Source organism: Rhinichthys klamathensis, unplaced genomic scaffold (genome assembly GCF_029890125.1).
Source record: "Rhinichthys klamathensis goyatoka isolate OS25496 unplaced genomic scaffold, OSU_Roscu_1.1 h1tg000637l_1, whole genome shotgun sequence".
Classification (NCBI taxonomy): domain Eukaryota; kingdom Metazoa; phylum Chordata; class Actinopteri; order Cypriniformes; family Leuciscidae; genus Rhinichthys; species Rhinichthys klamathensis.
The window spans coordinates 1-117,500 of record NW_026607083.1 but is presented as its reverse complement, the minus strand read 5'-3'; the positions used below and the strand labels follow the sequence as shown (position 1 = coordinate 117,500).

At 38.6% G+C, this 117,500-nt stretch overlaps 1 protein-coding gene across 1 annotated transcript; it reads left to right on the top strand.

Annotated features, from left to right (window-relative positions):
- Positions 1-61,619: 61,619 nt before the first annotated feature.
- Positions 61,620-116,996, top strand: trps1 (trichorhinophalangeal syndrome I; the record flags this gene model as incomplete). Its single annotated transcript, XM_056241359.1, has 7 exons — positions 61,620-61,731; positions 66,341-66,645; positions 95,008-95,828; positions 98,610-99,703; positions 109,540-110,122; positions 115,401-115,569; positions 116,811-116,996. Coding segments are annotated over exons 2-7 (2,866 nt in total), but the record flags the coding sequence as incomplete, so codon positions are not given.
- Positions 116,997-117,500: the final 504 nt, after the last annotated feature.

Below are 117,500 nucleotides of genomic sequence, written 5' to 3'. Positions count from 1 at the left end.
AATCTAATATTCATGCTCAGCAGCCTTGATAAGCACGAGAGACCCAAAAACATTTAAAAAAACAAACATTTGGTAATAAGGCGAGCGGGAAAGGGCCCTCAGCGCGCACATTACCGAAGTCAAACAGTTTGCACTGAGCCCTTTTTTTAAAGATAATTTGCACTTGGCTCGCCGTCGTTATGAGCACAGAAAATGCCAGATGGATTTTCCACAGCGCTCCCCTTGATGGGGCGTGTGCTGGACAAGTCTTGCCAGACAAATCCAGTATGAGTTTCTGCACCACAAAGGGCACTACTGTTTCATAAAGCAGTGGGCGAGTGCCCAACAAACAGGGCCGGGGAGACTCGCGGGCAGCAGAAGCGTTTTAACTTCACCGTGGGCTTTTACACAAATCTACCGTGACCAAAACTCAGCCGTAAGGGGTCTGGAGATAAAACGAGTCGAAGGCAAATCACCAGTGCGATATTCTCAGAAAACATCTGAGCTTTCAATCTGACTCCAAACTGCACTATTTTTCCTGAAATGTCTTACATGTGTAAAATAATTTCAGATAATCCACTGGAATGAAAAACCAACAGATCCCACAATAAACATGGCAACGAGAAGCTCTTCAAAAAAGAGCCACATCCACTTTTAAAAAATCCATGTGACGAGCTTTAAAGTTAGTCGGCGTTGGAGGGATTCCAGGATCAGATTCATCTCTCTTTTCACTCACGCAGTTTGTTAAACGTCAGGAAGTTAATAGTGTCTTTTTCAGCAGCTCTGCCACATTGTGAAGCTTATTACCTGTGCGAATGCAGTTTCCCAGAATACACAACTCATTAGAAGACGTGTCCCTCGAGCACCTATTACCAATATAGAAATCTCGGAAAGCTTTATCGTTAATGACAAGACATGAAGTTGATATACAGTACACACGCTAATTATAAAATAAAGCTGTTTTTACAGCAAGACAGCGAAACACGCTGTTTCTTCTGGAAAAGTATGAGCTTGATGTCAGAGCTGAATCACTTTTATTTGATTATTAAACTTTTATTTTTAGAGGAGAGTTGCATGTGATTTAGTGCACATGGATCATTTATTACTGTTTTATTTGTTTTCTTTAATATGCAATTATTGTTTCAAACATATTTCAGGACTGCAAATTAAATTAGGCATTAATAGTGAATCACTGACGGTTGTTTTGGGTTGTGATTTGAGAGCGTATTAAGATACGGGGCAAGTTGTCACACTTTTTTTTTTTTTTTTTTTTTCTCCAGTGAACATTTTTCAGGTTTGTTGAAAAATTGTGAAAGACAAATTTTCTATAGACCACATACTTTAAAGTCTTGTGTGAAATGAAACAACATTTCCAGTATTATTTCTCAGGGGAAAATAAATAAATAAATCCACTTTTTCTGCTTTGTATTTTTAGAATTTTAGATTTTTTTTTAGAAACGCACACACATACGCGATACATACATTAAAAACATGCATAATAAAAATTGGAAATATATATTCTGCATAACGCGTGGCTCATGAATGTTTTCTCGTGTGAAGCTGTAAATCTGTCCGTCGTTCTGTAATCGGTGTTGTATGAGTGCGGTGACATGTTTTCTGCGACAGGTTCCACATGTTTCTCAGGCTTAGCCATGCAAACAATCCCAAATCTGAATCTCAATACTCCTAATGTAAACACGGCCTCAGAGAAAATCACTTCTAATCTGCCTCTCTGAGTTCAGTAATTGTGCCCGGTCTTAATCTACGTGCCGGCTCGGCTCCGCTTGCCTCTGCTTTTAGTTTGGACACGGAGCTTTTATGTGGCATATTGTCTGACGCTCTTTGGAAACTGAAATGCATTACACCATATGCTGCGCTGCAACTCATTACGAGCAGTGTCTGCTTCAAAGGCCTGCGACAGATTGATCCTCGTACTAAACCCACACTCAAATGCATTGGAGGCTGGGCTTTAAAAGGAATAAATCAGGTTTGAAATTGTATGTGATAATTCCTTGCTGGTACTGCTTAGAAAGCAGAACGCCTTTAGTTCCTGGAAAAGAGGCTTTTTGTTTCTATATTGTTTTTAATTGACATAACCGATCTCTCTGTCTCTTGCTCTATATGGTGACAGCAGTTTTTATAGCGTATGAAAATCTAGTATTAAGGTTATTGCCAGTGAAATTCCCCGAGCTTTTTGAACAGGGGCAGGGGGCAACTGTGAATAATTTATGTCCATCTAAGCGTAACAGTCTGTGGGAGATTTCACGCATCAGTGTACATTTTTAGCCCGAGTTTGAGATATTTAGCGTAGAGGAAAGGAAAATCATAATATTACATCAATCCCTCCCCAGCATGACAGTGACAGAATACAGCTCCCTTTATATATGGCTATTTTACTGTAAGTACATGTGTATAAATGGATCTGATACACCTGCAGGCTGACATATACATACAGATATCTCATATGAATATATACATTTTGTCATAAGCCGATACAGGAGGGTCCCGTCCAGAACATCTGGTGCTCTGTAACGTCTTTGTGTTTGTAAAAGCAGAACGTTACAGAGACAGAAAGACCCATGTGACTCAACCGTAAAAGTGTCACAGTCGATTGCACTAGAAAAAGAATAATCAGTCATCAACTTCTTCAAATATTGGAAAACACTTCACTAAGCTGCCATCTGTTTTTGATGTAATTATTAAAAAAAGTATGTAAATACATAAAAAAAAAATGTAAAAAAAACCTCTGGTGCTCCACATGTGTCTGTCAAAAATTTATATTTTTTCTTTTATTTCAATAAAATGAATGTACTATATTTTAGTTTGATAATGTTTTGGATTTTCAGGGGATTCTATGGTGCTACATTATATTTATGCGGTATTATAATCCATTTATTAACTGAAAATGACAACTAAAATTTATCATAAATCTTGAATGCTTTGGAGCACAGACTTCAGTTTGGTCTCTGTTTAAAGAAGATTTTGTTTGGCCGCAGTACCAAACGCTTTGTAGATGAAATCAGTTTCATTCCCATTCGTGGTTCATTTTTGACCATGAGTGGGACCATTTTTTTCACGACCATTTAACCTTTTTGAATCATGCCCATGCGATTTTACCAAGTTTTGAACCATTCCAATGAAGTAAAACAAAAAAACAACACAATTTTTTTTTAGTCATAAATGAACAAAGAGCACCAGAGGATATGAAGACGTTAAAAATGATTTAAATTTGAATTACAATGAATAAAATAAAATATATTAAACTAAACATAGATCAAAATAAACATAAATAAAATAAAAATGCAATGTTCATGCATGTACCATCTTTAATTCTGTAAAGAAAACCTGAAAGTAATCATTTTTGTGTTAATTTACATTTGATTAATTTCAAATGTTTATTTTATTCCGTTTCGGAATGCTCTTAATCAATTCTTTGTTTATCATAAACAGATGCCACAGTTTCTTTTATTGTTAAACTTTGTTTACAGTGTGAATATTACTTCAAAATGATGGACATGACAGTCTTGAAAACAAAAGCAATATGGATGGAAACTAAAACACACTCTCTCTCTCGCCCATCATCTGGTAACAAGTCTTTCAGTTTTTCTGATTAAATACTGTTTATACTGTTTGTCTGTTGTATGATATTGTATAACTCTCTAAACATTTTTTGACACTCAATAAATCCAGTGAAACTGTACCTAAATGTAGGTCAACTTCTAGACGGGATAACCAGAAATCCTCTCACAAATTACACTGATTTAGAACTGTTGAGCGCTCACGGAGTCTCCCTCTAAAAATACTTTTCTTTTTGTGAGATTTAGGATGAAAAAACATGGAAATCTGTCTTCATTCAGTCCCACTCAATTTATTCCAGAAATGAAACACTTTTATGTCTTTACACGCAAACGTGGGCCTCCACCGAGAGATCTCAGTGAGCATCGGCGAGCATGTGTGTCCTATTTGGGTCTTACAGTAACGTGCCATCTGTATTTGTGCTTGTAATAGAGTGATTAATACCGGGGAGGAACATCATCACACACTCAGGCTCCGGGTTTTAGGCTGGACTATCAGCATGCAGCTCAGACTTTCATGTGCAGATCGGCAAATTGAACCCAAATGCTCTAATGATGTGCTTTTGAAATCATTCCTTATCTTTCATATGCAGTTACTGTCTGAAAACAACGAGGATATTCTTGCAGGCTGCTGAATATGGTTGTGAATATTCAGCAGAAGCGGATCTGGGCTGCGTCCGTCAGAATAATTAGAGGTAATCGATATGACCAGGATCTAGGATAAGTGTTGGTGAAAAGGTCAACCTGGGGGGCCGCGATCATTTATTTGCTTGTTCATAGGTCACATTGAGTCGGAAATCTCTTCATTGACTCTTTCAGCTGATAATGGACTTTGCCAAGGAGGGGTCACTGACTTATGCAAGTATCATTGACTTACAGTGCTGTATGCAGGCCAATGTTTATTGAAGTCTGTTTTCAATGTCAAGGAAAATTTTGGAGTTTGGACTGTTTTTTTTTTTTTTTTTTTGCCACCCATGAACATTTCATTTTACTAGTAAGCTTTAAATAAATTTCTGGGAAGTGAATGTTATAGTTAAGATTTGTTCAGACGGACAGCAGACTGTCTGACTCGAATCTGAAAAGTTGTTTGTAGTCTGAACAGCAAAATCCCTCGTGAAATCCAGTTTTCAAGGATCAGAACTGATTTCAAGTAGTTTTTTTTTCTCTTCTAGGTGCAGCATGTGTCACAAGTCATAGAAAAAAGTGTGCAGGATTGTCTACAGTCATTTGCACATTTTCACACCGGTGAAGTATGTAGTTTCTGTGACACTAGTGACACTTAACCTTGCAAATGCTCCTTTCACGCGCCACACTCAAACATCACAAACACAGCTCTTGTGAAGGCATGTCTCAACAGGTTCTTTTAATAAAAGGTCCAACATATTAGGAATACTTTTAGCTGTGTTGCTATGTGTCATGAGTAAGCAATTGAGTTGACCATCACTCTGTCTGGAACGAACTGGAGTGTCTCGCTTATAATAAACCCAAATAACGTATCTGCACTGGGCGCATTTTATAAACATGACGTGCCACAACTGTTTGAGGCTGTCTACAATGGACACATCAAAGCAATCAATATAAACTGGAACATTTGCCCCAAACTCTCCATCTGCTACAGTAGCCACGCCCCAAACTCTCCATCTGCTACAGTAGCCACGCCCCAAACTCTCCATCTGCTACAGTAGCCACGCCCCAAACTCTCCATCTGCTGCAGTAGCCACGCCCCAAACTCTCCGTCTGCTACAGTAGCCACGCCCCAAACTCTCCATCTGCTACAGTAGCCACGCCCCAAACTCTCCATCTGCTGCAGTAGCCACGCCCCAAACTCTCCGTCTGCTACAGTAGCCACGCCCCAAACTCTCCGTCTGCTACAGTAGCCACGCCCCAAACTCTCCGTCTGCTACAGTAGCCACGCCCCAAACTCTCCATCTGCTACAGTAGCCACGCCCCAAACTCTCCATCTGCTGCAGTAGCCACGCCCCAAACTCTCCGTCTGCTACAGTAGCCACGCCCCAAACTCTCCGTCTGCTACAGTAGCCACGCCCCAAACTCTCCATCTGCTGCAGTAGCCACGCCCCAAACTCTCCATCTGCTACAGTAGCCACGCCCCAAACTCTCCGTCTGCTTCAGTAGCCACGCCCCAAACTCTCCATCTGCTGCAGTAGCCACGCCCCAAACTCTCCGTCTGCTACAGTAGCCACGCCCCAAACTCTCCATCTGCTGCAGTAGCCACGCCCCAAACTCTCCGTCTGCTACAGTAGCCACACCCCAAACTCACCATCCACTACAGTAGCCACGCCCCAAACTCTCCATCTGCTACAGTAGCCACACCCCAAACTCTCCGTCTGCTACAGTAGCCACGCCCCAAACTCTCCGTCTGCTACAGTAGCCACACCCCAAACTCACCATCCGCTACAGTAGCCACGCCCCAAACTCTCCGTCTGCTACAGTAGCCACGCCCCAAACTCACCATCCGCTACAGTAGCCACGCCCCAAACTCTCCATCTGCTACAGTAGCCACGCCCCAAACTCTCCGTCTGCTACAGTAGCCACGCCCCTAACTCTCCATCTGCTACAGTAGCCACGCCCCAAACTCTCCGTCTGCTACAGTAGCCACGCCCCAAACTCTCCATCTGCTACAGTAGCCACGCCCCAAACTCTCCGTCTGCTACAGTAGCCATGCCCCAAACTCTCCGTCTGCTACAGTAGCCACGCCCCAAACTCTCCATCTGCTACAGTAGCCACACCCCAAACTCTCCATCTGCTACAGTAGCCACGCCCCAAACTCTCCGTCTGCTACAGTAGCCACACCCCAAACTCTCCGTCTGCTACAGTAGCCACGCCCCAAACTCTCCGTCTGCTACAGTAGCCACGCCCCAAACTCTCCATCTGCTACAGTAGCCACGCCCCAAACTCTCCATCTGCTACAGTAGCCACGCCCCAAACTCTCCATCTGCTAAAGTAGCCACGCCCCAAACTCTCCGTCTGCTACAGTAGCCACGCCCCAAACTCTCCATCTGCTACAGTAGCCACGCCCCAAACTCTCCGTCTGCTACAGTAGCCACACCCCAAACTCACCATCTGCTACAGTAGCCACGCCCCAAACTCTCCATCTGCTACAGTAGCCACACCCCAAACTCTCCGTCTGCTACAGTAGCCACGCCCCTAACTCTCCATCTGCTACAGTAGCCACGCCCCAAACTCTCCGTCTGCTACAGTAGCCACACCCCAAACTCACCATCTGCTACAGTAGCCACGCCCCAAACTCTCCATCTGCTGCAGTAGCCACGCCCCAAACTCTCCGTCTGCTACAGTAGCCACGCCCCAAACTCTCCGTCTGCTACAGTAGCCACGCCCCAAACTCTCCATCTGCTGCAGTAGCCACGCCCCAAACTCTCCATCTGCTACAGTAGCCACGCCCCAAACTCTCCGTCTGCTTCAGTAGCCACGCCCCAAACTCTCCATCTGCTGCAGTAGCCACGCCCCAAACTCTCCGTCTGCTACAGTAGCCACGCCCCAAACTCTCCATCTGCTGCAGTAGCCACGCCCCAAACTCTCCGTCTGCTACAGTAGCCACACCCCAAACTCACCATCCACTACAGTAGCCACGCCCCAAACTCTCCATCTGCTACAGTAGCCACACCCCAAACTCTCCGTCTGCTACAGTAGCCACGCCCCAAACTCTCCGTCTGCTACAGTAGCCACACCCCAAACTCACCATCCGCTACAGTAGCCACGCCCCAAACTCTCCGTCTGCTACAGTAGCCACGCCCCAAACTCACCATCCGCTACAGTAGCCACGCCCCAAACTCTCCATCTGCTACAGTAGCCACGCCCCAAACTCTCCGTCTGCTACAGTAGCCACGCCCCTAACTCTCCATCTGCTACAGTAGCCACGCCCCAAACTCTCCGTCTGCTACAGTAGCCACGCCCCAAACTCTCCATCTGCTACAGTAGCCACGCCCCAAACTCTCCGTCTGCTACAGTAGCCATGCCCCAAACTCTCCGTCTGCTACAGTAGCCACGCCCCAAACTCTCCATCTGCTACAGTAGCCACACCCCAAACTCTCCATCTGCTACAGTAGCCACGCCCCAAACTCTCCGTCTGCTACAGTAGCCACACCCCAAACTCTCCGTCTGCTACAGTAGCCACGCCCCAAACTCTCCGTCTGCTACAGTAGCCACGCCCCAAACTCTCCATCTGCTACAGTAGCCACGCCCCAAACTCTCCATCTGCTACAGTAGCCACGCCCCAAACTCTCCATCTGCTACAGTAGCCACGCCCCAAACTCTCCGTCTGCTACAGTAGCCACGCCCCAAACTCTCCATCTGCTACAGTAGCCACGCCCCAAACTCTCCGTCTGCTACAGTAGCCACACCCCAAACTCACCATCTGCTACAGTAGCCACGCCCCAAACTCTCCATCTGCTACAGTAGCCACACCCCAAACTCTCCGTCTGCTACAGTAGCCACGCCCCAAACTCTCCGTCTGCTACAGTAGCCACGCCCCTAACTCTCCATCTGCTACAGTAGCCACGCCCCAAACTCTCCATCTGCTACAGTAGCCACACCCCAAACTCTCCATCTGCTACAGTAGCCACGCCCCAAACTCTCCGTCTGCTACAGTAGCCACGCCCCAAACTCTCCATCTGCTACAGTAGCCACACCCCAAACTCTCCATCTGCTACAGTAGCCACGCCCCAAACTCTCCATCTGCTACAGTAGCCACACCCCAAACTCTCCATCTGCTACAGTAGCCACGCCCCAAACTCTCCGTCTGCTACAGTAGCCACGCCCCAAACTCACCATCTGCTACAGTAGCCACGCCCCAAACTCTCCGTCTGCTAGTAGCCACACCCCAAACTCTCCGTCTGCTACAGTAGCCACGCCCCAAACTCTCCCTCTGCTACAGTAGCCACGCCCCAAACTCTCCATCTGCTACAGTAGCCACACCCCAAACTCTCCGTCTGCTACAGTAGCCACGCCCCAAACTCTCCGTCTGCTACAGTAGCAACGCCCCAAACTCTCCGTCTGCTACAGTAGCCACGCCCCAAACTCTCCATCTGCTACAGTAGCCACGCCCCAAACTCTCCGTCTGCTACAGTAGCCACGCCCCAAACTCTCCATCTGCTACAGTAGCCACGCCCCAAACTCTCCATCTGCTACAGTAGCCACGCCCCAAACTCTCCATCTGCTACAGTAGCCACGCCCCAAACTCACGCTATAGGTTGATCTGGAAAGTGATTGACAGATCTGAGCGGACTGCTGCTCTTATTTTGTTGGTTCCTTTGAGGCTCATTGTTTACACTTTTGGGGGAGATAAACCCATGAATGACATAGTAATAGTAGTCAGTACTCTGGGTTTAGATCATGTATTTTAACATTAAAAAAAGGTTCATAGTGTAACATCGTCCGTACACTTCACTAGCAGTCTTGTGGGCCCTTCGGGAAGGGAAACAGTTGCTTACTTTAATTGACTATGAGTCCTGCACTGCCCTTCAAGGGCACAGAAGTGCCATTTGGATTCGGTCCATTCTGTCCATCCATAACCAACAGATAAAATCTTTGTCTAATTACTGCAGCCAGTCCAATGACAAAGGAATGAAAAAGAACCTGCAAAGTCATTTAGCTCTGTGTGCATTGATAGAAAGTAATTAAACGCTTTGAAGAGAGAGCTATATCTTTTCAGATGTGAGATCTGTTGAGCTGGAAAGCTTGAGAATAAGATGTTTTGCATCAGCTTTCTGTAGCACTGGAGAATATGAGAGAAGAAAAATATGTGTAATGGAGACACAATGGCATGACAGAAGTGATATAGCAGGCTTTTCTTTATCAAAAGAATTGGCTGAAATGATGTTTCTCAATGTGACATGAGGAACGAGAATGGCTCTGAATAAAGATGAGGATTCTTGCCCAGTAAGACTGTATTAGTAGAAATCAAGCAACCGATGCGTGTGAATGCTAATAATATTCAGAAATAGACAATTGTGTTTCCTTGGAAGACCTCTTCCTTATCCTGAGCTGTCTGGAGGTTTTGCAGGTATATTCAGAGTTTCAGCTCATCTTTAATACACTGTTGTCATTTTACTGTTTATGTCCTTCCATTTCAGTAATGTTTTTAATGGTCATTTTCCTCTCAGGATGTCAACTGTCTTCCGGTGGGCACTGAGGGATTTGACGGACCTGTTGAACCATGGTAAAAACTTTCAGATAATGTTTCGATATTGTGAAAATCTATAATGCAATGGGTTAAACAAGCAAAAAATTCAGCATTTTCTTTATAACTTCATTCATGTGATATCGTCCTCCACTCTGCAATCATTCTTCTAAATTTATGGACTATATTTATGGACAGATTGCATTTTGGATATGAATTTGATCAATTCATGCATTCAAATCAAACCCATGACATTGGCGTTGAAAGCATTATATGCATAACATTGGCTATACTTGTATAAATAAGTTACATTATACACTGCATTTAATATATTAATCATGTAGAACATAATTTATTTAATTATTAAATGCATTTTTTTACATATACACTACCGTTCAGTATGGGGTCAATATGATTTTTTAAATGTTTTTCAAACAAGTCTCTGATGCTCATGGCTGCATGTGTTTTATCAAAAGTATATTAAAAACTATTAAAATTATTACATTTAAAAATAACTTTTTTATTATTTTAAAATGTAATTTATTCCAGTGATCAAAGCTGAATTTTCAGCATCATTACTCCAGTCTTCAGTGTCACATGATCCTTCAGAAATCACTCTAATATGATGATTTACTGCTCAAGAAACATTATTTTCAATGTTGAAAAGTTGTGAATACGCTTTATTTTTCAGGGTTCATTGATGAATGGAAAGTTAATTTATTTGAAATAGAAATCATTTGTAACAATATAAATGTCACTTTTGATCAATTTGATAATTCACCCATGCTAAATAAAAGTATTATTTTCTTTAAAAAGACAAAATCTTACTGACCCCAAACTGTTCAACAGTATAAACAGAAATAATATTGTTTGTGTGTGTGTTGCTGCAGCAGCTCTAGACTTCTCAAATCTTTAGGTTAGTGTGTTTCGTTCCTGGATGGAGAAAACAATAATAGACAGACTCCTCAAAGAAAATAAATAAATTGCGCTGAATATTCACATTTGGTGTGAAAGGACCATTTGACTGCAACTATCTACAAAACTCTGAATGCGTTGTGTGTGTGCAGCGGTTCAAGCTGAATTAATCCGAACGTTTGAGGAATATCAGCGCATTGCTTCTCGCAAACACACCGACAAGCGGAAAGTGACAGCAGTAATATGTTTTCAGTGGGACATAAGACAACTTTAGAAGTTGTGCTTTCCAGTAGAATTGCAGTAAAATGAAGATTGAATTGTGAATGCAGGAGACGTTCTCATGTGCTTTGCTCGCCCAGTTTGAGGGGGGTCGCTTCTAGGGAGCATGTTTGCCAGAAACCTCAAAGAACATCTAAAACATGTTTCTCCCTCTCTCTCTCTCTCTCTCTCTGACTGCAGCGAGGGCAACCCTGTGTCTTCTGCAGAGGATTATATCCCAGGAGCATTCATGACCTTCAGTCTCACTGGAGAAGGGCTTGTTCTGAGAGAATTGGATTCTCTTTGTTGTGTCTATTTCTTCATTCTCTTTTTAGACTTCTTAGTTAAGCAAGCAAACTGAGGAACCGTGAGCCAGAACACGTTTATTAACATTGGCCTGTTTAACTTCTGTCATCCTCATGGCCCTTCTAAATGATCATGACAACATCAAACATATTTGAACTGAACAAATAGCACATATATAAACAGGTATAAACACACATTTATGGAGCTTTACTTAACTAATACACTCTAAAAAATGCTGGGTTGTTTCAACCCAGATTTGGCTCAAATATGGACAACCCCAAATGTTGGGTTAAAAATGCAATTAAAAATGTACAGTTGAAAGTGAAAGTTGAAGTTGGGTTAAAATTTGAAATTACATTTTTAACCCAACATTTGGGGTTGTCCATATTTGACCCAAATTTGGGTTTAAACAACCCAGCATTGTTTAGAGTGTCCTATCCTTTATCAAGGACTTCCATAGACGTTGTTGATGCAACTTCTTCAGCTTCTGCAAATAAAACATTTTCAACCAGGTGTTACATACTGCCGTGTGGAAATTTTCATGCGCACTCTAAAAATGCTGGGTTGTTTTAACCCAACTTTGGGTCAAATATGGACAAAACCAAACGTTGGGTTAAAAATGTAATTAAAAAATATAACCCAATGGCTGAAATTCAAATTCAAATTTTAACCCAACTTCAACTTTCACTTTCAACTGTACATTTTTTTATTGCATTTTTAACCCAACATTTGGGTTTGTCCATATTTGACCCAAATTTGGGTTGAAACAACCCAGCATTGTTTAGAGTGTACTATCCTTTATCAAGGACTTCCAGACGTTGTTGATGCAACTTCTTGTTGATACTTTCAGCTTCTGCAAATAAAACATTTTCAACCAGGTGTTACATACTGCCGTGTTGAAATTTTCATGCGCACTCTAAAAATGCTGGGTTGTTTTAACCCAACTTTGGGTCAAATATGGACAAAACCAAACGTTGGGTTAAAAATGTAATTAAAAAATGTAACCCAATGGCTGGGTTTGTCCATATTTAACCAAAAGTTGGGTGAAAACAACCCAGCATTTTTTAGAGTGTGCAAAGAAAGCATAAGATGAGATATAATTTTGGTGTTTTCCACAATATAATATGCATATTTTATATATTTTGAGACACAAGATGGATGAAATATAACTTAAACGTTATGTAGCAATTCAATTTACAGTCCTGAATGTGGACTTGGCAAAACGAGTGACATTTTTGCAAGTCTGTCAAGATATAGTAAAAATGTTTGAAAATGATGTGAATTCTTCAACTACAGTCATGCTCTGCAAAAAATGTATGACCTTAAAAACAGCCTAAGCTTCTTTATAAGCGGTCACTGATTACAGTTTTCTGCACCTCGAGTCTTCAGGCCGTTTGATAACGCAGATGTGTTTGCTTCTGTATGATTAATCCATCCACTTTTTAGTACTTCTACTCCCTCCTCAGACCGCCAGAGTAACTCCTCTTTCCGCTATACGACACTCTGAATTATTAACCTGCAAAACAGCCTTTTAACTTGGTGATGATAAACAGAATATGGCCTTATGCTGACTGATTTAAAACGTCTTGCCCTCTCAGGCCTGTGGAGGAGAGGATGGAGTGAAATCCTGCAGTGTGTGAGGAAGGCATGTCTTGACTTTTAAGACGGATCGCAAATCAATAATCAGTTCAGGAGATTCATGTGCTTGAATTCATAGTCCTCCCTGTTTCAAGACTCCAGAATGCAAAAAAATTGAAATAAAAATGCATGCACACTAATAATTTAAAAGCTATTTTAAAGCTAAACGTTGTGTGCATCCATTTGCAGTCTTGTTAGAGTACGTGTCAGAAAATGACTCTTATGAACTGGTTCTTTTTAACGAGTCAGTCAAAAAGATTTACAAAACAGCCTTATGCTCTATGTAAGTGCACGGTTTGAATCAGACTCGCTCAAATGACTTCACAAATGATTCGTTTTAAACTCAAATTATATTTTTTGCCTATTTGTCCCAGTGACTTTTGCTATATATTTTAATGTACACTCTAAAAAATGCTGGGTTGTTTCAACCCAAATTTGGGTCAAATATGGACAAACCCAAATGTTGGGTTAAAAATGCAATTAAAAAATGTACAGTTGAAAGTGAAAATTGAAGTTGGGTTAAAATTTGAAATGACATTTTTAACCCAACATTTGGGGTTGTCCATATTTGACCCAAATTTGGGTTCAAACAACCCAGCATTGTTTAGAGTGTATATATTTAGATTCATGAGATTTATTATTGAAACGTGGAAGTCTAATTATAAGGTAAATCGACTGTAAAGGGATGTATTATTTGGCTGTCATGTTGGAAGAATAACTTAATTTCATTGTATTTGATTGACGTTTCCCCCTGGAGCCCTGTGTTGTGTGTAGCTTAATCATTCAAATGTGAAGCGTTGATGTTTAGCAACTTACACGGTAACTTTAGAGAAGCCACACAGTGCTTCTTTCATCAGTGTTTGGGTGGAAATATTCCGTCTCCAGCGCTTCACGAAAGCCCTTTCACAGTCTGTTACATTGTAGAAGATGGAAGTCTGATAAATAACCTCATTACAGGAGTTCAAAGAAAGTGGTCATGGATTGTCTGGAACTTTCCATCGGCCGCGAGCTCGGTTCTCCAGCTGCAGGCCTGCGTCTACAGTATCTCATCAATTCTGAGCTGATTGGGGTCACGTACCGTGAGGAAAAGATATGCTTTAGGGCTCCAAACACTGTAATAATGAGACCTCCTTTTTCCTACATTACCGAGGACAGACGTTGGTGAAATGTGATCACATATGTTAATGAAACCCATAATCACTTGCCATGTGTCCCAAATTGTAGGCATGTTGTCAATGTGCTTTTATTCATCGTAATTTCATTACCGTTTTTGAAACGTTTGTGTTGTCCTGATGACCACTGGTGTCCACATGTGAGGGTGAGGGTGGCCATCATTTACTCACCCTAATATTCTTCCAAACCCACGGGACTTTCTTCTGACATTTTTTAAAACTGTGCATGATGTTCCCATTTTTAATAGAATGTCATGCAGATGTGAAACAGCATGAGGATGAGTAAATGAAACTTTTTATTTTTGATTGAACTATCCAATTAAAATTGGTGCTTTTATGCATGAACACCTTTAGGTTGAACCTTAATTTTCCTAAATTTCCTCATCACAGAATATTAATTAGATGACATAAAAATGAAGCAGGTCACAACAAGGATTTTTTTCAGGCCATATTTTTACTTGCTCCAGCCATTTTCACTGGCCCAACCACAAAAAACTTATTATTATTATGATTATTGTTGTTATTATTATTAATTATTATTATTATTATATTTCAAGTGATATTTATTATTTTCTAAATGTATTTTTATATTTTCTATAAATAGTTTATAATATTTAATTTAATGGTTATTTTTTATTTTTTTATTAATATTTATATAAATTATTATTATTATTTATAAAATGTTACATTTTGCAACTAAATGCTGACATCATTGCTGGCATGAAGTAATTTATTATTATTATTACTATTATTATTTAATATTTATATTAAAAAACATTAAATTATTATTATTATTATTATTATTGTTGTTATTATTATTAATTATTATTATTGTTATTATTATTAATTATTATTATTATTATTATTATATTTCAAGTGATATTTATTATTTTCTAAATGTATTTTTATATTTTCTATAAATAGTTTATAATATTTAATTGAATGGTTATTTTTATTTTTTATTAATATTTATATAAATTATTATTATTTTTTATAAAATGTTAAATTTTGCAACTAAATGCTGACATCATTGCTGGCATGAAGTAATTTATTATTATTATTACTATTATTATTTAATATTTATATAAAAAACATTAAATTATTATTATTATTATGTTTCAAGCAAAAAAAAGAAAATGCATTTTTTTATGTCTATAAATATTTATTATACTTAACTGAATGGTTACTTATTTTATATATATATATATATATAGGCCTATATTTATATTTATAAAAAAAGTTAATAATAACAATAAATAACTGTATTTTGTTACTAAATGCATCATTCAGAATTCACATGTACATAAAATAAAATGTCATCAGCGATTTGTTGGGTCATGAAACCTCATTAGCTCTTAATCACTAACTAGAATTGTGGAACGTTCTAGTACATCACATGGATGAATGATTCTGTCAAAGTGACCAGAAAACAACCTATAATCAATAATCCTGCAATTTATCTGATAAAAGAGATAAGAATGGGAGGGAAAGGAGGGGACCGTGTGTAAAACTCCATGGCTGAGCGATCAGAGATGATTGGAGGATGAAGTATTGACAGGAACATTTTCTCATCCGTTTCTTTGGATGGAACAGACGCCAGTGACAGGAGAAAGACTCGAGCCTTTTATGGAATACCAATTCTCCTGCTTTCCCTGAGCTTCCATGGGACATGACAGGGAATTGGTTTTAAGATGCAACGGGTCACCTGCAGTGTTCATAAGTGAGAAGTGAATGGCAGGTAAAACTCCTAATGCACACGTCCCGAAGTGAAACCTGGGAGGATGATTTTCATCTCATTTCTAAGCACCTATCAAATGCTGAAATACTCCACGACTGAGTAGTCTACTTTTCTTAGTGACTCTAAAATTGGCTGAATTTAATGCATGACTTGTTTAAAATGCATGAAATAGGCCTCTTCTCTTCAGATGGGCAGATGTTCTCAACACAAATTTGTCGCTATATAAACCGAATGCAAGTGTTATACTTTTCCTCAGACAGGAAAGAGTTTCAAATGATCAAGACCATTTTCCATCTAGGCTCATTTTAGCCTTCGCAGCTTGAAAGAAAAATTGAGAGTGCTTGCGAGATCACATAGAGGAACAAACCTTGGCGTGTCTGAATATATGGTTTGATAGGTACAGCGTTCAGAGGAAGCCTGAGAGCCGAAAGCACTTCAGAGGCTTTCAAGGTTTGCATGAGATCAGACTCTTTATACGTGCAACAACTTGAGTGTGATGAACAAATGATATTGCATCAAGTGTTCCCACTTATCACCTACTTTTCCATTCCAGGCTTGTCTAGCTGTTTCCATCCAAACTTTAAAAAATGAGCATAAAAAACTGATGCGCATGATTTATTTTTCATGAGAAGACATGCAGACTAAGATGGAAACACATTTACCGAATAAATCCCTCGATGTGCATCAAAAAACTCTGCAAAGGCTGTGATTGGATAACTGGTCTAACCAGCGGACCAATGGCATGGCAGCGTCTCAAATGTTGGTTTGGTGGCTCTGAAACGCCGGAGTCAAAGTCTGTCATCAGGATGATTTGGTTTAATTCCCTCTGCAACATCAGACGTGTCTCACACGAGTGCGTTCACAAACACCAGCATCCGAACGCCAGAGGACATGACAGCGTTTATTGTGTTTCGTTTGAGATGCACTCATTTATGATGGAGGGAAAAAGAGCCTGATTGCACCAACTTCCATTTTTATTATAGATATTTTCCAGGAAGTGATGGAAAAAAGGAGAATGTTTAAAAAAAAAAAAAGAACTATGTTTATCACTTAACGCATATGTCATATTGCATAATGCATATAATGCAAAATATCATTAATTTTTATTAGAAATTGTTTTGAATTCAATACAAATGGGAGTCTAACTTTGAAAAATACTGATAACGGTACATCTTCTCTCATAGTCTCGGCTATTTTCTTAGGCCTTGTCCACACGGACACGGGTATATTTTATAACCGTGACTTTTTTTTACGCGGTTCGGCCGTTCGTCCACACGGAAACGCAGTATCAGGACACTGAAACCGAACATTTTTGAAAACCCCTGACAGGGTGATGATTTTCAGAAACGCCGGTTACAGACAGACTGTATAACCGGGGTTTTTCTCTTGCGATGTCAGAGTGTGCGCGCCGTTATCCGCTGTGTTTGACGTCAGATTGTGCGCCGTTATCCGCTGTGTTTGACGTCAGATTGTGCGCCGTTATCCGCTGTGTTTGACGTCAGATTGTGCGCCGTTATCCGCTGTGTTTGACGTCAGATTGTGCGCCGTTATCCGCCTACCGGAACCTGTAATAACTTGTTGTTAGGCTTCTGACTTTACGGTTAGGGTTATATCGCCTCCTGCTGGTGTGGCATGCTCTTGATAGCGTGTTTTTGCGTTTTCATGTAGATTTTATTTAAGCCAAGCATGTGTGGATGTTTTTCTTTTTCTTTTTTAAACGCAGGAGGAAAAACTCCGGTTATAAAAATAGGCCTTAGTCTCATCTCATCTGCAGTCATCTTGTCTTGTTGACACTTATATCCTATATTATCATCTCATCTCCTCTTCTCTGCTGTCACGCTTTCTCTCCATCATCTCACCCCATCATCTCTTTCTCGTCTCCCCTTCTGTTCTTTTATATCTCATCTCACCTCATCTCTGGACATCAGTTGTCAGTGGATGTGGCGTCACAGTCCAGATATCAGAGAAACACTGAGTGCATAAACGTCCCGTGGTGCCGATAGGCCCTGCTCTCCTCCACCACTGATTAATTAAAGATCTCTCACTCCGCACTTGTTCATTTCTCTGATTTATGTCTTGCTGTGCTCCATGTTCAGGTTAGGCTTGTTCTCTTCACAGAATCCCTGCTTACGATAATGGGTATGGTAATCCTTAGGCCAACATTCATGAATACAAGACCGAATTATACTGACATGACACCAACAATCCATTTAAACAGCCATTGAAAGCAGCGAGCTTTGGCTTGACACCTTTGCTTATGTTTCTGACTACTGATAGTTGTTTCTGTGCGTCCTGAGAGTCAGACTCAAACAGATGTCTTTTCCTCGTCCTCATTCGCACAAAACAGCGAAGATGCCACAGAGTTTCATTGCTCAGTCCCAGAGGATCGCTTTAATGCGAGAGAGTGGCCGAAAATGTTCTTTTTGTATGACGGCCAAGATCATCAATCATTTTCCTTGTGATTTCGAATGCATGTGAATCCAATTTAGTGGAAATTCTCTCTACAAAGGCTCTGCTAATGCGGTGCATAATCTGCTGGTTACACAATATACTGTGAACCAATAAGCAAATGATGTTTTGCCAATTTGATTGATATATGGGAATGTGAGGAAAGTTTGTGCATGAAAATTTCAGCTGACATTGACAAAGATACTTTTTTTTTTCTTTTCCATCCGTTCGTCCCTAATCACAAAATCCACTGCACTCATAACATCAAGTGGGCAACAAATGAAAAATAGCTACACCACAAAAGCTGGCAATATATTCCTCCATCCTGGTATTTGGCAGCCTGTAGATGTTGCTTTACAGTTAATGTTCTGTGATGATTTTTTTAAAAACTTAATACAAGATCAATGTCGAAATGCGAAGCTTGAGTGCTGTTTTTTTTTACTGTAACTAAAAGCGTATTTTTTTCATATAAGTTATGAAATTATCCAACAAGTTTTAGCAAATAAACAATGCAAAGCGCTTGGAGTAAAATCCATATCCACATACACATTAGACATTTTTTTTCCCCATATAAATCTCAGGTTCTCTTCAAATAACATTGGACCATATTGGCTTTCATTATATGGAATAAAAAAATAAAAATAAAATAAAAAATATATATATATATATAATATATATAGATAGCTTAATGGTATAGTTAACCTTTTGTTAGCTTGTAGCACAGCTATCTATGTTTTGTTTAGCTTGACTGTAGCTAACTTACTTTTAATTATGAGTAGTTTGTACCATGAGAAGCCGTTTCAAAGCTTCTCCACCACAGTTTCTCAGATTTGTGAGGTGGGACAGTTTCAGGCAAACATCATGAAAGTGAGATATGAACAGTCCTTCACAGATCCCACAGGAGCACTTTGAGCAACAGGCTCTATATCCTGCATCTTATTTCATCTTAAGTAAACACTTATCATGTTCCAAGAACAAGATTACACGTGTCCTATATTAAGATGCGACCCGTGTAACATGCTTTTGGAATTGTTTAACTGTATGCTACTGATTAGTTTAGTACAACTCTATGTTTTATTTCATTCAGAGAACGTGAGGCAGTGAAGCTCTGAAGTTCCCACAAAAGCTTTCTTTGTTTTCACACATGTAAAACCTGTTGACCTTTGGCGTCACGTTTACAGTGTGTGTGGTTGAACTCAAGCGAGGCCTGAGGTCATCAGTGAACATGAATACATGCACTTCAAAGATCCTGAAAATAAGCTCAAAATGTACAGCATTCGGATCCAGTCAGATTGGATCTATCTATCTATCTATCTATCTATCTATCTATCTATCTATCTATCTATCTATCTATCTATCTATCTATCTATCTATCTATCTATCTATCTATCTATCTATCTATCTATCTATCTATCTATCTATCTGTCTATATCTGTCTATCTATCTATCTAGCTATCTAGCTATCTATCTATCTATCTATCTATCTATCTATCTATCTATCTATCTATCTATCTATCTATCTATCTATCTATCTATCTATCTATCTATCTATCTATCTATCTATCTATCTATCTATCTATCTATCTGTCTATATCTGTCTATCTGTCTATCTATATCTCTCTATCTGTCTATCTATCTGTCTATCTATCTATCTATCTATCTATCTATCTATCTATCTATCTATCTATCTATCTATCTATCTATCTATCTATCTATCTATCTATCTATCTATCTATCTATCTATCTATCTATCTATCTATCTATCTATCTATCATAAAATTATAAACGCAACACTTTTGTTTTCGCCCCCATTTTTCATGAGCTGAACTCAAAGATCTAAGACTTTTTCTATTTACACAAAAGGCCTATTTCACTCAAATATCGTTCACAAGTCTGTCTAAATCTGTGATAGTGAGCACTTCTCCTTTGCAGAGATAATCCATCCACCTCACAGGAGTGACATAGCAAGATGCTGATTAGACAGCGTGATTATTGCCCAGGTGTGCCTTAGGGCTGGCCACAATAAAAGGCCACTCTAAAATGTGCAGTTTTATCACACAGCACAATGCCACAGATGTCACAAGTTTTGAAGGAGCGTGCGATTGGCATGCGGACTGCAGGAATGTCCACCAGAGCTGTTGCCTGTGAATTGAATGTTCATTTCTCTACCATAAGCCGAGACGGCTTTTTAGAGAATTTGGCAGTACATCAAACCGGCCTCACAACCGCAGACCACGTGTAACCACACCAGCCCAGCCCAATTTTTTTTTTCCATAACAATGAACAAAAACTGAATAAAAATAATTTCTAATCAAATGAATTGTGGTTATGTATCGTATTTACAACACTATTTAACAGTACAAAAACAAATCTTAATACAAAGCTTTTTAAACAATTTGCTTCAGTATAATGACACAAAAAAAATAATGTTGTTGTCATAATATCGTTTAATATTTTCCTCTGAAAGTATAAATGTGTTTTAGCTGCCGTTATATTCTAGGAAGGGGTCAAAAGGGATATTTGGGATCATAAAGTTTATTGACTTCTATTAATTAAAGCAAACAAGCGGAATGTTTTATTGGCGAAATATTTTTTCCTTTTAAAAAACATGACTCAATCAATCATTACTGAACCCTGGTTGAATGTTTTTTCAGTAGAGTCGGAGCTGCTTGGTTCTGGTCTATCCCAACATGCCCACTGTGATTTCTGTTTCTGAAATGTTAACGGCCAGGTCTGGCACGAGGTATCCGAGCGGTGCTCATGCGAGGACCCAATCAGACGGCAGTCATGGTCCTGATTGGACCCACAGCAGCAGAAGAACCGGGTCGCATCTTGATACGAGAGCGCGGGGCAATTTCTAATCTGGTGAAGGGGAGTTGAAAGGAAAGTGGAACTCTGGGTAATTCAGCACAGCAGCAACAGGCTTTTCCATTTGGACCCCAGGCTATAGCAGGCAAGTCCTCACATTTCGCAGGTCTCCGTGGGATTAGACATTACAATGGTGAAAAGCAGAGGTCGGCACCAGCTAAGGAGATCAAAGCCATTTCTTTGCAACCAGGACCATGCTAAATGCACAATTGCAGAGAGACAGACGCAGACCTATATACCCTGACACATAGAAAGTGAGAAACTGAGAAAGACACTTTTAAGGGGAACTCTAGGTTCTGTCTTCTTCACTCCTCCTCTTCACGTTCAGCACTTCCATATTTCATTAAATGTGTCGGGGATGAAAGAGCGAGGGATTTCTCTTCTCTGATGCACGCCTCTGCTCAGCTTTGCCTCAGACGGACTAATGTCTGATTTGCTGCAAAGACACGACTTGCTCAATATGTGCATGACATGAATTAGGATCGCACAGAGCACATTTACTTCGCAATCATGAAATGAAACAGTGCTAAACAAAACATGGAGTTGAACAAATGAATTGAAAGGTGGTGGCAAAGAAATATTCTGGTTTAACACTCTCATGTTTCATAGAGTGAAAGTCATTGGTAACCAAAACATTTTTTCTTCTTCAGTGGAACACAAAAGAATATATTAGAGAAAGTTTTTCTAGCTATTCTCGGCTCTAAATATTTCATTGGTAAGAAATGGCCTTTTTGAGTGCAATTTCTATGAATGTTTTTATTTTTTTATCCTCTAATGCATCTGACAGTTAGGCTTCCATTATCTATTACTGCACTTTTTCCCCCCACAAATTGAGGAACACATTTAAATGACTCGCTGTTGTAAACAGACGGTGTGCCACAAATCAATATCCGGAAACGTTTTATTTGAAAGGGATATTCGCCGAAAAATAACAATTCTGTCATCATTTACTCTTCCTCATGTCGTTCCAAACCTGTAAGACTCTCGTTCATCTTTACAACTCAAATTAGGGTATTTTTAATGAAATCTGAGAGGTTTCTGTCCCCCATTGAAAGTCTAACCAAACCTTAAAGATCCAAAAAGGTCATAAAGGGGTCATACAACGAGTCCACATACAAACACACACACACACACAGAGCGATTCACAAACAAACCTCATTAGTTCTCATGCATCACGAACGCATGTTTGAGCATCTGTGTTTATGGTGAATCACTCTGTGTTTGTGAATCAAAACCTAAATTAAATTTGTTCATTAAACCGCTCGATTCATATGGATTTGTTTTGACGTCTTAATGATTTATTTTTGTATCTTTTAAGTTTTGCTTACCTGAGCTTTTAATAAAGGGGCAGAAACCTCTCAGGTTTCATTGAAAATATATTAATTTGTGTTTCAAAGATAAACAAAGGTCTTATGGGTTTTGAATGACATGAGGGAGAGTAAATGATGCTCTGTAAAAAAATATGATATGATCAAAGGCATGGCAAGAGATGTTTTTACATTACTTTAACTCGAGTTATGAGATTAAGTTGAAGTTATATGAGCTCTTGACAAGAATGAGATCCAATAAAACATACAATTATACAAACAATGCATTAATGAAAGTGGAATATAGACAAAGTAAAAAATACCAAATAAAAGCAAAATATCAAAACTTCAACAGGTAAATACAAAAATATAATAATTTCAAAATAATCAGATAAAAGTGTAATTGACAATTTGATTATACCTACACATTTAAGGCAGCAAAGTTTAGGTGGACATTTTTTTACAGTTTGACAAAATGTTCATTTTTGGCTGAACTATCCCTTTAAGATAAAGTATTCAATTTGATCCATTATCACCACCAAAACAGAATTGCAAAAGTAATTATTGCTTTCAAAAGGCTTTCCCGTCTCGCCCCAAACACGTGCCATTGGTGAAACCTCCTGACAGTCCGATCTCTCTGAGACGGCTCGAGTCTGCGAAGTGGAAGTGTGGCTGTGGCCAAACCTTTCTAATTTAATTGACTGGGACCTCAGAAAACTGGCAAAGGTTGCGAAGCTCATTATCTGAAAAAGATGAAGCTTTTAGCGTTGGTGCAGGAAAAGCAAGAATATAATTGAATGAGTAAATGGAATACAGTTATGTCAGAGAAGCTTTGTTCCCTGTTTGCGAGGACTGCATCAAGGGATGAACATAATTTGTTGTATCTTGCTCGCATGAGGCGGGAACGAGGAAGAGAGAGACCGTGTTGAGTTCCAATTACTGTAGAAACACGGTAACTACTGCAGTTACTACGTTCAGTACCTAAATCTCTAGAAAGAAAGTTTACTTACTTATAGACTTAGACTTAGATCCTCCCGTGCTGGAGTGTGTTTCCCGTACAGCGACGTAACTTGATGCTTCACTATCATAGTACGATGCATCGTTGAAGAAATCAACTAGCTAGTCTCGACTGTTTTCTGAAATCATATTGGCGCAAAGTGGTCGTTCAACCACGTTGGTTAATGATGTCACGCAAGTGGTGGAGTGATAATTTCTTTTAATGAATCTGTGTGAGTTTAATAAATTACAGACATGGCATCCGAGGAATATTTCTAATTTTTCTCACTTATTTCGCTTTCCAGATTCAATCATAGACTCGTTCTTACGCTCTAGAGCACGTTTACACATGCGCACTCTCTTAAAAAACTACGCTTTAAGGCCCCGTTTACACGAGAACGAAAAATATTTTATCGGATGTGCCTTTCGTTTACACGGCAACGGCGTTTTGGGGGCTTAAAAACGCAAAAAAGTGAAACCACCCTCCAGAGTGGAAATCTTAAAAACGCTCCACCGTCGCGTTCCCGTCTAAACACACTGTAAAAAATAATCCTGTAAAAAAAAACGGTAAACTACTGGCAGCTGTGGTTGCCAGCATCATACCGTAACAAAACGGTGTGTTACTGTTTTTGTGTTACAGCATATAGCTGTTAAATTAAAGTTTTATACTGTAGCTGACAATAGGTATTTAGCTGTTAATTTCAAAAACAGTAACACACCGTATTTTTGCGGTATGATGCTGGCAACCACAGCTGCCAGTAGTTTACCGTTTTTTTACAGGATTATTTTTTACAGTGCAGTAAAAACGCAAATCTGCTCTCGACGCGTACGCGTTTACGTCACATGCATGCGCCAGTACAGGAAAATAACAACCAACATGTCAGATTATTTCCATACGTCGCACCTTCAAGTTGCCCTAGCAGCTCTGAAAAACATACAAGTCTTTTCAGCAGTTGTACAAAATATTCTCAGATATTGGTGTTGTTGTGTGGCAGTGCTTCACATTCCCACCTAGCCGCCTGGAGTGCATACTACATCGAATTTCACACACTTTTCCGTCACCATATGCACGCGGATATCCCACCCATAACGCTCGTCTAAACACAGAATAAAAAGTGATAACGCAACGCCACTTTTGCATTTTCTCTTCAGATCGTTTCCGTGTAAACATAGCCTAAATCTCTTGTCAAACTACAGTTTTTCTCAGTCGCTTTGGTACATTTCTCGAATCATCCTCGACATTTGTAAAACAGTAAGTGCATTTCTCAAAACAATTCGTACAAATAGCAAAACACCTGCAAAAGCCAGTCTCTTGCTCAAAATCCTTAGTTCATCTCTCAAAAGTAAATATCTGTGTCAATGAACATGTCAGAATCACAAGTCCTTGTGTCATGTTGTCAAGATAACAGTGTACTCTGGAGGGATGTTCTGATGTAAACTATGGCTAAAGTTTTGATGACAATTATTGTAAATTGTAGGTTACACACCTTAGTGTGTGTGGGAGTTGATTGCAAGAGACTGGACAAGACTCACAGTTACGCTTTTACTGTTTGTACTGTAATTTGTTGACAGACCATGTCATTGCGGTACAGAAAGGAAAAGACAGCACTGCAAAGCACAAAGAAAAAAACAAAAGTAGAAATGTGTACAGGACAGATTTAGAAAAAAAGTCTAATGGAAATGTATATAAATATGCTTGACATATGACAACTTGTTCTACCATTTTGCATGTAAAGACTTATGCTATGAACTAATGCCTAAATGTTGTGGGGACCCATTATAATACATTTTGATCAACATGACATAAGCAATTGATACAGCAGAGAATTGTACATGATCATTTGCATGGATGTACCAAAGCATTTGCAACTTGTTCAAAGAAATGAGAAACTGTTTATTTGATGTGCACAAGTGACACGATGATGTGAAGAAGAGTTTTGAGAATTTCAATTCTGAAAACTGAGAAATGTACCAAAGCGACTGAGAAGATCAGGATTTATCGAGTCCACATGTCATGCAAACAAGAAACTCTGCTTCTAACCGCAGGTCGAGATCTGTCGCTCAAACACACAACTCTGCGATGCTGTTTGCGAATGTTCGTTGAGCGATTGGTTTCGGGAAACACCGACTCGTTGAACTGCTGATTACAACTGAACTTGCGACCGTAGTTGACTAACGAAGCTCTCGGGAAACACACCCCTGATGGGCACATCGGGCGACGACGTCTCTCCAGCTTTGCCGGTCCCAGGATACGTCGGCAAGCTTGAGATCATTGATAAAGGTTGTGCGATGTCGTTGCATTTGTAGAATATGAGTCGTCTTTGCGTAATTGTGACCTGAAAGCTGTTTTAATTTCCGTGTCGCAAGACTTCTTCGTTGGTGATGTGAGCGATGTGCCGGATCTTGAGAATCCGCCGTAGACATCGCTGAAATGTGTTTATCCTCTAGACAGAGTTGGCCATTAGCTTCCACGTTTCGCTTGCGTCGATTGCAGTCGGGACGACAATTTGTGAATCCTAACCCATGCATAAAAACTTCAAAAGAACAGCATTTATTTGAAATAGAAACTTTTGTGGCATTATAAATGTCTTTACTGTCACTTTTGATCAATTCAATGCATCCTTGCTGAAGAAAAGTATTAATTTCTGTTTAAATAATCTCTGTTGACCATAAAGTTTTCTTTCTTATTTTCTATTTTTAAAGATGTCAACAAAGTGAAGTCAAACGTTGATTGTATTTTTCTTCCCTATCTGGATATGCATCATACTGTGAAATTGTGCAGTCGCTCAGTTTACCGTCTGCTGAGTCTGACCGCCGTTATACACTGTTATCCCACCAGAATAACAAATGAATTTGATAATTTGCAAGTTCATGGTAAAAATATCACAATTTTTAGTGAATATTTTGTGCTAATTTTGAATCTCTTTTATTGTATTATCGGTGTGACTCATACTCATTAAAATCCTCGCTGTCTGCATTATTTCATCAAAATGTTTCATTTGTAAGGAGACAACATAAAACTCGATACAGAACATGCTTAAGCATTGGTAGGATTGTCTTTTGAGATGGTTATGACTGTGATTTGCCAGGTGTGTGTGTGTGTGTATGTGTGTGATCCCTCCAATCACATGACAAATGTTGTAACAGTTCTGCATCTACATATTCATCCTTACAAAATGTTATTATTATAGTAATATAGAAATTTTAAAGATCATGCATTTAGCTCTTTTCCATGCAATATCAATTAATGGAGACTTAAGATTTCAAGCACCATAAAAGTGGTCCTTATTTATGCATGCATTAGTCATCTATAACCATTAGACGACTTTGTAGGAACATATTGAGATTTGGATTTTTTTTTTTTAAATGCATTGGAGAAAAAAGCAAGTATATGTTCTTTGAAATTTCTCATTTTGGGTTTTCCGACAGTCATCACATCACATTTGTGTGAGAGCAAAGCAAAAATACTGATTAACAATGTTGAAAACATTAGTGGTGTTATTAAATATAATGGCAGTAATATATAGTAATCAGCAAATATATCTTCACAACAAATTTAAAACAGCCAACAGTTCATAACAATTTAATATTAACGTAAACATGTTATATATTAGTAAGTAAAGTAAAGTATAGTAAAGTAAGTAATATATTATTTTGAAGTATATTTATAAATAACACTAATTAAATGTACTATTTTACTATTTAATACAAAATCCTTATTGTTGAACTCATGATGTGAAGTGAAATTTATTTGAACTTTTCTTTCATTTATATTTTTTATTTTTGGGTAACATTTTTTAACATGCTAAATAGGAATAAATAAATAGGAACAAAATATGTTTTAAATTTTTATATTTACCTAATGTGATGAACCTTATGTAGTAAATATAATGGAATTAATGCAAAAACATCCTCACTCAACATGAAAACCAGCGAGGGTCTGGTCCCACTGGGCGTTGAGTTGACACTCTAATTAATTGACATCCCGTGACACAAACTAGAGGTGATAATTGCCTTGACGGGCAAAAAATGAGGCAGGTTATTTGGAGCAATTACTGCGCTTTTTGTGTCTAGAACATTCAGATGCACCCGTTATGCACTAATGGAAAGACTAATTAGACACTGTTACATTAGTTACTGATATCTAATTATTTAATGTAATTAAGCACAGCCACAGGAAAGATGTAGCATGATGCACTGACACATTATTGGACGTTTTGACTTGACTTTTGTCCTGCTAAGGTGATGTAATTGATTTCTCCTATATAAAACTTGTTTACCTCATTTTCAGAGGAAATAAATGTAGATATTTTCAAGGGATAAAACATTTTTGACTGAGATAATTAATCTTGTCCTAATCTGGTCGAGATCATTAATCTCCTGTTGATGTTTGATTTATGTGCCACATAAATTGCTGTGCTACACTGGTTTACGTCACACAGCGTGTGTGATTTATTTCAAGCTCTCGCGACCGTACAAATATTTTCATTTGCAAAACACTGCAGATTAAAAGTAAATTGCACTTAAAATCCCACTTCATTACACATTCAAATGCACTATATTGTATCTGATAACATTATGAAACCCAGAATTCCCATGTGCCAACATAACGTGGTATCACTGATTAAATATGCATGCGTCTGTCTCAGGCCTTTAATCCTCCGACACATGATTTCCACTACAGTACAGGGTTATAAAGACATTTTTCACCATTCAGGGTGGGACGTTACGTTACATCAAAACCCCTATGGGTGACCTTTGACCTTTGCTTATAAATATAATCCTCTTTATATGTCATTGTCATTTTGTGATTTAATAATTCATGCATCAGAGGGTTAAACTTCAGTCATGCTGCTTAACCTGCAAAAAATAAGCGCAGGTTGACAGAAAAGCTGCTCTGTTGAGAGATGCCGAGCGGAGATAATGACTTCTCCTTCATATACAGTACATTAGCCCAAACCGTGACCCTCACACGAGGTGTCAGATAAAAGACGTCACATTTCTCTGTTCAAGAATGGAGACGTATGACTTAAATGAGGCTGTAGTGAAGCTGTGTGTTTGGATGAAAGCAGGAATATGCACTGCATTTTGCATGAACATTTTTGCATGAAAGAGCCTTCAGGTTTGTTAAAACATCAGCTAGGGGCTGCTATCTAGAAGACTTCTGACTGGAAATACAGGGTACAAACCATGAGCTTCATCTCTGCTGAGGAAGGCACTTAACCCTAGATTGCTCCATGGAGACTGTCTCTGTAATAAGTCTACTGTAAATCGCTTTGGATGAAAGCATCTGCTAAATGACTACTTAACATCCTCAATATACTGTATTGAATAGCTGCTGCCGAATGGAAAAATTGTGGAAAAGATCCAATAATTAGAGGCTCACATTCGTCTCGTGATGTGCTCAGCTTTGGCTGTGTCGAGCACTAAATACCTCAACGCAACTGACTGATTATCAGAGATCTATTTGGCATAGATTGTTGCAGTTTAGTATTTCTGCTTTGTTCTCATGCTCTAGTGAGGTCTTGGCTGCATTGGTTTAAAACTGAGAAATGGTTTAAAGAAAACATTAGGTTTCCAGAACAGTCAGGAACACAGAAGCCAGGAGCAAATGTCAAATTGCTCTTACTTTCCTCAAACTTAAAAATGTATATGAACATAAAAAAAAAAACTTTTATTTTTAGTACATTTTAAAGTGTATAGTATTTCACAATATTGTTTTTACAGTTTTTTTGTGATAAAATAAATGCAGCCTTGGCGAGCACACACACACACACACACACACATATATAAAATAAAAAATACATATATAAAATAATAAAATGTGTGTGTATATATATATATACACATCTCCTAGTTTTTTAACCCAAGGTTTTGATACTGTTTATAGTATATTGTTGTTGTTTTATACAGTAGCCTAGTTTTTAAATAGAGTTTCTGACAACTTTCGGATAATGTGTACGGTAATGTTGTGCCATTTTTTTACTCGCACCTGGCAACATTAATATGTGAAAAATACACCTAAAAACAGTATTTTTTATTATAAATCTAAGCATTAACAGGTTAAAGACTGTAAAGATGGTATTTTTTAGAGCACAGTGCACGTAAGTAGGTGCACGTGAGTAAGTGCACGTGAGTAAGTGCACGGAGGTAAGTGCACGTGAGTAAGTGCACGTGAGTAGGTGCACGTTAGTAAGTGCACGTGAGTAGGTTCACGTAAGTAGGTGCACGTGAGTAAGTGCACGTGAGTAGGTGCACGTGAGTAAGTGCACGTGAGTAAGTGCACGTGAGTAAGTGCACGTGAGTAACGTGAGTAAGTGCACGTGAGTAAGCGTGTTCTCATATACAGACGTGTGATGATAGTGTGTCCTTTTGATGAGAAGTCCAGCAATTCTCCTTAATTCCCATTCTCCTCACACTTACTGTGAGCGACACGAGCAGCGGGAATCAGTCAGATCTCTGGGCTTTGAGCAATGAGTGGTGTGTCAACCTGTACCTGCGAACACTCGAAGCCTCCATCAATACTGAACGACTGCGGTGCGATAACAGTTTAATGTAGACCCAGAGAAGCCTCGTATGCAGACCGTCGGGATGGGAGAGACAGTGACAGAAGAGAGGACACGCGACACGGACTGTGAATGAAATCTGTTCAGTCAGCAATCTCAGGTGTGTGACGCATATCTCTGACTGACTGACTGACAGGTTTATGGTGTCATGAGGCCAAAACATGACTGATACTTCCATCAGTGACTGTCCAGTTCGATCAGTCAAGTTCAACAGACGTCCTTCAAAAGTGTTGCAGTTTTTCAGTTTCTGATCTTGGTGTCAGAGTGAGTAAGTGCACGTGACAACAAGCCAAGTGTTTTGAATGCAACTCACAAAGAAAAAAATCACAAAGAAAAATGTTCATGTTTTTTCGTGACTTTTTCCATAGACAATGATTTTTATACTGTACAAACTGTATATTCTCTCCCCTTACACTAAACCTACCCATCACACAAAACTTTCTGCATTTTTACATTTTTTAAAAAACATCACTTAGTTTGATTTATAAGCTGTTTTCTTCATGAGGACCAAAAATGTCCCCACAAGGACAAGGACTTCAGATATTGCCATCAATGTAGGGTTTAACAGGACACACACACACACACACACACACACACACACACACACACACACACACACACACACACACACACTTATTTATTTTGCCTGTAGGGAACCAACTTACATGTGAGTCTCCTAAAAACTGGTAGCTAAAAATAACTATCAGAATTTACTCATTTCCCTAAAAAAAATATCTTCCTGTTTCTTTAAGCAACTACATCTGTAAAAACAACAACAACAAAAAAAAAAAAACATTTACAGGGCATCAAGTGAGCCTAATAAAATTGAATGTAGAAATCAATGTAAACATTTACTTATTTCCCTCAAGGTTTTTTTTTTTTTAACTCATTCTGTAGAAAGTGAATGCAAAATGCATTTAAAGCGAAACACTTACAGTAAAAGATTATGGCAGACCCGCTGGGATGGCCGGGAGGTTTAAAAGGAAAATTGTGAAGATTGTATTTTTATTAAAGCACACATTATTTCCATTTATTTCTTAGTAGGAAAAAAAAATGTTGCTTGAGCTGTAGAGACGTTTAAACCATACTTGTGAAATCTTGACCAAGTCTTGTGAGCTATTATTAACATTTAACCATATATGTACATGAGGTGTATATATATATAGTGAAGTATTCTGTGGAAGTATTGCAGTTGATCCAAAGTTCCTAAGAGAAAAGTGACATGTTTTTTATGACATTATACATGCATATTCTGAAAAACGCCCACAGTTGTCAGGATGTGTTTCCCTGTGTTAACAGCTTCAGCTCACTGAGTTTATTGAACGCAGTGCTGCCTCCTACCAAGAGGTCAATGAAGTGCAATTAGTTGTCATTGGGATTCATGTTTATTCTCTAATCAGGAACATTCAGAAAAATCCAACAGTGACTGTATTGTGCTCTTTTAATACATGCTCATACATAACTGAAGCGCTGGCAGGAAACCTATGCGATCCGGTGACCATATTTCTCATGCGTCCTCAGCAGTCAAAATGGCGGCTCTTATTGACATCGAACGGCTTCAGCGCCTTCGCATAATACGAGGCCTAAAAATTCTGACACAATTGCTCTCTCCTCTCCAAATGAGTCTGTGGGCCGGATCTGAGGGCGCTCGGCCCGTCTCGCCTCAGAAAGCAAGGCTATTTTGTTTGGCACGGGCGGCTCGAGTCTGAGAGAAACGAGACCTTGTGTGAGCTCGAAACCGCTGGGTTTTACTCCTCCAGTCATTAGCAGAGAAAACTGGGCATTTCCTAATGACTTCACACTTTCCAACGCGTGGGTTAATCCATCTCTACTCAGGCTAGCTGTGTTGGAAAGTGTATAGCCACGACAGAAGGGATAAATCTCTTTCTGTGCTATTCAGGAGTCAAAATGAGCTCACGAGCCTCAGCGAGAGCTCATTTGCGGTTGGTGAGATTACAAAATGGTGCACTGTTTTATCTGGTTACCCCATAATATCTCTGCAGATGATGCCATATACATTCATGATCATTTTGGTTATATCCACCGGGCTAGGTTAAATGGCTCTCTCACAGGTTCATCATGGAGTGTGTGTGTTCATTACACGAGAGGATGAACTCTTTGTTTTGCTTTGAATGAAGCGCTGCTTCTCCATTAGGTGTTGAATAGGTAAATGTGCTTGATTCATATTTGAAAGCTGTAATCAAATAACCAGCAGTAACTCTCTTCTTCCCCCGCTGCATCCAAGTGGATCGCCGTTGCTTTGCAATCACATCCAAGCGGGACCTATTAACACTTATGAGAGGAGAATGCTTGGAAATTGGATTATTTTCCAGCGGGGAAATGTCATAGTTTTAAGTTACTCTGGCTGAATGCTAACCGTTTTGGTTTTCGAGCTCTCAGAAGTCTCCGAAGTTGCCCTTGGATTCGAGATACATTATCCACAGCCAACTGTATTGATCAAGATATGAAAAAATGAATCAGTTATGATGCTGTGCTCAAAGCAAATGCCACCGAGTCTCCTTAAAAATGGTTGTTTTGTAAATTGTTGTTATTGATTTCTGGATTCCACGTCCTTGGCTTTTTACATCTAAACTGTATGTGGGAAACTGGAATGCCTGCAAAAGTTTTTTTGTTTTTCGTCGTCAAAGCTAGAATGTAAATAAAGACAGAAGCAAATGTCAAGAGCCCAACACTGGCATTCTGAGATGTGGTTTTCCTCTTGGATACATAATAAGTTAAAGATGAAGTTTGGCCTCAAGCTCCCTTTAGATCTGAGCACAATCAGTTTTGCTCTGGGCCTGTAATTCGAGGCCCGCTATGTTTTTTGTTTTTTCTCTTTCGCTTTTTCTCTGTTTTATGTCATTTTATGGGAAAGCCACATTGGCATTGTTGTCGTGACTGCTTCAATGGTGGGTCTCCGCGAACGGGCAGAGATGGATGAAGTTAATGACAGTTTGTGCATTTGGTCTGAAGAGGCCCCAGCCTCACTCCTTCAGTGACTTACAAATGAAACCATTCATCAGTGTCAGCTCTCAAACATACATATACATTTGAAGATGAAAAGGAGCCATTTAGCTCAAAGGATGAAATTATGTTTATCTGTAAATATAACAAACCCACTTTCCAACTCAAAGCAGAAGGACGCAGACGAACCTTTGATGGACGGATTAATCACTTTTTGATATTTTAAAGCGAGGTATAAAACTATCTGATGGAGCTGCCTGGAAAAGTATATATTGTATATTAATGTATATTACAAATCCATAATAGGCTACTCATCTTTCTGCAGTTCCTCCACAGAACAGTAAATATGACGTTTCATGTCCTCACTCTTTTTATATATATATATATATATATATATATATTTGATTAAATTCTTTATGTCATATTTTATTTATCTATGACCTGAAAAGCAGCTTGTACTTTTCTGGCCTACTTTAAAACTTCGCAGTGCAGCTCTTTTAATGCCATGTACTTCTTGTGTTGCAGTTTTCCTCAAAAATTTCTCTTTGAATTAGTGTCTATTAACCTTGCCGGTAAAAAGACTAGTCCAAGAAGGTTATTTCTTTTTTGGCTGATTAAAAAGCATAATTTGACCATGTTGACCAAGCTTGCGGCAGTTGTTAAGCTAGTTAAGAGTCTCCTATAATAGGTTTACATACATCCAAGGTAAAAAAAGCTTTAATTTTCTCATAATATCCATTACTGTATCAGCTCTTTTTTTTTCTCACAGTGTCTGAAACGGTTTGAAAAGGATTCGGTCTCTCTAAACCATAGACATAATAAATACATAGACGACCTATTGGCCGCTGGAGCGTACGTCAACGGCGCCGCCATATTGGGGATGGTAACTTTCCCATACCTCTCATACTGGGAATTGAGAAAAATGCCTGTTTTGTGCGCTCTGCTTGGGGCTGTACACATCGCCACACAATTGAAAACAGCTTTCGAGGAACTACCTTTCACAAGCAAGACTGAACGTTTGTTTTTGGTTGTATTTGGTCATTATTTAATTAGTAATAGTAACATTCAGAGGATAAATTTAAAAATACTACTGTTATTGTGTCACGAAATGTAGTTTTAATGGTTTTTCAGTCGACAATTTAGTTGTTTAAAGCTCAAATATGTGGTTTGTTTATAAAGATAGCGCCTATTTAAGAATTTGATCTGACGTTTTCGGAGTTGTAAGATGCTATCACCGGGGCTCAGCGCTCGTCTACCCCGCCTGGAACAGCTGTACCTCGGCCAGTGCTTCTGAAGTTTTGCCGCTGACTCGGATGTCTGTAGTCTAGTGGTTAAACATGAGATTTCGTCTTGTGTATATCTAACGTGCGATCTTTGGTCTCATTAATCTATAAATGGTTCCCTGATAAATCGTTTTGGCTGAGGGCAAAGTGAAGTTTCATAACTTTATGTTTAGGCTATTTTAACGTTGTATCTGTCACAGTCTTCGTCTGCACCTGTCTGTCTTAGTCATCTGCACTACACTACCCAGAATCCTCCTTGTCTCCACACCTGAACTCACTCCCTCACTTACCAGCCTGTTCCTCGTTATCATCATCTGTGTCACCTGTCTTCACATCATTATGGTTCATTTGTCTCTGTATTTAGTTTCTTCTGTTCAGTCTGTCTTGGTCGGTTCTCGTCTATGTTAACTGGTGTTTGCATCCGCTCTGTCTACCTGTACCTGTTTGTTGTTTTGATTTAGTAAAGTTTATTGTTTATTTGAATTCCTCGTCTCCTCGTGATTCCTGCCATACACCACCCGTGACAGAAGAACCGACCACCCTAAAATGGACGATAGGGTAAGAATGGTCGTCCTGGCCGAGGAGAGCCAAAAACTCCCAGCCTATACCCATGGACGTTCGTTTGAGGGAACCCGTCTGGCCAGATTCCGTGGGATCCGTGGAGGCCGCAGTAGTGGCGGTGGTCGAGAGGAGTCCCGACACCACTCTCCACTCTGGCTCCTCTTCGATCCAGGGCTGGTTCCGCTCAGCTCAAAGCCCTCTTCACAGTTGGTTCCGCCCAGCTCAAAGCCCATTACACCACCTGTGACAGAAGAACCGACCAAAATATGGAGGACGCTATGGAGGCTTTTCTATTTAATCAGAATGGGAGTTCTCTGGAGGAATTTGTTGCAGTTTACCTGCATCTGCATCAGGACGTTTACTGGGAGGAGGAGTTCTTAAAGCAGCGGTTCTGGAGAGGACTGGATGATCCACTAACCCAGATACTGCTGCTAGAAGACTTAAATCTTTCTTTTGCTGAATTTATGGACAGAGCTCTGTGGGTTTGTGGTTCTTCCCTCACAGTAACACCAGCTGATCCAGAAATATCTGAGCCAGTTCCTGTCATCTGCCCAGCCGAGCCTTCATCGCTGGTCCCGTCCAGCCCAGGGCTTCGCGTCGGCCACGTCCAGCCAGAGCTTCACATCCTCCACGGTCCTGCGCCAGAGACCGTCCAGCCGGAGACCGTCCGGCCAGAGACCGTCCAGCCAGAGACCGTCCAGCCAGAGACCGTCCAGCCAGAGACCGTCCAGCCAGCTCTGGAGGACGCAGTGCTCCTTGTGGGATCCATGGCTGTTTTGTGTGTGTGGGCAGCACACACATGCATTACAGCCCATGAATCCAGCCCTGAGCTTTCTTCGCCGCTGGTCCCGTCCAGCCCTGAGCTTTCTTCGCCGCTGGTCCCGTCCAGCCCTGAGCTTTCTTCGCCGCTGGTCCCGTCCAGCCCTGAGCTTTCTTCGCCGCTGGTCCCGTCCAGCCCTGAGCTTTCTTCGCCGCTGGTCCCGTCCAGCCCAGAGACCCCTTCGCCGCTGGTCCCGTCCAGCCCAGAGACCCCTTCACCGCCGGTCCCGTCCAGCCCAGAGACCCCTTCACCGCTGGTTCCGTCCAGTCCAGAGACTGGTAATGACTCTGTCACTCTCCCCATTAATTTTTTGGGGGGGGGGGGGGGGCCACAGGCCCTCGCCGTGGCCGCCCGAAGGGTCCTCACCGCCATGGCCGCCCGAAGGGTCCTCACCGCCATGGCCGCCCGAAGGGTCCGCACCGCCATGGCCGCCCGAAGGGTCCGCACCGCCATGGCCGCCCGAAGGGTCCGCACCGCCATGGCCGCCCGAAGGGTCCGCACCGCCATGGCCGCCCGAAGGGTCCGCACCGCCCTGGACACGCCCATGTCCTGCTCCATCCTGGCCACGCCCACGTCCTGCTCCGCCCTGGCCACGTCCTACTCCGCCCTGGCCACGTCCTGCTCCGCCCTGGCCGCCTGCACGTCCTGCCCCGCCCTGGCCGCCTGCACTTCCTGATCCGCCCTGGAGGCTTCCCGTCCCAGTTTGGCCACGCCCTGGCCAGCCTTCAGGGCGCCCACCCCCCCACCCCATTGATGTTCTACGGCGCGAGGTCGCGCCTTGTTGAAGGGGGGCGTTCTGTCACAGTCTTCGTCTGCACCTGTCTGTCTTAGTCATCTGCACTACACTACCCAGAATCCTCCTTGTCTCCACACCTGAACTCACTCCCTCACTTACCAGCCTGTTCCTCGTTATCATCATCTGTGTCACCTGTCTTCACATCATTATGGTTCATTTGTCTCTGTATTTAGTTTCTTCTGTTCAGTCTGTCTTGGTCGGTTCTCGTCTATGTTAACTGGTGTTTGCATCCGCTCTGTCTACCTGTACCTGTTTGTTGTTTTGATTTAGTAAAGTTTATTGTTTATTTGAATTCCTCGTCTCCTCGTGATTCCTGCCATACACCACCCGTGACAGTATCCTGCTGTATGTTTGACTGAAGCTACTTCTGTTATAATGGCTATTACTAATCAATCAAACTGAAATTTAACAAAAAGAGTTAAATATTGAATATGTCACTATTTAACTTATTTTTTATTGTGTATATTCTGTAATTGATATTTCTTATTCTATTGCTATTATTAATAAACTATATGCTATTATCAATATTTTTATGATTGTATTATTGTACTTATGATATTATATAATTATACCATTCATTACTATTTTATTTGCTGTATACTATTTGTTTATTTTTTTGACTAAACTATTTACTATTACTTCTCACTTTATGTTATATTTACTATTTGCATTGCACTGTAGTTGTACCATAACATATGTATTATCATAAAGGATCCATCAGTTATCTTTGTTATTGCTAAAATCTGGTCAATCACAGAAAATTATTTTTCCACAATAAGAAAACTTAAATTATATCTCAGTATTGGGGTCTTCCCCATTCTTATCCAAGAATAAAAAGCCAGATGCATGACAAGCCTGAGCTTTGACCATTCTTTATTAAAAAAAAGTCTAACTATCGAGATTTTAAATAACTAAAGATGGAACTTTTTGTACACCACATACAAACCCCTGAAATCGGTTGATAAATGTAAAAACAGTTTTTGTTTTTATCCAGAAAAAACGCAGCTCACCCGTTTACTTACATTTGATTACAATGCAGTCTTGCCCTCCGGAAAATGGCGGACCCGTTGACGTATCGCAGCAACGTTCCAAAGTGGCCAATAGGGCGTCTATGTATTTATTATGGCTATGCTCTAAACCCCGCCTTTCTGAGAGCCTTCTCTGCTCTGATTGGTCAGATGGCCCAGTCTGTTGTGATTGGTCGACCGCTTACAGTGTGTGTCGGAAACCAAACACCCATTACCATATCTGAATTTCAGCTCTTACTTGATACACAGTGATACGAACAGTAACGATGGATGGCGTGGGGTTTACCGTATCAATCTCATCAAAGTGTATTTGTGAAAAATACACTTTGTATAAAAAATACACTTTGTAATCTGAGACTCTTCCAGTCTCAGATACACTACAGCGTCTTCTCGACATGAACAACACGACCTAAACTCTTCCAGTCTCAGATACACTACAGTGTTTGAGGGCGGGGCTAAGCAGATGTTGTTTGTGGGCAGCCAATGAAGACCATAGGCTGGCATTATGCAAATTTGTTGCAAACCCAAATAGGTTTGAGCAGGAAGTGAAACTGGAATTACTGACGACTCGTTTCAGGCGGTTCAGGATCGAGTCTTTCTTTTAGGACACAACAACTCCATTTATCTGCACTTTGATCTTTGAAGCTTTGCAGACCTTTTGCATTCACAAACAGCTATATTACACACAACATGAAAGGTAATATCTAAAAAAAAGCATAATCGGGTCAAAACCTGACCAAAGTAGTGAAAATAACCTTTTGTAAGCTCTGAGAGAGTTGTGTGTTGTTCTTAAGTGCCCAAGCAGGACCTTTTAAAAGTAACATTATATCAATGGATAAAACCCAATCATGGTGCTGTGACTAAAGGGTCATGGGTGAAAAACATTTTGGCTTCCCAAGAAGCTTTTAGCATTTGAGAACCAAAATAGATAGACACAGGTATAGGAAAAAATGACCTGTGCATGTTTACTTACAGTATGTGAGAGGAAATATTTCCCAATGCTGTCAAAATCTATACGAATGATATATAAATTACACCTCCCTCAACGGCTTGAGGAAACAGTCTTATTTCCATATTTGACTGGTGTCTGGCACATAAAATACCCTGATTATGGAGCACATCAAAATTTATTAATGAAAACATCACAGTTCCTCAAGTCTCTCTTGTCTCTGATACTTTATGCTCTGTTATGTTTTCAGTGGTGTATGTTGATGTACATATTCATAAAGGGAATTCACTGCAAAGCAAAATCCCCGTACATTTCTGACTGTCTTTTGGGCATGTTCAGGTCTTCTTAATCCAGGGTTCGACCCTGTAAGTTTATGAGTCAGATTGCTTACTCGTGACAGGTTAGCGTTCGCTGTGTTGATTCATTACACATTCAAACAAGACCGTGGGATTTGGAATGAATCATAAGCTGATGGTAGATCAATATCTTGTTTGCAATTGATTCATTCATTTATTTAAGTCCACTGTCATTCAAGTTCTCAGACTGTTTAGCTCAGGCTATTGATCCCCTGGTAGTTGAACTGATAAAAGATGACATGAGCCTGGTTTGAGTAGTAATGACATGAGCACGCATGTTTCAACCTATGGACGTATGCTATGGCAGATTCTCTGGGCTGTATAATAGAGATGTACATTATGTACAGAGAGTGCATTACTGATTACATTAGGTCTTGGATTGGTGGTGGGGGTGCTAGTCAATTTTTTATTTATTTTTTGGCTGTTAAACACAAGCCCTAAATATAAAAACATATATTAAAGTTTTTAAATGTAAGTAAGTAAGTAAGTAAAATTTATTTGTATAGCACTTTTCTCAGATGAAGATCACAAAGTGCTTCACAACAAAAGAAAACCTTAACAACTCTCATAAATACATTGCATCACAAAAACAAAAACAAAATAAATAAATCAAATAAAATAAACAACACGTACACATTAGACCAGCCTAACCACCCTACAAACTAGTTAAAAGCCTCTTTAAAAAGCAGAGTTTTCAGCTGACTTTTAAAATGTAAATGTAAAATATTGACATACATTTTCATCAAATTTGATATTACTCCTTTATTCTTCTATCTAAAGACTGATCATGAGAATAATTGTGATTATTTTATTCTATTGACCACTTGCTTTTAATAGTTTGGAAAAAAAATTGCATATAGTAGCTAATGCACATAAAAGCTAAATATGTTATTTTGTGAATTCTTATTTCATTTAGTTGTCATTGTAATATTAAACAGCATTTTTCTCACACAGAATACATGTTTTATCTATGGAAATACACATTTGTTGAAAAGTTTGGGGTTAGTAAGATTTTAAAGATGTGTTTATAAAAGAAGTGTCCTACATGATCATCAAAGGCGGCATTTATTTGATCAAAAATGTGCTAATATGTTTTCTATTTTAATATTTTGTAAGACGTAATTTATTCCTGCGATCAAAGCTGAATTTTCAGCATCATTACTTTCCAGTCTTCAGTGTCACATGATCCTTCAGAAATCATTCTAATATGATGATTTGCTGCTCAAAAAAACATTTCTGATTATTAATGTTAAAAACAGATGTGCTGCATCATATTTTGATTTTTTTTTGATGATTTTTCCCCAGGATTTTTTAATGAATATAAAATTCAAAAGAACATTGTTTATTTAAAATAGAAATCTAATATATTGTGATTTTTTTTGTGTTGCTTTTTTGATTAATTTATGCATCCTACTGATTAAAGTACACATTTCTTAAAAAAATACATACTGACATCAAACTTTTGCACAGCAGTTTATATGAATGCCATGGGATCGTCACATTTGGGGGGTCCTCGAAAAGTTTGAAACCCTCTGTTCCAGTCATTTTGCTGAATCAGAAAGTAATGCATCGAACATGTTCCTGCTGAAAGTCATTGTACTGATCGAATGCAGCTGTATTCTTTACTTCTAACTGCAGTGTAAATGCAGGTGAATCCCTCTGCCGGAGCGTCGGGGGTGTGTGTGTGAGACAGGAGGAAGGCTCAAGATACATCGCTGTGTGTTTGATAAATGTTAAAGGAGTTGAAAATTTGCCGCTTCATCTGCTCTGGATTATTTTGCAATCAACAAGCATATTTTCCTCAGTGAAACGCTGTCATCGGCTGTTTCTGCAAGCCATCCCTCCGTGAAAGTCTCCTGGGTCGGCCTGTGCTCCACTGGTATGTGCAGTCCATTACTCTCTGCTGGTGACCAGACCTGAGCGCTCATTCTTCACACGCCGAATGTAGATCACAGCCATTCACAATCCATCTCATCCAGGCTGATTTGCCAAACAAGCCCGGAGAATCTTGCTAATCAAGGACGTGAGAGGAGAAAAAAAAAAGATCCACAGGGACATACTATACTCACAGACTTCTTAACCTGCTTAAAGGTGCACTAAAGAACTTTTTTATGTAAATATTCAATACACATCAATCCTTCTTCCAAAATGGGTTTTTGTCTTACCCTGATTCACTATGGCATGTCTCGTCATATCCGTATCCGTCCATATCCTAATATGATTTAAACCAAGATTGAAATTAAATACAAAATGATTTATATCAATTTCTCAAAACTTATGGCTGTCCCTCACTTGTCACTTCAAAAGGGATACTTCAGGATTTAGCATTAATTTGTATCAGTATAAAACCAGTAGTATTTTCGAATCCCCCTGATATGAGAGAAAAATTCATTTTTAGTCTAGAAAAAATCCTCCGATGACACAAAAATCGCCATTTTGCGTCATCGGAGGATTTTTGTGCCAGAGGCTAAAGGGCCTGTCTCCGGACTTGTGGACTTCCCCAGAGTCCACACTTCGGTGACGTCATGTAGTGCAGACCTATAGGGCCCTTAGCGCGAGTCAGCGAGTCAGCGAAATCTCCTCCCATCCGTCATCTGATTGGCCTTTCGCAAGGGTTCCTGGGTAGTTAAAGTGCGTGGAGCCTGCATCTATGTGGGCTTCGCTGAAGACCGCTTCAAGGGGACACAGGGGGCGCTGCTGAGCACACTTCAAAACGTTAACATGCTAAATGGGACGGCCTACGGACTCGTAGACTCGGCGAGCGCGTGCAATTTAAGTCCACGAGACCGAAAGTCCGCATAAAGTGCGCCATTTGGGACAGGGCCAAAGACTACACTACAGCCAGTGTTCTCACCACGCCCATATGGGGCGGGATCTCACTCACAGAATGTAAAGAGAGTGTCAGCCATCTTTCTGTAGAAGCTAAGCTAACAGGCTCTTGCCTCTTGCTCTGTGTAGGCTAATCACGATGGTGGGATGTAGTTTTGAAGTTGAAATGGCAGAAGGGGATTTCGAAGATCTGTTGCGAGAATCTGATGCTCGCGGCTACCCGTACGAGCCGCAATACAGCGATAAACAGTAGCGGGAGATGGAGGAACAAGAGGCGGCCGGAGCGAGACCGATGCCATTTTCTTCTGGACGAGATCGCTGAATCCGCAGAGCTTTGAGTGTAAAAGTGTTAATATTAATTATTTCTTTATTTAAAAGTTATAACTCACATTGGTTGTGGTTCTTTTTATAAACCTTTAGTGTTACTAGAGTATGGATTAGCCTAGATAATGTATTAGCTTTTAGAGAAATAGTGATTTCAATGGGAGGAAAACAGTTCATATGCAGAGCTACTAAGCTACTCTGTTGACATGGTCCTGCCTTGCATCATATTTTTAATGTGAAAGTCTTATAAAAGTTGTGTTATATACATTAGGCTAGTACATCCCGGTACAACGAAATTTAGCACCATTTTGATGGAAATTAATCAAATAAGTCACGATGTATCAAAGCAAGCCTATAGTTGTATCCATTTTTCGGATTCTGCCGCCTGTGGTTTGGGAGTGGCCTCGTAAGGGCAGCAAAGCAAGTGCATTCTGGGAGTTGTTGTCTTTTAGCCACATGAGTAAAAAATACATTTTCTGCCCTTTTTTCAGTCTAGAATGCTTCAATTTCAAAAATAATTTCACATTTCTACTATATAAATGACCAATATTAAATACACATTGATCTTCCCAGAGGTGAAGTATCCCTTTAAACACAAAATGTTTTATATACATTTTTCAAAAATGATGGCTGATTCAATGTGTGGTAAAAACATGACAAATCAAGTAAATATAAATTGTGAACAGCTTATTATTATTATTATTATTATTTTTAATTGTATGCAATTTCAGGTCAAACTGTAATTTTTAAATACATGCAACAATATTCAATATTATTATTTGTGTGTATTTAGGATAACTAAAGTGCTAGCTGAAATTAAAGCCATTTTATTCAAAAGACGTGAGATGTGGTGAAAATGACCAGTGGTGAGAATTTGATGACATGAAGAAAATATGACAATATTCTCCTATGCTGGTAGTTAATAGACAAAGTATATAAACTAGTGAGAGTGTGAAAAGTGGGTAACACTTTATATTACGACCCACAAACAACTGCGTAAGTAAACCGAAATTACAGTGTATGTTTACGTAATTATAGTGTACTTCCGTGTAGGTATAAGGGAACAATATGTTAAGTTTTGGGTAATAAAGGGGTACAACCAGATATAATTTTGGCTTAACGTTAAGTAGTTTAGTAAGAAAAGCCAATAAATTCAATAAATTTTTATCATACTGTGCTTACAGCCATATATATATATATATATATATATATATATATATATATATATATGTCAAAATTACCCTGTAACTACATTGCACAAGAACACATTTTGCCAGAAATTTGATAAAACCTTTTATATACAACAGACGTACAATTTTTGCCTGTAATATATTAACAGAATAGGTACCTGTTAGTTTTAGAATAATTACATTGCTTGTATATCTGGTTGTACCCCTTTATTACCCAAAACTTAACATATTGTTCCCTTATACACGGAGGTACACTATAACTACAGAAACGTACACCGTAATTTCGGTTTACTTACGCAGTTATTTGCGGGTCGTAATATAAAGTGTTACCGAAAAGTGCATGTGTTTTAAGCTTTATTTTCTAAAAGTTGAAGAAACATGCTTATATTTCAATCACATTATTTGTCTCCGATGTTGTAGGCCGTGTTGCGGCGTGTTGTGAGGAATGAAGCAGGTTTGTGAAGGTCATTGTGGACAAACAAGCTTCTTATGTGAACAGTTAACCTTGATTTGTACCATATTTCTTTGGAGTATTTTTCAGTGTTCCAGAATGAGTACAAGTCTTGTGGCTTGTTCCTGTGCTTTGTGTTCTTGGACCGTTAACAACTCTTTCTTTGCGAGATGAGCGAGCGTATATTGCGTGCCTTTCGACTGACTCCGACAACAACAGAAAATGAATTAAAAAAAAAAAAATCATTTCAGGAGCTTTTATAACTTTAGCATCGTCCAGGCCCGAACGAACTGCCGGACTGTAATTATTACAGCAGCGACACAGCATTCGGTCACCAAACATCTCCCACTGGCTCTGCTGTGACCCAGCAAACGTTGTAGTGGTCAGCTCTGTCGCCTTAGGCTGGAAAGTTGTGGGTTCCCGATGCGCGCCAAGTTTGAGTCAGTCCGCTCCTAAATCTAAAAAAAGAGGAGTTGACGGTCAGACAGGCTGACCACAGAGACATCAGTCGGCCCAGGGTTCCCCTGCCTTCTCATGAAGCCTGTGGCCTGCCAGCCCAGAACAATACAGGTTCAAGCGGGCCAGCGAGAAGCGCGCTGTGAAAGACATTAGCTGGGAATAGCTTTGCCCGGCGTTTATGGGAACAAATATCGCCTTTTTTTCTCATTGTTGTTGTTGTTTCTCGCTCTCTTTTCATCCCCACCTCGCTCTGTTCTTTTACATTTTAATACCCGCGTTTGAACAGCCCTTGTTTGATGAGGTTTTGCGATCTCCTCCCTGTGTTCTCTTTAATTGCCCGCGTTCAGTTTTCCAGCGGGGTCTCAAAAGATGAACGGCGTTTGCGAGCAGGGCAGTCGTGACTCGCGGCTAGGATCTGCGTGCCTGAGAGTATTGCCTTGCTGTGACCACAGCTCTTAAAAACAGAAAATCCATCTCCAGTGTTTTGAAGGGAGGGGAAGAGCCATAGCGGAGATAAGTCAGCAGGGTTTGCCAGAGCGATTGGCCTGTTCTGGCAGTCTCAGAAAACGCCCATAGATCAGAAGAGATGCGTCTCAGAAGTCTCCGAGATATTCATCAAGATAACTTCCATTAAGAAACGTGTCATTTTTTATGCATCCCTCCGTTTCAGTCACTATCCTCACACCGCTTCTGCTGAATACGGGAGAATCGGGACGTATTACCACACCAAGTGCTGAATTTATGATTCATTCTGGATGTGTGGTTGAGTGTTTTTCGAAACAATCAGGTTCTCCCGCCTCAAATCAATTATGTTTTGACCAAGTAACTAGCGGGACTAGCGAAGACAATCCTCTGCTTCATGGGCGTAATTGACTTTGGCAGGTCTGCATATTTGTCTTGGCCGAGTGCCTGTTACAGCTGTGCGGGAGATGTTTCCGCAAGCTCGTCCTCCTCTTCTTCCTCTCTGGGAGATTACATTGTCTTTCTGATGTCTGCCAGCCAGCAGATCTATGGCACACGGGTCAAGGACGTGACGCTCATCTGCTCAGTTATTTAAAATCGCATCGAAAATACAATGACTTTAATAGACTTCTTCCATGATGAGCATGCTTTTCCTTTTTTGAAATAATTTTTAAATTAATTTTTGATTTGTGTTTGGAAGCATAAGGTCATGAAATGAAGAAAAAAAAGGGGATCATTAAAAGAATGAAACTGTTGAAAAGAAAACCTTAGTATGTACTTATATAAAATATAAAATATTATATATATATATATATAAAATAACATTTTACAAAAAGTAGTAATATTTTCACTACTTTATAAACTAATAAGATATATAACTAAGATGTTATACTTTTGTTGCCTATTAATATTTGAATATTTGTTTATGTATGTTATATATATAATTATTTTTTTCAAATAAATAATAAAACAATATATTAGCATGTCAAAACCCCATGTATTCAAGGTTTCAGGAAAATATTTTATCCAAAAAAGAAATTATAATTACTTATATATTTATTTATATTAAACAATAAAATTTTATTTTAAAAGCAAACAATATTTTCACAGCTTCTTAATATTCGACTGGCAATTTATATATTGCTGCTTATTAATATTTAAATATTTGTGTTTATATATATATATATATATATATATATATATATATATATATATATGTAATGTATATGTGTGTATATTTGTGTATATATATATGTGTGTGTGTGTGTTTGTACATATATTTGCATTTTTTAAATAAATAATAATAGATTTTTTTACCATATATTACCCCAAAAACCCATGTATTCAAGGTGTAGGCAAAATAATGCAAACATAATTACCTAAATTTTTATTTATATAAAAAATATTATTATATGATTATATTAAAAGCAAACAATATTTTCACTGCTTATTAACATTTGACCAGCAATTTATATATATATATAAATTGAAAACCCAACAAAGACTATAAATCTAAAAACGTACACGTGTTAAGGCGAGACACTACAGGTGAATAGGGTAAAATTTTAAAATAATAGATATCACCATGAAACTTCCTCAGTTGATTACTTACACAAGTATATAAAATAAATGTATTACAAGTTTTTGAAATGTATATGTTTAATTATGCAAATTAGGCATTATCTCATTAAATATGCACGATCTTGCATAGGCCTATATTAAAGCAGATTTTGCATATATTATTTCCCTTTTCTTTCCTCTTGTAGACACTATATATGTCACTGACCCACATGTTCCTGCTCTATATGCTGTACTACAGTCCACGAGAGAACAGATCCCTCTCCTCAGTGCAGCGCTGCATTATATAACACCGATGATGGCGATTCTCACCCCTCAAACATGGCCTGTGATTGATACTGGATACCATCCATTTCTTGCTCAGCCACTGGCACTCACGCCGTAGATGCTATTCCTTTCAATTGCCCTGCCTGGAAAATGAGGCCATGTTTCCTTTCTTTCCTATTACCTTTCGAGACGCACAGCGAACGGGGAAAGCAAAAAGAGGGCTAAAGCGATGGCAAAACCGCTCACAAGAGCGAGTGAGACATCAAATAATTCTCCCGCTCCTGACAGGACATGTAGTACTGGAGCTAATTGCAGGGATCAAAGAACAAAGGAATTCACTCAGACATGATTTAATGGAGGCAAGCCAGGAAAACCTGTTTCAATTACAGCAATGAGGGATATTCAAGCGGCCAGCCGAAGAGTCGGAAACTGCCCGTGGGGAAATCTCTGGCCATTGAGAGGAGAGTGAACGCTGAGAGCTCGGACTGGGTAGTGCACAAATCAATCACCTGGGCGGTGGGCTTCAGCCAATAACAGGGGACAGAAAAAGTAGATTGAGGTTAGGAGTAAGAAGTAAATCACTTCAGGACATCAGCAGCCGATACTTTCTATCAAATTAAATGAGAAGGAGAAATAATCTGGGCGATGATGATGCACAAAAAAAAAAAGGAGGATTTTTCTGCTGAGAAATAAACGTGCAATAGCCTTTGTTTTGCTCAGGGCAAGAGGTAGAAATCCTTCCTTCCTCCAGAATGAAAGGCAAGGGGAAATGCCTGCCGGTGACAGGAAGAAGCAGATGCAGTAAGTGTTATTGTTGCAGAAACGTTGATGATTTTTTCAAACCTGATGTTTGTCCACAAGGATATTTGCTATGAAATCTTATCTGTGTGTTTGGGTGCAGAGAAGTCATTTTATGACAAATATAAAGATTGGTTGGCAGCAGCACTCTCCCAGGTGACGAGTGTGTGCAGCGAGGAGGAGATGTCGTCTGTTCACACCACGAACGAATGTGAAACAGGCTGGGTGGTGTTTGCTGCGTTTGTGTATGTCCTCATAATTATACAGTCACAATAAAACACTTGAATTCTGATTGGTCTGTATGAAATGCATCTCCAGGAATCTGATTTGAATTGGATTTCACAATGTCCGTGATTGTGGTTTGGATTGAATTGTAAAAATCAATGTCCATGGGTGTTTTTTTTTTTTTTTTTTTTTGCAGTTTGGATAATCAAATTGCAATTGGATATGCAAAATAAATTAAAAAATTTAAAAATTTGGAATTCCATGTGAACAAAGCAACATATTTATCCCACAGACTCACTGTTGAAAGTAGATTGTGGAGTACAGAAACATAGTGACAATATTTCATTTATATGCGCATATATATATTATTGATATTATTCATATATTTAATAATGACATAGTTTTTTATTAACAATGATAAAAAGAGGACTTTTTTTATTAGGATCCTAATTAGGGATGTTATTTATTTATTTAGGGGCCGTTTACACGACACTGTTTTCAACTAAAAACAGGAAAAAAATTATGCTGGCAACTTTTTTCAAAAACGCTGGCGAGGAAACAGTTGATATGCAAATACATAAATTATATATAATATATAAATACATTTCACCCCTGTCTGCTTTTGATCATCAAAAAATAGTCCCATCCCAAACAACAGAGCAATAGTGAAGCTCAGAGACAGCGTTTTATGTATTGTTGTCTCTGCATATTAAGTTGAAATAGGTGTTTTAACATAGAAAAAAAATCACACTTCAGCTTTAAAATTGACTGTGTCTTCTCAAATGGATCTTGGCTCTGCCTTTCCATCTTTGTTGAACACAGAAGTCCCCTGTCTTCTCACTGATAGAGAGCACTTGGAGAGAGAATGGTGAGAATTATCAGAGGGCATATCAGCTGTCCCAGATCACCTCTCTAACTCAGTTAGTGTTGGAAAGGGTCTTGCATCGCTGGCCTGGCAGCTACTTAAGACGCCCCTCCAATTCCCCTCTCAGCTAAGAGCATATTTTCTGCATTAGCATCACAGACGTCTGCCTCCGATAGCACTCGCTCGGTGCAAGTGTGTCCCGCCTCAAGGGGTCAAAGTTGAGCTACTTAGCATGGACCTGTTAGCCCCTGCTGGTAGATGCCATAACTACAACATCAATATATTTCCATGGATAGGCATTCAAAACAAGTAATAAGCAACATGCATATCATACTTCATTATATTTCATTATACAACGGTTAGTTCCAGTCCTCGAATTTGATTGGTCGAATCACTGAGACTTTTTACTGTTTGTAATGTATCACTCTTCTTTACACCTGTGCATTCGCTCATGGAAGCTTCCTTGTTACTTGTGGTGCAATTAGAGGATTGAGATTCCCAAGATGGCTGGGTTCGATTTCCGGGTCACGGGCTGGAGGATGAACGGGTGGAAAACGAGGAAGCATCAATTTGTTGTGTTTTAATCTGTCTCTTTTGTCCACTTTCATATCTTCAAGGGGAGGGTAAATGTATGGTTTTTCAGATCTTTCAATCTAATGGACGACATAAGTTTGCGCAATTTACATATGAACGTGCCGACGGAGAAACACACGGAGAGCATCAGCTTTCGTTTCTGCTCTGACAGACACAAGACCAGCCGAACGCTGTGAGTGTGTGTTAGAGATCAGGAATGAGAGAACATTGTGCTTGGGATGTTTTTCATCTTCAAACCAAACTAAGGTCTTCAGCCGACAAAGCTTATATCCAGTCTGGCTAGATGTTTAATGTTAGGTCAGTAGACGGAGAGTAGACGGTCTTTTGTGGCTGTTCGAACACATTTGATCACATGAGCGTTTACACTACAAAGCAATCCGGTCAAACGCGTTATCTACTACCTCTGGAAGTGATGGAAATTGGACAAGCTCAAAACGTTTTTAGACCCCGTTTACACCTGTATTTAGTGTCGTCCACTTGTGATCCGATCGACCAAAACGCATCTTAAAGCAACACCAAGTAACTTTTCCTCTGCGGTTGCCCTACAGGTTGGAAGTGGAATTGTCCATTACCGCTGTCGTAAATAATTTAGCCTAGCGCAGCCGACTGTCGCACGCTCGCTCGTGTTTATCCAGCGCCGGCTTTGGAATGAACGATGTCCACAGACAAGCTAGAGTATGTTGCATGATTTCATGAAAGTATGATGTATTGCGACATCAGAAACGAAGAAAAACAAAATAATGACTATTATAACGCTTGACGTAAAGCAAATCAAATTTGTAGTTTTCTTATGTCTCATTAGAACTACAGAAACGCGACCCGATCTGGCAATCTCACATAGCGTGGTTATAGCAGATATAGGATCCAGAAGTGCCTTTCACCCTGTTACGACTTAATGAACCACTGAAACCATTTTGGAAACATTATTTTAAGGTAAAAAATCTTACTTAGTGTTGCTTTAACATTATGTGTATTAGATTATGACTCTTTCCGCAGGTTACATAGTTCCACCAGTGGATGGCGAAAAGTGACTTTTTTAATAAACGATTCCATCTGTTCAAACACTCATTAATTTAGAAACGAAACACCTCAGGGCTGCTTTGAAGTCCACTTTTGTATTCCCTTTCCTCGCTAACTTCCCTCCGTCTCGTTCCCTCGGATGTACGTCATTGCTGCACGAGTGCCCACTACTGTACTGGTGAAACGCTTGCAAAAAGATTGTAATCTCAATGTGATTTTATTCCCTGGTAAAATAAAGTTACCGTTGTGACGTCACAATCGTGTTACTGTACTGGCGAAACGCCTGCAATGGGTTTAAATGGAAATCACTAAGCCCTTGATCACTTCTGGGTAAACTAAGTGCGAGCACTTTGAGTTACTGTTGTGACGTCACAATCGTGTTGCATTGTGGTCTATGGATCTGCATGAAGTGCACATTTAAGGATCCTCTGTCAAAATCAAGGGGTCGAGGGTCTGTCAAAATAAACTTCCCTCCTCCACTTAAAAATGGGAATGCTATGGGAAGTTTGCATCTAAAAGTGGAGTTAAACGCAGCCCTATAGACTCGAAAGACTCGAGAGTTTCGTTTGAAACTATATCCGCTGGCGTTACTGACAACATTGTGTATTAAATGTAAGCTACTCAAAATTAACTTCTTGTTTGATGAGCTATTGTATAAAAGCTGCATCAGTTAAGTAGATATTTTTACCAGTGAATGAATTGGTTTGGGATTGAATAATTTTTCTGATGTGCAATTTTTTTTTTAGAAAATGGGAGTCATGCTTGGAGCAAGTTAAGTTTCACATTTGAGTGAACTAACACTTTAATATGTGACGACCACCACAATAACAGGAAGCATAAATGACTCAGACTCTCAGTTGCATCGTCATCTCTCATCCTTTAGTAGATTCAACACAGTCATTATAGTCACTGGTGTCTTTCTGCAGCACAAATGATGTATTCATACTGCAGCTATTTGAAATGCCTTGACGCATGCACATGTTGTTATTGCAGACATATACTAAATGCAGCAAAGCACTTCTTTATTGTTATTGGTTCTATGCCAGAAACTTATCGACCAGTGCTGTCCTTGACTGAATCACTTGCTGTTTCGTATCTCACCCTCTTTGTCCATTGGTTTTAATTTTATTCCGTACAGTGTTATGTCGATCATAAATGAAAGCAAATCAGTGATTTAGTTAAAAAGAGAAGAAGACTAATTCACTTGAACAGATTCTTGGCTAATGTGTTTTATCTGATCTGTCGCCGTTGCATGAACACGTAATTTATCGCTGCCTTTTTACATGCGAATGATTAAAGGGAAGGTGCGGCGTGGATGATGAATGTGTCTGGCTGCGTGTTCATATCAGCAGTCCTGTATCATTAGCATGGTGGGAAATGATGAGTCACCTGCTGTTTAACCAGTTCCTGCTTTCACTGGCACACAGGAGAAAGAAACCGCTGCAAGTGCAGACGCATACACACCTTTTCCTCTTGTTTTCCTTCTTTCTCCTACACACAGATCTGCCACTAAAGCAGCAGGTCTACTTCCTACAGGCAACAAATGAGGAAGTTATTGCTGAACAGAAATGAAGGGGGTGTAAAGGTATAAAGCTGAGCAGGGCACAAAGAAATAATGACCTGTGATACTAAAAACAGAGGGGTTTGTTTGAAAGAGCCCAATTTAAACGTCTTAAACAAGCCTAAGCCGGTTTGAGCCTGCATGGCTATAGTCTAGTTTGATGGTTTTGACCTGTTAAAGGCACAGTTCACCTAAAAATGTAATTCTGTCATCATTTACTCAGCCTCTTTTTGTTCGAGTCTAAACAACGTTGGACGGTGAAGAACACACATTCACTATTAACTGTACGATTTTTGCCTAATGTACTGCTTATCAATAGTTAGTAAGTTAGTTGTTGTATTGGTTAAGTTAGGTATGATTAAGGGATGTGGGATATGGTCATGCATTAATATCTGCTTGATACTAATAAACAGCCAAAATGCTATGGTAAAATGCATGCTAATAAGCAACTATTAATAGTGAAAGTGTTACCCTTTGGATATCATTGTTTGTTCATTGATTTTTAATAATTTCCAGCCATTTTTATAATGATATTTTGTAATATCTTTGTGACATGATGATCATCAGTAAATGATTTGTAATATACCGGTAAATCATTTTTGGGTAAACTATTATTTCCAGCAAGACCAGCTTAATCCAAACTAAGACCATCAAAAACTAGATAAAGCACTTTTTATCTAGTGTGTTATTCCTGAGAAATGTGCTTTAAGAGAGAATTTGCATTCATGCATTTGCCAAACGCTTTTACCCAAAGCAACTTACATTGCATTCAAGATACACATTTTGATTTAGATTTTTCTGGGAATCAAACCCATGATCTTGCTGTTAAGCTACCGGAAGAAATATCCCCGACAGCTTGATAAATATATATTCGACAGCAATATTTGATCTGAATCTTGAGTCTAACTCACTCTCCTGTTAGTTTTAATCTGCATGCTCTTCCTTATCCTGTTATCTCCTGATCCATTTTTAAGATATATATAATGTAATATAGGTTATATATATGATTGAGTCATTTGGAATGATCACGATAGCATGAAATTGCGTGACAAGTTTTCTGCTTTGATGTGAGTGCACACTGTGTTCTTGAGAAAAGAGTGTATGAGATACAGATAGGAAGACTCTGTCAGCATCTATCACAGAGAAGCCCTATAGAGCTCAGTAACATTAGAGTAGCCTTACACCTGCTAGCTAATCAAAGAGAAAATGCTGATTAAAACCGTCATGCTCACGGATTGGTGATAACCGGGATTCCACAGCACTCAATCCGTTACAGAACTGAACCTCTCGGAATATTTATTCTATTACTTTCTTTTGAAGTCTCTACCAAGATGGAATGAACATTCACTGCACAGCCACTTTTCATCACTTAAAGTGCTGCGAAGTCCATTAGTATCCTCTGTTATTTCCTCTGTGTGTGTGTGTGTGTGTGTGTGTGTGTGTGTGTGTGTGTGTGTGTGTGTGTGTGTGTGTGTGTGTGTGTGTGTGTGCGCGTGTGCGCGTGTGCATGTGTGTGTTGTAATGAAGTAACATCTACTGGATGGATGTATGTGAGTGGAAGAGACAGAGAGAGAAAGAAAGGAGAGAGATGGAGCACTTCAAGGCACAGTAAGTATGTCGGAGTCACCCAGGACGTCATTGAGAGAGAAACTGGAGTGAAACCACATAGACCTGTTAGTAATATGGAAGGCACTTAATTGAAGACCGTAAGCTGTGGAGAGAAAGGTAGTAGTTCACCCTTATGTCGTTCCAAATATACTACTTTCTTGCTTTTGTGTTCCACAAAAGGAGAAACTTAAAAGTCTATTTTCTATGCAATATGACTTCAGTAAGCCATAACTTAGTCTTAGTGTGAAAACAAAATCTTGACATCCGCTCTTGCTCTACTGTGTGATCATGAATCATCAGACTGATTTGGTTCTGACTCATTGATCCACACTCTCAGAAAAAAAGGTATAAAAGCTGTCACCTTTTCAAATGGCACACTTTTGTACCTAAAGGGTGCGTATAAGCACTTTAAAGGTACATATTAGTAAAGGAACAAAAGTGTACAGTACCTTTTGAAAAAGGTATCACCCCAGTGACAGCTTTTGTACCTTTTTTTCTGGGAGTGAGTACACACATGACTGTATATGAGTCGCATTGACTACTTCTACAATACATTTGGGTGTGTGTTTTGTTGTTGCCCATTTACCATTTATTGTAATTGCATGGAAAAGAGCAGCAGCACAGTCACAATTTCTCTTTTTGTTCTACGGAATAAAGTCATACAGGTTTGGAACAACATGAGGTTGAGTAAATGAGGACAGAATATTTATTTTTGGATGAACTATTCCTTTGATGACAAAGCCAGTATGAAAGAATTTTTGTTAAGGTTTTATTTTCAATTGAGCTCAAGCAGAGCCTCTTTCCAGAAATATCTTTTATAAATTAATTCATTATTAATTCTACTAATATTGTTTAACCAAACTTTTGCTTGGCAACTATTAGTCAAACAGACAAGCTGTGCCAGAGGTCACCTGACTGCCATTGTTGAAGATATTAATTCATTAAAATGGCAAGTCACCAAACAAAATTGTATAAATAATTTATTTTATACAGTTTTTTACAATCGCCGACATATTTCTCAATCACTGTTTCAAAACTCCTTACACAGTGATCCCAACATCAGTCTATGTGACTAAACTGTGGATCATTTATCATTGCTTTGGCACAAAAGTCGTTCAATGATGACATCTTTCAATTCACATGACATAGACACACGCTAGCAAAACATGTACTATACAGGCCGATTAGTTTACATACTCTTTTCAAAACTGTTAAACTTAAGTTCAAAAGCACAAAACAAAAATTAATAAGACAGAAATTTGCATAATTTTACAGTAATACTATATTGAAATATATTCTTAATATCTTAAAAAAATGAAATATCAAAGCAATTAGATGTAACTGAACACCCACAAACGTCCTTAGTCTTTCAATTTCATTACTATCCATTCAAAAGGGGAGAATTAAATGTTGAACTGTAATGCAGACATTGGCCATGTAACATATAAGCAGGAGAGAGTGTCATCCTTGTTTTGCAAAGAAATGCTACGGGATATTACTGTTTTTTAGGTCTGTGTTTTATGATTGACAAAGTGTGTTTGTTGGCTGACAACCTTTGCTAGTGTTCTGGGAAAATGAGTAAATGGAATAAAACTCACTCACTCACTCAGACACACACACACACACACACACACACACACACACACACACACACACACACACACACACACACACACACGTTACATTTAGTTGTTGTTTTGGTTTGATTTTCATGGACTTTTACTTTGTTTCTCATTATTTCCTGTTTCCTGGTTGTCCTGCATGGTCACTAAGTATGTTTTCATTGGTTGTCATACTTATTCATTGTTTCATTGATTTACACACACCTGTTACTTATTTAGATCGGTATTTTGCTCAGTATCAGGTTTAGTTGTTCTGTGTCTGGTGTTTACTGTTATGTTGCATTTTTCAGTTTGTGAATTCTCTTTTGTTTAAAAACGTATCAGTGCAATTATCCGCTATGCTTACCTCGTCTTCTTCTTATATATATCTATTTATATATTTATATTGTGCGTGTGTGTGTGTGTGTGTGTGTGTGTAGGTGTGGGTGTGAATAATAATATATAACTACATTCACATTTGACAGACTGCTCACAGTTACCCAAATAATTGAATTAATGATTTCTATGCAGAAATGTCCTTAATAATGTTTACAATTTTTACACATTGTTATTTCTTTTAGAGCTTCTGTCTTCATTTTATTTGTGGAAATGTTCTCACCTTTGAACTATCTCCATTTTTAGCTAATGGTCTAATTAGTGCTGACACAGTGAATACTGATATATGGAAACCTTGCTCTGTGTTTGGGGCTTTATAGCTTTTCCTCTCTCTCTCTCTCTCTCTCTCTCTCTCTCTCTCTCTCTCTCTCTCTCTCTCTCTCTCTCTCTCTCTCTCTCTCTCTCTCTCTCTCTCTCTCTCTCTCTCTCTCTCTCTCTCTCTCTCTCTCTCTCTCTCTCTCTCTCTCTCTCTCTCTCTCTCTCTCTCTCTCCTCTCGGCAAGCCTTGTTTTAATCACTACAGCTTTTACAATATTTTAAGAACAAAAGTATGTTCTAGAGACTCGGCTTTCAACGCAAATGCCAGCTCTTATTCATTTGATGCTGTGAAAGTGTTTTGCTCCCAGCTTCTATTTTTGTTATTGAAGGACGGGAAAAAATAATATAATTATTCATGCAGAAATGTATCTGAAAAATGTTTTACTCAAGTATAAAATTGTTTTTATTCTGGCCCTCCATCTATCACTTATTTTGCTCCTTGGAGTGCAAAAGTAATGTAGAAGAATCACCTTGAGCCGTTCTTCCAGTTCAAATTTCCCTTTTATTCAGAAGTTACACTCTGCAAATTCCATTACGATGCATGGCTGAACTGAATGGTAAAATTGAAAACTGCCCATTTATGAATCAGATTTGTGCCACATATAAAATATCGCCTACAGGAGATGTACGTCGGGATTGTGATAGTACAAGACATTGCAAAAAAAAAAAAGATTTTTCTCATAATCAAAATTTCTGTTTTTGTTCAAATCCAGTAGTCTCTGTTCATTCTGCTGTGATTACGTGAGGAATCAATGTTTAATTAATTTTTTTTTGTAAATTATTTCATAAACAACCCCCCAAAATGACGCAGCACTAAAAATAAATATGCACTAATATGCCATTTGTTTTATATGGTTATATTTTTATTCACAGAAGAAGACTTCTTTAAAGTTAAGAAACACATATAAAAAGTTAAAAAATATTTCTTTCTTTCTTTCTTTCTTTCTTTCTTTCTTTCTTTCTTTCTTTCTTTCTTTCTTTCTTTCTTTCTTTCTTTCTTTCTTTCTTTCTTTCTTTCTTTCTTTCTTTCTTTCTTTCTTTCTTTCTCTCTTTTTCTTTCTTTTTCTTTCAATATACTACTACATTATACTACATACTTAAATAATCAGGGAAGACCATTAAAATGCACATAAAAACACGGCAAAAGTGGATATGCAAGCCAATCCGTACATAATATAAAGTGCTTTAAAAAAAAAACAAAAAAAAAACGTCAGACCACTAACCAAATCCAAGCACTAAAAATAAGTTATTCCTTAACTTTCCTCAGATTAGTGATTTAAATGAAATGTACATTGCCTACAGATGTGCCTACTGTTAAACCCGTGCCGTGAATACGGATGAATCCAGATATTGTAAGCGTGTGCTTTATTGTAACGCTAATACTCGTTCAGTGGCTCAATGAAGGGCACGAGGTGTTCTATAAATATGACATATGATGAGTCTGGCTGTTAGCATGGACAGAGGAAAGGCTATCCTGAAACACTATCAAGCTCAGATCGGGCACAGCGTTGGCGCAGTGTGTAATATGTCTAGCAGAATGTAACCACCAGGACTAAAAATATTTCAGTGACGTTTACCTCATGGCATGATATCTCTATGTGAAATAAACAACATTGACTTGACGTCTCAGGTTTCATCTCTAAGAAGGTTTCATCGGTATACCTCACGGGGGTGGAGAGATGACCGCATGTGAAGCCCCCAAAATATGCTTTTTTAACAGTAGTCTGAATGGGGTTTTGTGGAATGCTGCTTTAGTGAGTTCATGGAAACATGTAAAATATAATTTATGATTGGTTGAACACATTTGTTCTGCATGCTTTTATGATATATGCATTTATATTAAATCAGTGAGTGGAACGTCTCTGAGAGAATTTTTCTGTAGGCCCGTGTACAAATAAAAATATTAGAAATATTCTTTCAATGTGATGCTATTTTCATCAAATCATGTTAATCCCTGGGAATCAATATTGAAAATGTTGGCAATCAAAGACGGTTTATTTTTTTATGTTGACAGATTATTTATGTTACTTTTATAAAGATAAACACAAATAAAAAATCACACATAATGCATTATTTTCCAGCACTTTTTCCATTCATTTGAATATTTTTTGCAAAGAAAAGAAAAGAAAAACAACTACACTGCACACAATTCATATTTTCCTGAATTTTCCAATATAAATAATCACTCTCTAGCTGAGAAAGCCTTACTGATTTTTTCACGTATTTCTTAGAAACTGAAAGTGTATTGTTGTACACGTTTACCTTCAATCTACATTTACAGTAGTGATCTATAAATAAAGCAAAAATGAATTAAAATATTCATGCTTTAGATTTACATGTCTGATTCACATTTTAAACAGCTAGTGCAATATTAGTGATATAAACTGCTGTAACTAAATTTTTTATTTATTTGTATTTAAAATATTTTATTTATTTGAACTTCAAAATAAAATTCAACAAAAACAGTAACGCTCTAGAGTCATTCATTTGGATACATACTGCCAAGTTTATTTTGTGTGTGTGTGTGTGTGTGTGTGTGTGTGTGTGTGTGTGTGTGTGTGTGTGTGTGTGTGTGTGTTTGACAACAAGTGGTTGGTTCATCTTGAGCTTGTTATTGTAGACAGGACTAGTAATTATGGACCTTTGGACTTATGGTTTATGGTTTGTCATGGATGAGCACAGAACATTTAAAACTTCAGGGTTTGATGCTGCCAGTAGAAGTGAAGCACCTGGACCCCAAAATCATGTCAACATTTTAAAATTTGATGCACTATGTATTATAACACACACACACACACACACACACACACACACACACACACACACACACACACACACACACACACACACACACACACACACACACACACACACACACACACACACACACACACACACACACACACACACACACACACACACACTCAATGATCATAAATAGGCTACTGCATGCATAATAATTAGACAAGAATGATCAAAATGCTGTTTACAGTAGTTTTAGAAAGAGTGTATTTCACACCACAGGACATGTCAACTTCCCGATAGTGTCTCATGTCATCTACCCTCATAGTTGTCAAAAACATCAACTGTGTTCTGCTAGTTATTCCTCAGTGAAATGAGCACCTGTCAGTAAATGTTCACAGAATGACAGAGTGTTTCATTTCACTTATTTGGTTTCAGTTCTACATTGCTGAGCTCTGTTATATGTGCCAAAATATGTGCCAAAAATCATACTGTGAAATGTATTAATATATTTAATTTATTAATATGTCTTCATCCTTCAATATCTGAAAAAAAAAAAAATTCTGATTTGCATTTATTAAACGTATTTATAAATATTTACTGTATATCCTCAGCCCAAATGTTTGCTAGGGGTTTTGCCTCTGTTTTCTGACTTTTTTAATAACCCTGAGAGAGGTCGACAGTACTAGATTGACTGCAAATAATGATAATAATAATAATAATAATAACCCCTTTGAGAAAATTACAGCATGTCAACCCAACTCATTCTCAAGATTTGGCTGTGACTCTTAATTTAAGCTCTACAGTTAAAAAGGGCAGTCGGTACCTTTCATTTTTTCATAACTGAACTGATTTTAGTTTGTGTGTGTGGATAGATAGATAGATAGATATATAGATAGATATATAGATAGATAGATAGATAGATAGATAGATAGATAGATAGATAGATAGATAGATAGATAGATAGATAGATAGATAGATAGATAAACAGACAGGCAGACAGATGGAAGATGGATAGATAGATAGATAGATAGATAGATAGATAGATAGATAGATAGATAGATAGATAGATAGATACATGATAGATAGATAGATAGATAGATAGATAGATAGATAGATAGAAAGATAGATAGATAGATAGATAGATAGATAGATAGATAGATAGATAGATAGATAGATACATGATAGATAGATAGATAGATAGATAGATAGATAGATAGATAGATAGATAGATAGATAGATAGATAGATAGATAGATAGATAGATAGATAGATAGATAGATAGATAGATAGATAGATAGATAGATAGAATCATGCATTGCACTATAAAAAACTCAACAGGCCAGTACTGAAAAATACCAAGAGATATAATATAAAGTCCCCTTGAAAATCATGAAATAATTTTCAAGCTGCACTTAGTATTGCTTTTTCTTTGCTGTCAGAACAGATGTGCGGACCGCTGCTTGAGATAGCTTCGGATGATCTCAGTGTTTCTCAGCAGATCTCAGTGTTTCTCAGCAGATCTTAGTGTTTCTCATCAGATCTCAGTGTTTCTCATCAGATCTCAGTGTTTCTTCATCAGATCTCAGTGTTTCTCATCAGATCTCAGTGTTTCTTCATCAGATCTCAGTGTTTCTCATCAGATCTCAGTGTTTCTCATCAGATCTCAGTGTTTCTCCAGCAGATCTCAGTGTTTCTCATCAGATCTCAGTGTTTCTCATCAGATCTCAGTGTTTCTCATCAGATCTCAAGGTTTCTCATCAGATCTCAGTGTTTCTCATCAGATATCAGTGTTTCTTCATCAGATCTCAGTGTTTCTCATCAGATCTCAGTGTTTCTCATCAGATCTCAGTGTTTCTCATCAGATCTCAGTGTTTCTCATCAGATCTCAGTGTTTCTTCATCAGATATCAGTGTTTCTCATCAGATCTCAGTGTTTCTCATCAGATCTCAGTGTTTCTCATCGGATCTCAGTGTTTCTCATCAGATCTCAGTGTTTCTCATCAGATCTCAAGGTTTCTCATCAGATCTCAGTGTTTCTCATCAGATATCAGTGTTTCTTCATCAGATCTCAGTGTTTCTCATCAGATCTCAGTGTTTCTCATCAGATCTCAGTGTTTCTCATCGGATCTCAGTGTTTCTCATCAGATTTCAGTGTTTCTCATCAGATCTCAGTGTTTCTTCATCAGATCTCAGTGTTTCTTCATCAGATCTCAGTGTTTCTCATCAGATCTCAGTGTTTCTCATCAGATCTCAGTGTTTCTTCATCAGATCTCAGTGTTTCTCATCAGATCTCAGTGTTTCTCATCAGATCTCAGTGTTTCTCATCAGATCTCAGTGTTTCTCATCAGATCTCAGTGTTTCTCATCAGATCTCAGTGTTTCTTCATCAGATCTCAGTGTTTCTTCATCAGATCTCAGTGTTTCTCATCAGATCTCAGTGTTTCTCATCAGATCTCAGTGTTTCTCATCAGATCTCAGTGTTTCTTCATCAGATCTCAGTGTTTCTCATCAGATCTCAGTGTTTCTCATCAGATCTCAGTGTTTCTCATCAGATCTCAGTGTTTCTTCATCAGATCTCAGTGTTTCTTCATCAGATCTCAGTGTTTCTCATCAGATCTCAGTGTTTCTTCATCAGATCTCAGTGTTTCTCATCAGATCTCAGTGCTGCTGCTGGAGTTTTTCAGTGGTCACTGTGCCTTTAAGAGCGCGCGCTCTAGGGTGGCGCTTTCCTCCGCAAGGGCTTCTTGATATTAATAGTGTTGGTGTCTTGAAACTGACGTAATGCTTGGAGTCTGAGGTCCTGACAAGCGATAACATTTCTGATAAAGAACTGAGATCCCTGCAAAAACCAACCTCCTTTCTTCCCACCAGACTCAGGCGTTTTTACTATTAAACACAGTCTCCCAAGATTTCACGTGTACAGGAGCAATTCGCAATCTTACATCCCCATAAAAAAGAAATCATTCCCCGAGATCAACAAACAAACAACACAAAGACGCTTCATGGCTCACGCCAAAGCTCCACCATCTTTCAGACTGCAAAGACTATTGCAATTTAATCAACAGGTAAGGAGAAAGCGAATCAATGAAGAACGATGTGGTTTTAGCTGTAGTTCCTGATGAATGTTATGTAATGTTGAGAATGATGAATCAGTTGAGTGCTACTTTGTAACGAAAATAAGAGCTCGGCTCTTCGGATTTCCGATTTTGAGGCTAAATTGCAAATTGAAATCGGCGACTTGTTACATTGTATCTCCCAGTAGTTGAGGAGAGAAAAGATTACTTTTTCCTTCCCATTTCTTTTCAGCCATTCTGTGTTGCAATGCGTTTTGCGCAACAGAATATCCACAATGTAGCAATTTCTCTTGTACGTTTAAGCCGCGAGGCGCCTTTTATGTGCATTGTTTATGCGTCGCAAGTAGCTAAACGGATCCTGAGTAAAGTTATAGAAAGTTTCATTGGTGTGTAGGCTACTGTTTTTGCGTAAATGATGCTGAATGGCGCTTTCCACACAAACTTCGAAAACTTTCCGTATCTGATGATGTACGATAAGAAAACGCGTAGGCATGGCAACGCACTGAATGTTATATTTTCCACACACAAAGAGGCACAGGTTGTTTACATGACAGTCTACGGATCGCAACGGGGGTTTTATCGCTATTTTTGCGGTTTTATTCGAAGGCAGGTTGCGAAAAGATGTCTTTCTGTTGTTTCATTGCGTCCTTCGAGGCTATGGAGACGAGCAGCAAAAGTTTATTAATAGCGGTAACGAGTATTTCTCATTTGGATGTGTGTTTCTTTGTGAATTGATAACGAATGGAACAACTTTATATTTGTTTTGTGGAGAACTTTCACACTTAGGTGTGTGTGTGTGTGGGGGAGGCTGTAGTTCACAAAGTTTCTTGTGGCGTGATGGAGCTTATCTAAAAACTTTTCAAGGAATTTAAAGAACCGCTTTAACCCTCTAAAATGAAGGCATGTATATAGAAATTTTACCTTTTGTCTTGGCATGTACACTAGTCCTTTTCTTGTTGATGTTATCCATCAATAGAAACTTTTTTTGAGTGAGTACAGACAATAGATACACACTTAATATGTCTTCTAGTTATGTGTGTATTCATATCCTATAAGTCCCATTTTGTGTGATATGAGAATGTGAAAAGTTTGGATGTTCCTCAGTTCTGCAACTAGCCGGGCGATATATCACGACAAAATCTTTCATATCATTCGATTTCGATAAAAGTCACATTTTTATTTATTTCAAGTTTAAAGGCAGATTTTTTTGCTCCTAAGTGAAAGTTGTAGAAACCAGACTTTTAATTGTGGTTTTAAACCACTTTTTGTTGTAAGAACATGACACAAACTTTACGTTTTTAAACTTTTCCAGTAACAAAATAAATCTCTTAATAAAAAAAAAAATTTCTTATAGTTTCTGCATGTGCTAACAGGTGATATTGTTTGAAGGTTTGTGTTATGTTAGTTATGTGTGTATTCGTATCCTATACTTTTTGTGTGATATATATATTGTTTGGACGTTCCTCAGTTCTGCAACTGTGGTAATGTTTCCAGTTAATTTGGTTTTACAATCACTTTCACATTAGAATGTCATTAAGTGTGTGGAAACAAGTTTTTATCTTCGAACTGATAAAATCACCCACACTTCACTTAAATGTGCCGTACCGAAGCGTAACCTGTATATCTGATTGTTATGATACAAATTCCCATGTTGGTTCCAGTAGATGAGTTGCGATGTTTCCTGTAAACTGTGAAAGTCGCCACACTCGGGCAGTCTGGAAATGATATGCTCTCTTTTTCTGTCTTGAAATGGTTTGTCGGTAAATGTTTCTTAATGACAAAGCCCGTGCAGGCTCATCATTTAGAGAAACTCTCAACTGTACACATAGTTTCAGATACAGTCAACAGGGAATCTCAGCTCTGTCATCATCAGGCTTCTGCAGTCACAATCACTTTATCTGGTAACACTTTACAATAAGGTTCATTTGTTAACATTAGTTAATGTATTAACTAACATGTACTAACAATGAGCAATGCATTTATTAATCTTTGTTAATGCTAGTTAATAAAAGTCCAGCTGTTCATTCATTGTTTGTTCATGTTAGTTTACAGTGCATTAACTAATGTTAACAAATACAATATTTGATTTTAATAACGTATTAGTAAATGTTGAAATTGCCTTTAACTAAGAATAATACATGCTGTAGAAGTATTGTTAATTAATGAGTAGTTAACTAATGAAAGCTTATTGTAAAGTGCTACCTTTTATCTGAACTCTTTTTACAGTTGCATGACTATTTTTTTTAAATCTTTGAGGACTTTAAAAAAGTATTTTTGTGCATCAAAAATATCGACCGATATTGATAACCGATACCGATACCAATTATTTGCATGTTTATGTGCCCGATAACTGATATTTATCTATTGGTTTATTTATGTTTTTCTTCTGTTCTGTTCAAAACACTTTTTAAAATCTATAATTTCTGCACTCCCTGCTTGCATACAAAACAAAACTCACTTCGACATCAATAAATACTGCAAAAAAAAAAAAAAAATAAAAAAAAAATATATAGTGCACTGTCACTAAAGTGTCATTTTTAAATAATATATTTTATCAGGTATGAATATAGCATGTAAAAATAATTCTAACAAATAAAAAAAGCGTTCTAAACCGATTATCGGTCGATCTCTTAATGATCTCATGTGTAACAGTCTAGAGATCAGACGAAAAAAAATATCTCCATCTGCTTGGAATATTATTTCATTCCTTGTTCATCATGTGATACACGTAAATATGCGAATATGCATTCAGCGGTTTACTAGATTCAGTTCTCAGTCCACACAGAAGAATAAGATCCACATGAGTTGTCTGATAAGGCGCGTTTGAAGTGATTGAAAAGCTTGAGGTGTATTTGAAATGTAAATGACTCCACATCTGTGAGCTCTTTGGAGAGAGGCAATAGATCAGCGCTGTATAGTCAGGAACTTTACGGCTGACAAATGAATTTGGGCCTTGGTGGAGGGAGAAAGCAGCAGTGGGGGTCTTGCATTTGTTCTTCGTGGCTTCTGAGTTTGCACAACTTCTTTTGGGCTAACTTCTTGCCGCACCGAGATTTGCCACTTGTGTCCCAGATTCATGTGGCGTTGGTGCCGTTGAATAAGAAGCCTGTAGAGAAAATAAATTTTAAAAGAAAATAAAAGAATTTTTTAATGACAGAGATAGAGAATGGCTCACGCTAGTGTTTGCACATATTGTGAGTAGTTGATGACTACAAAAGTTAATTTTTTTTTACTTTTAGATGATTATTTATGCATATATTTTTATTCATTTGTTGCTCCAAAGTGAACACAAACAAACTTATAACTAAGTTTGAATAACTTATAAGGACTGAATAAGTTTTGTTTGTGATTGTGAAACTCAAAATGATTCTTTTTTTTAAATTGCGTGTTGTTATTTCAAGCTTAGCATTGTAAGGAACGGCACGGTATTTTATTCCAGGCAAGTGTTTTGAAATGATGCATCAATGACTTTATAGAAATTCCTTTTTGTTTTGTTTTTCGTGGTTAGAAATCTCCAAACATGGGAGACAGGAAACTTTAGAATAGTGTTTTTGTAGTCGCCTGATGAAATGCCAAGGTTTACAAAGAGACAGCTCCTGATAATTGGTGCCCTTAAAAGCTTTTATAACATATATTTGATGTAGCCTGCATATGAATAGCTTGTCTTTTTTTTTCCTCCGGATTTTCAAGAATAAAAGAGCCGCAGTTCACAGAGGTCGTCCCTTGTCTCGTCATATGCTTTTCATCCTGTTTTTAGCCGTGTTTTGAAGTCACTATGGCTCTGGATGTGTGCTATAGACTTGTTATGGTGAGTTATAGCAGATAAGACTTGCCATCGTCATTGATTTTCTCACTAAACTTTCATGCAACATGAATGGATTTGATGCGAAATAACGAGAAAAGTGCGTTTTTGTGTGGGCGGTTTATGAATCTACATTAAGCTCTTGTTTTTGTCATCCGAATGAACTGCCTTTGAATTTAAGTGAAATCTTGTTCTCTTCACCTCTTTTTCTCACACCCTGCGTGGGAATGAAACACCAGGACCTTTGACCTGAGGTGTCATAGCAACCTCCTTTATCCTGTAAAAAAATATAGGTTTAGCTTCTACATATATTTATGAATATTGTGTTTTGATGGCTAATTCTTACATGTCACAAATGCAGCTGAAATGTATTTAACGACTCCCCCAGATAAGAGACAGTTTGGGTCTCCGACTCTGTCAGAGCTGTTTGACATCACTTGTTAGGCTAATTATGTGGCGTGTAATATTTTAGTGGTTAGCGTACATCTGGTAAAGTTTGCTGACTGAAAACTCTCGTATTCCCAGTAGAGTAGTAGGTTGCACTGCAAACGAAGAAAAAGAAGTCAAAGTTCCCCTAAATCTTCATTCTTACTCATTGACAAAAACTCTTTTTTTGTTGTTATTTCTTTGTTGAGGAATACAATTTTGTTGCATATGCAAGATAAAGTGATGTGTGACGATAAACCTTTTATTGGTCTTCGTGGTTTTTCAAAGCTAGCGGTTCCCGTTAGGCTAGCTTTTCATATGAGTTGGCATGAAAAACCTTTTTTTTAAAGACTAAAGTAAAAGTATTCATTTGCTTCAAGCTTCATCCCTCAAGCCTGTGTGCTCAGCTTCATATCAAAAACTTTCTGAAAGTTTTGGAGCCAGCATTGCCCACTTCCTCTCCTCCCCATTCCGATGTGCCGAGTTTAGTTCATCCGCCGATCCTCTGGAACGCTGATGAGTCAGTTTAGCCTTTTTCTTTCTTTCTTTTCTTTCCTTGCTATCACGGTGTGTGTTCTTTTACCTCGCAAACAGGTCTTCATTTAGCTTTTTTCGTCTTTTTTTTTTCCTCTCCATCTCACGGTGGCTGAATGTTCTCCATCTGTGTGGTCTGGAGGCTGGTGCGATTGACTATTGCTAACCTGACTCAGGTTGGACAGAATGAGTCGAAGAAAAGGTTTGTAGGGGGGAGGGGTTACGGTGGTGGGGGAGTTTTCCTTGAGAATGTTTGTTTTCCTGTTTCCAATTTGGTCGGCCAGAAGGCCCGTACTGTCAGAGCTCCCATTCATGAAACCTGCTGTCAGACTGCCTGAGTACATGACACAGGATTTCTCTCAGCTCTCTCCATGTTGTCTTTTGGTAGATCCTTCTTTTGTAAAAGTCGTTTTATTCTGTGAATGCTAAAGCGTTGTGCATGCACCTATGACTTTGCTTCTTTAAAAATGACTGAAAAGTTTCTGTTTACCCAGAGCACTTCCTTCTCGCTGAACATGTGTGGTTTTGTTGTTACAGTGATCGAGAAGAACGGTGTGGTTTGGTCACCCTTCGCACCCAGGATCATCTGCACCTGTGAGGTCTTCTGAGAAAAGGAAGTACGGGACGGCGCATTTCACAAGCGACGCACGTAGAGCGAGTAAAAAACTTTGTGAACACTGTGGGGAAAAAAATGGAATGATTCCCAGGCCGGAATGGATGTGGAATAAAGGATACCTCGGAGGGCTCCTCAGGGAAGGGTCTTTGGATACTCTGCCAGCTTTGATATCTGCCTCCCTGTTGGATTTGAGTGTGATGATGCTATAACCCAATGCTTAACAGAGGTATGTATATACGTGCGATTGTGTGTTATGAAAACGCAGGGCGGCGTGTGGCATTGTGGTTTTCCATGCAAGTCATGTAGCACGTAACGGCAAAGGACACGATTTTTGTGTTAGGGTGATGTAGCTTTAAAACCTTATTTATGGTAACTTTTAACCCAATCTTCCTGTAGTTCAGGGCCGTAATCTAGACCGCTAGATAGCTCAAGCTGTTAAACTGCTTTGATCTTCAGTAAGGCCATCATCCCCTGCTTTGGCGTTTATTACGTGGAACAGTAGAATTTACTGACTTTCTTTTCCCTGACTTTTTTTTGCATATATGTGGGTTTTCTCCAGGGTAATAAGAGGCCACACAAGCAGTGTTTTCTTTTTTGTGTTGTGGACCAGGTGATACTGTGGTCTGGTATTCTTCTCTGCCACTGTGTTTGTGGAACGCTGGACTTGCTTTCAGAAGATTTTTTTTCATAGCTCATAAAAAAACATGCATAGAAGGATATAGATAAAGTTAACAGTTTGTTTTTGTACGTGCATTTATTCTTATAAATGGTTGATTATCCATTATGTGTCACCCAAAAGCAAAAATAAATAGTTGTTTGCATTAGTTGATGATCCTCAGTTATTTAATTTTATCATAAATCGTCATAATTGCATCAAACGTTGGGAAATTTTATTTTAATTTTGATTTTAAAAGTGGTTTGCCAGCTTGCTCTGTGCCGCATGATTTTCAGTCGAGCTAATGAACGTAGAAATGCAATAATCTGAACTTCTAAAAGCGTCCGCATTCTTTGCGGTCTGGGTTGCGAGCAGTAGTCCTTCTTAAATGAGGTAATCTGAGAGTGTGTTATAGATGGCTGTTTTCTCCCGTGCCGAAATCTACTGTATAATAAACGACCTGTAACGGCCAGTGATTAGGGGATCCTGTCTTTGTGATCGCTGCCACAGTGGAGGTTTCTCTCGTGTGCCCTGCCGTTTCAGCAGATTTGCGTAATGTTAAACACATGCCATCTTCTCCAGTCTGGATTTCAGGGGAAAACCTGCTCTCGGGGATGGTAAAATGTGCTTGATGGTTTCGGTTTGTGTTAGGCGTGGGGGTGAAGCTGAATGGCAAGATTAACCCCATGGATCCTTCAGCCAGAGCTACGACACAGGCTTCTAGGTCAAGGGTCACCTGAGATCCCTCAGTGGTGATATGGGGGTCCAGGGGCCCCTGATGGGGCTTACTGGGTTGTAATGCGTTTGTTAGTCTTTTTTTAAAACAAATTGTTGCCCGTCTTTCTCTGAATTTTGATGTGCTTTACTGAAAAATTATTCTTTATATTCATTTTAAAATTTTGCAATTCTTAGTGCACTTTTTAAAATTAGTTTCACATTTTATTCATTTGAATCATTGGGATGCTGATGAGCAAGGTTACATTAATATTACATTAATATTTACCCAACAGATTCTTCTCCTTTCAAACATGACTTGATCTATTTCGACAACATATATTTATAAATGCCCAACCCCATTTGGCTAATTTAGTATTAATTTGCTTTAAAACTTGGTGTATTTGGTTTAAACCCGGGCGCATGACCCAGACTAAACCCATAAATGCTAATTCATGGCTGTGTTATTTACTCCAGCCGATGATTCTTCACTGTGATTTACTGATATTACACATCTAGCAGTGTGTGGTGTGTTTGCACTAAAGTAGCCTATATTTTCAAAATGACGACTTTTTGATCTCAGCCCACTTTTAATTGCATCTTACTATACAGTAGGCATTAGTTATGCTCATATCCTTATAGGCTCAGCTGTTATGCGCTGGACCATCTCTTTGACTCGCATGCCCGTTTTTGGGTATAAACATGGATTTATGCTGTGAGTTAAAGCTTATGCTTATTACTTGTACCTTGCTTTGTATAATTTGGTTGAGTTATGGTGGGGGAATTTGAGTGGTCTGCATAGTTCTCCAGTAGGTGCCTGTGTGATGTATGGCGTGCCAGTGTGCCGAGGGAGGCAGACGGCCAAATGTTTTCATAATGTTCATTTAAAAGTCTGATCATTCGCCTCCACCTCTTTCTCGGTTTTGCAGTGCATATAGAAATGTTTGATGCAGCACCACTTTAATCAGCCACATAATGCTCAACATCCAGTTTGTTACTTTTGAGGAATATAAGAAAAGTTTTTATTTGCAGGTAAAAGTGTAATACGTTTTTACAGTCTGTGATTCTGTTTTTTCAGACGTGGAATTAGCATGTGAGCGTGAACCGGTTGTAAATACAATGGAAATTCCACATCTTTATGCATTTCAGGCCTGCTAGATAAACAGCAGAGCCTTTACGAACTGAGAGGTGACGGTCGTGAGCGCGCCTAATGAGACTCTCTGGTTTGACTCCAATATTTGCCTGTAAGAATACAGTGAGCCGAGTTATTACAGACTTTTGAGATAGTTGCAAAATGGCGGTAATGAGAGAGGAGCGATCCTGCCCGCGAACGGCGATGCCCGGGTCGTATTCGCCTGCCAATTAGCCCGATATTCCTCCACTCGTGTGGCACCATCTTGCAGTAACCCCGAACCGGCACCGAACTAATCTAATTAGATCGAGAACACAAAAATGATCCCGGACCACTGGCAGAACGCACAATAAGGGAGCAATTTATTCTCGCATGGTGTTAAAAAAGGAGGGAATGGTTGAGTGCAGGCCTGTTGTTTTTAGCAGATTGTTTCCGCAAGGCCTGCTCCATATGGTGTCGGAGAGGGGAGAAAAAAGCCCCGGAGAAGGGGGTAAAGAACAAGGGGGCAGAGAAGCTGCAAAAACAAAACTTCTCCAGTCAACCCTCTCTAAATTAAAGGGTAATGCCGAGCACACCGCACACTCAGGAGTTGTTTGTTTAAAAAGCCAAACTGCATTAATCAACGTCTTCATCTTCATCGCTAACAGCATGATTAATCTGCTGTTTTTTCTCCCCGCCAATCTTTTTTTTTTTTTTTTTTTTTTTTTTTAGTAATTGCCAATCCAATGAGCAGCTTTGACAGAGTGCTTCTGACCACATTGTTCACACATTGAGTGATGCCTGCACAGCGTCAGTGCACAGCAATATTATGCTTTTGGTTCAAAGCCCAGGTTCAGTTGCATAGTGTAATGCAGATCGTATTACATGTTTCTGATACAATATTGTAGCTACTTTAACCTGCAATAACTCTCTGCAGCTTTTGCCTTGCGATCTTCTCCCCTCGGACCTTCTCAGAAGCGCCCTTTTGGCCAACTTTACTGTAGTTGAATAGCGCCTGGAGGCCATTGACAGGAGCCTCATGTATCCTGGCCGTGTCTTTGGCAAACACAAACAGTAGCCTTCTAAAGATTTCTCCATTTGTTTAGAGGAAGTCCCAGAGGCTTGTTACGCTCCCCAACCCCCTTCTCTTGTGGCTATCAGATGTTTATCCTGTACAAGGAGGGCAATTTACAAATGTAAGTGTTGTCACAACACAGGAGGAGACAAAAGGCGTCACGTCAGGCAAGGATGCACCTCAGTGTCAGACCGCCATTATTTTGCAGATTAGGAGGGTTCAGGTGAATGTGGGACTGAGTGGCACAGCTACTGTTTGCTGTGATTTGTCTTTCTCCGTTCAGACCGGAGGTCGGGTCTCTCGGATGTCCGGACTGTGTACTTGATGATCGAGGAAAGTTTTAGATGTCATATAATACAACTTCAAATCATACGGTTGAGTAGGCTTTTGATAAAACAGTAAAAGACGGTCATTATGGTAGTTTTTTGTCTCTCTTCTTTGTACTAGTTGTGTTTGATAAAAGTCATTGCTTTTATTTGTAAGTGTTTAATGGCTGATTTCAGGCTTTATGCAATACATTTTACACCAATGCCTAAACAGGCATGATTTGATGAAGCAAAAAGCGATAAAAGTTATCTTTTCTATCTAAAAATGTTTTATTTATTTATTATTTGCTCTCTATTTCTGATCCTATGGAGTGCATAACCTAAAGATTGTTCTTGTTGGCTGTTAAAATGCTGCATCATACAGTATTTTTGCTATGAGCTTAGTGATAGTTCCCAAAAAATTAAAAATGAGCAGTTTCTCATGTCATTCCAAATCTGTATGACTTTCTTTCTTCTGTGGAACATAAATTGACATTTTAATAAAGTGTTTTTCTTGTGCGTACAGTGGAAGTCAATGGAAACAAACTGTTTGGTTTCCATCATTCTTCAAATTATCTTCTTTTTTTTTTTTTTTTTTTTTTTTTAACAGATGTACGTTTATTAATACAAGTTTAGAATGACATGAGGGTGATGAATTGACTTAATTTTTCAGTGAATTATCCCTTTAATGCTACCCATACACTACACAACTTTCAAAGTCATCTTTTCAGACTACATAACTGTCTGTCTGTTGTCACCGATGTCAGTTCTAGGCAAAACACATTTCACACTACAGGAAGTGTATCGCAAAGAGGTATAGATATTTAACCTGCTAAATATCTTTAGGCATCGGTGATCTTTTAGGTCACATATTTGATAATAACTCATAGTGATTGTCAATCATGTGAAAAATCACTGATTTTCCTCAGATTGGTTGGCGATATGCCTTAACTGACAGCGAGTGTATAATCAGGGCTAGAATTGTGTAGTTAAAAAAAATTACAAAAAGGTAGTTTTACCAGTAGAAAAGTTTTGCAAATAAATAAATTTGGTCACACTTTTGATTAGATTAGGGTTCAATTCTCACTATTAACTAACTATATTAACTACAACTTTTGCATCAATAAACTCCTATTTCCTGCTTATTAATAGTTAAGGTATTGTTAAGTTTAGGTATTAATGTAGAATATGGTCATGCAGAATACGGCATTAATATGTGCTTTATAAGTACTAATAAACAGCCAAAATCCAAGTAATATGCATGATAATATGCAACTAGTTCATAGTGAGGATTGAAGAAATGCATATTACTTTTTTTTGCGAATAATATGTTAAAGAACATGTACACTTACATGAGATGAATACTGTTCACTTATTTAGGTAACCTTCCCATTATTGCATGCTTTAGCTCGTAGACAGACCTTAAAAAGAAGTCTATGGTTAATGGGCGCAAAAAAAGTAATCACAAAATTTTTCGAATATCTTTCAGGCTTAGCAAACCAGACACTAATAACTGTCTGTGGTCAGACTTCGGCCTCTGATAGGCATCAGGCTGCAGGACAGGAAGGCAGGAGTGGGTTTACTCTGTTGAACAACACAACACTAGTGAGTCCTCTCCCCGTCTCCCAGACTGAACTCTGCTGGCTGCAATTCGTCTTTGTCAGGGGAAGATATAGAATTAGTAGCTTACCAGGCATCCCTCCCCTCCCCATCACTACCCACACCATCCCATAACTCTTCTGGCAGGCCCAAGGAGCTGGTTCCTCATCTGTGGAGGCCGCCAGTCTCAACACCTATTATGGTCAATGGGCCTGGGTCCCTGTCAGGGCCTGCTGCCTTTTTGATTCACCACTCGCCTCGGATTCTTCCCCAGGTCGCCTTCTTTTTTCACCATGTCTTCGACTTCCAGATAGGAGATAAAATATCCATAAACAGCACTTGAAAGAGAATGTAAATGTTTATAGGCTTCCTGCAAGACTTATCTGATATTGTTCTTATTTATATGTCGGGGTCGGTTGACTTGGAGGCGGTCATGACGGCCGAACTGGAGCCAAGCAGCTTTTAGTGCTCCTTCGGCTCGTCCCTGCCAATTGCAGAGATTTAGGCGGACAGTTGGATGGTGGAGGACCGAGCCAGTGACACCAGGCTGGAAAGTATGTGGTAACAATACAAGTATGATTAGCTTCAGCCCCTCCCACCTCCTGCTACCTAAGCTTCACTCCAATGTAGGGCATTATTTGGGCAGTCATTTCTCATCCTGTAGTTATATAATGAAGAAGCAGTGTTTCTCAGCCACTTCTTCTATGAGACAGCTGGGTCTTTCTCATCTGTTTGGTGCAGGTTTCAATGCATCTTGAGGTAGCTGGTGATACTTAGAGATTTTTTTGGGCGCAGTTTTCTAATTGTAAAACAATTTCAGATCTATTTCGAATTATATTCTCCCTACATCATGTGGACACCGTGACTGCTCTAGATTTGCACTCTGTCAACAAACCTGACACCGTACGTTACCTCTTTTCTGACGTTAGACGGAACACCAACGCACTCAGATTTCCCATGCAACATTGCTATGCCATAAATCTGCATGCTTCGACCTGCATGCTATAGCTAACTGGGGCGCTGACTCTATAGGAAGCTGTTGAGTGGAGAGCCAGGCGCTTGTGTGGGCGTCAGGGATTGGATTTGTCAATTGTGCTGATATGTTGAGGGCGATCCGAGCCCCAAGCGCTTCACTCAAGGTAGAGAGTTATTGTAAAGAGGCTAACATGTAAAAGCTCTCTAGCAAACAGTCATACTCTTGCATGCACTTGCATGTACAGGCTTTACAGTCATTATATTTAGATGAAAAGTGTAATATTTGCTCTTATACAAGTACACAATTGCAACGAGACCAATTATGGCACTCTAGCACGGTGGAAAACACACATATGCGCGCACAGACACCATTACCTGACCTTTTCTCTGACAAAGACATTGCTAAAGAGAAAGAAAGCACCATTTTTTACCGTCTCAAACAATGTCCACAGCTCATGTCTGAGGCAGGGGTTATACGAGTCCAAAGAGGCTTGCATGATTTCAGCAGAAATTAAATTGTCATGGTTCTCAATATCATTTTTGATACCACAGTGATATAATAATGCAATGGAACACACTCATTTAAAAGTTAAATATTAACTCATTAAATTAGGGATGTCCCGATCCGATACTCAGGATCGGTATCGGCTCCGATACTGCCATTTTTGCGGGATCGGGTATCGATCTGACATCGATCAGACGAGGCCGATCCAAATCCGATATTGTGGGTATATTATTATGTGTTATTGTTAAGCCCCACAAAATGCACAAAAACATTCTAAAGTACCATAACGTTTTCGTGCACTCTATTATAAGTGTTCTGAAGCTATTATGTGAGATATAAATTAATATTTAAGTAATTAAATTCAAGATCACGTAAATTTTTCCCTCTCGCGGCTGTCAGTCATTCTCCATTCAGCATTCAAACAGCGCGTCGCGTTCGGTTGCAGTCAATGATGAAACTATCTTCAAGATGATTCAATGTTAATACTATTATACTTGATCTGTAAGATAAAGGTCTATGTTTTCGCATAAAACAACTTTATCTTGCTGGACTTTATTGCTGTAACTCAATCGTGTTACTCTCTACCGGGTGTCGGACGCTGTCAGTTTGATCACAACACTAGAGTCAGAGCACTATAATTGTTCTTCACGCGCACAGTAACTGAAATTTAAAACTGTTAAAAGAAAAGGCTCAATAAACGATTGCATAGATAGATACTGTATAATACACTGTCCATCAATATGTATCTCCGTTGTGCTTTGAACTTTTCAAAGCGGACTCGACGCGCTGCGTGCTGGAACTCCACGTGGCTTCAAGCGCATCATTCTCCGCTCGGGATGCGCATAAGCGCTTTGTGCCGCACTGTATTGGAGCCTTTCATATCATAATGCATTGACGCAATTAAAGCTTATTAACATTAATAATTATTAATGTTGCTGCCTCATTAAATAGCTGTGCAATACACTTAAAACATGTCTCAATTTTATAGCAGATTTAGCTATATCTAAAATAATTATCTTTTTCATTTTTGTTATCTTGTTTTTCATGAATGTATTTTACAACAATAAAAAGAGCAATGTGTATTATCCACTAATCTAGTTTATAATAGCATTTTTGTCATAGATTATGATCATATATTTTGGGGATTTGTTGTTTATCTTTATAATGAAGCTGTCTGTATTAAGTAGATTGTGTTTAACACACACAAGAGTGATAATCAGTTTAACACACAGTTATAGAAATTCTAATTGATTTAAAAAACAAAAACTGTACTGGTATTTACAATGTAGAATGCTGCTGTTTAAATTGTTTTAACTTTAAACCTGTTGGTAGCTAGCTAGCTTTAAGTACTGAAGTACCTGTATTTTCTTTCATTTATATATTTCTTTATTTTTTTGTAGTGTTTGAATAAAGGGTGGCAATCTTTCATAATCAACTGTTGTTGTGGACTATATAGGAGGTATATTTTAGGTGGCTAATTGAGAAAATTGCTATATTTTTTATTAGTTTAAGAATAAAATAAAAATATCGGATTAATATCGGTATCGGCAAAAGCCAAAGCTGCGGCATCGGTATCGGTATCGGAAGTGAAAAAGTGGTATCGGGACATCCCTACATTAAATTAATACAGTAATACGTAGCCTTCGAGTATTGTCAAAACTATAATTAATTTTGTTTGCACATCACAATTATGTCATTCAGAATGACCAGAGCAATATTTGAGATGGTATACATTGAAATTTTGCCAATAATATTTTTTTTTCCCTAAGCAAAATTTTAGTCACATGACACATGAATTTATTTGGTAAATGGTTTATGTGCATGTGTTTTATAAAAAAAAAAAAATATCCACCTTAAGTGAGCATTTAAGCACAGTTCTTTAGATCTTGGCATTTCTGTTTTTATGCAACTTTTCCCAAAAATATGTGGATAGAAACTCATCTACCAAATTGTGTATTTTGTTCAAACAATCCTGAAATACTGTTATATTGTTTTTAATTTTAGTATTGCCTTTTTCCGTATAGTTTTATTTAGTAAATATGTACTTTTGACATCCCTATCTCACAGTTTTGCAACCCCTATCTTTCACATCACAGGTGATCAAGCGCTCAAATCCTGCAGGAGTTTTTCCCGTCTTGAGCAGGCCATGTTCACCAAGCCTAATGATATGTGGCCTACTTCTCATGGTAAAAAGGCAGTGTGACGGACAGTTTGTGTTATAGATAGCGGTGACTTCAGACCTCTGCATGTCTAAGGTATCATCTCCGTCCTCAGTTTACTTCAGCCGTCTTGTTTGGGATGCCCTTTCTGCTAATAGTATGAATAGATTGAGACCTAGTCGAGAGCAAATGAGGTGGCATATTTTTCCCCCTTCAGGACATGCTCCTGCTTTCGATTTCTTTTTATGAGAAGATGCGGTACTTTTTCAGTAACAAGTAAATCTTAGTGCATTGCAGCACAGAAATGAGTTGTGCTTCAGTAAGTGTTGAATGAGGCAGAGTTCCCATGATGAGAGCGACAGGCAGGTAAGTCTTTGCATAAGGATCACAGATGGTATCAGAGGGTGTGGTTGTTTCTATCAAACAGCTCTGATGACTAATCGGTCCCAAGGCTATATGGCATTTGAAAGGAGAATTATTGTACTAAGTAAATAGAGGAATCTTGTACAACCAGTGGGGTTGAACTGCATCTCTTTACATAGAAAAAATACCCTTCGTACAGCACAAATGACTTGATGCTTGGTTGTTGTTTGTGCTTTTTTAGTCTTGGCCGTGGTGAAAAAGCCATGTTTACTTAGGCAGCGCGAAGTGTCCCAGGTAACCTAGTTTGTGTACAAGGGTGGAGATGCGAATAAGTAGCAACTGACAAAGAATATTGTGTGTGTGAAGGTTTATTTGAACTGGTTGTGAACCACACATGTTCAAAGGACCTGCCTGTACTTAGCGTCAGCAGCTTTTCCACTGATGAATCTCAAGGTTAAAGCCCTTATTGGTATGTTAAGCGAGTCTTTCCACACATGATTGTGTGCAAATATTTAGTCGGAGATGCCAGGTGACATACCTGACTTTCTCGAAAAGCACTTAACTGTGGCTAATCACATCTGATCACGTTTGGAGTCTCTCCAGAGAGGCAGCAGAGAGACTATTACAACACCAGGATCTGCCTCTAGTTGTGGTTCTCTGGGCAATGTGATGAAGATAATGGTTTTTTTTTTTTTTTTCTACAGTGGCTTGAAAAGATTTCCTCAGCAAGTGACATTTTGTAAACGATGCTGCAGAAACAACCTTTGGCCTTTCACATTCAGCCAAACCAAGTGTCGACTTCTTAAAGGGATGTTCCAGGTTCAGTACAAGTGTGTTTGTGAGAAAATGTTGATTATCACAGTTTTTATTACAGTAATGGAACTATACATGTTTTTTATTAAAAATAATAAATAAAAATGTACACAAATGCAGTTAAAAATGCACCGATATGAGAATTTTGGCCGATACCGATAACCTATAATTCTTTATATGAAAGCCGATTACTGATATATTGGCCGATAAATCTAAATCCACATTTTAATATACATTTTTTAGAGCCTGATTACAAAAACAAAGGTCTCACCATTAAAACCATGTCCCAAGCACTTCAACATAAATCAAACAAAATAGTACAGTAGCATAGATTGAATTTCTCCATTCTGTCACCTGATGGAGTTTTGGTTCCTTGCCACTGTTCCCTTGGCTTTTGGCTTGCTTAGTTGGGGACATTTAATATTCAATAATATTATTGATCTGCCTTACTTAAGGTGGACGTTGACGCAATTTTCTTTTAGAAACAAACTTTGTTATATTATTTTCATGTTATCACTGTGAAGCTGCTTTGATACAATCTGTATTGTAAAAAGCGCTATATAAATAAAGGTGACTTGACTTGAATCAGTGTAAGTTTTAAAATTAATTTTACACTCCAATGGCCAACTTTCCTTACCAAAAAACAGAAAGCTAAGCCACTTTCCTGACTGAAGTGTCTCAGATGAATGAAATAATCCATTATTTATCAGCTTTAAGATATCGGCCAAATCTTCTTATTGGACCGCTTACGATAACATGTATCGTCCGATACTGATATAGTGGCCGATGTATTTGTGATGTAATATGGTGTCTTTTGAATGCATCTCATGAAAGTTTAGTGATTTTACATGGTCATGATGTAAGTACAAATAATGAATTATTACAGAATTGTTTATGAATTGTTTCATGCTATATGTTTGCGTATTTTATTAAAACTGAGGGACAAATCGGAATTATTTTCTGTGCTAATCGACATTACGCCACAAATGCTGTTGATGGAACTTGACTTGAACTTGGAACATTCCTTTAACTGTGACTTGAACGAAGACCCTGGGCTTTTGAAGTGTATTTTTAGACTCGCACGCAAGATATTACTGTTAGATTTACATGTGATAAAACACCTCTGCTCTCAGTCTTGTTTATTTATTTACTCAAAGAGTTCCCCAGTCTCAATGGAAAGTCGGTTTAAAATGGCTAGAGCCCTTTAATGAGTTTGTGAGTGTTGCTTTAGAGAAGCCTGAGGTATGTCGCAACGTTTTGTGCTTTTAACTCAGAGGGGAAATGCATCTCAAGCTGTGGTTTACTGTTGGTTTCACACTGTAGCTGCAACGGCTTGCTTTGAATAGTAAAAAAAAAATATCATTGCAGCACAGGAGTCTCAACTTTATTTAAAACTTTCTACCTGTTCAGTTTTCTTTTTGTTGAACTCTCGTTCAATCATCTTCTCAGCTCGTCTGAAATCTCTGGACGTCTTATCTCGAGAATGACTCCATGTTTGGTGGGCTACAATCAGACGTTTCCTCCTGGGTAGGACATCGGGGAGATGTCAGCTCGTAAAAACCTCATAACCATTTCAATCATCAAGGTGCAGAGAAGGAAATTAAAGCTATTGTTCCGCCTGCAGGGCCGTTTTAACTGTCTCCGAGTCCTTCATGGGAAAGTTAAAAAACATCACAGAGCAGGAGGTGTTCTGCAACTCCATAAACGGAGGAGTGTGAAAAGAGGAGAGCGGCCCAGAGCAGGGGGAGAACAGAGGAACCCGAGCAGAAGTGATTTCCCACCAGTGCCTATGGGTAGCACATTGTGCAATGAACAATCACGTCTAACTTTTCCTGTTGCTTAATAAATATATTTTTAGATGGGTGCTACAGCACTGCTTGATGTGTCACACATGTGGTGTGACTTGCCTTCTCAACTACAGAACTATGCAAAGCATTGGTTGGCAATTAATTAGTAGTGCTGTTTATATAATGACTAAGATTTTGCCTTTTTTTTTTTTTTTGACTTGAATTGACATCTCACATTTTAATTCAACTACAGGGCTCCAGGCGGCGCCTACAAAATTACCAAAAGTATTATTTTGCTAAAAGTATATATTTTTGCTTTGAATTGTTATGATTTAAAAAATCTGCGACGAGTAGCCTATCACATCTTTTGTTGTGTTGACGTATTAAAATGAGACTATGCACATCAAAATGTCAGTGAAAAAACAACAAAAACGTTTCACTCAATGAGTGGCAAAATGCAAGGATTAGCTTTCCATGTCAGAAAACCTTTTTTATATCAGTCCTCATCTCTGTCGAACGCAGTTGTGCCAGAATGAGAGAGATAGAAAGTGATGGACAATGAATGATCACCCAAGTAAAAGTGCAGAAAGGCATTGTCTGTCGTGCACACAGTGTGGAGCTAAACATATCCATAATTCTTGTTTTAATCGATACTAATATGGATTCTTATTCTTAAAATTTGTATTCTATGCTGTTTTCTGTTGACAGGTGAAGATTATTTGTTGTAGTGCAGTTTTTTCATTTTAGAAGCTTAAAATCAAAATTGCCCTTTTCTTTGGTGGGCGTTATTCCATAAAATAAAATTTTCGTCTTTGTAATCTTTAATCAAAGTTCCATAACTTGCTTTTCCTCTGAAATGAATTTCCTTTTCTGTTGATGTCTCAAATAGTTATTTAGGTAGTGTTGTAGCATGCATTTGATCTGGGTCCTTTCTAGTCTATAATGTCAACTGTTCAATTCCTAAATAAGTCCTGCCCTACGCCCCCCTGTTGATTGTCCTGTTTTACTCTAACATGTCACATCAAGGAAGTAAATTGCTGCAACCGGCAATTCACGTAAACTTTAAAAAAGCTGCTATTTCTCAGGTCCTTTAAGTTCCATGAGGTCTTTCTTCCCATCTGTCTCTCCTTCCTTTCTCTCTCTCTCTCTTTTCACACACACACACACGCGCACGCTCTCACACACGGTGGCGTTGGCGGAAGCCTGTTATCTGCAGTTCTCTCTAGAGCGCGTGATCCCTGGCCCTCTCTGGCAGCTCGGGGCCTGTGATCACAGGAAGCTTAAGGGAAGCAGTTGTTCTCTGTTGTCTCCGGTTCTAGCGTGCGCTGATTGAGTGCACAGGGGCCAGGTCATTCAGACAGGGGCCCGCTCCTCCCCCTCCCCCTACACACTGCCTGACTGGAAGCCCGATTCGGGAGAGGTTTGGGAAAGGCTTGGCCTAACTTCTTTCTCTGGTATAATGACACTCTGGGTTTGGCAAATTAAGCAGGTAGTTGTGAACAAGGCTGTATGCTCACATGCAAGTTTGAAAATGGTAAGAGTCTCACTCCATCAAGTTATATTTTTGGCCTTTTTATGGCATTATTGGATAGGACAGTGTAGAGATCAGATAAGAGGTCAACCGATATTGCTGATAACATATAAATACAAGTGAAACTCGAAAAGTTCATTTATTTCAGTAATTCAACTTATAAGGTGAGACTAATATATTATATAGACTCTTGCATGTAAAGTGAGATATTTCAAGCCTTTATTTGTTATAATTTTAATGATTATGGCTTACAGCTTATGAAAACCCCAAATTCAAAATTAGAATATTGTGAAAATGTTTTCATAAGCTGTAAGCCATAATCATCAAAATTATAACAAATAAAGGCTTGAAATATCTCACTTTGCATGTAATGAGAGTCTATATAATATATTAGTTTCACCTTTTAAGTTGAATTACTGAAATAAATGAACTTTTGCACGATATTCTAATTTTTCGAGTTTCACCTGTATATATATACATATACACACAATTTGTTGTCATGAAACTCTAGATGGCGCTGTCCTTAACTCAATCTCATTGCAATCTCATTGTACTCTATACGCTGATTTCACGCAGCCGTTATTTTGAAACCGAAAGCGAGGCTCCGGTGGGAAGAACCCGGAAGTGCCGCCTTTAATCACAGGAGAGTCGCGAATGCGTTGGCGTATTGTTGTGTTTAATGTAGAAATGAGTTATTCTAAAAATGTACATACATTTCTTTCATACTTTAGAATACAGTGAAATTCATTTATAAATATTTTTTTTTTATATACAGTATATATAATTTAGAAAGTAAAAAAAGAAGCAGGAACAAACTATATACAGTACATATCCTATATTAACATCCAATAGTGTAAATAACGGCAGGAGCTTCAGGATGGTAGTCGGCGGCATTGTTGTTTATCTGTACTTCCGGGGTTCTTCCCACCGGAGCCTCGCTTTCGATTTCAAAATGGCGGCTGCGTGAAATCAGCGTATTGGGCACAGCTGATTGGTTCCTGCTGTATCAGCAGCGAATGAGCTTGTTCAGTGTCTGCATAGCAGTTTGCAGCGCTCTTTCAGAAACCCTCCACCTTCCCCAGCTCCACCTGTATAGATCTGCTACTGGTAATTAATGTATGCTGTAGCGTGTCTTACTTGCTCACAATGTGTCGTGTATGTATTAGCAGTAGCAAGTTCTGTCCTTAATCTGTAGCAGCAGCAGATCTATTCCGGCAAGACCAACTATATTATTGTCATATCCATTACCATGCCTAAAACCATTGAGTTGTCATTGCAGAAATATACTGTATATTCACTTAGTCATTTATCACTATTTTCATTTGAATTAAACATTTTCCAAAAGTAGTGCTGAAGTTTATTATAAAGTTAACAATAATTGACTAACCCGACTAACATCAGTAGTTATGATGAATCACTACTGACAGTTGTTATTATTTATTTTCTCATTTGAAATGAATGCTGTTATAAGAGAGGGAGAGAGATAGTCTTTTTAAATGCAATGTTTGCATGCCATTATGTTGCTGTTCCCACACATGAATGTTATATTGTTCTGACATTTCAGATCTATAATTTATTGTGCTGTTATGTTCAAAAGTTGATACGTTTTTGTTATGTTTTTGAAAGAAACACTCTTTATGCTCACCAATGATGCACTGATTTAATCAAAAATACAATAACAGTTATATTGAGAACTATTATTCCAATTTAAAATGCTTTTGATAAAATAATATTTTAAAACTTAATTTTTTAGCATCATTACTCCAGTCTTCAGTGTCACATGATCCTTCAGAAATCACTCTAATATGATGATTTACAGCACATTTCTGATTATTAATGTTGTCAACAGATGTGCTGCTTCATATCGTTGAGGAAACCAAGAGATTTTTTAACAGAAAGAGCACGATTTATTTGAAATAGAATTTTTTTTAACATTATACACGTCTTTACTGTCACTTTTGATCAAGTTAATGTATCCTTGCTGAAGTTTCTTTCAAAAAAAAAAAAATTCTTTACAGATCCCAAACTTTTGAACGTTAGTGAAACGACACGATAAAGAACTCAACGAATATTCAGCATTTGATTTCAAAAGCAACTACTGGTAACTCATTAATATACAGTCGCAGCTTCCTCTATATTGAGATGACTCAACGAATGTCTGTCAAGCATGTTGTGGTTGAGTGCAACAGGTTTACATGTTCTTCAGTTTGACTTTAGTTGAGTTGATTAAGAGAAGACGTGGAGGGCGGTGGGTTAAAACTTGCCAAAGGCAACAGTTTTTGGTGGTGCGTCTTTGATGTGAACGAGTTCTCATGAATAAACATGAAGGGGGGTTGTGTTGGTTGTATTGTGTACCGTTGACATGCCACGTAAAAAAGGGAAAAAAAAGTCACAGAGAGGCAGTTAGTCACGGGCCCTTCTTATTGAGCACGTCACCCTTTCACAAGCTGCCCGTGGAAGGAAAACAGGGAGTGAAGAGAATTATGGGAAAAGCTCTTTATGTCTGACATGCCAACCCCTCCTCTCTCTTTACTCCACAAACACACTCTCTCTCTCTCTGTCTCTGACGTTTCTCTGTCACTCTTGTACGTTCTCCCTCTTGTATACTGAAACGTCACATTGCTTAAGGTGAGGGGACTTCCTGTCACTGAGTTGTGTGTTTCCAAACACGGTGGAAAAATCAAATCAAATCTTGTGTTTAATGCACATGCAGTAATTAAGTGTGACGATAAAGATGTACAGCAAAAAGTTTATGAGGTCTAATTTTAAGGACACTACCGTTCAAAACTTTTCTTTAAAAAAAAGTAATTAATACTTTTATTCAGCAAGGAAGCCTAACATTTATTTTTTTTAATGCCCTAAAATATTTGTATTTCAAATAAACGCTGTTCTTTTGAACGTTATATTCATCAAAGAATCTTGGGAAAAAAATAAATCACCAGTTTCATCATATTAGAGTGATTTCTGAAGGATCATGTGACACTGAAAGCTGAAAATTCAGCTTTGATCACATGATATAATTACAGTTTACTATATATTCACATAGAAAACCGATATTTCAAATTATAATATTATTTCATAATGATGTTTTTACTTTATTTTTGATCCAATAATCGTAGCCTTGAGACAAAAATCTTACCGACCCCAAACTTTTGAACGGTAGAGATCTATTTTTTCCTTCCCTGTAACTCAGGAATCCTTTTAATGAGGAACACCATAGTCCTCTTTGCTATTATTTCCCCCCCCCCTTTTTTCCCTTTGCATGCTGATATTTCAAAGTCAGTGGAATATTGGGCGTAGCGTAGATCGGCGTTCCCGGACATCTGTATGGAGACAGATTTTGGCAGTACACGCCTCCTTCAAAGGCCTTAGTGTTGCAGTGGCAGTATTCGTTTTTTATCTTCCTCCTCTCGCACTTTGAGGACGAGAGCAGATTAGTATGCCATTCCACACACGCACACACACACACACACACACACATACACACCCTCTGAAGAAAGCCCTGTGTTCTGGCAGGCCTGTTGATTTATTTCAGTCTCTAAAGATGTCTCCTCACTTCTTGTTTACATTAAAGGTTGAATCTCTTGTGAGACGCTGCCTACGTTCTGCTCTCTCTCGTTTGATATTCAACTCTTCCATGTAGAATCTGTATCCTGATTTTTGCAATCTGTTGACGACTAGATGCTGCTTACGAGAAACTGAAAAGATGAGATCATTGAAAAGAGATTGTGGTTGCCTTGGTAATAACCTTCTGTGTTTGTGTATCATTTGTGTTTCGCCACTGGACAGCAACATTAGTAATAGTAGACTTAAAGTTAACGGTGTGAATGCAGCGTATGGGGCCAAAAACTGAAATGTGTGTTATTATGCAGACATTTATTATAGAAAATGCTTAAGTGTTTCATTGTGTGAAAGACAAATTGATAGTTTTATTCCCATTTGAGTGAGGTCTGATGGCATGTATGTGCTAGTGTACTCCTAAAAGTTGACAAAATAGCCTTTTGCAGATATACTTACTTGTTTCCTCAAACTAACCAATAAGTATTGTTGACATCGTGCACTACACACAGAGTCACAGACTTTTGTCCGATCAAATACTTTCCTCTAATACACCTGCAGTCGACTAGCTGCAAATCATGACTGTAACATAACAAAAGCCTTTAGAGTGCAACAGTCGGTTCCGGAAGTAAAATCTCCGTTCATTTTCTCCATAAGGAAATTATTTTTTAACGATCATTTCTAAACCTTTTAAAGATCCGAGGCTGTTAATCGATAGTATTTTATTTCTATTGAAACCGTCAGCCCGCGTTATTTCAGCTTCGTTTTTAAATAATCATGTTTAACAGTGGAATTTGTGGTGAAAAACTACATTACCCATGATGCTTTACAGAAAAGTCCACCAATCAGAGAGTCGAAACAAGCAAAATGTGCCAAATTATCTCATTAGCTCCGCCCACTGTGAATGACGTAATCGAGTCAGTCTCCCTACGCTTCCAAAATACTTAAATATTTGTATATATATGCATATTTCACAATATATACTGTAGGTAGGCCTAATCGACATTAGTGAATGAGTAGTTTTATATTTCTCCATCGTTTTTAATTCGATTATGCTGCTTCATGGGATTGTAGTTCTTTCCATCACTGAAACCATTTGTACATGGTCTTGTACCTTTACATTTTTAGGCTGATTTTCAAAACCTTTTTGGCTTCAAATCAAAGTTTGTAATGTTATGATTCTCCTCAGAGCTGGTTGGCTTGCTTCATGGCTTATAATGAATGAATGAATGAATGAAAAGTTTTTATTTCGAACATGTAGAAAAAAAAAAAAAAAAAAAAAAAAAACAATAAAAGAAAACAAAAATACAATCATACTAACAATTAATAACAAAAAATAATTAATAACAAAAAAAAAAAAAATTTTTTTTTAACTTATACATGTCCGAAAAGGAGTAGGAAGAAGCATAAGCTTATTCAATCCTACCCCATCTCCACTACTTTTTAATAATTAATTAGCTAATTAACCGGTTGATTAAAAGGCATCATTAGCTAATAATGGTTTAATGAAGCCTTTATTTGAAATCTCTAAGGGAGAAATGAATGGAAAAAATACTTCTGGAACCACTGAAAAAGAGGGTTGCACTTTATTTTTTATTATAATTTTATTATTTAAAAAGGGACAATTCTGATTGATATCGCCCACCCAAACTTCCTGTTTTAAGTCACTGATAGATGCAAGCAATTGTTGTTCTTAACCTGTCATTATTTTATTTTGTGTTTTATTTTGTTTGAATTATTTTGCTTTGCTTTATTGTTTGCTTTCCATTTGTTTGCTTTCCATTTTTCTTTCTTTCTTTCTTTCTTTCTTTCTTTCTTTCTTTCTTTCTTTCTTTCTTTCTTTCTTTCTTTCTTTCTTTCTTTCTTTCTTTCTTTCTTTCTTTCTTTCTTTCTTTCTTTCTTCCTTCCTTCCTTCCTTCCTTCCTTCCTTCCTTCCTTCCTTCCTTCCTTCCTTCCTTTATTCCTTCCTTCCTTCCTTCCTTGCTTCCTTCCTTTCTTCCTTCCTTCCTGCCTTCCTACCTTGCTTCCTTCCTTCCTTGCTTCCTTCCTTCCTTCCTTGCTTCCTTCCTTCCTTCCTTCCTTCCTTCCTACCTACCTTGCTTCCTTCCTTCCTACCTTGCTTCCTTCCTTCCTTCCTTGCTTCCTTCCTTCCTTCCTTCCTTCCTTCCTTCCTTCCTTCCTTCCTTCCTTCCTTCCTTCCTTCCTACCTTGCTTCCTTCCTTCCTACCTTGCTTCCTTCCTTCCTACCTTGCTTCCTTCCTTCCTTGCTTCCTTCCTTCCTTCCTTCCTTCCTTTATTCCTTCCTTCCTTCCTTCCTTCCTTCCTTCCTTCCTTCCTTCCTTCCTTCCTTCCTTCCTTCCTTCCTTCCTTCCTTCCTTCCTACCTTCCTTCCTTCCTTCCTTCCTTCCTTCCTTCCTTCCTTCCTTCCTTCCTTCCTTCCTACCTTGCTTCCTTCCTTCCTACCTTGCTTCCTTCCTTCCTTGCTTCCTTCCTTCCTTCCTTCCTTCCTTCCTTCCTTCCTTCCTTCCTTCCTTCCTTCCTTCCTTCCTTCCTTCCTTCCTACCTTGCTTCCTTCCTTCCTTCCTACCTTGCTTCCTTCCTTCCTTCCTTGCTTCCTTCCTTCCTACCTTGCTTCCTTCCTTCCTACCTTGCTTCCTTCCTTCCTTCCTTCCTTCCTTCCTTCCTTCCTTCCTTCCTTCCTTCCTTCCTTCCTTCCTCCCTCCCTCCCTCCCTTCCTTCCTTCCTTCTCAAATATTCCTTATTTTAAGCACAATGCACACTAATACGAGTTGTCGTGATGTGTTGAGACGGAGCGGTCCTGCTGTCTCTCGATGCCTGTTGCCTGTTGCATCCTCTCTTATTCGCTACTGCTCTTTCATTCAGTTTCTATGGAAATGTCTGTGTACTTGATTGGCTGTTCCAGATCGCACAGGAGATTTGCAAACGGGACCAACAATAGCCTGCAATGAAAATAAAGTAAATGTAATTTAATTAAAAAGGAAGGTTCTCCCAAAGCTTGCAATGCTTTTATCTGCTGCTGTCCGGAATTCACTTACGGTAATCAGTGTACCTGTAAATTTGAATTACTTCACTTATACTTTCAAGGAAAGAAAACCCTTTTTCAGATGTATGGTAGAGAGAAACGTCCTGTATCCGAAGAAGAAAAATAAAGCACTTAAATGAAATTGACTCAATGTCACAGCTTGGAAGTTATCTCGCTTTAGAGGCAATTATTTCTTTGCCATGTTTTAGCCCAGGGTCAAATCAATGTGACACACAGCCACATGGTTCATGTGAAAGTGTGTGTATCCCCCGATTTGGGAGGTGGATATGGGTGATGTGGAGTGACTCAGAGCCCAGTTCCTCCTCTTGACATTTCGCCTTAATGATAATTAATTGCACTGCTTCTATCTAGCATCTCACATATGTGTTTTCCATAGACCCTCCGCATGCTTGAAACTCTGCTCCACTCACAGACAGTAATGTGATTTATTCCTAATGTTACAAACGAGATTAAACTCCTCTGGAAGATGGATCGGGGTCCTTCGAGTCCCTTCTCGCCGCAAAAGTCTGCGGCGGTGACATCATAAAGGATGGGAGGAATAATAAAGGAGACTGTACAAGGTGGATTGTGGGATAGCTGGGGGAACACTTTTATGACGACTCGCTCTTAGACGTGACCGCACACACATGGTATGCCTGACGGATCCGAGTCGGGGCTAATTGCCATGTGTGCTGTTGAATATACCATTGTTAGGATGGAAAGCAAGGCCTGTTTTGTTTTAAAGTGACGTTTTTTGCTTTTTTTGTGCTTTTGTAGCCCCAGAAAGTTGATTATCGGCAAATCCCAGAACATGCAAGTAAAATCAGAAGGAAACGCAGTTCTTTTATTCGAGTTTGTTCAAGTTTAGCTCTGCTGCTGCTGTACCAGTTGCTCATTTAGAAATGAATTCCTCTTCCAGCCATGACAGAAAGCAATTAGAGCGTATAGTTTTTTTTTTTTTTCCTGTCTATTGCTTCAATTTATGATGACGGTAAATAAAGGATGCAAAATGAGTCTCATCATTTTAGATCTCGGGGAACTCAATATTTCGGCTGACTGATCAGCGGCGCGCATGTGCCTGCGCAACTGCTTTAGTATTTATATGAGGGAGCATCAGCATGCGTGTGTGTGTGTGTGTATAGGGTTTGTTATTTAAGTCTTCACTCAGATCCAGCCGAGACGGATTGAAAGCGCGGGCCTGAGTTATGAAGGGCGGTTTGGGTGATGTATTTTTAATAAACTTACTTTCTGGGTGGAGGATCTCTGCGTGACCCAGCGCTCCATGGGGTCTTCCAGCTGTGTGTGTGAATCTCCGCTTCCACGGGATCCTCCTGGGACCGGGATGCAGAGAGGATTACATCTAAACTCACAATGAAAGGCTGTAGGACACAAGTCTGGGACTGAAATAAAGCAGATACGGGCTCGCTCACGTAATTGGTGGTTTGTTCAGTATAGTCAGAAATGGTTCACTTGGACATGAAAATGCTGTCATTATTTACCCATATTGTTCCAAAACAGTACAAGTTTCTTTCCTCCTCGGAAAACAAACAGGCGTTTTTAAAATTGTACAGGCCACTATTTTTTTTTACACAGTTGAATGGGGAATGAAGATTTCAAAAAAAAAAAAAAAAAAGCAAAATCACCCTAAACTAAAGTGTTACCGATTTAACACGAGGGCTGGGTGATTTTTCTGAATATTTACAATATGAGCACATATATATTAGAGGAAACTTTTAATGAACTTTTTATTTCAGTTTTATTTAAGGACTGACTATATTATCTAGATTTTTTTAAATAGTGCTTATAAGTTGAGAGTTGAGATTTGCAAAGTTGAATTGGTTTACATCAATATCAGTTCAAACTGTGAATTCAGGTCCATGAATCTTTTCAATTTATTGATGTCATCATGCGGTGTGATGTATTTAATGTAATAAAATGTTTTGGTGAAACTTTTTGTAGTTTGTAGTTGGTGCATTTTAGTTAAAATTATTAAATATTATATTTATTTTAATGAAAAGGTATTTGGGAAAAAAAACATGCCTTGACTATTTAATCTAGACTTTTAACAACTTTTAATACATTTTTTGAAAACTATTTCAAAGTAAATGCATAAATGTCACAGTCTGCCCTATTTAACAGTACATGAATCACTCATATAGTTAAAGGAAGGTTTTATCATCTTCCCGGTGTGTGTGTGTGTTTTAAGTTCACTCATCATTAAGTATTAAGTAATCTCTAACTATGCAACACCTCTAAATCAATGCAACTGTAATGAACGTACAAAAAATATTCGATTTCCGCCCACCTCCGGGGTCCAGCTTCAACCACCTGGACCCTGTCTGGCCTCTTGCTTGAGTCAAACCCCACCTCTAAAAGGGTCATCAGCGCTGACCAGACGCCCACATGACTGAGGAAATCCCCTTGATTTGTTGTTGTTTTTGAAATGGGATCTCCTAAATGGGTTTGACAATGAAGATGACATATGTGCAGTCATTGCCTTTTCACAAATGAGGCGCTGTGTGTGTATGTGGTGTGTGTATGTGGCCGGCCCTTTTGATACTAGAGATGGGCCAAGAGCAAGCCGGCCGGTGCTGAGTTCTTCACAGAGAGCTTCCTGTGAGAAGCTTGTGGATATTTTATGTTTTTATGCACAACATTAGTTTACTGTTCAGCAATCTGCTTTTCATCTTCATTTTAGATCATTGTGATGTTGTGAAATACCAAAATTGGTATAGTCACTGATTTGACATTTGTAGATATACATATATAATATTTGTAACACTTTAGTTTTGGATCAAATTCTCACTATTTTGCATATTATCATGTATATTACTTGGATTTTGGCTGTTTATTAGTACTTATAAAGCACATATTAATGCCTTATTCTGCATGAGCATATTCTACATCCCATAATCACCCAATACCTTAACTTAACAACTACCTTACTAACTATTAATAAGCAGTTATTAGCAGTTTATTGAGGCAAAAGTCATAGTTAATATAGTTAGTTAATAGTGAGAATTAGACCCTAATCTAAAGTTTGTCCATAATGTATCTCTGTCTTTATAATATATACAGATATATGTATTTATTTATATATCATTATATAGCCATACAATGGGCATGGTTTTAATTTAATTTAATGAATTTAATTAGTTTGGCATGATCTGTTATTTTAACAAAACTGATTATTAATATTTGAAAAAAAGTTGACCAAATCAAAGTTTTGTTTTGCAAACAACATTACTTATTTTTTCTTTATCATGGACACTTTTGTTTGTCATTGACTCATGTAGCAAATCATTTTTTTGACTATCATTCATGCTTTTTTAATTTTGGATCATGCTGATGTCATAATAATTACCCAAATATTAACACAGAAAATGCGGGAAACAGTTACGCCTGGGTCTGTGTGTGATTTTAACATGTTTTGAAAACTTATTTTTTATTTTATTTAGAGCTTTTCACACACAATACATGCAAAAATGACTCATTGTGTTGTTCAGCATGCAGCATTTGCATCAGCTGGCGTGTTAAATCTGTTAATTGAACGATCCTGATGCGTTCCTCTTGTCATCGAGCGCTTTTCTCCACAGGAATGTTGCGTCGCTGCATTGTCAGTTTTGTTTGTGCGTACAATGCTTTTTTTTTTGTGCGTATGTGTGTGATTAAAGCACACAAAGCTTTTCCATCACCATGTCACAATGACAGTGATGAAGTGCCTGTCGACAGGTAGTTTTCTCTGATTAAAAAAACAACTGTCAAAACATAATATAGTAGCTTTAAATCATGTGGCTGATGACAGCATTGTGTTAATTCTCTTCTCCAAGACCCCCTGGAATATTCTTCTTCACTATGTATCACTCAGTTAACACTCTCGTACGCTGTCTGATTGTAGTAATACTCACTTATAATTGAGCTTTGACTCCTGTCATTAGATAACATTAGTGTCTGATCACTCGAGGGACATTCCTGTATTCAGACAAGAGCCGCTCACCCCCCTTACTTTTTTAATTAAGACAATAGATTGTTCTGTCCTTTTCAAGGAGCATATTATACTTTATTAAGTAAGTTCTTGAGTAGGCACAATAACAGAAGAGGAGTTTAATAAAGGAAAGGAAAGGAGGAGGTGGGGGTGGATAATAGTGAAGTAGAGATTTGAATCGACTGGTACAGGAACGCAGCAAACGCCTGGGATCTATAAAAGCAGATTATTCGGTTTCTGATGGCGGCCTGGAATGGTAATGTCTCACTGCTTCCCCTGCAAGTTTTAATGCAATTGTGCACCATATCAGGTATTAAAAACTTTTCTCGTCCTCCCACTCCATTCCTTTTTCCCCCTTCTACGTTGGTTAAGATGCGTCTTAGTATTGGATCCTGATAGCAAGGCTGTACCTTTATTCTCAGAAAGGAAAATGAGAAAGTGCGTCTAGTTCAGTAAATCAATGGCTCTCTCAAATAGTAGCTTAATATGTTGTACAAATTTAAAATTAAGTTAACTTGATCCACAGTTTATTAAACAGAAGCAGGGATCACATCGTTTAGATTTAAACTGATTCGACTGATTTATTGAAAATCCCCTCAAAATAAGATTTTGCTCCCAAATGCTCAGTTATCATAATAATGGCTTGTGGGTCGCAGCATAACTAAAAACATGTATATTCACGAGGCTTGGGAATCGAAAGGTTTTATGATTGTGGTTCTGATTCGTCTTAATGATTCTGGTTCTGTCAATGAATATTTTAGTACTTGTATGTAAGGAAGAATATTTGGGAATAAAGAAAAGTATTTTTATATTTAATTTGCTTCCCTCATCGGTTAAATAATGAGATCATTAAGGGTTTCAAAACAAATATTACTAATCAGAAAAAAGTTAAAGTCTACCCAAACAAAAACACTTGTTGCGAGAACTTCTTTAAATGATTTTTTATAGTCTTGTTAGAGTTTCTTGCTCTAACAATAATTGCTCCTAATCATATAATAAATAAAATGTAAAATATGGAAATGTATCTAATTTATGCACTGATTACAATAATGTAATATATTATAGTATATACTGTATATATATATATATATATATATATATATATATATATATATATATATATATATATGTATACTATATATAATTATAAATGTATTTATTTTTTCAGTGTGTGGTGCTGTCTGCTCAAATGATAAAAACATACTAAAATCAAACTATTTAGATTTATGTATTCCATGTATGCTTTTGACTTTTACTGGACTATACATATAGTCTTGTTAGAGTTTCTTAGGCAAAAATGAAATCCACTAATTGCTCCCAATCATATAATTATTAAAATGTAAAATATGGAAATGTATCTAATTTAAGCAGTGATTACAAAAATTGTAATATATTATAGTATATACTGTGTGTGTGTATGTATATATATATATATATATATATATATACTATAAATAGTTATAAATGTATTTATTTTTTCAGTGTGTGGTGCTGTCTGCTCAAATGCTAAAAACATACTAAAATCAAACTATTTAGATTTATTTATTCCATGTATGCTTTTGACTTTTACTGGACTATACATATATATTTCTAGGTTTTCCATGATGTTGGGACCTGTCCTGTTTGCAAGGCATACAAACTAGTGTACAAAACCAACAAATGAGCAATCTTGCTGTGTGGAGCGGTAATTACTAATTACCATTTAGTTTATTTGTCGTCCTCATCAACACGTTTCAGATCATGCTGTGGCCTGCATGTAGTGTTATGTCTTTGATTGCGTTTCTTGATATGATACAATAACGATGTGCAGTTTTGGATGTTTCATGACAGTTTAAGAATGTAAGCTTTCAAAAGACGACACCAGCCATTAGTTACATCTGTGCTGCCATCAGTCTCGCTCGATATTTGAATGAATATCTTCTTCAAATGCGATCTCTTTTCAGCGGTAGTAATATGACACAGACCGGTGTGTTTCTAATCCATTTCAATTTTGAACGGGTAGCACTGCGGCTGTAGTGTGTTTAGATGCTGTGAAGCCTCAGATTCACAGAGAAGGAGATGCTGTGAGTGATTTGACAGGGTGTGGTTATATTTGTGATTAGATTTTCTCAAGACTTTTATTAACTTAGCTGTGGTTAAGGTGTGGCCCCTCTGCGAAGCATGAATTGCTTTATTTAATATCCATTTGCATCACTGGCTAAATGAGGAAATTGCTCTCGACGGTCTGTCGAAATAAGACAGGCCCCTGTTTTGTTAAATCATGAGAAACTGTAATTGCCCTAAATTGAAAGTGGCCAACACGCACACCATCTCGCAAATGCAAAATTATGTTGCCTTATGCTAAACTTTTCACAGAAATTCACTTTTGTGCAGTTTGTGCCAAAGGAAAGTCTAGTTAATAGTGCAATTTGCCTGCTATGAACAAACACGCATGACCTCATTGAGTTCTGATGGAAATTTTTTGCTATGAATCACTTTATAAATTCCACTTTTTTTTTTCTCTCTCTCCCTATCATCTTTGATTTTGGTAACTGATTCAAATGCGTGTCCCTAAGCCACATCAGTGACATAAGTGCACAGATTTTATTCATTAAAATATCATCAACAAAGGCCGGCACCGACATAGTCACTGATATTAGAACCTCATTTGCTGTTTATGGATTGTGCTGGAAGAGGAGAACCATTTCTAGGGCATTTTGTCTCAGATTTTCGAAAATCAAAGAACAATCAAAAAGCTTTTACAGAGAGCAGAATAGGTGCATTGGCTCCGAAGTTGTATTTAGCATGCAAGCAAACAGAACCACACATTGAGTGCGTTACTTGAGTAACGCTGTGTCCTAACCAGACGTGACGCCGCGAAATCTTTTCCATGTTAATCAGAGTTTTTGTCCTAACCAGCCACGACGGCGATACGTAATGATTCGTTTTAGAAATGGTTTCTATTTCCCCGACGCCAAGGCTGGAACGACAAAGTATGACGATGATAATCTCAGGTACTGATTATGAGCTTTATTTAATGTTAAAAGAATTGAATGTGAGTTTGAATACCTTTATAGCTGTATTAAAAGCGACAGAGGATAATTCACCTCAGATTTTGAAGGAAACAAGGACGTTCTGAATATTGCATGAATATTTTTTGCTGTTACAGGGCTTGAATTTCAGAGTGGGATTGCACTTATTGAGCATACTTGTACTCATTCCCTCAGATTTTGTGCGCACATAAAGCCTCCTTGTACTAAATTAAGTTCTTTGTCATTGCTTAAACTGTATATTGTGCTTAAACAACAGTGAAATACACAAAATAATGACAAAAAGCCGGTCTTGGCAAGAATTCACGTCAGTTTTGTGTTAAGTGAATGTGTAAACGGATGTGTAACAGTACAATAGATCCGTGCGTCAGGTCTTAGGGTGCTTTCACACCTGGATCGATTGGAGACGTTGTTCCGAAACAAAGGGGCGTTTCCCTTTTGGCCCGGTTCGTTTGGTCATATGTGAACATAACAATCGCACTCGTCTCGGCTCGATTCCATACGAACCCTGGAGCGGTTCGTTTGTAGTGAGAACACAACCGACCCACGAACCGGAACAAATCAATAGGCAAGGTGGTCTTGTACCTTTATGTAACGTTACTGCTGTCGGAGCTTTTTTCGCCTTTGCGCGGCACTGCTCGACGGACCGTTCATAACCCCTCTCTTTCATTTTATAGCTGATCTTCTTGTACACTTCGGTGTTCTTGTGTGTAGTGTCCAACATCCAGGAGATATGTTCTTCCGACCAAATATCTATATGAGGCATTTCACCTCTTCGGTAGCACCAAGTCAACCCGCGATTCATTTTGTGTTAGGCTACTGTTGTCATGGTGATGTCCCACAATGGAATGCACGACCTGCACGCATGAGGTAGTGACGTAATGGCGTAAGGAAAGCCCTGGAAGGGCGCGCGATTTGGACCGCTTTACAACAGTGTGGTGTGAACAGAGTGACGTATTAAATTGATTCGGAACAAAGTATTCTGTTTCGGATCTGTTCCGGAACAAAACAAATCGATCCAGGTGTGAAAGCACCCTTAAAGTGACAGCAGCCTATATGATGTTTTTCCCCATGGTATCGATGTCAAAGTTGTGGCCAGTGAAATACAGACTGGTTAGTAACTTTGGAAAACCACTAGCCACAGTGGCTGCTGAGCAGAAAAAGTTAATGTCAAGCCCTGGTAATATTTATGAATTTTATTATGTAGAGACTCTGGTCACACGCCCAGTTCCCTTCTGGTTGACTGTGATTTGTGATTGATTTTGTCACATCTTGTAGGCGTAGTTGTAGCCTGGTGTGGACAGACAAATTGCTTGTTGCTGGAATCGTATCACAATGCGTCTAGTTATTAACGTTGGTCTTCTCTTTCGCTGAGTTGCAGATATGGTGCGGAAAAAGAATCCCCCTTTGAGAAGCTTCGGCAGTGAAGAAGAGGAAGGCGAGGCGGTGGCGGCCGAGGCCACGGGCCCAGAGAGCGGGAACACGGGGAGCCAGGCCTCAGAGCCCGAAGAGCAGGAGGAGCCGTCCTCTCCTGGCCCCATCAAACCAGACAGACCTGACGTACATTACTCCGGCCACAACCTGGCAGCGTCCTACTCCAGCCGCGAGGGCACTGATAGCGAACCGCTGGACTCCGCCAACTCTCCAACAACCTCTGACCCGGGAGAGAGAGTGGACGGGGAGGACGAGCGTATCGATCTCAGGCCAAACACACGGTCGGGCGGCGTCATCGTCAGTAACGGAGAGGACACACACAGCCCACTCGTTTTCCTGGGCTCTGTCAGCCCTTGTGGTGCTCCAGTCGAAGTTAAAGTCCCTCCTGTCACTCTTCATCCACTGAAGCCGATCGGGGGAGCCGAAGACGCCCCTAGTCCTCTGGGAGCTGAGACAGGAGCACCTCCACCCACCTCACCCAAACTACAAGACTTTAAGTGCAACATTTGTGGGTACGGCTACTACGGCAATGACCCCACGGACCTGATCAAGCACTTTCGTAAGTACCATTTGGGCCTGCACAACCGGACGCGGCAAGACGCAGAGCTGGACAATAAGATTTTGGCACTACACAACATGGTGCAGTTCACAGCCCAGTCACAGGCCAAAGACTCAGCGCGCCTCCTCGGCCAATCGGCTCAGAGCGGATCCGTGGCAGAAGCAGGGTCGCCCAGGTCCTCCGTACTCAACGGCACCTACGACGTGCAGGTAATCTCCAAGGGATGAAATGTTTCTAAATACACTTTAACAATACAAATGGTAGTGCATATGTGCTATGTATATTTATGCATTTTGGAGTTTTCCGTTATTCCTCTCGTCATCTGTATTGAAATCAAATCAAGTCTCCCGTCTGCCTCTCCTTATTCAATTCAATTCACATTTATTTGTATAAGCGCTTTTCACAATACACATCGTTTCAAAGCAGCTTTACAGAAAACAGTCCACATTACAATTTAGAGTGATCCGTTATCAGAGATAACTGTTTATGCATTTCAGAAATGTACATATACAATTTCACAGTTAGCAAAAAATGTATTAATTTAAACAATGTAATCATTTAAGGCAGAAACAATGAGCTTATTGAAGTAACGAATACGTGTTTGTTAACAAAGGATTATGACATTTAGAAAAATGTAGCATTGGTGCATGTTGATTCCGAGTTTGCGTCGCAGGAGTTGGCGCTCATGTAGAGCCCATTTCAGTCAAGATGCTGTCTTGTACGGCAGCTGCCTATGTAGAAAGCAAGGCGCCTCCTTATGTTCTGGAGCACAGACCCATGGGTCATTAATGCTTAAAAATGATGCATGCACATGCAACAGTGAAACTTAGAATTTATGTCACAGAATAAAACCACTAGATGCATGGTAACCGTATATGATGCATGCAAAGTCATGCACACGCAGAAACTCACACACTGATGAACACGGGCTGAATTAATTCTGAAATTTCGTCTAGCCCTAGTGCATTCGTTCATGCGTGTGTTTTAAAATAACGCCATGAATAGGCAATCGAGCAGCTCCATTGAAATTGAAATACAAGCGTCATTTGTCATATCACCTTGGTGATTTAGGATTTATAAAAACAAACAAACAAAAAATGTGAAGGAGATTAGTGTGGATCATGCTGGCACACTGTATTTGGCTTTGTTCTGTGACTTTTGGCTGATTTATCGTGGCACCAGTCTCACTGTATCATGTTTAAATGGACCATTATGAACAGTTGCCTGCTTTGCACATGTGCATGTACTCAATCAAGCAAGCACACAGCGCAGCTTAGAGTACCTGAGGTTTTTTTCTCTTCTAATAACACCGGCCACGATCTTTTTCAATTCAACATCAGCCTGTCTACAAATTGTCGTAATACCGTTTAAATTCTTAGGAAAAAAGTTTGAATAATGAGTCTATTCAGAATTCGTTCCTAGTGGAATTTTCCATGCAGTAATATCGACGACTGCGATTTCTCATTTTCCCAATGAAAAAAGGGGGGAAAAAGAGCGTAGGGAAGCTGGTGAGGGGAGCCAGTGAAAACACAGCAGTCGATTTATTTTAAACGATGGGTAATGAACAGATGTCATAGTCATTTATCTGCCCAACTTTCAGCACGGTTTCACTCTTCACTTCAACAATGTCATGTTTACAATTTAAGCGGCATATTTAAGTTGGGTTTCTGCGGAAGGAGCCAAGTTTGGATGCGTTTAGCTTGAGTCGGTGCAGGGCGGATTTTGCCCAGTTCACCAGCCAGATGTAATGATGTTGCTAACTCATTGATGAATGAAATAGTTTAGTAATAATAATAATATTTTAAAAATATACTCTTTATATATATATATATTTAATGTTTATATTAAATGTTTATTTATTTAATATTATAAAATCGCAAAACTCCAGTGTGTATAAATATACATTTTGGACAAAATACCTAGTTTTTTAGGTATTTTAAATACCAGTTTTTTTTTTTTTTTTTCATTTTATTATTCTCATTAACAATAAATAATAATTGCATTTAGTTTGATGTGTATCATATTTCTTTTTCTGAGCTGCCTTTTTTTTCTGAGCTGATCATTTATTGTTACGCAGGATATTTTATAGGTTTTTTCCAACCCATAATGTAAAAAATATATTTTGAGAAAATATTCACAAGTGCAGTCTGCTTACGTTTACATTTACTCATTTAGCAGGCAAAGTTGTAAATTCAGTTGCTCAATTGCTCAGACAGGTGATACAGAGCAAACCAGCTGAGACTTTAAATTGGTCCACTTTGTATCTGTAATATGCATGTGTAGAATTACAGTCAAGCACACATTACGCTTCGCAGTGGGTGTTTATTTAATCATTGCTTGAACATACAGCTCAGGGGCTGCTCAGGGGAAAGGGTCTGTCTGCGCTGTGACATTCCTTGAGTGTTTTGTCTGGAGCATGACGTTGAATTCCCCACAGTGCGTATGAAGCTCAAGACCTCCCACTCATACTCTCTTCTGACTGTGACTGCCAGCTATATATTCCATATGCATGCCTATAGGCTGGACTTTTATTGCATCTTCTTAAGCCGTTGATCTGCATGTCTGTTTTTTTTAATATGCGTGCAATTAAACTGATTTAGGAGATTTCATTTCGTAAAGTATCAGAACTAAAGTCACACCTGGATATTATTAATCAGAAAAGATCAATTTCGTCTCTGCATGCATGGGTGCTTTACTCTTCCACTCTTCTACAGGTTTCACTTGTTCCCCATCTGCTCGCTGGAGGATTTTCAGCGAATTCTCAGCGCTGTGAAGTAATAAGAACATAAAATGTGATTTGCCTTTGTGTGGTGATAACCGCTGCCTCGTCTTGGAGATTGGGAGGGTTATTGAAAGTCTGTTGTCTGTCTTATTATATCAGACTTCTATTTCTCTGTAATTCTCTGTAACTCACGGATGATTGTTCTTTCCCTTTATCTCATTTTCTTTCTTTGTCACCCCCCCCCCTCACAACCTCCCTGCTCTCACAGGTAACGTTAGCCGGCACCTTTATCGGAATTGGGAGGAAGACGCAAGATTGTCAGGGCAACACCAAGTACTTCCGCTGTAAGTTCTGCAACTTCACCTACATGGGAAGCTCCTCTGTAGACCTCGAGCAGCATTTCCTTGCAACGCACCCCAACAAGATGAAGAGTCCACCTCCATTCAACCCCAACCTCGACGACAAGTCCTCGACTGAGCGGAAGGGGAACTGCGTGCCGCGGATTGGGACGGATGAGCAAGGAAAGTGGGCGGATCGAGTGGCGGTAAGGGCCGAAGATGACTCTGTTGCTGGATACTCTGTCCCGATCCGTGCATCAGACTCTCCTAGCCTCACTGAAGGTGACGCTCCCGCAGCGTATTACTGGTGCAAGTATTGCAGCTTTAGTTGCGAATCCGCCAGCGCCTCTAGGCTTCTAGAGCACTATGAGAAAAGACACGGTCAGGCGGCTGTCAGGGAGGGAAGTCCAGTGGAGAGGGACAGAAACACACGTGACGGAAACTCACATTTACGGAAAAAAGAGAAGACTGGAGCAACAGGCGACCCTGAAACTGTAGTAACCAGTTATAATTGCCAGTTCTGCGACTTCCGTTACTCAATGACACACGGACCGGAGGTCATCGTCGTCGCTCCGCTTTTGCATCACTACCAGCGGGTTCACAGCATTCACAAGTGCACCATTAAACACTGCCCGTTCTGCCCGCGTGGGCTCTGCACCCCCGAGAAGCACCTGGGCGAGATCTCGTACCCCTTCGCTTGCCGAAAGAGCTCCTGTTCACACTGTGCTCTTCTTCTTCTGCAACTGACATCTGGAGGAACGACCCCATCCCCGTCCCCGCCAGCTCCCCGAGGGTCCGTCACACACCTGTGTGACCAGTGCCCTTTCACCTCCACTGATATTGACTTGCTTCTCTTGCACTATGACAGCGCACACACCTCTCACACCTTACTGGAAGTCAAGCCAGAGGAGGAGGGATCGGGGGATGGAGGAGCGGGACCAGGGCGGGATCATCCCGGAGAATACGCCTGCACTAAGTGCCATTTCCTCACTGAAGTGGAGGAGGAGATCTTTCGTCACTACAGGTAACATTGCATAACAGATCCATCTTTTTTTATATGTACAGGTGAAACTCGAAAAATTAGAATATGGTGCAAAAGTTCATTTATTTCAGTGATTCAACTTAAAAGGTGAAACTAATATATTATATAGACTCATTACATGCAAAGTATTTCAAGCCTTTATTTGTTATACTTTTGATGATTATGGCTTATCTTATGAAAACCCCAAATTAAAAATTAGAATATAGTGAAAAGGTTTTCACAGCTGTATGTCATAATCATCAAAGTTATAACAAATAAAGGCTTGAAATATCTCACTTTGCATGTAATGAGTCTATATAATATATTAGTTTCACCTTTTAAGTTGAATTTCTGACATAAATTAACTTTTGCACGATATTCTAATTTTTCGAGTTTCATCTGTATATACACTACCAGTCAAAAGTTTTGGATTGGTAAGATTTTGCTCACCAAAGCTGCATTTATTTGATAAGCCCCCCCCCCCCCAAAAAAAAAAAAAAAACCCAGTAATATTGTGAAATATTATTACAAATTTAAACAGCTGTTTTCAATATGAATATATAGTAAAGTGTAATTTATTCCTGTGATCAAAGCTGAATTTTCTGCATCATTACTCCAGTCTTCAGTGTCACATGATCCTTCAGAAATCACTCTAATATGATGATTTGCTGCTCAAGAAACATTTCTCATTATTGTCAATGTTGAAAACAGTTATTTACATTTTTATTTCAGGATTTTTTAATGAATAGAAAGTTCGAAAGAACAGCATTTATCTGAAATAGAAAGCTTTTGTAACATTAAACACTACCATTCAAAAGTTTGGGGTCAGTAAGAATCTTTATATTATTTTTTGGGGGAAATAAATAAAATAAATCAATACTTTTATTCATCAAGGATGAATTCAATTGATGAAAAGTTACAGTAAAGACATTTATAATGTTACAAAAGATTCTATTTGTGCTATAAACATGGAGTGACCCGAACCACATCGAGTGGTCTTGAGGCTGGGCTCATAGGATTGGGTCTGTAAGTTACCGTCTAGTAACTGCATTTCAATTTCTTTGCGACCACCCATTGATCAGTCAATTTTCAATGGCAAAATCCAGCCACTTCAATAGGAGTCCACACGAACAGGAATTTGGGTAACACTTTATTTTACAGTTTAATTTATGTAGTTACTAACTGCAAATAATGCATAATTACATGCAATTAACCCTAAACCAACTCCAATCCTGAACCTAACCCTATAGTAAGTACATGTAGTTTATTATTACTCAGTACTTTAATGTATAATTACACAGTGTAACTGGAATTGTACATTAAGGCGAAATGTTTTCCCATGCAGACTCCGCAACAGGTTCAAGCTAGTTTCGTTGCATTTACCAACATACAACTTATTTTGAAAGTGACTGCTGTGTGAGTTACACTATTGACAATAGACAACGGACCTTTTTTTTAACACAAAATTTTGCTAATATGACTTAAGCTAGCGGCGTTGAGTTTTGTGCTGGCAAATACCATTAAATATTATCTTCACAAACGTATTGTTTAGCATTGGAATGCATCACATTACCTCAGTTTGTTAAATATATAAATATGATACATTATTAAACGTAATATTGGATCTTTTAAAATACTTATTTCATAATTTGATATGTTTTAATTCATTATTTTCATTTCTGCAATATTATATTGTATATTACTTTTTATATATACATTTATTAAATATTTTTTAATGATATTAAAAATCTTATTGTAGCACAATAGCATTGGACAGTGAAAGCAGCTGTTGATTAAATCCAGCGAGCTTGTGTTACACATTTGTTTCTGTGTTGGAGGTTTTGCTTTCGTACTGATAGGTAACAGGTTTTCTTTTTTTCTTTTTGCACTTTTTTACTTGAAGTCGAGCAACACAGCTGAATAAACTGAAAATGCTAAACGTCAGGAATAACTTATCTTACAGCGGTCCCTCATTGGTTCTGATTTAGCTTGTCTTGAGGCCAGGTGTGCATGTAAATGTGAGTGCACTTCAGTGCTTGTTTTCATGTGTGTGTGTGTGCGTGCATATGTCCATTAAGCGTGTACATGTGGGAATCTATTATAGCTTTCTATATTCTTTCTTTCACCATCTGTGTGGTACGTACGGCGCGGATGAGCGTGGCTCTGCTTTACCTTCACATAAGATCTCAATTACTCTCCATTTTCTGCCAGAGTTTACAGGCATGTCTACATGTGCCGGTTTGAATTTACTGATAAAAATGAGTTTACTGCACCGCTGAAATCCATATGTCCGCTTGAGTTTGGCACAGTAGAAAGAGAACAGAAAGGCACTTTGCTAAATCTAATATAAATGTTGTGTAAATACACCAAACCACCTCAATGCCACATGTGTTTGATATTATAGTATACTGTGCTATATTACGTGCAAGAACTTCTTCTGAGCGATTTCACTACTGATGTTTACACGGGAAAACGAACCCAATAGCAAAACTTTAATGCAAAACGGCCATATACTTTATTTCATTGTATTATGTGGTTAATTCTTTCTTATGAAATTCACTGACAAATTCTTGAAATGTTTAATCTATTTAACATTTAATCATTTAACAGATGCTTTTATCCAAAGTGTCTTACAAATGGGAACAATAGAATCAGTTAAGCAATTTCCTACATATTTTCATAACATTATGACTATTCTAAATGCTAAATTGATGTCATACTAAAATCCATTTAATAAATCTGTTTTTGGTGAACAGTGATTAATTCAGTACTGTGAGGTGAGCAAACTTTTGTCAAATGATCAGATGATTGCAGATTTCTTTATTTCTTCTTAACCAACCTTGCATTTACTTGGTTAGTGAGATACACACAAAAATACAAGTCTTTATATTGCAGATGTATGCATATATTAAATCACAGGAAACAATGAATTGCACGCTCAAGTTGATTATTGGTTCTTGTGCAGGCTGACAAAAAATACAAGGCAATTGTCACGACAATGGCGAGTTTAAAGTGGCTCTAATGTGTGTATTGCATATTTTATAATGTGTTTCATCCACAACTGACATTCCAGAACAGTTCATTGGAATCAAATGTCATAAGTCTCAATATTTTACAATATTTTTTTAATAAGAATCGATTTCCAACCCGTGCATAAGATAAGACAAAGAAGTTCCACATACTGTAGCTGCATGGCAGACACATTTTTCCTACTATTTGAACTTTTTCAGTAATTCCACGAGTTTAAGTGTTGTTAAATGATCAACGGTCTAATCTGACTTGTCCAAGATCCTGGCGAAGGAATCATTTGTCAAGTTGGCGCTCGTGTCAGGAAACTGTGAATTTAAAGGCCTCATACACCCACCTGTCCCCTGTGTGAAGGGTTGTGTGTGCTTAAGCCTTGAGTGACGTCCATCATGATCCAGATGCCCAGGGCTGGTTGTTTCAGGTGGACGTGGAGCCGAGTGTTTTCAGCCTGTGCGTGCGGCCTTTCTGAATAAGGCGCTGTTTGTATTCAGAGCCCACAGCCTGGAACCAGCGAGGAGAGAGCAGAAATCAGACCTGTATGGCCTCCCTGGAGAGCTCCTGCTTCTCAGCTCAGACCGTACCGAGTGTGTGTATGTGTGTGCAAGTGAGAATCTGCATGTCATATTTTGTTTTAAACTACTTTTCCCCATGCAGGCTTACTGGGAGCATGAGAATGTTGTGTACACTTGGCGATAGTTTATAGGCTACTGCATGCATGTTTGCAGGGTTGTGTCTTCCATGTTATTGTATGAACATCTGTGCCATGGTGTCCGGTTTCTTTGCGTGGAAGGATTCGTTGACCTCTCTTGTGTGTGCGTGTGAGGGATTGTGTGGTCTGTCGAATCAATGATACATAATATTTCCAGTGTGCGTATGTGTCTCTCCTGAACACCTCGCTATAGTGTAGATTTATGAGCAGAATCCTTCCCTCTAGTCTCGAATCAGCAACCCACCCACCACGAACGTGAACCTGATATTGATGCCGTAGCCTCCCACACCTCGTGCCCACCCGATCCAGTGCGCACTCAATATATCACGCTGCCCTCCAATTCGGGAAAGGGAGACCTTTTACGTGCAGGAGCTGAGAATATACTGCATTGGATTTTGGACATGCTGGTTTCGGACTTTAGCTCATTGTGGGATTCACTCAGAAAGAGGGGAGTGTGTAATATCTGCACATCTTTGCATTTCAAACACTCATCCTCCATTGGTCGGATCAGCAGAGAGTCCCGCCCCCAAACTCACGCCATTGGCTGAGTCACGGTCGGACAGCTCAGATGACAAAATTACATTCTTCACCTCTGCAAGATTGGACGGCTACTGTAGTGATGCGCTGAAATGAATTTCAAGTTTTAATTTAGCCAAAAACACTGAACCAAAAATACAATTTCAGTAAATGGACTGCATTTATATAGCACTTTCACAGACCCAATGGCCACCAAAGCACTTTACATTTGCCTCACATTCACCCATTCACTCACTCACTCATACACCGACGGCGGTGTATTGATTGAACCACCAACCTTCCGGTTTGTAGACAACCTACATGAACCACTGAGCCACTGCCGCCCCAGTAGTTGAACTTGGTATGCTGTTCAGGGTGTCCTGTTCTCAATTGTAAAGCAGTCGTAGTAAACTAAACTAAATTTACATATTGCTAATTTGGTTTCATTTTTATCTTCTCAGTTCTCGCGCATGCGTCGTGGCTCTCGTGAACTCACTCGAGGCCCACACGGAAGAAGATTAATAGTTGAATAAAGTCGTTATTTTGGGGGTTTTTGCGCACAGAAAGTATTCTCGTCGCTTGATACACTTAAGGTTGAGCCACTGTAGTCACTTGGACTATTTTAACAATGTCTTTACTAACTTTCTGGGCCGGCAGAATGAAATAACATAGAAGCCTATGGAGGAGTGATCCAGCACTTAGATTTAATCAAAAATATCTTAATTTGTGTTGCGAAGATGAACGAAAGTCTTACGGGGTTGAACAACATGAGGGAGAGTAATTACTGACAGTTTTCATTTTTGACTGAACTAACCCTTTAAAACAGTCAAAATGCGTCATTGATGAAGTGCTAATTAAAAGTTATTTTTCGGTTAATGATTTCGACCATCCAAAACTATTTTGGCCGAAACCTAATTTTTTGCCAGAATATTTTCATTTGTCAATTTGTCAATCACTTATCTAACTTTCTTGTTGTTAATTAGGACATTTTCGTACATATTTGACCTCAAATGGCATATAAGAGCTTGTTGATGATTACCTTCGGGTGTACAAATTGGGGGTTTATTGTCATTTATTGCCACACTGCAGCACTGGGAATTTTTTTCTACTTTGAAAAATAAGGGAAGGCAAATACAATATCAAATGTTTTGATTTTCCTTTACCTCAGACATCATTAAACATTGTAACATGAGTAAATCCTGAAATAAATCCACCAGCTTCTAGGAATGTTTTACTATATTATCTAAGATCCAATTTGAGGATGGAAAGAGATTTTGAAATCAAGCATGAATGCATGAATAATTCCCATTGAAATCAATGGCTTTGTAGCATAAAGTAAACACCGGTGTGTAAGAGCCTTTGTTTTGTTTCTACGGAGCGATAATTCTTTGAAGTTTTCAAGTCTTTATCCCGTTTATTGCAGGGTGTTTTATGGATGCCAGTCTCTTATGTCATTGTAAGGCATCTTGTTGCCTAAGGCCCACGACTGAAACCTTTCGGTCTCCTACCGATTCTGTTAATGAGGACTCCTTGCTTCCTTCTGGAGACCGAATGAGTGTCGGACTCGCACTTTCACCCCCTACTGAGATTCTTCTCTGTCTAGTTTTTCTGTCACCCGGTCAGGGGAACGACCCTGCGCTTGTCCCATTCTCCCCTCTCCACTGTAATGTCATGGATATTGAGCCGGTGTGCTGGTGCATAGCTAAAGGCCTTCATGTTCACAAGCGCAAATTACTGCCACTCAGTGCCGTTATCGACATCGGTATTGGTGCTCATTCGTTTTTTCATGTTTTCAAGTATTTCCCCCCTAAATCGATGATGCTGTTTTGATGCTTTGCAAAATGAAAAGGGGAAAAAAAAGCTGGAAAATTGCATCTATAACCTGTGATTGCAATTAAATTGAAAGCATTGAGGAAATTATAGTGTAGGAGGGGAGGTAGCATTAAATCTGGTTCGGTACATAATCTTAATCACTTATGCTTGTACAATTTTGAATGGTTACATGATTCTTGTTGGTTCGGCAGATTAATTCTGCCCCCTTATACAGTGTTTACTGCTCTGCTTCAGTCTGAGAGTGTACAAAAGACAAACTCTCTACATCCCGTTTCTAAATCTTTCTTTTGACCCAGTCGAATGACATGAAACTATCTCTTTTACTGCCTGCTTATTAGAGTTGGGAACTGAGGGAGAAAAAGCCATCTCTACTGGAGGTCTATTCTCCGAAAAGCCAGTCCGACGTTGATGTTGTGTTATGTTTTTATTTATTTATTATTATAACAACTGATGATTCCTCAGATGGTTGGCTTTTTGAACGATCCACTGTGTTGTGCATCTTTAAATATTGAAAGACTTTTCTTCTTGTTTTTTGGTGGCGTTGACAGCTCTTGAATGTCTGCTTGAACATGTGCTCATCTAATATGAGCTTTTTCAGTAATGCTACATGCACCTCATTATCAAGCAGATGCAGCTGGAATTAACTATTTACTTTATTAATGGCCTTGACGTGTTTTCTTAACATCACAGAAAATGTGACAAGCTATCAGCATTTTAATTAAAACTTATTAGAGGAAATAGTCATAATTACTGTAGTAATGCACTGTGCTTGTGATTGACATTAACAGATGTTCAGAGAAGTCAGGTGTATATATATATATATATATATATATATATATATATATATATATAAATATATATATCAGGGTACCGTATATACATACATGCATATAATAACCGTTTTAATATAACTGTTTTAATTAGAACTTAAATGTCTACTCCTTAATATTAATACTAAGCAGAAGCATTTTAGTTTAATCATCAAGCAAAATAAATATTATAACAAATTCACATAGCTGTGTTCTATTTTTAATGCATTTTAAAATGTAATTACAAGTTTAATTTTCAGCATCATTACTCCAGTCTTCAGTGTCACATGATCCTTCAGAAATCACTCTAATATGATGATTTTGGAAGAAGCAAATAACATATTCATATTGTTATCAATGTTGAAAACAGTTGTGCTGCTCAATATTTTTGCGGAAACCTTGATACTTTTTGAGGGATTCTTTAATGATTAGAAAATAAAAGAAAAACAGCATTTATTTGAAATAGATTTTTTTCGAACCAATGTAAAATTCTTTACTGTCACATATTTTGTATTTATAATATAAAATGTTGTACTAAATCTAAAAGATATAAAATGTTGTACTGATCTACTTATGATTTGTCATTAAAGCATTTACTGCACATTTTTTTTAAACATTTTAGCAAATAACTGGAATGTCAGTGTAGGATATAAACATGTATGATTAAGTTCGTGTTAGGATAAAGAATCGTGTCAACTACTCAATTTAAAAACTTCACTGTTTCCAGAACTCATGCCAGAAAACAATCAGTTCTGGGTTACAGGGTTTGACAAACATATTTATGCTCCGTGTCAGGGACCAAAGAATACGATTTGTTTTGGAAGCAGCCCGTGCTTTGTTGGAGAACAGTCGAGTCTTGGGGGGGCGTTGAAGTAGCTAGTTTTGTCTGGTACTGATTAATGATAACTGAATGTATCTATGTGTCTGTCGCTTATGGTAACTGGTCCTCATAAAACAACTTCATGACGTTTATATGGTCTTCAGATGTCCATTTATTTCTACATGTGCAAGTGTTTTTCTTTAAATTACCTTTATCTAAAATATGGAAAAAAGAGACAATATTCATAGGTTGCTTTTTTTTTTACATTTTGGTCTAGCTAAAGAAGTTTTTCAGACTTTGCAAAGTAATACTTGTTTATGTGTACCTAATGCTTAAAAAAAAAGTATTTCTGATGTGTAAACATTGTGTTGTGTGTAATCAAAGGTAAATGCAACGGATTGTGCGCTTTCTCACACTTCACCGGTCGCTGAAATGCACCAGTGTTTGATCTGCCCCTGCCTCCCTGTACCTAGGAGGGACAAATTACAGCAGTGCATGCTGGGAAAGTCAGGCAGCAGCAATGATGAAAAGCACTTTTCCACTCGGTCCCTCGTTTATTGTCTAGATGGGCAGAGATGGCATCTAGCTGTTTTGCTCTCTTTCGTCTTCTCCTGCTCTTTATCCATCCCGGTTAGGCACCGAGTCAGATTGTGAGAGGCTGTTTACCGGGTAACTGATCTCAGATTCTATTTGTTTTTTGTTTTTTTTTGCTTTTCAACTGATTGGACTTTTTCATAATATAAGGAAAATCTTGCACTGAGATTATGTTTGATGGATAGGGCTCCAGTGGGCATTTATGATAACATCATCACAGCTTTTGCTTCGGAAAGATGGATAAACAGCGAGAGAAGAAAGAGCACGAAGATGCCACATTTAATGCATTTAGATGGATTTCTATACACACACACACCGGTAATCTGGATCACCAAGGCTGTTTATTTGATCAAAATTACAGTACAAACAGTAATATTGTGAAATATTATTACAATTTAAAATATCTATATTTTCTATTTTAATGTATGTTACACTGTAATTTATTCCTGTGATCAAAGCTGAATTTTCAGCATCATTACTCCAGTCTTCAGTGTCACATGATCCTTCAGAAATCACTCTAATATGATGATCTGATGCTCAAGAAACCTCTATGATTATTGCCACAGTTGAAACTTTCAGAAAACGTTGTTCTTTGATGAATAGAAAGTTCAAAAGAACAGCATTTGTTTGAAATTGAAATATTTTGTAACATCACTTTTGGTCAATTAAATGTGTACTTGCTCAATAAAAAAATGAATTTCTTAAAAAAATAAAATCTTACTGACCCCAAACTTATAAATAAATAAATAATATTTATCCTAGGTGCACAGAATACAGAGTTTCAACCCTGTCTCTAAAGTCATTTTTAGTTCTGTTGGATTAGATACTAGAGTTACTGTTGTAAATATAAAAATAAAGGGTCTTCATTTATACAACATCATAAATGCCAGCCTTTGAATCTATGATACTTGATGAGCATGTTAGAGATCTTGAAAAAAGGTATTAATAACATGATTTGCCCTGCCTTGAACTATCAACACTAAGGACTTTTTTTGCTTTCGAAACCTCTTATTCAATGTAAACACTTCATTGCGGTACGCTTAGCATGTGAAGCCAAACTTATCAATGAATGGCCATTGTCCAAGCACATCTACTGATGCATATAAAATAAACAAGGGTTTTTTTGGGTGGGGTGTCAGTTTGACAGTAGTCGATTTCCAACAGAAAGTACACACTTATAGAAAATCATTGGTGTTTCTGCAGGGAATGTCACATTCATTTACCTACAGGTTTGCAGTCTGTTCGTTTAGCGAGAGTTTTGAGCAGCTCTTTGTTTCCTTTATTTGGAACAGAACAAAGAGCCATTATGCAGACGAAAATAGCTGACTTAACCGTAATTACACAACATTACAGAGATTCAGACCTAGCTCAGGAGGGCAGAGACGTCAGATTAGGAGAAAGTATACACGTAATCGTGACGTGCATTCGTCTGTTAGATGGCTCTCTAGGGGTAGTAGGCGAAACAACGGTTTCCTGATCTTTTAAGAATGATAAAAATGATCCCTGAGACCATCTCTTGTCCTCTTTGCAGGAGAGTTCACGGCTGCTGTCGTTGTCGGCGCTGTAGTTTCACTGCCACGGACACCTCGGCTCTGCTGGATCACTTTAACTCGGTCCACTGTCAGGACCCCACGGATCCAGCTTCTGCTCCTGCCAACGGATGCTCGGCCCCTTCAACCCTCCGCATCAAAGAGGAGAGCAAAGGTGATCTGAAACTCTATAGCCTGGTGACCCCAGAGCCCAGCCGAGCCGAGACGCTGCCCGTGAAGAGCGAGGCCCAGGACGAGAAGGAGAAGGGCTGGTTTGAAGGAGTCCGGGGCGGAGAGCAACACGTGCAGAGTCTGGTGTGGGTCCCTAAAGAGCGCGCTGGGGAGATCCTTAGGGGAAGCCCTGCCCCGTTCCCTCAATCCACACTGGGTCTTCTGAACGCGGTGACCTCGGGGGTTAAAGACCAGCAGAAGCTTCGAGACTCATCGGGACTGATCTTCAGCCTCAGCGCTGATGCCAAAGCCTTTCTGCCGGGGACGCCGGCGAGCGGAGAGAAAGCCGGACAGCAGTTCCCAACCTCGACTGAGGGCAAAAGCGCCAAGGAAGAGTCTCAGTCACTCCTACGGGTAAGAGATGATGGTCTATGTCCGTCCACTCTGTTTGGACTTCATGCATTTCCTTTCCAGTTATTAACCCTCTGGGGTCTGAGGGGTTTTCCGGGCCCTGGAGGTGTTTTGACATGCCCTGATATTTGTGCTTATTTTTGTTACTTATAACATTTTCATGGCTAAAGTCTGATTACACTGTATTCAGCACAAACTCTGCTGCGATAATATGTGAGCAGCATGCATTTAAAAGTTTGTAGTTTTGAGAAAATGACGTTTATTCGTGGTTTTAAAAAAACAACAAAAAATTAAGTCACTGAAATAAGGCCATAAAACCCATGTGACCGTGCTCAACAATAAGGATTTTTTTTTTTTTTTGCTGGCATAGTCATTATATTTTCACTGCCCACACTAGAAAAAATCTTACGTACATTAATATATTGCTAAAATGTTTTTATAAAATAATATTTTAAATATATATATATATATATATATATATATATATATTTTATATATATATATATATATAACAACAATAATAATTATAAATACAGATATATTTTTATTTTAGATATTTTTTCATATTTTTACATATAATATTTAAAATATAATTATATAAAAATCTAGTAATGTATTATCATCATCATCATAATATTGTCTTATTATTATTATTATTATTTGTGTTTTTAAATGCATATATATATATAATTTTGTTTTATAATTGTTTTTATTTTTAAATTGAATAACTTATTACAAAATACATATACAACATTTTATCTACATGAGCAATACTGCATACTGCAATTATTCGCATCTAACATAAAAGTTTTCATTTACATATATGTGTGTGTATATATATTATTATATTTATATATTATTTTTGTGTGCGCGCGTGTGTCTGTGTGTGTCCCCGCGTGTCTGTGTATATATATATATATTATTCACGCATGCTCACATATACTGTATATAAATACAATAATATATATATATATATATCAAGAAAACACTAATATATATATATATATATATATATATATATATATATATATTATTGTATTTATATACAGTATATGTGAGCATGTGTGAATATATATATATATACTGTATATGTATATATATGTATATATATATGTACAAGAAATTGCTACAAATAATTTAATAAGAGTATATGTACACGATCAACAAATCTGAGATGTATTGCCTGTAAAGCATTGACCCGTTCTGAAGCTGTGACCTGACCTGAGAACATCTGCCAGTGTTTCTGTCGGGATGGAGGAGCAGTGTCCATGACAGTAAAGTCTTATCAATTGCTTTGTGCCTATCATACTGAGCAGCCTGCTTGTTGCCAAGCTTAAGTTGTTTTCGTATGTGTGATCATCCTTGCTTGTGTTTTAATGAAGTCCGTATGTGCAGAGACCCTCTGCAGCTTAAAAACCTGGACACACTAATTGATGCAGTTATGCAGAGCCATCGAGGTCCTCTTCTCTGAGAGACAAACAAAACTAAAACAACTGGAGCATATACGGGTAGTGGACTATACACTCAAATCTGATGGAAAGATATAATAGGGAGTACAAGGGCATTGCAACAAATAACAAGACACTGGATTCACAGGTGACAAATAAAAAAAAAAGCCAATTTCAGATCGCACTGCACACCTCAATGATGGAAATAATGACCGATAGGCCTTGTGAGGAAGCAGGGCTTTACCAAGTCTGGTCTGGAGGCTTATTTCAGTTAAAAACTCACATGAGAGATCATGTTTGTTGTCACATTTACAGCATTTACTTGCAGCACTGCATTGATATCACTCTACAATTCTGGTTAGATTCTGACTCTATTTAAACTTAGAATATAATTTTACCCTTTAACATGCTCTATTTTAATTAAAATCGACTTTTTAGATGGACTATCTATTCATTTTAGACTTTTTGAATATACATTTTAAAATCACCCATTGATTTACATGAAATTTTCAGCATTCAGTGAAATCATCGCAGTGTTTGCATACTTGAATTGTGAATCATCCTTACATATTTACCATTTATGACAAACGCTGAGGATCTTGTCATTGTTAAAGCGGATTGCATATGATTCAATATATTTACGTATTCTTTTGCAGCCTTGCAAGCATTAATGTTGCTTTCATAAAATGCAAATCTGGTTGAAAATTCCTGTAGATTATCTTCTGCATCAATACCAGAAGATGAATACATATCATTAAATGTGTGTTGGTTACAGTGAGCTGTACGTAATGGCTGTATGTCTTATATCTGTAACAATGTATTTGCGTTTCTGCCGCCCGTCTTCCACGGTCTCTGTCAATCGGATAACACGGTGAATCTGACGCAGTGGTTTCAGCCGCACAGAAAAGCATGTGTTGCGAGTCTATAAAATCAGGACGTATGGTGTCACTGTGATACGAGTAGCGATCAGGGCTTCTTTTCCACGCAGTTGTTAAAGGTGAGCAGACAAAAGACAGGCGGAGACTGCTTAAAGATGCACAGCTAGTGAAAGCAAGAGTTCTACAAAGGCTTTTTTATGTAATGTATTCACTGTCTGACATTTCCAGCAGAATTGGGCTGCGGTTAAATGTTAAATGCAAACCCAAGGTCGTGCGATGGTGTGTGTATTCAACAGCTCTGTATGTTTATGTGTGCGTTAAAGCTCCCCGTTCTTCTTTGATCTTCACGTCGACTGACAGCGAGAGGAAGGAGTGGCTCTCCCGCAACTTTCTGACATAATTTCCGCTTGTTTGCCTGTGTTTTAACGCTGAGCTCTGAGTAACAAGAGGCCCCTGCTGGGAATCGTTCCTTCCTGTGCATCTCCAATCCAAAAGGCATCACTGTCTGATGTAACTGGCCCACAAAAAGAAAAGCAAGGGGAACGGGAATGGGTTTTCCTCCCTGGATGGTTCTGGAAAGGGTTGGCAGGAGAGAAGGCCAGGCGTGGTCCACTCGGTGGTTAAGTCATTAGGCTAGGCGTGTCGAGAGTGTGTGAAAGCTTCGGGGTGGAGGTGGAGGCCTCGCTCTAGCCCTCAGGAAATGTTGAATCAGAACATTTTTTGGGACTGCTAGGGCTTAATGGGACTCAGAAGGGATCTGAAGTCCGTCACAATATTTTTTGAGTTACCATGACTTGGCGTGTGAGTCATCTATCGTATTATGAAAGCCGGCTCAGCCAGGGAGGGGAACGTGAAGAACCCCGTCTGGAGCCAAAGCTCACACAGACCTGATTCAGGTCTCGGAGACGAGAGTGATAACTGAGACGGAGACTATGTAATGAGGGGTTTGGCTTGGGAGGTGCTTTCAGAAACTGGAGAGCTAATGGTTTCTTTCCTGCTCTTCTTGGTTTTTGTTGCATATTTGATCATAAATGCCTATTTAGTGAAGTAAACATTGATCTACTGTCTTATTGCGCGAACAAAAATCTGAGAAAAGAACAAAAAGAGATGTTGATATCTGAACTCAAGCACATAATATAGTGAAACATTAGTGATTCATCATTTTTTAATTCTTCCCACCTCCACATATTAGATAATGTGTTCACATTATATGCCACCTTTGGCCAACTTTTATTAGCCGTTTGCATTAATTGAGAAAAGAAAGACCTACAATTTCTACAATCTTCTTCCAGCCTCCCACTTAGTGACTACATTACCACAACTTCGTAGAGTGGGATAAAGTTAAATTGAACTTTTTTTTCCTTCACAGTTTTGAGTTTATTTTATGAGACTTTTGACAAAATGAGCATTTAAAAAATATATACTTTTTATTCTATTTTTTTAAAGGTCAAATGTGACTCTCCAGTAGAGTTGATCTACGTTGGGCAAACCTTCAATTTCAGATTATTTTACACTCAAGTATGAACATAATTTTCCCTTAACGATGAATCATTGAGCAATAATGTAGAGGGTCTGGATGCCAGCTTTTCTTTTGGAGAAGAACTTACTATAATATATCATTTTTGTTCATTTTGAGCCATAGAAACCATTGTATATTAATTTCTGTGTGTGTGTATATATATATATATATATATATATATATATATATATATATATATATATATATATATATTAATACTATATCTAATTTATATTCGTTTTTATTAATATTTTTATATTAGCTTTTGAACAATATTATATTTTTAGTTTTCATGTTAATTTTAGTTACATTTTTTGGTAGTTTTGTTGTGTGTGTTTGTCTATTTAGAATTAATTTATTTTTATTTCAGTTTTTCATTAGTTTATGTATTTCCAGTTAATAATTTTAATGCTTCAACTTATTTCAGTTAATTGCCAAGGTAACATTTCTAGATTTCATTTAGCTTAAGTTTTTCAACTAATATTTATATATTTTTTATTTCTGCTTTATTTCAATTAACGGATTAGGTTTAGTTTTAGTTAACAATATTAACCCGGATCTATATTCCTCTCCATATTTACACCTATGCATTCATGTTAGGACAGTTGATTGTATTTTAAACAGTTTTTTTCTGACGTCCAGCATTGTTATAAAACATTTAGGGCTGCCCTGATTTCTCTAGCCGACCTATAGTCATTCATTTGAGCCATTAATCGACTAATTGCTCGTTTATATGAATTAAAATAGTTCAATATATACTGCGGGGAATACTAAACCATAATGAACCTTTAATATATAGGCATAATATAGCCTATTCCGCGCACACATGGCTTGCTGCAAAGACATTTTGATTATTTATTAAAACACTAGTGTTAGTGAAGTTGACAATACTGACTCATATTCCGTAATCAGAGAGAATGTGTGTTCTATTTGAATTGGTTCATTTAAAAGTAGACAATTCAAGCTTTCTTTAGATATATTTCTCATGTCTGTGAGGTACGCTGAGTTTCGGTTCATTGATGTGACGCGTTCCAGTTCACGGAGACCGAGACGGCAGAAAGTGCATTCTGTTTGTTTTCTTTATTTTACAAAGGCACACTCTTGTTGTTGTTGTGAGTTAACTAGGATAAAAGTACTTTACAGTTTATAATGATGTATTACTCTTATCTGTATTATAAGTTTCCACTGTTATTAGTGATCGCGCCGGCGAACTCCATGTTGCGCAGTAAGCGCTCTAATACTTTAGCTTCCACACAAACACTTGGATTAGATATGTGCCTAATAATAATAGCAGACATTTATCTAGGTTAACGTTAGAGCGAGCGGCCTTACATGTTTCAAATGATAAGCCAGATTTGAGGTTGATGGATGATAGGCGAACATTTGGATTTCCTACCCGACATGTAGTTCTGAAGTGTCCGGTTTGCCTTTGACAGTCAGTGACTCTGATTTCCAGCTTCCTCACACCCATAGAGAGCCGTTCTCCCCGTGTTCCCCAACGTTACCGGCGTCTCCTCATGCCAGAGCTCATTACTCCTGGTCCAGTCTTCTCCTGCATGCTACCCAGAATCCAACTCGCCCAGCGATCAGCAATTAACCCCTCCGGTGAATTGTGGCTGTGCCCTGCCACACAATCATTGTTTAGGGTTGTGTTCAAAAGGGACACTGTTTTTTGCAGTTGACCTCCTGCCAGTTGCGGGTCACGTTAATTGCCCCAGATTGATATTCCCGCTGTGCTCGGTGCTGGAGTTGGTCAACCCCTGGAGCAAACGGATATGTTTTTTCATCTGTGAAGACTAATCATGCGGTTATCCTTTTATGTTGCCTCTTAGTGCACTTCAGTATCTCTAAAGATAGTCCTATTGTTATTACCTAATTAAGCCTCCAGCCACAAACCCTACAGAACATACTTTACTCCCAGTGGGCTCTTTTACTACTTACACTTTCCTAACTTAACCCTCTGTCTTTGTAGCACTGAAAAAGCTAGTTTTCCGTGAGGATCTCTAGAATGGGTTTTGATGTGATTTGCGTTGAGCTAACTTTTCCTACCCTTTGTTTGATTTGATTATTTTGAGTCTTTTTAAATAAAAAATAAAAACACACCAGCCAGAAGTCAGCAGATGTTGTGAGGATTACTGCACTATTGGTTCCAGATAAAATTGTACAAATAATCACTTTTTCCAAACAGGCTTCCCAAACATTTCCTCCAGGTGCCATTGGCCAGACAAACAAGTAGTTTTACATTGATTGAATCTAGGGATCAACTGGTAGATGCTAGAAACATAAAACAAACATTTTATTTTATTTTATTTTATTTTTATTTTATTTTTATTTTTTATTTTATTAAGACTCCTAAAAGTATTATATTATATTATATTATATTATATTATATTATATTATATTATATTATATTATATTATATTATATTATATTATATTATATTATATTATATTATATTAATGTATTATATAATATATTTTCTATGAATAATTGTATTATTTTTTACATTAAAATTAGTGTTTAAACTCTTTGACAAGGTCAGTGACAATCTGTTTGCATCAAATGAGAGAGAGAGAGAGAGAGAGAGAGAGAGAGAGAGAGAGAGAGAGAGAGAGAGAGAGAGAGAGAGAGAGAGAGAGAGAGAGAGAGAGAGAGAGAGAGAGAGAGAGAGAGAGAGAGAGAGAGAGAGAGAGAGAGAGAGAGAGAGAGAGAGAGAGAGAGAGAGAGAGAGAGAGCGTACAGGCATGTGAAGCCAAACTTCTGGCTCTCAGCTCTGTTTTTTTTCTCCGTTTCCTTTTGTTTCTCTTCATGTGTGGTCACCTTCCCTGGAACTTTTTCCATCCCAGATTTCTATTTAGATGTAAGTGTGGCCACGTTTGATCCCAATCTGACACCAAGCCTGGCTGTGGATTCCAGCGTCCAGCACCGCCTGGCCCACATCAAAGAGACAGGAGCCCCTTTTTGTTCCTTAACGAATACAATCTGCCATTTAATTTGTGCGCCGTGTCGGATTAACCGGGCCTCCGAGGAAGGTGACATTCGCTGTTTTCTCCCTTCCTTTTTCACATGCTTCTTCGCCCACCTCCTTGGGTTGTAGTTCAGCAAGCATTTAGTTGACGTTAAATATGCCGTGCGGATAGACAGCGGGAGAGGGAACGCGGTGGAGAGCGGGATGAAAGGAGAAGGAGTCTGGGTAGATGCTGATTAGCTTCACTTTGCAGCCTAATGAAGAGACGGCTTACCTATTAGTCTGCCGAATCCGAGTGTCAGGTGCCAGCTTCAGGATTTAGGAGACGAAACTGCTACAGAGACCGTTGCGATGCAACAGCGAGCTCGTATGCGGGAGCGATGGACCAGGAGGAGGAGCCAGAGTCCTCTAAACAAACACAACACAACAGGCATGTTTGGCAGCTTGTAAAAGCGTGATAAGCTTGTGGATTGCAGACGGTGATGTGCGGGCGGAGGTGCACAGTGACACGAGATCCGCAAAAGCTGCTGTTTTACCCAAGGGCCAGGCGTCCTCCTCTCTAACCAGG